Below are 110600 nucleotides of genomic sequence, written 5' to 3'. Positions count from 1 at the left end.
TTCCAAATGTATAGTAGAGATAGTGGTTGGAATGCATGTTTGACCACCTGAGACATTAATTTGGCTCTCATGGGGTTGTGTTACTCCTTGTTCTGCGTTTGGCTTGGGTCTAAGCCCAAGCTTCATGCTGCTCTAGTTGGTGGGGTACCCTCCTCCTCACGTTAGGCCACCGGTATGCCAAAATTGTGCCAGACACTGTTTGACACCATTTTGCATGCAGATGCTAGATACGGGGAGTTGGTGTTCGTGGGATTGTATCAGACCCTCGTTTCATAGTGCAACAGGCTTGGAGTTCGACTCCAAATTCAGATGCGCTATATTTGGTATCAAAGGAATTGTTTTAGCAATTCCTATCCAAATTTTGTTGGATTTTCTGACTCAAGTTGCATACGCAGAGACTTTTCTAGTAGATCCAAAGTGACTTGTGTAAGATTAGTTGGATTGCACCATTCAATAAAAACATTGTATGCATGTTCAGTTACTGATAGATGCATGCAGTTAACGGGATGGTGAAAAGGAACTATGCTGATGACGCTGAAACCTCTAGACGAATGAATTGAAAGGAGGAAAATTTTGCTAGAGATGCTGTAGAAGAGGCTGAGGCTGAGTCAAAAGAGGAAGAGCCAGATGTTGCAACACTACAGTGTATGGCTTAGGAAGTTGAGATTGAGAATTTGCGAAGGGAAATTCGCAAGTTGAAGAAAGAGAACAAGAAGAGGAAGAAAGAAGTTGAGGCAACTAAACCAACTAAACCTATGCAGCCAGACTCCTCTTCAAGTTCTAAGGACAATGAAGTTCTGAAATCACCTCTGGTTGCAAAAGTTTCAAAGTTCAAGCCTCTGAAACTACTCAATTTCAGGGGCATGCAAGACTATCATGTTTTGGAAGACTAGGTCTATGATATAAAAAATTATTTCATAAAAGCAAACATAAATGATTGTATGAAAGTTGCATGTGCACAATCCTTTCTCACCAATCATGCCAAAACTTGGTGGCACCAGGTGTGTGTTGAAAAAGGGCAGACTAGACATTGGACTAAGATGCAGTCTCATATCCATAAAGAATACTTGCCAGACGATCTTGGTCTGAGACTTCACGTAGAGCTACAGTGGTTAAAAGCAGCGAGGGGATCTTATGCATTACGTTAATGCATTTGCTCAGAAACATATTATGATTGCCAATATGAGTGATGAAGATGTTCAAAGTTATTTCCTGGAGGGTTTAAGTTCACTTTCTCACAATGAGATTTTGAAGTTTAAGCCAAAGACATACCTGGAATATAAGGAGGCAATGCAGCAAGTTGCCTTTAGTCACTCACTCATGGAACAATATTAGCAACCATATGCTAGTACCTTAGACAAGAATAAGTATTTTGGGAATAAACAAGATGATCGGAAATAGAAGGTGAATGCTGAGAAAATGTCACCCATTCACTTTTGGTTTGCAGAAGATGGGCAAGTAGCCAGAAAAATTGTGAATGATGTTCCAATAAAAATATCTAAGTGGAAAGAAAGAGTGGACTTGATAGTGTTGAAGATACCAGATTTTCAGATAGTGTTTGGAATGGATTTCTTCAACAAATATATTAAAAGGATTTATGGTGCTAGACAAAATCGCATCACATTGAAGTTAGAAGGACATTCTGATGTGTCCTTCCAATTGCAAAAGCGTTCTTAAAGGATTGGGATGTTAAGTTCTTGACTGTAAGAGCCGCTCAAAAAGCAATTAAGAAGGGATGTCAGACCTTTTGGGTTCAAGTGATGGAAGTTGAGAGTGTTGGTGATTGTGAGACACAAATCCCTAAGCCCCAAAGTGGAGCCGAAAGGGTGCCATGTGGTAGTGGCCGAAGCAAAAGCCAAACGAGCGTAACACATTTGGACTAAAAGGCTCCGACTTGAAAGGTTGAGAGCGGGAGTGGAACTCCCAACAGAGTGCTCAAGGAACGAGCATGAAGCGAGCAATAAGCGAGGCTCCAAAAAGGGACCCAAAAGGACCAACACATGACACGTGGAGGTGTCCGAGATGGAGTCCGAGATGGACCCGAGTTGGAGTCCGAGGTGGAGTCTGAGATGGAGTCCGAGATGGACCCGAGTTGGGGTCTGAGGTGGAGTCCGAGATGGAGTCTGAGATGGACCCGAGTTGGAGTCCGAGGTGGAGTCCAAGATGGAGTCCGAGATGGAGTCCGAGATGGAGTTCGAGATGGACCCGAGATGGAGTCCGAGATGGAGTCCGAGATGGAATTTGAGAAGGACCCGATGGAGTCCGAGGTCGAGACCGAGACCAGGACTAAGACCGGGACCGAAACCGAGACCGAGACCGAGACCGGGACCGAGACCGAGGCCGAGGCTGAGACCGAGCCTGAGCCCGAGTCCGAGCCCGAGTCCGAGTCCGAGTCCGAGTCCAAGTCCGAGTCCGAGTTCGAGTCTGAGAGGGTGAAAGCCCAAAGCGTTCGTCTCCCAGACCCTGGGGGGTTTGGTGAGCTCCAAAAGTATAGTAGGGGGAGGATTGCAGTGGAGCCAATTTGGCCAGGAAAGGCCAGTTTGGCCCAGGAAGGCCAGATCCAATGTTGGGTGATGAGCTGCCCACTGGGAAGTCCAAGACTAGAGTGAATACGGACCGACAAGCAGGGTAGCTTGGTGAAGTGTTCAAGAGCCAACTCTAGTTCCCCCAGGAGATCGACTGGCTGATGCTCCCAGTCCAAGTGTGGGTGGCACTACCTACTTGGATACCCGGTGTGGCTCAATGGAACCTCACTCTAAGCCCATGGCTAGAGCACCCAAAGGCAAAAGGCGAGGAGAGTACCTACGAGGCCCGCGTAGGGCCACGGTGTTCCGAAACGTTGCCCCAAAGTCCCAGACTGTGGAAAGGAAGAGGAGCAGTCCTTTGGGGTAGTGACCAAGGACACAGTCGTGTGGTGAGGAAGTCCCAGAGGACTGTGGGACGTAGTGGTCGGGCATGTGGGCCTTGATCCAGTGGCAGTGTTGGTGAACATGACCATGGACAGGAAGGGACTTGGTGGGGACCAGAAATGAGACATTGGGGAAGGCTATTCCCCATGTCTGCAAGCATCCTGAGGATGCTATGGAGTGGATCTGGGAAAGCCACTCATGGATGCATGGCCTAGTCTTTGAGAGACAGGATTGTAATGTAGGTGGTGTTGGACCACCAATGTGACTAAGGTGGATGGGCATGGCCTAGCGTAACGGGCTGGTATGTCAGTGGTACCTTGGGGTGTCGGTCATGGGATCGAACATGTGGAGCACTTGGACCAAGTGCACAGGTTGAGTGGCATGGATGCCATTCGCGGGGCTAGCAAGCCCCAAGTTCTGAATGGGACTTATGGAGGTTGCGAATGAGACTCCTCCAAGTGGTCGGAGGTGCGGTTAAGTGACTAAAGTAGAATGGAAAATTTAGTCACTTACAGTGACTCATTTCGAATTGGTGATGGGGTTGATCCTGTGCCAAAGAAGATATTAGAGTTGTTGGCAAGGAATCAGGATATCTTTCCGAAGGATTTGCTACCAAGGCTACCTCCTAGCCGTGAGGTTGATTATTGTATTGAGGTCATCCCGGATTCTAAACCATATAAAAGTTTCATATCATTTAAACATTAAGGAGATGGCTAAACTCAAAAAGCAACTCATGGAGCTTTTGACAAAAGTCATATCTGACCAAACAAGTCACCTTATGGAGTGCCAGTCCATTTTGTTATGAAAAAGGATGGAACCATGAGGATGTGTATCCACTATTGGGCACTCAACAAGATCATGGTCAAAAACAATTATCTTTTGCCTCACATTGATGATTTGTTTGACCAACTCTTAAAAGCTAAGTATTTTACACAACTTGATTTGTAGTCTAGGTATCATCAGATACGGGTGGCAGATCAGGATGTGAAGAAAACAGTCTTTGAGACTTGATATAGATCTTATGAGTTCCTTGTTATGTCATTTGGGTTGTGCAATGCTTCCACAACATTTAGCACTATGATGGATAGAATATTCAAAAATTATTTAGACACATTTGTTATTCTATATATCGATAATGTTCTAGTCTTTAGTGAAACATTAGAGGATTGTTTGAAACACTTGGAGTTTGTGTTTTAGAAATTGCATGAACACAAATTGTATGCTAAGGAAAGTAAATGTGCTTTTGGACAATTGCACGTGAACTTTCTTGGATATATAGTTGGTGGTGGCATAATTGAGGTGGATCCAAAAAAGGTGGAAGCAGTGAAGTTTTGGGAATCCTGACCACTATATCAGATGTTCATTCCTTTCTCGATTTGGTGGGATACTATCGCAAGTTTGTCCACAATTTTGCAAGAATGTCTCTTTTGTTGATTGAATTAATGAAGAGTAATATACTGTTTTATTGGACACTTGCTTGTCAGCGTGCTTTTTTACGGTTGAAAGAAATCTTGATTACAGTTCCTATTCTCAAGATCCCGGATCTTGATAAACCCTTCGAAGTGCATTGTGATGCATCTAGCTATGCTATTGGTGCCGTGTTGCAGCAAGATTATGACAAAGCAGTTGGTGTTATGTTAAAGTGATATGGTTGTCCAGTTACGTTCTATTCCAAGAAATTGGATGAAATTTAATGAAGATGGCCAACGCACAAGAAAAAGATGTTTGCTATAGTGTCGGCATTAAAACACTAGAGATATTATTTGGGTGGAAATACCAAGGTTTATATAGATAGTAACACACTGAGCTACTTTGCTACGCAGCCAAAGCTTATGCCGAAGCAAGCTCGTTAGCAAGAGAAGTTTGTTAAATATAATATTGAAATCATATATAAACCTAATAAAAACAATATTGTTCTAAATGCATTAAGTCATCAGGCTCAGTTTCGGGGAATATCGGCAATTAGTTCGGACTGGTTGAAGGACATTCAGGCTTCATATGGAAGTGATCCATTAGCAAAAGCAATCTTACACTGTGCAAAGTTGTTAAAATAAGACCCTAGTAGTGAAGCAGAAAAAGTTGCTAGCCACACCAATGCAAAGCTTCACTTCTCAGTTCAGGATGGGCTTATATTCTATAAGCAAAAAAGATTATATCTTCCCTCTAAAGATCTGCAGCAATTGTTTCTACGGGAACATCATGATGTTCTGGTAGTGGGACATGGTGGAAAGCAAAAGACTCTGGCTTCATTGAAAAAGGGATTTTTCTAGTCTGGTATGGAAGGTGATATGGTAGATTGTGTCTGTTCCTACCCAATATGCCAACAATATAAGTGCAAAACTGAGAAGCAAGCTAGAAAGTTGTAGTGCATTCTAGCACTGGCATGGCCATTTCAAAGTGTGACACTTGATTTTGTCACTTGCTTGCCGAAGTCTAAAGGTTATAATACTTTGATGGTGGTTGTGAATCAATTGTCGAAGATTGCACACTTCATTCCAACTGTGGGAACAGTAAATGTGAAACAAGCAGCAAAGCTCTTTTTCCATAAAGTGGTGCAGGTTCATGGTCTTCCCGAAGAAATGATCTTGGATAGAAATTTGATATTTACGGGGAAGTTTTCAGGCACACTATTTCAATTGTTCGATACCAAGTTGAAGTTTAGTATGACTTATCATCCTCAAACTGATGGGCAGACCGAACGTGTGAATGCTCAAGTTGAGGATTATCTACGGTATTATGTTGCGGTGGACCAACGCAACTAGGTTGAGTATTTGGATACAACAAAAATCTGCTATAACAACATATTTCACTACACTATTGGCTATTCTTCATGGGAGATGCTGCAAGGGAATGCTCATAGGGTTCCTCAACAGATTGTTGTACCAAAACCAATGTCCAAAGTGTTGGTCCCGGACATTGAAACTTATACGGAGCAACTACACCAAGGTTGGTCTAGAGCTACAGAGGCGATAGGCAAGGCTCAGGATAGATATTGACATGATAAGGATCAGCATCGTCATGATGTATCCTATCAAGTGGGAGATCATGTGTGGTTATCTTCCTGGAACTTGAACATGGGGGGCTATGGGGGGTTCCAAATGTATAGTAGGGATAGTGGTTAGAATGCATGTCCGACCACCTGAGACATTAATTTAGCTCCTGCTGGGTTGTATCACTCTTTGTTCTACTTCCAGCTTGGGTCTAAGCCCAAGCTTCACGCTGCTTTAGTCGGTGGGGTACCCTCCTCTTTGTATTAAGCCACCAGTATGCCAAAATTGTGTCAGACACCGTCTGACACCATTTTGCATATAGGTGCTGGATATGGAGCTGGTGCTCGTGGGATTGTACTCATTTCGTAATGTAACAGGTTTAGAGTTCGGTTCCAAATTCATATGTGCTACACCATCTCAAACTTGGTCTTGACACTTTCACATGCTATGGCACTTGTCACATGTCCATCCCTCTTGTGTCCCTTTCTAGAGACTCATTCACTGATCATTTTATAATTCATTCTTCATCCACTTTTTTAAAAGTTCCACTCCCACTCTTGACTTTCTAAGTTAGAGCTTTTGGTCCAAACATATTATGGTTGTTAAATTTCTACTTTGGCCATTGCCACATGGCTTACTTTTGGTTCCACTTTGGGGCTTAGAAATTTGTATTCTTATATATGGCATGGTTATACATGTTGTTACACTTGGAATGGCATCATTGAGCCACCTTTTGCTGAATCCCCAACTTGAGTTTAGTCCTATATGCAAAGATAGCTAGATTCTCCTCCATCATTTCCTTGGCTTAACAAATTTTCTAGTATTACTTGAATTGTGTTGTGTAATCAAGCATAGATTCATTTGCCGAAAGAAGAAAAGTTTGCAAAGTAGTTGTTATAGGCTCTTCTCGATCTCAAAAGCCTTACAAAAGGAAATGAGAATTATGGGAAAGTCCTCATACTCAGCTCTCACTCATACTTCTGCTTTCCCTATCAACAACCTTATAAACATCAAGCATTATGCCATATCAATCCAAAGGTATAATATTTGGGTGGAAGAAACCCTAAAATAAGATCAAATATAGGTAGATCCATAGCATGCTAGAGAAATGTATAAGATGCACTTCTAGAAATTTAGTTCATATCATAATTGAGAGAATTGCCTTGAGCTTAAAATAATGTAATAATCCATGTTGTATATTTTAAGAGCTACTCCTTGTTTGCATAAGCATGAACTGCAGATGCCCAACAGTGGCAAATGCCAATTTGTGCCATAAACCAAAGAAACTTTTAGTTACGACATATCTTTACTTCAACCAACATGTCTAGAATATATTTTAACTTTTCAATGCCCAGCTGTCGCGCATGTGACTTCGGGTATCGAAAGTTACCTGTCGACCTGTCCTTACGGACACTCTTACCTTACTGCCACGATGGCAGGAGGTCGGTACTGCTGGTTCCCTTTATTGGCCCCTCTTGTTCAAGTGTTAGTAAATTGGACTTAGCATCTGTACTTGGCCGGATGAGCATAAGGAAGGAATTCCTAAGTGTCTATTTAGCCAAGCATACTTGGCCCGGCTTGTTAGTTCTCTTTTGCTCTGTCTTGCACTGGCTTGGCAAGAACCCTCGCGTATTGAGATTGGTCCCTCAATATCGCCGGATGATAGCTTACCGTGTCTGCCAAACACCCTTGCTATCATGCCCTTTGTGTTAGTCTCATTTCGGTCCCAAATGCTATTTGTGGAAAGTGTCCAAATTTGCTCATTTGGCATATCTAAGGAATGTAGAGATCGTCCTGAACACAATGGTGTTCGTCCCGTGTCCAAATTCGCAATCTAGGGACATTCCATATTTAGTAAGTTTCGAGCTTGTCCCAGAGACTAACTCCTGATACTAAGGGAGGCTTAGGGTGAAAGCCCAAAGCGTGTGTTCCTCAAGGGGGGGGGGGGGCTGTGGGGGGTTCCAAATGTATAGTAGGGATAGTGGGTAGGTCGGGCATGGCCGACCAACCTGAGGCATAGTCTAGCTCCCGCTTGCGTGCCTGTCCTTGTTCTGCGTCCGGCTTGGGTCTAAGCCCAAGTTCCATTCCATGCTAGTTGGTGGAGTACCCATATCCTCACGTTAGGCCACCGGTATGCCGAAATAGCGCCAGACTCCGTTTAGCTCCGTTTTGTGTGCTGGTCCTGGCATTGGGATGCTGGTTGCTCCAGGACTGTTCCAAGTCGCTCCGGGCTCCTGTCCCTTCGCTCCTTGGGCTTTATGCTCGGGAGTTGCTCCGTGGTCCGGTTCCATCACTCCTTGGCTCCATGCTTGGGAGTTTGGCACCGTTCCTTCGTTCAGTGGCCCAAGGCCTTGAACTTCGGGTTCCTATGGACACGTGGCATGGACACGTGGCATGTGACATGTGGCATCTGTCACGTGGCACAAAGAGGGTTTAGGTTCCGCTTCGTGGTGTTATCCTATGGTAAATCACCATAGGATAAAGGGTCAAAACCACGTGCGCTACATTTGGTATCAGAGGATGAGTCTCAGTGAGTACTATTCAATGAGATTGGGCAACTAGTCTCGTTGCATACGCAGAGATGAAAACGATGATCCGAGTGGGTACACGTTTAGGTGCAAAGGGTTCACAATTGTTCCTTGGGTATGGTTTTGGTTACCTTTTGTACCTAATAATGTGAGTTTGCTCTTGGGCTCATAGGATGGATTTGAGATGCTCCGTTAACACGAGTTTACGCTTGGGCTCGTGAGTGAGGCACATTAGCAACTCGAGATTACACTTTGAGTTGGCAGGATTAATGTTAGCCTATCGGTGGTTCCATGAGTTGTTCCATGTACCGTGGGTGAAAGCAAACTTTCCCTGGGTTTGCTATGAGTGGCAAATAGGCTGGTCCATAGCTGTTTAGCACGGCACTAGTGGATCCTTCCTAGGCATGATTACAAGTGGATCAACTAAGACTGTAGGGATGAGTCTATTGATTCAAGTAATCATTGCCGTGCTCTCTCATAAACTTTTCTTGGATTGGACTGAAGGCAGTGCGAAAGCAAGTTTGAGGTTTAGTCAAAGATGAGACCGAAAAGAGGGTCATCGGGGACGAAGGATCAAACACGTAAATCATCTTCTCTCCTTGGAGAGATGATTTGCAACGAAGTGTTAACTTATTGCTCGTGTTCACATCATGCAATCAAGAGTCCCTACCTTGATGCATCTTGGAGATGATGGTCTTACAAATGGTGAGTTATGGGATGGATAGTGGTGAAACACTATACCATTTTTGTCTAGGCTTGCTATTGGAAGACTTGGGTTGCAATGCTCAATTCTTTTCCGGGGAACCTTGCTATTGCTCCTCGAGTAGCTTGGTGTTGGATTAATTTTGAGTTTGGTCGGAAAGAGAGTGGCATGAGCTTGTCTGTGTTGTGAACAAAAGTTAGTGGTGTTAGGTGTTGTAAATCTCTATCGGTGGAGTGTGGCATTTATGTAGCATTTTGTCGAATCGAGTTTGCACTTGATACTCACATAAACCTTTAAAGTAATGACATTGGCATTGCTCGTGGTGTTGCTTGATTGATGATCAAGACATTGTGATTTCCATATCATATCCATGTGATAATGAGCAATGTGTTTACGAAGTTGCTTGGATAAACGATGATCAACCCCAAAGTGGTTGATGGTGAAGCTAGTCTACTTGCACGAAATAGCATTGTAGTAGCTTTGACTAGATTCTCGATGGTGGTTCATTATGCTAAGCTTAAGTTGGTTCCTTGTTCCTTGTTTCCTTGAGGGTTTGCCTATAAGGTGTTGGAAAGGGTTGTAGCATTCATTTGCTATGGCTTGTTGGTTTATCCGTTAGCACTTGGAGTAGATTGTTGGATGGAAAAGGTGTTTAGTTAAGGCATTGATAGCGCTAGCACTTGTGTTAGTGGAAGTGGCATTGTTGATTCGAGTGATGAGGAATTTTCCTTAGAGCTTGATTTTCCATGTCGTTTTCCTTGTTAGTGTTTTGGCTTCACATTGGATCTTGAAGGTAATCGAAGAAGAGTGTTAGTGCAATGTGAATATCCGAAGATATGGTCTCCATGATCAAGCTTTAGATGTTCATTTTGCATTCTGCGGACGTCGGTGTTGGATGTTGAAAGAATGGGCAAAAAGATGTTCGAGGTTTAAGCATATTATAAGTCATGAGAATTTGCGTTGAAGTGAACCTATGCGAAGTTGTTAGTAGGAGGAAGTTGGTTGAGTCTTGAAAGTTTGTATTCCTGGACTGAGAGTCATTCTTTCTCTAGGATGGAAATTTTTCCACAAATTTTCTTATGCTCTTCCAATGGCTGATCTGTTATCACTTTGCTCGAAAACCATTCCGTTTTCGCAAGCCAATACAAACTAGTGAAGAGGTTGGAGTTGACTTCGGTTAGCTTAAACCTTAGTATGTAGTTTGTATGATGCGGCCCGAAAGGGATGCCGACTTTTGGGGCTAAGGCAATTGAGTTGGATAGAGTCTGGAGTTAATGTAGAAAAGTGGCCGTTGCACTTTTCTAGAAAGGTGACCCTTGTGCCTTTCTTTTGAAGCGTTATGCTTTCTTTTGAAGCGTTATGCTTGGTGGCAGGTTGCACTTTGCATTTCGTTAGACTCTATGAGAGTAGTGAGCTCTCACTAATCTTGAGTTGGTCTTGGTGGCCCTACGCCTTGGCTGAGGATGGTGATGTCCAACTTAGTTGTTTGAGTCTGAGATGTTAGTACCCATACTATAGCTTTGTCTAAGTGGAGGTTGTGTACCAATATGAGTCCATCTTATGGTCTTCACTTTAGTTTCGGCTGAGTGTTGATCGTGCATAGCTAGCCTCTTCAAGGCATGCTCAGAGCTATTGGCTAAATGTGTTAGTGAGCTTATCACAGTTGAGTTGGATTTGAGTGGTCACTTAGTTTGTGCTTGTCTATGAACCTTTATCTTATATTTGGGGTATTACGTTCATGTTGGACAAGTATGTAACTCAATGGCATGAGTTAGTGTTTGGGTCTTGTGAAAGGCAAGACAAGTGATTGTTGGTTGCTTTGCAATTAGTGATTGCTTGTAGACTTTGTCAAGGGCTTTTGACACTTGCTTCACTCGATGATGATTTAGCAGTGATGGGCTTGCTTTGCCGGTTGGTGTTGCGGAGGATCGTGTCATTTGACTTACATGGGTTTTCCATGTTGGCATGTCGACTCTACCTCTGTTGTTATCATTTGGTTGCATTTAGTTCATAGTGTTGGATTTCATTGAGTCTTGGATGTGGTGATTCACTCCTTGAGGAAGTGTTATCTGTAACTGAGTTTTGCTGAAGGATTAGTCTCGGATACTGACTAAAGTATCTTCGACTTTGGTTAGCTTGGTTGCTAGAGAGTTTGGGTGGTGATTCACTCTTGCTTTCTTTTAGCTTTGTTCTGATGTTGTTGGCATTGAGGTGATGCCTTGTCATTGATATTATTGATGTTGAGATTCAGGTGAGATGATATATCTATCCTTAGGATTGATATTGAGTTTTATTGCTCTTGATGAAGATAGTGTTGATGATTTGGCTATAGCTTTGTGTTATTAACATTCGTGCATTTGCTAATTAGCAACTGTTTTGACGTTCAAATGAACTGAGTGGCAAGTTTGAGTTAGTTGTGTTCTAGACGAGGTTATTTAGTAGGGGTTAAGCTTTGGCTTTTCCTTGAAAAGTGATTCAGTCGTGGACCATGCTAACTCTACAAGCGGAAGAGTTAGTGATTGATATTGGAATGTTTGAGTTCTTATTGGATTTGAGTTGGAATATATCAATCATTTGATGATTCTTCTTGTGCTTGTTATGAAGTGAGTTACGTCTTGCTATAGATGGATTCATGGAGGATCGTTTGGTGATCACTTGTCGAGCATAACTTCGTTATGCTTAGCTTTTGGATTGATGCAGACATGCTCTTCATTAGCTTTGCATTATGAAGTTTAGCTTATGGATGTGTTGAGGAAGATATTGTGGGTTGCACCATGATTTCTTCTTTGGCATTGAAGTTAGTGCATGCAAAGCTTGTGATCATTATTAAGCAAGACTTAGCTATAGACTTCTTCGAGCTTTTGGTTCTTTGAGTTTTATGCTCATTGTTCCATTTGTTAGACGTTGTTAGGGAAGGCATTTTGGCTCATTAGCTTCAATGTTGAAGTTGGCTTTTGCATCTAGCAATCATTGGTGATGATTGACTATCATCTGGGATAGTTGATTATCCTTGTCAAAAAGGTGTTGCTTGATTGTTGTTCATATAGAATGAATTGCCATTCTTCAGGATGGTGGATTTCTTCTTTGACAATGATTATGCATCACTGCATTGATGGGATGATTCATGATCTTTCATGATGGTTAGTTGTTCTCTTTGATGGCTTATAGCTTTTCGCAATACCACATGTTCTTTGTGGTTTGCTCTAGATTGGTCTCTTGGGTTTGACATATCAATAGGATGTTGCTGACACTTGCTTGAGCAACTCTGGTTCCTTGGTATTGTTGACCGGGATCTATTCGGATTGGCTCGTGTGATAGTTGGCATGAATGAGTGTTTGTTGGCCATGCAACATTCATTCTATTGTGTTGATTATTGCTTGAGTTCGCTTTGATAGATTCGGATGTTATTTCCTTCGGGTGATACATTCGCGAGCATCTTGCTTGCTAATCAATGATACTTTGTGTTCTTTGAGTTATCTTTAGTGAGTTGTTTGATATACTGTCTGCCATCTTCGATAGTTAAGTTTCATCATTGAGTTTCCTTGATGATATACTTGCTGTTGAACTTTGTTGGATGGTGAATCCTATGATCTTGGTGGCTCCTACACTATAATACTAGTTTATCAGATGATAACTTCCTTGGAATACTTTTGTGTTCTAATCTAAGATATATTCACTGATAATTAAGTCTCTAAGATATCATTGTTTATGACTTTGATATTGTCCATCTATTGATCTTTGAGTTTGGGCCAGTATAGGCAGACTGGCTTCGGCACTTCGTGTGCATGTTGAAATCTCTAGTCATGGGGTAGCTACTGTCGACTGGTCACATAACCCGCCTCTTTGTCGATGTTCCTTGTTCCGTTGAAAGGGCGTGACCGTGTAAACAACTCTAACTGCCTGTTTACAGTAGTCTATCTAAACCTTACCGACGGGTTTGGTTTCTTTGCTTAGGAGGGTTGGGGCCTCTGGCTTCTCTCTCTATGTTCCTGCGGGTAGGGGCATATCACACTTTTGTAGCTGGGTGACTCCCAGAGCAGCAAGGGTGGCTGACTCCGTTGGTCATTTCCTTGTCGGCGACGGCCGGAAGGTGTCTGAGCTGGTAGCGCATCCGCGTTAGACAAAGAGGTTGCCTCCTAACTCATTTAAGTTGGTGCATTTCTCATATAGTGTGAGTACCGTGAACTTTTTCTTGAGTTGTTTCCTTGGCGGTATTCTAGACTCGAGTATGCATCGACGAGGACGTCGATCTTCCCTAGGGGGGGAGAGTGTCGCGCATGTGACTTCGGGTATCGAAAGTTACCTGTCGACCTGTCCTTACGGACACTCTTACCTTACTGCCACGATGGCAGGAGGTCGGTACTGCTGGTTCCCTTTATTGGCCCCTCTTGTTCAAGTGTTAGTAAATTGGACTTAGCATCTGTACTTGGCCGGATGAGCATAAGGAAGGAATTCCTAAGTGTCTATTTAGCCAAGCATACTTGGCCCGGCTTGTTAGTTCTCTTTTGCTCTGTCTTGCACTGGCTTGGCAAGAACCCTCGCGTATTGAGATTGGTCCCTCAATATCGCCGGATGATAGCTTACCGTGTCTGCCAAACACCCTTGCTATCATGCCCTTTGTGTTAGTCTCATTTCGGTCCCAAATGCTATTTGTGGAAAGTGTCCAAATTTGCTCATTTGGCATATCTAAGGAATGTAGAGATCGTCCTGAACACAATGGTGTTCGTCCCGTGTCCAAATTCGCAATCTAGGGACATTCCATATTTAGTAAGTTTCGAGCTTGTCCCAGAGACTAACTCCTGATACTAAGGGAGGCTTACGGTGAAAGCCCAAAGCGTGTGTTCCTCAAGGGGGGGGGGGGGCTGTGGGGGGTTCCAAATGTATAGTAGGGATAGTGGGTAGGTCGGGCATGGCCGACTAACCTGAGGCATAGTCTAGCTCCCGCTTGCGTGCCTGTCCTTGTTCTGCGTCCGGCTTGGGTCTAAGCCCAAGTTCCATTCCATGCTAGTTGGTGGAGTACCCATATCCTCACGTTAGGCCACCGGTATGCCGAAATAGCGCCAGACTCCGTTTAGCTCCGTTTTGTGTGCTGGTCCTGGCATTGGGATGCTGGTTGCTCCAGGACTGTTCCAAGTCGCTTCGGGCTCCTGTCCCTTCGCTCCTTGGGCTTTATGCTCGGGAGTTGCTCCGTGGTCCGATTCCATCACTCCTTGGCTCCATGCTTGGGAGTTTGGCACCGTTCCTTCGTTCAGTGGCCCAAGGCCTTGAACTTCGGGTTCCTATGGACACGTGGCATGGACACGTGGCATGTGACATGTGGCATCTGTCACGTGGCACAAAGAGGGTTTAGGTTCCGCTTCGTGGTGTTATCCTATGGTAAATCACCATAGGATAAAGGGTCAAAACCACGTGCGCTACACCAGCTCCTAAAATAGACAAGAGTTATACACCAATAAAACTTCCCTACACTCTTGAAGCAAACAAGAGTGTGAAAATTGGGAAACTCAAGCTAGATACAATGAAAATGGGTAAGACATGACTCATTGGAAAGCTCCTAATGTACCCTAGCTCTTGGATAAAAAAAAATCTCTAAACATTCAAACAAAAGAAAGGTGACAAAGCTCCAAACTCCTTGTAGACAGTGCAAGAAGCAAATGACATTAGATTTCTTGACACACAACACCAAAATTTAACAGAACTCTTTAGAAAAATATTTATCTAATATAACTCTCAAATAAGACAAATCTCAAAAAAAAAACAGAAAAGAGGCCAAAAAGCTCCAAACTCCTCATAGATAACACAAGAAGAGAAATGATGTTCTTTATTAGCACATTCAACGTTGTTGTGAGTATGTCAACAGTTAAAGGCAATTGGTGACATATGCCAGTTGCGTGTTTAATAAATGAAATGAAATAGCTTATCTAGTGTGAATTTAAACTTAGGGCAAGAAGTAGATGAGAGTGAATGGGATAAGGCACAAATTTAAAAGAAATGCAAATCTTTTTCAAAGATTCTAAGCATATGGAAGTAAAGGAGACTTAAACTCCAAAAGGGGTGTTCTTACACAGGAAAAAATAACAAATCTAAGACTATTATGATCCTGAGCTCCTTGGGTCATAGGGATTTTCTAGACAACTGTGAAAAAAGGAAAGTTGTGCCAACATTAATCTGGAAAACCAGCAATGAAACCTAGACCAATGCATAGGCTGTGGTGAGTGCTCAAACAGCCTCCCATACTTTCCATTGTGTCTTGACCACCCCCACCACTGCAGAAGCACAAGTGAGATCGGTTTGCCAATCAAGAACATGAGTCAATCACACTCTCTTGGAACATGAATGCACAGAACAAGCAAGAAGAGAGGCTCTCAAGTTTCTAGGCAAGATAGAGGCTGAAGGAGGCACTCTGTAGCGAACAATGCAAGCTATGCTGTTGCTTTCAAGACTTGGTTAGTCTTGGCAGTTCAAGAAGAAGGCAAGGAGCGCGATGGGAAGTTTGCCAAAGTTTTGGCTCTTAATGCTTGAGCTGTGAGAGGTGGATGGAATTTCCAAGCTATGGCTTTGAGAACTTACCTTGAGTTTATTCTCTCTTGTGGACAGGGACTGTAGCCGAACTCTTTGATGGTTCTGGCCATTCTCTAACTCCACTGCTCAATGGCATTTGCAAATCCAAATAAACACATGTCAAATTCATATATTACCTTGCTGGAGCCAATGAACACCAAAGCTATGGTGCTCTCCCATTGGCCAAAACTAACATCACGGGATCCAACAGCCAGCAAGCCTCCCCTATTGTACATGATCACAACCGTTGGATTAGATTCATATTCAAACAAACGTTCTAATACGAATATACTATGAATGAAATCTGATTGAGTTATAAAAGACTCTGCAACTTCGCAAAATGGCACAAGCGTGAACCTCATGGCAATGCACGATCCAAGCAGTAAGGCTCGATCCTCAAGAAATTCAACTCCATTCAGTTTCTTGTGATTGATCATAGCTTGTGCGGATGATCCCTCAAATTCTTCCACAAGTTAAATGCATCTGGGTTGTGCTCGTCGGCGGCCCAATTCACCATCTCCAATGCCGAGTTTACAATGCTTCTGGTCGTGGGCGCTACCAGTCAGGTAGCTCATCCAGAAGCTCCAGCTGCGAGGATACAAAGTTAAGGTAAACCTCCTCTCAGCATTTGCCTGTAATGGGCAAATGTTTGAGGCATTCTATTTTTGTGAAGGCTTAAGTACGGAATGATGATTCCGAGACTTTGGACCACTCAATCCTTGACACTCAACTGCATAAGACGCCATCGTGTCTTGGAACCACATAGTTGAAGTTCCAAGTTCATCAAAAAAGAATGTCGCTAGCCCGATTTGAGATGTTGAAAGCAGCAGTCGAAGGTCACAACAAGAACAAGATTATCTGCTGGATCATATTTCCTGCTGGTTTACAACAAGGGCAAAATCTATCAACAGCATTCTAGGCAGCGGCTGATTCCAGTATATAGTCTTTGAGTATGGTTTGGTTTCTAAGATTGAATACAATGTTGTTGACGCTGGTAATCGCAGCAGAGAGTTCTGGGATCTAGTGTGGGACCGTCAGTTTCGCGAGTGGCTCTGGTGTTGAAGCAGCAGCTTCAGTAGGATGTAGTAGTTCGCCAGCTGGCAAAGCGACGCTGGTATTCATTGTAACTTCGCCAGGATCATCACCATCAACACCGACTTCTGGAGAATCCACACTAGCATCGTCGTTGTCTGGATCATCTACTCCAACACCATCATCCGCTTCGACTGGATCAAGCATGCCAGGCCAAACTTTGAGCTCGTCCCCTCATACTGGATCAAGCTCAGCTCTACCTGGCACTGGAACTTATGGCACGAGCTACTTGGGTGGAGACGTCGGCTCACCTATGAATGGTTAGGGACTCAGATTTCATTCGTTTGTCACTCAATGAGCACCTGTTGCATATTTGTATTAAGGGTCTTTTGTCTTAGAGGTTTTGATGTTTATTTAATCCAACGAATAGGACAGACTGTGATCAACGGTTGTGGTTAAGTACATAATTTCATCGCCCTTAACAGGATACCTAGATTATTTTCATCTCTCATAAAGAGAAAAATGAGAGGCGTGCTGGTTAAGGACATTCACCGTCTCAAAGACTTCATGGCCTTCTTGCGACAGCAGCATCTGCTCTGCCCACACAGCTGCGATCCCTCGGCACTCACCAAGTTTGACTATTTCGAAAACCACATGCTGATCCAAGCGCGCTACAAGTGCACAGTGTGCAAACAGCACTTCACCCTGGGTGGAACAACACGAGCGAAACGAGCCAAGAAGGAAGATGGCGGTCGTCCAAGAAAGAAACCCAAGAAGGAGCAGCAGCAGCAGAAGTCAAGGGGGCAGTGTCTTCCTTGCGCGATAGAGGTGGGTCAATGCCCTAGTCAGCGCCGGGATCAATCGTTGCCAGTCAACGCCTGTGACCTCGAGGGATACGTGCAAGGCGAGGAGATTTCCAGGAGGTTCAGAAATTGAAAATGGATTTGGAGGACAAGGGCCCTTCCGTGGAGGATGAGGAGAACTTTCTCAGGGATTTCAAAGTTGATGACGGTGATGATCTAGATTTACTACTGGGTCTTGAGGAGTTCATCGACCCACAGAGCCAAGGCACTCGATCTGATTTGGGTGAGGAGCAAAACGATTTTGTCATGGAGCTGGAGCAGCAAATGGAGGAAGAATTTCCAGTAGACGAGGAGAATAATTTCGTCATGGAGTTGGAGCGGGAAATTGAGGAAGTATCTGCGATGGTAAAGGAGTAAACAATGGTCGTTTAGAGGGATGATCCGGAGTCGAGACAATTTCATGTTCACCACAAATCACATTTTAGAAGTGCCCAAACTCGCGTATGCTGATCAATCAGCAAAAATGGACGATAAAAGAACATCCTTGTAAGAAGCAACTCCTAAAGAGAAAAAAGAAAAAAACATCATTCTCATGGACAGCATTGTTTTACAATATACTTTATTACTTTTGCATCACTTCCATAAAGGTTTGAATAAACCATAGATTAATTTCAGTTTAAGCCAGACAAAAAGGTCGATCACTTATCAAAAAGCTTGGGAGCGCTGATTATGTAGACTCGAATCCAATCCCTTTGCACACAATGGTCCCGTTGTTCTTGTTCAGGAGAGCACAGTTCGTGTACTTGATCGTGCAGCAATTATCGCAGCGACCGACAATCACCATGCCGCCACACTTGACAAGAGTGTCCGTTAAGGAAAACAGGGGGCACCGGCTGCCTCGACCCTTGCAAGCCACGCTTACGTTCCTGTAGTGCAGCGAGCAGTCGCTGTGCAGCAGTTCTGGCACTGATCATAGCTGACGAACGTCGGGCAATCGAGATAAATCCCGGCGAAACACTCCTTTGGTGCAAGCAACGGTTTGCACAACTGCAAATCCACAAGTCTAAGTGCGAGAGAGAAAGAACCAAGCAAACTTCCAAATGCCTGTCCTGTGATAAAAAAGGAAGTTTTAAATTAGCGGATGCTGTAAATACAAAAGATAATTTGTACCTGAGATTAGAAGCAAGAGGCCAAATCCTACTGGGGTCTTCATACTGTGTCGATGCGAGCAGCGCTTTCTTCCGCTGGAACGGCCTTTCCAGCTTGGATTCCTTGAGCAAATTTGCCAAAGCGTCTCCAAGAAATTATTTCCCATCTGTCATCTCAAATTTCAGATAATTTAAGAGGTTGGTGTTACCAAATTCGTACAGTTCTTGCTCAACTGAAACACCAAGGCAGCAAGGCATAATGCGGTGTAGTTTAAAAGAGATATAAAATGCGAAATGTTAGGTAAAGTCCTCTTCGTCATCACTCCCCTGAAGTGCCTGCACAACAATAATCATCGAACAACGATCAACGAAAATGCAGCATACCTGGCGAATTGCACTAGCTTTCTCCAGGATCGTCGCGATGTTGATGCTGGACGTTGCTGGGCAAGGAGTCTCAGTTTTCTCCTTCTCCTGCTGGGCAGCGTGCTTTAGATTGAAAGACTGGAACAAAACAAGCTCACTGTCACAATTCTTTCACTCATGCTATGAATTCCTACCCTCGAGCGTATTTGCTCCAGTAAGACCTCACGACTGCCAAACGATTTCGCCCGAGGATCACTGGTCACCTTTCTCAGCTGAAAAATAAGTTTGCAATTTTCAGAAGTTCAAAAGTAAAAAACACTTGCCATATCCTTTTGGTGGTATAACTCACTTTTAGAAAGAGATATAGGATATATTCTTGGTATGAGTTTACCTTTTTGTTAGTGTAATTTCCATTAATGAGAAGATTTATTATATGTGTAGTATAACAGAATTTGAGTATTGCTTTAAATTAATATTTTGCATGTTTCAATTGAACTGTTTATTGTTCTATTTTGAGTGGCTCTTTCTACTGCTTTTTGTTCATGGAAAAACACATTATGAAAACTATGTAAATAAACTACATGATAAATCATTAACTATTATATAAAACTTAAATATATGGCATAGGACTTCAGAAGTAGAAATATATCAAGTATTGATAAAGTTTGATTTTGTCCTAATTTAAATTACTTTGCTCTTTAGATGTAGTTGGGAATTCTAGTGTTGCATAATTATATTCTTTATATATATATATATATATATAGACATAGATATTTAATAATTTTTATGGAATATTAAATATTTATGATGATATGTGCTTTATTTCTTGCAAATGTATTTATTATAAAGAACAACCCATCTATTGTCAATGGTGTAACCATTTTTTATAAAAGTGCATCCATTGTTAGATTAGTAGTAATCAAGATAACCATCAATACAATAAATAGATAATCCTTATAGAGTATTTGTTATTTTCTATGCAAGGGCTTCTGGGATTTAAATTAGCATATGGGCCATATATCATATGATTTATAATTATATTATGCAATTATAGTTCTAGTAATGGATGTGGCAATTATGTGATGATAAATTTATCAATTGAGTCATGATTTTTACTTTGTCTTTTCTTGATAACATTACTAAAAAATAGCAATAAATCAAACCTCTTTTCTAGAATTCAGTAATATAAATATATACAATGCACTTCCCCCAAATTCCTTTGATACTTATGTCATATAAAAATTCCTTAAGTTTTAAGATTAACTCAATCCTTAAGTGATTCATTTAGTTATGAGTTTTGCATAATTTCATACCACTTTAGGTTGCATGTAAATGTAATAAATAAGTTAGGTTTTCCAAAATGTATGACAATAGTAATAATATGTTAATATGTTGCATTGCTTATAGGCTTTCAGGAAATGTAAAATGCAAAATGATATTTTTTTCTAGTTTCACCATTATTAAAAGAAGCTTTATTGCTAATATAGTCCATAAGACCTATATAGTAATCCAATTTTAGGTATTTTTTATGAGTGGGAAAGAAATAAAAGTTGTTAGATTGAACCTTTACATAAATATAAATATTAAATTGTTAAGTGAGCTTTCTAACATAGTATGTAGGATTTAATCACAAAGCAAAGAGTTACCAATGCTATCTTGTTGAGATAATTGATATGTATAGCATTGAAGGTAAAAGATATCACAATTTTCATTAAGAGTAGAAATTTTAATCAACTTTGAACTATATAAATGTATGCATATTTCTTTGTCAAGAAACAGCTAACCTTCATTAATAGCAAAAACAACAATAACATCATTACTCCGTAACAAGTTATAACAATGTAGGTTAGTACATTTACTTCTAACAACAATATAAATACTATATTTTGGAGTTTTATTGCTAATTGAGTGATGTTTTATTTGTGATTCGAGATCATACATCATTTGGAAAGCTTATGCATATGGATTTATCATTCTTAGCAAGTGATCTAATTGTAATAACAAATTAAAATGGATTTTACTTTCTAATATTTATAACTTCAGATGTGTCAAACATGTAAAATTGTCCATATAATAGTGGTATATTGGTAGTAGGATTTGACTATGTATTCTAAAGCAATATAAAACTTTACCACTTAAATTATCAACATTAACACCCATTGATGCAAAAGCTAAAGCACTATTGAAATTTCTTATATTCATTTTAAATTTGGAGTTGTGAAGTCCAAGTGTACAGCTACAATACCGTATACTAATGTTAGCGTAGTGGGATTTTGGTAGCTATCAAATTGGTTTCAATTTAGACCACTCGCTCCTATAAAGTTTTTGGGCTAATTAATATATTTTCTTTCCATATTCCATGCACTCACATTAGTGGAGGTGAAAGGTTATCCTTGAAGAGTGTTGAGATTTGGGATTTTTGGTTTAAATCTAGCTTTTGCATTGTTTAAATCTCCCTTTTTTTCTAACTTTTCTCAACTTCTTCTCTTTTGCTTATTTCTTTTCATTCATCTTCATAGCAAAGCAATAGCTTCTTCCTCCTTTGACTCTATAGTAGTAGTTGACGCAATTGCTTGATGCTATATGGCTATAGCTAAACAATCAGACTTAGTTGATGGCCGCATTCATAGTGCATGGTATAACTCCTCATGCTCTTGTTGCCAATCTTTGTGTTTGGCCAGAGTTTTTTCGCAGAAATCTTAAAGATGATGTGTACCATTGGTTTGATCATTTCACAGTGATTGCCTTATATTGTTCTTAGAATGATACTCAATGTTCGTGTGAGTTTCCCACGTGTCTCCAAGGGATTGTGCTGCAATGGTCAATGGTTTGAGCACAGCCACTCATGAGGATTAGAGTATTCTTTTGAATGTCTTTAAATGCATAGTTGGACATTTAATGATTGTGATAATGCCCTCCAACAATTGTATCATTTTCATCAAAGGTCATTTAAGTTGGTGATGCAATTTGAAATTTGTTTTTGAAGCCTCATGCTTCATGTAAAGCCAAATATATTAGAGCGGATCAAGTTGGGAATGTTGTGGCAAACACTTCGTCAAGATCTTACAGGACTTGTGCATGCACTTGCTTCAGCCACCCTTGATAATGCCCTTCGTTTAGCATAACATTATGAGACATCACTTTTTCCACTTTTCGATACACACCCTTTAACTCCACTTCCTATGGGAGATGGTCCTATTTTAATGGATGTTGATGCTACTATTGCTTGAGTTCAAGGACAAGGGCAAAGACACAGTCATGGCTGTGATGTCTATTGCTAGGCGTGTGATAAAGTTCATCACACTTATCAACATTATTGGCATTTTCCAGATTGGTGACTTCCATTTCTTTAGTAGAGACTTTGGCATCAACAAGGTCCTGTTAGTGTTGCTACAATGGATACCGAGATGCATTTGGGAAATAAGGAGTTATGCAAGAAGTGGAAGGACCTTACGTAAATAAATCAATAATCCCTCCATCTTTCTTTTAAAAGTATCATCAAGGGTTTCATTTAGCACTAGTTCATCTACTGTTTACTTTTCAAATTTGTTTTTATAATAAAAAGTCTTCTATTATTCTCTCTATGTTGGTTCAAGTTTATCTTCTATTGCTCAATTTGTTACAACACATTACTATTTACATTTGCGTCATATGGCAGAGTTAATTTTCATTCTTTATAGCAACAGCCGTACACACACATATGCATGGGATGAGTGGGTGATCTTGAGCTTGAGTTGTAGTCATTACGGGTGGTGTTGAGTCAAGCTTTTGACCTTATCCTTAGTATAAATTGATTGTGGTGCAATTATGCCAAATGTGACTTTAATGCTTCTCCCGTTTATCTCATACTTCTTTATATTTCTTTCATTCCTTTCACTTTTGTATATTTTTATCTCTCTACTTCTACCTTTGCTTTTACCTCTACTTCTATCACTTTTATCTCCCTATTAATTCCCTTTATGTTTCTATTTTATTCCTCTCTTCCCTTTTCCAATCCTTCTGATGTCTTTGTATTGCAATGGTTTATTGGCTTATGAAGGAGTATACCAATCCTTTTAAATTTGACCTATTGTTTAGGGCTAAAATTGCCACATGTCATCCTATTCCAACTGAGGATACTTGTCCAATCAAGGTTTTGGTTAGTTATCAGTCACACAAAGAGATTAAGATTTTACATGTAAATGTCAAGAAAATGTTGGAAAAGGGTGTTATTCGAAAGTTGTGGAGTCCTTAAGTGTGTGAAATTCATCTTTGTGAGACAAAAATCCCTAAGCCCCAAAGTGGCACGAAAAAGGTGCCACATAGTAGTGGCCAAAGTAGAAGCCCAATAAGCATAATACATTTGGACTAAAAAGCTCTGACTCAAAAAGTCGACAGTGGGAGTGGAACTCCCAACGAAGGACCTGAGATGGGGTTTGAAATGGAGTCCGAGATGGACCTAAGATAGAATTTTATATGGACCCAAGATGGAGAGTTTGAGATGGACCTGAGATGAAGACCGAGACCGAGATCGAGTCCGAGTTCCAGACCAAGTTCGAGTTCAAGACCACAGTCCAAGTCCAAATACTACTGTTAGGTGAAATGCCAAAGCAATTGTCCCTTTGGGGGGGTGTGTACCAAAAGTATAGTAGGGGAGATTGTGGGGCTTGGACTCCAATAGAACCAATTTGGCCAAGAAAGGCTAGTGTGGCCTAAGAAAGTATACCCATGTGTTAGGTGATGATATAACCACTAGAAAGTCCAAGGCTAGAGTGAATACAAACAAACAAGTGGGGTAGTTTGGTGAAGTGTTCAAAAGTTGACTTTAGTTCCCTCGGGAGATCAAATGGTCGATGCTCCCAGTCCAAGCATAGGTGGCACTACCTACTTGAATACCTAATGTGGCTCATCAAAACCTCGCTTTAGCCCTATGGCTAGGGCACTCAAAAATAGATGGTCATAAGGCTTGGCTGTAGTGTTTCAAAATGTTGTTCCAGAGTCCCAGACTATGGAAAGGAAGAGGAGCAATCCTTTTGTGTGGTGACCAAGGATGTAGTCATACAACAAGGAAGTCCCAGAGGTTAATGGGACATAATGGGTGAGCTTTTAGACCCTTTCTCAATTGCAATGTTGGCAAACATAGCCATGGTTGGAAAGAAACTTGGTGAGGATCAAAAAGGGGATATTGGGGAAGGTTGTTCCCCATGTTTGTGGGCATCCTAAGCATGCTAAGGAGGAGATATAAGTTGATCATTCATGGACGGATGGTCTAATCTTTGAAAGATAAAACTGTGATGTAGATGGTGTTAGACCACTAGCATAACAAAGACGAATGGGCATAACCTTAGTGTAATAGATTGATATTTTCAGTATCGGTCATGGGATCAAACACATGGAGCACTTGGACCAAGTGCAAAGGTTGAGTGGCATAGATGCCGTTCTCGGGAGTAGCAAGTCCTTAAGTCTAGAATAGGACATATAGAGGTTGTGAGGGAGACTCCTCCAAATGGTTGAAGATGTGGCTAAGTGACTAAAGTAGAATGGAAAATTTAGTCACTTACAATCTTGTGATAAAGTTTAATAGGAATATTCATTTCTGCATTAACTATCGTTTATTAAATGAAATGATGATCCCGGATTTGTACCCTCTTCCTCACAATGTTAATCTTTTGGATCGTCTAAAGAAAAGTTGTTGATTCACCAAATTAGATTTTGTTTCTAGGTACTAGCAAGTACCAATGGCTGAAAAAGATATTCCTAAGACTGTTTTTCATACACTGTTTTATTTGTATGATTTCTTGGTGATGCTATTTGGTATGAACAATGCTCCAGAAACTTTCCAACAGATAATAGATAAGGTTTTTTGTGATATGCCAAAGGTGACTATTAACTTCATCAATGATATTTTGATCCACTCATAAGGACATGAGAAAAACACATCAGTGATGTTAATAAAGTGTTGGATTAGTTAAGGGAAGTTAATTTAAAGTTAAAGCAGTCGAAGTGCATGTTTGGATCCAAGGACATGACTTATCTTGGGTATCTTATTTCTTATAAAGGTTTACAAGTTGATCATGATAAACTATGGTTATTGTAAAGTTCCCTACTCCAAAGTATGTGAATGATGTGTTTGGGTAAGATGCAGTATCTCAGTCATTTTGTTGAACATCTTTTCTAATCACATTGCACCATTGCAAGCATTGCTGAATTCATCAACATCATCTTCTATTTGGTCTGCAGACTATGAGCGAGCATTTATAGATCTCAAAGAGCTATTGACAACTCTTATAGTTTTAGCATATCCTGACTATACTCAGATGCTTTTGATATTAATTTTTGAGGTGTGTTGATGCAAGAGAGCTAAAGTGTGTCTAATCAATGCCATCCTATTACATATATCAACCGTAATTACAATCAATAGAAGTGAATTATTCCACAATAGAGAAGGAGTGTTTAGTAGTAGTTTGGGGTTTCGATAAACTTCATGTATATCTATATGGTTCTTAGATGTTACTAAAAGGTGATCATGCTGCAATTATTTCATTATTGAAGCAAAAGAACTTAGTTGGTTGTATTGCTTAGTGGGCTTTGAAGTTTCAGATATATGATTTTGAAGTTGTTCATCACCTGGGGAGTTCTAAAGTTGATGTTAATGCCCTTTTTTTAGCTCATTTTCCTTCTTCACTCTTTTTCCATATTTCTGATGAGCCTATTGTTCCAGCATTTATGGAATTTTTGGATGAGGATTTCATACCGTCAACAGTTGTTATATTTAACATTTAATATCTATAAGATGCAAAACAAAATTTACTTTCTTTTAATGAGGTTCATGAGGTTTAAAAGATTAAACCATGGATTCAAAGGCTTTGTGATAGGTTTGAGAATCTTATATCACTTGCTGATGACTTGCTATTTTGCCAAAGATATGACATGATGTTATCTGGTATGTGCATAACTACATTTGGTGGCAAGCTTGTAATAATCCCCCTTGTGTTGCAGAAGGACACTTGGAGTCAATTATAGTTTTCCATCCATTTGAGTTGGTAACATTTGAATTAATAGGACCTTTTCCATGATCAATTACTTGTAATGAGTATGTCATTATTGCATCTGACTACTTGATTTGTTGGGTGGAAGTCAGTGCTTTTACTAGCGCGTCTGCAACTACTATTGAATACTTCCTCCTCAATCAAGTACTGTTCCAACATTCCTGTCTGGAGTAGATTCTTTCGGATAATGGTCCTGCATTTATGGCTAAGGCATTTTATGTTTTAATGTCTCGGTTGGGGATATGCCACACTTTCACAAGTGTTTATCATCCACATTTAAATGATTTGGTGGAACAGCTTGTTCAGACTTTTAAAGGGATAATCGAGAAGTATATGAATTTTCAGCATTCAAATTGGTATGGTTATTTGCCGTTTCTTCAGTATACATATATCACAGAGGTGTAGAGTTCTATTGGTGCTCCACCATAGAAACTCCTATATGGTTATGATCCAATACTACCAACAGAGTTGGGTTTACCTTTGCAATTGCCATGGGTTACTAATGCTAGGTCGTGGGATTAATATTTGACAAGCATTCTTCCATTTGTCTAAACAAAGTCTGCTAAACACTTGGGCTGCATACAAGTGGGACAACAATAACCCATCATTGTCCACCTGTGGAGTATAAAGTGGATGATTTGGTGTTAGTCCATTTTCCTCTGGTATGTGGTTTATCTAAAGGGCTCTTTACTCAATAGAAAGGATTGTATAAAATGTTGCAACAAGTTAGACCGCAACTTTATGAGATTTAGCATGATATTTAGCAAGACAATCCTCTGAAAATTGTGCATGTGTAGTGGTTAAAATGCTTCATACAAAGTGTAGCGCACCTAAATTTGGAGCTGAACTCCAAGCCCGTTGCGCTACAAAACAAGGGTCTGGTACAATCCCACGAGCACCAACTCCCCGTATCCAGCACTTGCATGCAAAATGGTGTCAAATAGAGTTTAGCACAATTTTGGCATGCCGGTGGACTAACACGAAGAGGATAATACCCCACCGACTAAAGTAGCGTGGAGCTTGGGCTTAGACCCAAGCCAAACACAGAGCAAGAAGTGACACAGCCTAGCGGAAGCCAAACTAATGTCTTAGGTGGTCGGACATGCATTCCAACCACTATCTTTACTATACATTTGACTATAGTGATAGTATATCCAAATCTCATCCCATGATCACATGCGTTACACTCACCCCCCCTTTCAAAGATGTCAATGTCCTAATTGACTATTGACTAACAACCTCTACTGAACCAAGGGGAATCAACACCTCCATTTCCGCATTGAATTTACTAATCCTTCCATTGTGTAAACCAACTATTCTATGTAAGGCAACTAATCATCCACCCATACCGCATTCCCACAATGAATACCTTCATCTGTGGATACTCCACACAAAAGGAAAGACGTACACATGGATGCATAATATGTACGATTTCAAATGTAAGGGTAGGAATATAACTTGCTCAAAGGTATATTATATTTTTAAGTAACCACCAATCAATGGGAATCGAACCCGTGCCATTTCCTCTTATACTAAATGTAGCGCATCTGAATTTAGAGCCGAATTCCAACCCAGTTGCACTACGAAACGAGGGTCTAGTACAATCCCATGAGCACCAGCTCCCCGTATCCAGCACTTGCACGCAAAATGGTGTCAGACAAAGTCTGGCACAATTTTGGCATGCTGGTGGCCTAATGCGAGAAGGAAGGTACCCCACCAACTAGAGCAATGTGGAACTTGGGCTTAGACCCAAGCTGGACGCAGAACAAGGAGCGACACAACCCAGCAGAAGCCAAATTAATGTTTCAAATGGTTGGACATGCATTTCAACCACTTTCCCTACTATACATTTGGAACCCCCAAGGTTCCAAGGATCCACGGTGACAGTATATCTAAATCTCATCTAATGATCACATGTGCTACACAAAGGGCCCAGCCTATGCTAGAGAGAACCTTGACAGTCTTCCATCTTTTTGAGAGGAGGGGATGATGTAAGATCTAAGTGTATGGCTATAATGCCGTATACTAATATTAGTACAGTAGGATTTTAATGGTTGTTGAATTAGTTTCAATCTGAACCACTCACTTTTTCAGCTAATTAATATATGGATTTTCTATATTCTCTTTCAATATTTCATGCACTCACATAAGTTTTAATTTCATTAAAAAGTATATGTAATATAGTAAAGATGAAAGTTAGGGAAGGCAAACCTTTCCATTATAGCAGCATATTGAGTTTAACTCATTTTCAAATGTAATACACTGCAAAAACACATATGGATGACATACTTCTAATACTTATCATATGTATTATATGGTCATTGTAAATTTCTTTATATGCTATTTGTATAAATGTTTTATTACCATTTTCAAGGTCTATATTTGTATGAGCTTCATCAGCATGCTCTATGTTTGTATTAGCATTGTCCTTGAAAGCAATAGCATAGCTTGCATTGTTCGCTACACAGCTGCCTCCTTCAGCCTTTATCTTGTCCAGAAACTTGAGAGGCTTGGCAGCTCAAGAAGAAGGCAAGGAGCTCAATGGGAAGTTTGTCAAAGTTTTGGTTCTTAATGCTTGAGTTGTGAGAGGTGGATGGGGTTTGCAAGCTATGGCTTTGAGAACTCACCTTGAGTTTGTTCTCTCTTGTGGACAGGGACTGTAGTCGAACTCTTCGATGGTTCTGGCCACACTCTAGCTCCACTGCTCAATGGCATTCACAAATCCAAATAAACACATGTCAAATTCATATATCACCTTGCTAGAGCCAATGAGCACCAAAGCTATGGTGCTCTCCCACTGGCCAAAACTAACATCAGGAATTTTTTTCCCACTTCCATGCAACTGGGCCTAACATATTGTAGATGATCACAACCGTTGGATTAGATTCATATTCAAACAAATATTCTAATACGAATATACTATGAATAAAATCTGATTGAGTTATAAAAGACACTGCAACTTCGCGAAATGGCACAAGCGTGACCTCATGGCAATGCACGATCCAAGCAGTAAGGCTTGATCCTCGAAGAAATTCGACTCCATTCAGTTTCTTGTGATTGATCATAGCTTGTGCTCTGGGTTGTGCTCGTCGGCAGCCAAATTCACCATCTCCAATGCCGAGTTTACAATGCTTCTGGTTGTGGGCGCTACCAGTCAGGTAGCTCATCCAGAAGCTCCAGCTGCGAGGATACAAAGTTAAGGTAAACCTCCTCTCAGCATTTGCCTGTAATGGGCAAATGTTTGAGGCATTCTGTTTTTGTGAAGGCTTAAGTACGGAATGATGATTCCGAGACTTTAGACCACTCAATCCTTGACACTCAACTGCATAAGACGCCATCATGTCTTGGAACCACATAGTTGAAGTCCCAAGTTCATCAAAAAAGAATGTCGCTAGCCTGGTCGTTGTGGGCGATTTGAGATGTTGAAAGCAGCAGTCGAAGGTCACAACAAGAACAAGATTATCTGCTGGATCATATTTCCTGCTCGTTTACAACAAGGGCAAAATCTATCAACAGCATTCTAGGCAGCGGCTGATTCCAGTATATAGTCTTTGAGTATGGTTTGGTTTCTAAGATTGAATACAATGTTGTTGACGCTGGTAATCGCAGCAGAGAGTTCTGGATCTAGTGCGGGACCGTCAGTTTCGCGAGTGGCTCTGGTGTTGAAGTGGCAGCTTCAGTAGGATGTAGTAGTTCGCCAGCTGGCAAAGCGACGCTGGTATTCATTGTAACTTCGCCAGGATCATCACCATCAACACCGACTTCTGGAGAATCCACACTAGCATCGTCGTTGTCTGGATCATCTACTCCAACGCCATCATCCGCTTCGACTGGATCAAGCACGCCAGGCCAAACTTTGAGCTCGTCCCCTTAGACTGGATCAAGCTCAGCTCTACCTGGCACTGGAACTTATGGCACGAGCTACTTGGGTGGAGATGTTGGCTCGCCTGCGAATGGTTAGGGACTCAGATTTCATTCGTTTGTCACTCAATGAGCACCTGTAGCATATTCGTATTAAGGGTCTTTTGTCTCAGAGATTTTGATGTTTATCTAATCCAACGAATAGGATGGACTGTGATCAACAGTTGTGGTCAAGTACATAATTTCATCGCCCTTAACAGGATACCTAAATTATTTTCATCTCTCTGGTAGTAAATATGAAGAGAAAAATGAGAGGCATGCTGGTTAAGGACATCCACCGTCTCAAAGACTACCCAGTCTTTGATTCACGGGTATCACAGCAGGTTGTTACGTTTGGGAGCGTGGAGGAGCTCATGGCCTTCTTGCAACAGCAGCATCCGCTCTGCCCACTCGGCTGCGATCCCTCGGCACTCACCAAGTTTGACTATTTCAAAAACCACATGCTGATCCAAGTGTGCTACAAGTGCACGGTGTGCAAACGGCACTTCACCCTGGGTGGAACAACATGAGCGAAACGAGCCAAGAAGGAAGATGGCGGTCGTCCAAGAAAGAAACCCAAGAAGGAGCAGCAGCAGAAGAAGTCAAGGGGGCAGTGTCTTCCTTGCGCGATAGAGGTGGGTCAATGCCCTAGTCAGCGCCGGGATCAATCGTTGCCAGTCAACGCCTGTGACCTCGAGGGATACGTGCAAGGCGAGGAGATTTTCCAGGAGGTTTAGAAATTGAAAATGGATTTGGAGGACAAGGGCCCTTCCGTGGAGGATGAGGAGAACTTTCTCAGGGATTTCAAAGTTGATGACGGTGATGATCTAGATTTACTACTGGGTCTTGACCCACAGGGCCAAGGCACTCGATCCGATTTGGGTGAGGAGCAAGACGATTTTGTCATGGAGTTGGAGTAGCAAATGGAGGAATTTCCAGTAGATGAGGAGAGTTATTGTGCCATGGAGTTGGAGTGGGGAATTGAGAAAACATCTACAGTGGCAAAAAAGTAAGTAATGATCGTTTGGAGGGATGAGGTTTGCAAGATTCAGAATCAAAACAATCTTATATTCACCACAAATCACATTAGTTTTAAAAATGCCCAAACTCACATATGCTGATCGATCAGCAAAAATGGACAATAAAAGAACATCTTTGTAAGAATCAGCTCCTAAAGAGAAAAAAGAAAAAAACATCGTTCTCATGGACAGCATTGTTTTTACAATATGCTTTATTACTTTTGCATCACTTCCATAAAGGTTTGAATAAACCATAGATAAATTTCAGTTTAAGCCAGACAAAAAGGTCGATCACTTGTCAAACGGCTTGGGAGGCTGATTATGTAGACTCGAATCCAATCCCTTTGCACACAATGGTCCCGTTGTTCTTGTTCAGGAGAGCACAGTTCGTGTACTTGATCGTGCAGCAATTATCACAGCGATCGACAATCACCGCGCCGCCACACTTGACAAGAGTGTCCGTTACGCAAAACAGGGGGCACCGGCTGCCTCGACCCTTGCAAGCCACGCTTCCGTTCCTGTAGTGCAGCGAGCAGTCGCTGTGCAGCAGTTCTGGCACTGATCGTAGCTGACGAACGTCGGGCAATCGAGATAAATCCCAGCGAAACACTCCTTTGGTGCAAGCAACGCCTTGCGCAACTGCAAATCCACAAGTCTAAGCGCGAGAAAGAAAGAGAGAACTAAGAAAACTTCCAAATGCCTGTCCTGTGATAAAAAAAGGGAGTTTTAAATTAGCAGATGCTGTAAATACAAAAGATAATTTGTATCTGAGATTAGAAGCAAGAGGCCAAATCCTGCTGGGGTCTTCATACTGTGTCGATGCGAGCAGCGCTTTCTTCCGCTGGAGGGGTCTTTCCAGCTTGGATTCCTTGAGCAAATTTGCCAAAGCGTCTCCAAGAAATTATTTCCCATCTGTCATCGCAAATTTCAGATAATTTAAGAGGTTGGTGTTACCAAATTCGTACAGTTCTTGCTCAACTGAAACACCAAGGCAGCAAGGCATAATGCGGTGTAGTTTAAAAGAGATATAAAATGCGAAATGTTAGGTAAAGTCCTCTTCGTCATCACTCCCCTGAAGTGCCTGCACAACAATAATCATCGAACAACGATCAACGAAAATGCAGCATACCTGGCGAATTGCACTAGCTTTCTCCAGGATCGTCGCGACGTTGACGCTGGACGTTGCTGGGCAAGGAGTCTCAGTTTTCTCCTTCTCCTGCTGGGCAGCGTGCTTTAGATTGAAAGACTGGAACAAAACATGCTCATTGTCACAATTCTTTCACTCATGATATGAATTCTTACCCTCGAGCGTATTTGCTCCAGTAAGACCTCACGACTGCCAAACGATTTCGCCCGAGGATCACTGGTCACCTTTCTCAGCTGAAAAATAAGTTTGCAATTTTCAGAAGTTCAAAAGTAAAAAACACTTACCGTATCCTTGTCATGAGAAACAATGGAATCCATTAGTATGTCATGGTGCTGGTGGCCAACGGGAGCTCCTTGGCCCTGCAAATCTTCTGGCGCTGGTGACGACGAAACGTCCCCGGGAACAAGCGTCTTCGCAACTCTCCATTTGCTCGGAGGCAGCGGAGGAGGAGGTGGTGCCTCATCGGGAAAACTTGCTGCTTCCGAAGGTGAGCTCGGCCTGAAGGGCATGGTCCAAACCTCCCGTTCCTTCGTTGCGTTTCTTCCAATCCCCACTACAGGAGAGTCCAGCACACTGAATATTTGCTGCGACGAGTACGACTCTTCAGATAGATCCGACAGGGATGGCGACGCGGATGGCGATGAAATCTCGGAAGGTGACGTGCTGGAGTAGAAAGAAAGCTCGGTCGCTCCTTGAACATTGAAGGGACTACGTTGCGGCAGATCCTCTTGGATAAAGTCTTTTGGTGGCGTCGCTCTAGCCTCCTGTTTAACTGAAAAAGCAGCTTCCTGATTTGACCCACTGGATGTTCGGCTGGACGTACTGCACCTGGCCTTTTCATTTTCTATTTCTGCATCCGGCTCTATGCTCGTGAGAGCATCAACGAAGTGCTCTGCACCGTCGACAAAATCACTGTCGGTCGCTGACGTCGTATGCCTCGTCCTCTTCTGGAGTAGAGAGTTTTCTTCTATTTCCTTGGCGCTGATCCGAAGCGTTTCCACTTTCAACGCACGTAGTTCCGTGTCGGTATCATCAGCTTCCAGATAGGGGTCCGAGAATGCATCCACACTGTGGATGAACTTTGAGGCTTCTATGAAACTAATGCAAGCCAAACAGTTGATACTTTTTCGATAAACAAAACGTACCTGAGCTTAGCTTCCGGGGTGATACTTTGTCGGGTATCATGAACACCACTAGTTTCACGTTTCTGCAAAATTCCGTCAATTACGCTACAGCAACTCATTAGACGCGACTTACTTTCCCTCTTTCTCTGACGCGCCGCCCAGTCTGGAGCCTCTCCGCCTTTAACAGCTCCGAATTCGCCCATTTAATTCGGAAGAAGGAAGGGTCCGTATATCTCCTCAGCGTAGCTCCAGCTCCGGCAACGTCAAAACTACAGACAAAAATCAACTAATACAAACTGCAAAAGAATCCAGATTGCCTACTTGTCCAAGAGAAAGAAGCGCGGGGGTTCTCTACAGTCATCATACGACTGCTGGAGGAAGCGGGGAAGCTCCGGCTGAGAGAAGTGATTCTGCTTCACGAAAATGGTTGGATGCCACTGAAAACCTGCTTGAGAACCAAAAAAAACAAAAAAAAGAATTTATCACAAAGCAAAAGCAAAGGAAAGCAAAAGGAATACCTTCTGTAAAGGCATAGCTCAGCTGATCAGACTCGCAATAGACGGTCTCTTCCAATGTAGTTAGCTCGGCTTCGAGCCTTCCCACTCGCCGAGCGATTTGTTTCCCTCTCGAGGATAACGCCACGACCTCTTGATGCAAGTCGTTGAAAATCTCCGCGGCGAGCCTGACACACACGCATAGACAAGAGTAAAGACAAGAGAATGAGACCAAAAGAGAAGAAAAAAACATACAACACTCACTCTGCCACTTCTCCAAGCTGTCGCACGATCCCAGCCAGTGCCGCCATTGTGATGCTCTCGAACAGCGCCTCGGCATCGTTCTTGGGGACGGCCTTGTACAGCTCGGGATTCGCAAAACAGTACTCGCTCTGGAGCTCGTACCTTGCCAAAGGCATCCCAGGAGCGATATTGCGGCGGCGATCGACCAAATCACCCGCAGCGCTCACGAGCCGATCGCCAGAAATCCAATGCAGGCCGAGATCAGGCGGGCGGCGCACAAGTAGGAGGAAGAAGAAAGAAAATTTCCCGAGGATCGAGGAGTGAGAACCTGCATTAATCCCGCGCGCTCACACCGCGGCGCCTACATGCATTCCAGCCGCGGCATGACAAAGAGGAACCCTAGCCGCGCGCGAGGAACGCTCCCCTTCCCCTCTATCGAAAAGATAGCCGGCTGCTCACAATACACTCGCCATAGCTGAGACTCCCGGGATGCACGGCCCATCGTCCGCCACGTCACACGTCGATGGACGTGGCGCCATCGCGGGCGTCCAAGATCCTCGCTGACCGGTTTCTCACACCAATGGCGGGGCGCTCTAAAATCCACATTACATGGCACTAGTACGGCGGGAAGTGACAGACGCAATGATCCACGCCAGAGAAGCTTTTCTCTCTCCTCCAAAATACACTTGTACGGCGGGTCAACCTTTTCACTTCCCGCCACCGCCATGGCCCAAATGTTTTCTGTACGGTATGTCAAAACTAAAGTAGATATTTGTCCTGATGTTATAGTTGTCATACGCATTGTCTTTAGACCTTGACCTGAATGGAAAGAATCAATATCGAAAGAGCCTAACTTGTGTAGGAAACTTAGAGCATCACCTTCTAACTTGTTCTTTCTCACAGCTTGTTTTAGAACTTAAGATCGAATGGACATTATCTCTAACTTCGCTACAACCCCCTAGAGTTCGTCTCGAGCTATAATCAGATCATTAGAACCTTCAAAACCAAGAGTAAACCATGTAAGTGCAACTTGCTCATAACAGATTAGAGCTTTAGCACTAAAGTTGCACTAAGAATTTAGAGATTACCTCTAACCTTCTCGCTATAATCCGATCCCTCTCCCCCAAGATGTTGATTTCTTCTAGAGTTCTCTCCAGCTATAATCATAGCATTGGAACCTTCAAAACCAAGAGTAGAACATACTGGGATCAAGTTCCCAAAACACATGTCAACTCACAACAATCAACCATGAAAGTAATAAGAATGTCTGTAACTTCAGTCAGGCTACCTGAATACACTCGATTAAGAAACAACTGTGAACAAAGATTCGACAGCTTGTAACACAGATTAGAGCCGTAGAAGCTCATAGTTTTTCCCATAAGCAGCAGCAGGCAAAACCGATTTAGAACCGTTTGGAATCCAGACACATCTTACCTTCTTGATCCCATGATCAATCACGTCGCCAGCCAAATCACTATGTACACCTGAAAAGCTTCATCTGCATTCATGAACAAAGCATATAACAAAGTTCCAGGAGAAAAGAAAGGTTGCATCATATTGCATTAGCAGCCCGGGTTGGAGCAGCTCTTACAAAACTCAATCATTCCAAAACAGAAACAGGAGACAAGGAGATCACAAAACAAGAAAGTGGTAATGCCATGGAAGGTGAGAGAGATGGAGTCAGCCATGACTGAGTGAGTGGGTAAATGCAAGTAAGAAGTGAACTTAGTAAGCAAGCAAGCATGGTAAACTTCAGTGGCATGATCAGCAGTAGTTGTAATAGTAGCAGTAGTAGCAGTAGTAGCAGTAGCAATGGAGTTGGGTAAGGATGACTCAGCCAGCACGAGGATATGGAAGGATGGAGCTTCTAGCGATTGAAAGGATATGGTGGATGGATCAAACTCGATCAGTCGTAATGCCCGGCGGGGTGGAGCTGCTTGAGCAGGCCAACATAGGTGAGGTAGAGCACCCGATCCTTGGCTCCGGTGCGGTGGCGGCGCGTGTGCTTGCAGAAGTACTTGAGCTGGTCCAGCGTGCACAGGCCGAGCGTCTGCGTGAGCAGCAAGAACAGCCAGTTGATGTGCCGCTTCTTGGCGTGGATGACGGGCTTGACGCAGTCGGTCTGGAGGCAAAGCGAGCAGTCGAGGAGGCGCGGCGACGTCCAGCACTTGGGCGCGCGATCGTGCATGGTGTCGCGGTGGGTCACGAAGTAGTTGCTCACCGCCGCGAAGCCCGCCGCCACCCCGACCTCGACGCTGCCCGGGCCGTCGCACCGCTTGCACATCACGTCCCCGGCCACCTTGTCGATCCCCGCCGCCTGCAGGGTGTCAAGGGAGAGCACCACCGCGCGCCGCTCGCTCGCCCACGCGTACGCCGGCACGATGATATCTCCCTTCCCGCTGCTGCCACCGCCGTGGTGGTGACTGGATCGCTGCGGCGGGGGGGGCTCCTTGCTCGCCGCCACCGCCGCCGAGGCGGCTTGATCGCTGGAGGAGGACGACGCCGATCCCGAGCGGAGCTGGCGGCGGGCCTTCTTCGATTCCTCGCTGGGCGCCTCCGGGCGCTCGTGATGGAGATGAGCGGCGGGCGCGCGCGACGCCGCCGGTGCCGCCGCCACGCCGCCGCCTCCACCCGGTGGCGACAGCGTCAATCGCAGCTGGGCCTCTTCCTCGTCGATACCTGGCAGCATTGCACTTGTAAGGATTCTTTTTTTCTTTTACTTGCAAAGCCTCGCTATAAACTCAAGCACTACAGAATCTTCTTCTTCCTCCTGGCCTTCCTCGCACAGCTCTGGCTATGGAGCCATGGAGGAGCCACAGGCAAAAAAAAAAAAAATCGCAGCCAGGGAAAGACAACACAGAAAAAAGGAGGGAGGCGGTCGGTAGGTGAAAGAGCTTCCCCGATTTATGCCTTAATTTCCTCAAGTAACTGGGACGGTATATTCCACCGCCTGTGGTGGTATATTCGGTGAAGACAACCCCTTTTTTTTCTTGTAACCATTTTTTTCTGTGCTGTGGACCTTGTATTTTTTAAGGATTTTTTTTCGTTTTCTTGTAACAAATCGGCAACAACAACCCAACAACAAGCAAACGGGCCCTCCTCCCCATATTAAATACTTTTCTCTGTGGTTTTATATGTGTTTTTATGTTTTTTTTTGGGATGATTTGGTGTCGTCTTATGCGAATGGATTGCCTGACGAGGACGATGATGGTGTTGTTGTTGTTGGATGGTGCTGCTGGAACACTGGAGGAATTTGCCTGTTAGAGGTTTACACGAACACCACATCACTTTTGAGTGCCAGCTCCTGTAAAGAGAGAGCATCCTAAAAAAAAAATGAAGAGTAACGCTTACATGGTAACTTGAGTGGCCTCCCAATGATAATCTGTGATGTCAACCGGTTTAATCAAGGTTAATTTCTGTTTTTTTTGTCTCTCCAGGTTCTTACTTGGATGGTAAAAATTTGGAGGGACTTGTACATGTGTAGTTCCTAGAGGGGCATACTGCAAAAACATTTCAAGTTTAGAGTTTTTGCAAATAATTGTTCCCCTTTTACCTGACTTTGGGAGTGGTCAAAAGGATTGACACTGGTTGACACTCCAAAGTAGCCCAGACTTTGATTCTGGAGAGAAGAAACAAAAGAGAGGTCATGCAAGAAAGTCTGCGTATAAAAATACTACCGATGGAGGTCCGAAAGTGTTCACGTGATGAACAGCTCCCTGTAACAATAAAAGAGATCGTATGTGAGAGAAATGCGTAGTCTCTTAGATCACTCACTTGTACTCCAACGTTCATGGCTGCTGGATCAAACTGCTGGAAAGTCATCAAAGCAGAATTCGATAGAAAGCCACCCGAAGAAGAAATCGATGGCGACGGCGCCGCTGGTAGAAAGCCAACTGAAGGTGGCATGGTAAAATTCGGTGAAATTCCTGGAAAGCTCGACGGGTACTGCGGGGGAGCACCCGGTAAAACTCCCTGTGAAACTTCTGATGGAATGGACTGTGGAAGATTGGCTGGTCCAGGAGCGCTAAAACTCGTGAAATTCGTGCCTGTTTGAGCTTGAACTGGTCCACTACGTGCAAAAGGATCAGCAGCCAGATCAAGACCCGCGAAACTCGTTGTCACGAAAGGATCCACCTGCGTCGGCTGCGAGGAATCTCCCTCCGGAGAAGAGATGAGATCGATCAGGTCGCGGCTGCCATCGGTGTCGTGTCGAAACTTTGTACTGGCGACACTCTCGTGGTTGCTTGCGTCGCCGGAGATGAGATCGACCAGACACGGTGTGGAGCTTGACTTGGTTGTCACTGGCGAGCTTCTAGAGTGTGGTACCTTTTGCTGCTGGTCGGTATTAAGATCGATCAGACTTCTCGACTTTGTCGCGGATCGTGGTGGCGTCTTTGGATTGTCTGGCCGGTGGGAAGTTTTCTCGTCAGTCATGAGATCTTTGAGAGAGAGCGAGTTTGAGCGCTGGACTTGTGGAGGTCGAGCTGCGGGACTGGTTTGGTCCGGTACTATGCTCCCGCTAGAGTAGTTTCTTTGCAGCTGCTGGTCCTTGCGTTTCTCCACCTGGAACGAAAAAGAACCGAGGATCAAAAGGCAAAACCAAGAAGAAACTAGCGAATGTTTCTTACTGGAGGTTGTAGAAACTGGCGAATGACCGTTTCCCTCTTACTCCCACTGGCTGTTTTCTGGTTTGGAGGCGACTGGGGCGAAGATTTCACGTCGTCTTCACCGTTGTCTTCCACAGTCGCACCCCCGTTTTCTCTTCTTCCGGGGATTGTTCTCACAAAGTCTCGGTTACCGTACGCGAGTCCGCCGTAGCTCGTACGAGGAGAGGGGCGAGCCTCGCGATATTCAGGAGTTTCATGCATTGGACTACGACTGGGCTGCTGGAAAAGAAAAAAAAAAAAAAAACAGAAAGAGAATGGAAGGGAAGAAGAACTTTCGGTCATGTTTAACATTGGCTGTATAGTTATACCTTTTCTCCAGTGAAACGCCTCTGGACGTACACAAGCTTTATAAACTCGCGGATTTTATCGGGATTGCTGATGAGAAACGAAAAAAAATCATTTTGCTCTCCTAAAAACACGTCAAGGATCTAAGTACCTGCTGTCTGGGAATATGTTCCTGTCCGAGTTCCATGCCTTGAGGAAAACCTGTCGAGCTTGCTACACGAACAAGTGAAAAACGCTGTGAATCTAATTTGCTGCTACTGTAAATTTAGATACATACATCGTTTCCACCGGCCTGGAGCTCGCTGATTTCCCCGGCAGTAAACTTGGCCATGGAAATAGACTTGATGCGATGCAAGAATTCTCGACTGTAAGTACGAGTGAGAAACTGGAAACGAGAAAAGATCGAAGAGAGGGAACGAATAAACATACTGAATCCCGCTGCAAAGTGTGCAAATGAAAGTGGAGAAGCTAGTGCACACATATTGCGGTCCCTGCTTAAGAGAAAAAAAGATAAATTCTCAAGAAAGAGGGGATAAGACCCAAGAATCGTTGTCATACCAGGCTACCACAGTTGACGCATCTTCGATTTCCAGGCAATTTAAGCAGCCCGCGGATGATCTTCTCGTGTCTCTCGTCCTCTTTGCTGGGAGCCATCACACATCCTGCTGGATCTCTAGCTAGAGAATCTAGGCTGGAATTGCATCGCCAATCATGGACAGCATAATCTCTACCCACCTGGACGCAATGCGGGCTAAGGCTTGCTGGGAGCGCCCGACTCAGATCTGGACTGTAACAAAGAGAAAATGAGTATCCAACAGAATATACATGTGTTTAATAAAATTTAAATCAAACCAAACCCTTAAACACAGGAGTAAAGGAACAAAGGGGTAAAGCCAAACTCTCCTTTCTTCCTCCTCTCACCTAAGGACTTTCTGCTTGTTATTGCTTGTTATTGGCCGCTCCCAGCTCTCCTCTTGCAGCAATTGTTGCCCATCAAGCCACCTTGCGTCGCTGATGCTCTGTGCAGCAGCCCCGTTGATTTTTGGGAGACACAGTCCCGTTGATTCTATGGGTCTCCCAGCTCTCCAACTGCTTTAGAACTGGTCACCAGTACTCTGCCTGGCTCCTCCTTGCGCTAGGGCCTTTAGTGACAACTGTTGTACATGATCTGCCTAACTCGCCTACAAAGGTGGCAAGATTCTCCATGTGCCAATTCTTTGCCACTCTGATTTGCTCACACTCAGGAACATTGTGTCTTTACAACCAATTGTGAGACTCCCAAAGATTCCCTCCCTACAACTCCACAAAGCATGGCTGAGTTTTGAGCTCCTCACTGAGCACTCTAGATCTTCTCAACACAATTGGACCGCAACAATAAAGCTTGGGAACACCATTAAGGTTCTCAACCTTTCAAGTCGGAACTTTTAGTCCAAATGTGTTACGCTCGTTTGGCTTTCGCTGCAGCCACTACCACATGGCACCCTTTCGGCTCTACATTGAGGCCTAGGGATTTTGTGTCTCACAACATGCTAGCCCTATGAATGACATGTATGCCACTCAGCCTTTGCATTGAGTCCAAGTGCTCCACATGTTTAATCCCATGATAAACACCCCAAAGGTACCATTCATTACATTAAAGTTATATTTATTTACCCTTGTCTCATTGGTAATTCAATAGATCACACGTACCCTAGTTCTATCTCTCAAAGACTGAGCCATCTGTTTATGAGTGATCATTCCATGACCACACTTTAACATCTTTAAGATGCTTAAAGACATAAAAAACACTCTTCTTTAATACTTCTTCAATATGTCCTATTTTAGTCATAGTAATATTTAATAACATTGTTATTGAATTAAAGCCTGAAGGTTGACCATTAAGTCCCATTGATCTCTGGGACTTCTTCACCACATAATTATGCCTTTGGTCATTATGCAAAAGGATTATTTTTTTTCTTTTCTATAGTTCGGGACTTTGGAAGAACATTTCCAAACACTGTGGCTTTACACGAGCCTCATGAATACTCTTCCCACCTTCCATCAAAATAACTAGTTTATATAATTACCTCTTTTTTAGTTGGCAAATGAAGTTATTCCAAACAATTGCCCTTTTCCTAGTTTGACAATTGAAATAAGAGTGCAAGTGTTTATATTTAATCCAATGGTTATTAAAATCCCACTACATTAATATTAATATTGCATCATAGCCGTACACTTAGACTTCACAATCTCATAACTTGAAATGGATGTTTTAGTGATAAAGATAATATAAGCTATTAGCCTCATATAAATATAAAACACAAATAAAAAAAGGTCTAAATTACATGAGATACATGAATTTAAGTTTTTTCATATAAATCATTTAACTATATTAAACTAGTGCTATATAAATAACTATCATGAATAGACCATATGCAAGCTCACTATTAAATGTTTAATAATTAATATAAAATATTAATTTATAAAATTATATTTTTTAAATTAATAGAATGAATAATTTTCATAGCAAAGATAACATCACTACATATTACCTTTAAATGTGGGAAATATTATTGCCATTCTTGTAAATTATAATTAATAAAACCACTATCAACACTCAATATCAAATCTTACAATCTCTTAGAGGTGCAGACCCATGAAAATTTTCAGCAACAATTGAAAATAAAAAACTTAGAAATATTAATATTGCTTTCATTTTGTTAGCAAACAAGATTCTTGGGATTATACTCAAGGATCTAGGGTTTTCTGTGGTTCTTCCGAGGTATGCTCTCTTTCATCTGTCTGTGTCCACCAGACTAATCAGACCTTCCAGGGGACATGACATCTCCGGAGCCATTCCACGCGACCCTGAGACACGCGAGGAGCAAATGGGTGGAAATGGGTCGGCCCCAAAAATCGAGCCGGGGCAAGGCTCACTCCCGAGAATGGCAGGCAAGTGTTCTCAGAAAGAGAGAACAAACAGAAAAATGGAGAGAAAAAGAAAACCAAAGGCTGAAAACTTTGTAGGAATTCGAGAGCTTCGTCAACTCGGCGTTTGATGCCCGTGACACATTCACGGTGCACAGGCTGCTCGCCTCGGACGATCACGTCTTCGACAAATGGATGGAGGCTCTGGAGCTCAACGCGCAAGGAAAGCTCCCGCTGGGCGATGGCAGGCTCCCCACCGGAGGAGGCCTGCCGAGCAACTCCATCTCCATGGCCAGCCTCGTGAGCATCCGCGCGCTGGAGAACGAAGAGCTCCTCTACGTCGCCGAGCAGCTCGCGAGCAAGGCCTGCCTCTTCCGGAAGTTCCCGAGCTGCGAGATGGACGTGCCTTCTCTGGATCAGCTCGGGAAGAAGCTCAAGAACAGGAGGTTGATCGCCGAGAGGCTGCTCCAGGAGTGCATCGCCAGCAACATCTTGCCAAGCTACGTTACCAGCGTTTCCGGGCTCAAGAAGAGGCTCCGGATCAGCGACGAGGAGCTGGACGAGTGGGCGAGAGTGGAACCCGAGGCTTGCTCCAAGCTCGCCAAGAAGAAGAAGACGCTCAAGCTTGTGCCGCTTCCACTTGGTTGGTACTCTCGTCTCCAGGAGAAGCTCGGCGGCGATGAGATCTCGCCATACCTGGTGCGCGAGTGCAGCAAGACGAGCGTCGAATGGATCGTCAGGCTCTTGGCCGAGAAGCGGAGCGTCAAGCTCATAATCGCGGATCTTCGCCGGTGCCAGGACGGTGATCTTCAGAGCTTGTGTGACAAGTTGCTGCTAGCGCTCGAGTCCGGGGGCTGCTCCTGCCGCGTGATCTTACTCGTCGCCATCGCCCAGCTCCCCGGGATCATGCATGGAGTGGAGAAGATCGCTCGGATCATCAGAGGTGGCGTCAAGGTTGGCAGCGTGGTTGATTTCCCGGAGCAAACGCACCACCACACCATGATTGTGAGCTTCGGCACGGGATCACTGGAGAGGGGTGGAGGAATGAGCCTGTTCTTGCGAGAGGGAGATCACCGCCTTCCAAAAGAGTGGGAAGATCACAAGTTTGCCATGGAGAGGGAGGAGGGATCCATCAGCCTTGGGCTGGCGAGCCATGTTGTGAGACAGTTCGAGGAGGATGGCGGCGCTTACATCGTCGAGTATGGCTGCGGCGGGCAGATCTTCAAGGCTTGCATGATCCACGACCAGAGGGGGATTGTCCTGGTCGAAACTTCGCAAGAGCTGGACAAGATGAAGAGATTGGTCCAAGAGCTGCGAGCTACGAAGAAAAGCTAGCCTTCTAAAGAGGAATTTTTTTTCTACCGAGATGGTGGAAAGCTAGTGATCAAAACATGTAAGATTCTGGGTAGTCAATGGAAATCAATCACCCTTCTTTTATCCTTGTTCTTTTTTTTTTTTCAGGTAAAGAAATTAAAATTGAATATTAACAATTTTGTAGAATGCTCTTTGTTAATATCCAGTGGTTGGCACCTGATTAGTAACAATATTAACAATGTTGTAAGATGCTCCTTGTTGATTAGCCCTGTGATCTCAACTGCTATAGGTTTCAACTAGGAATATGTGACCTACATCAGAAGGCAGTTTAACACTTACAGTCTCAAAAGCCTTTAACACAAGAAAAGGCCAAAAAACACTTATATGTGATCCCAACTCAATGCAAAGTTGTAGTGCAAGTTTAGTAAAAAAAGCTGATTTTTCTTAAAAGAGTGTTCTATTGACAAATCTATCTATCCATATGCTCGCTGTGTCCACTGTAAACCACCGCCTAGTTGGTGTTTAATAATCATAAAAAGGATTAAGAAAAGCAATGGTTGTGTACGATTTTTACACACCCATTAAAAAGAATAATAATAAAATCTGGAAGCAGAACTTTTTTACATGTGCTGGAAAAAAAGTATAGAATATTCTCCTCCCAAACAGAGGACAGAAAATGGCGTCGTTGTCGGGGATTAATGGCGCAGATGTACGTGCACACGTGGCAAGAGCGAGGAAGGTGTTGAGGAAGCTACCTCCAGATCAATTCGCGGATCCTCGCAACATCCTATTTTTTTAAACACAAGAAACAAGTTTTCTAATGGTTTGCCCTAATCGCGATTCCAGCACGAGATTTGACCTTCCCCCTTTGGTATCCCAAAAGTCAACAATTCACTTAACTGTTCTTTTCCCAGGACCACCAAGATGGAACTTTAATAAAACTGTGCGTAGTTACCATAGCCATAGCTTGCCTAGTCTAAGAAAAGAGAGGTTTCGTGCTCTCATCTCCCCTATACATTCTTCTGGATGGATCATGGACGCCACATTTCCGCAAAATCCGGATTATAAGGATTTTAACGCGTACGCGGTGTTCGTACGGCAGACCCGTACAACCGCTGCCTCACCTGGACTGACTGACCTTGACCCTATAACCTTGGAATGAGATATACTGTTCGTTATATTCCACGCGGCAGTGCCCAGACCTCGTCTGCCCGTGGACGCCGTCAATCACGATTCCTCGCACGGACGGAATATACCCCTTCTCTTTCGCGGTATATAAATGAGAGAGGCTTTTCCCCAAATCATTTCCATTCGATCGCTTCGGAGGAAAGTGTGCGCGGGGTGTGGTGTACCGCTCCAATTCCATCCGAAAATCCGGCCGGATCTTCCAGCGCCGCCAGGAAAGTTCTCGCAGGTTTGGGTGTCCAGTGGCGAATTTTTTCTTCGATTCGATCGCTACAACACCGCGCCGCAGCAGCACAGCGCAGTGATGGATCAAGGAGGCAGCGGCGGTGGCGCCACTGGCGCCAGCGCGAGGAGGAGCAGGCCCTCGGCGCTCAAGATGAGCAAGGATTCCAGGGCGATCCGCAAGCCGCCGGTGCCGCTGCCCGTGGTGCAGTACCGGCAGCCCGTGATCATCCACACGTACTCCCCCAAAGTGATCGAGACCGACGCCACCAATTTCATGTGGCTCGTCCAGCGCCTCACCGGATCATCGGACACCCGGATGCGATGCAAGAGCTCCAAGCCGGCAGTGCTGCCCACCTTCATGCCCAGCAGCCCATCCCACTCGCCCAGATCCATGCCCACCACTGCCAGGAATTCCTCTCCTTGGAAGCGGGAGATCGTGGAGGAGGAGACAGTGATCAATCAGCGCCACCGCCACCAATTATCCGGCTCGCCCAGCAGCGAGGAAGCCGAAGATCCAGAGCTCCTCCGCTCCTCCTCCGCCGGGGACGACGATTCCTCCTCCATTTCCGACCTGCAGCAGCAATTCAAGGTGGAGCACCTCCTCCTCTCGCCGGCATCCAGCTCCGACTCGGGCAATCCCTTCCACCGCCTGGCGAATCCACTGCTCGCGTCGCCGAAAAGCCCCCTGGTCAGCTTCGATGCCGCGGGGCTCGCGTTTGGAGATCAGCACCGCCAGTTCCTCCCCAATCCCTTCTCCACCTCCTCCTCGCTCGCTTCCAATGGCGAGCCATCGGTCTACGTTCCACAGATGACGATCCAGCAGCAGCAGCCATGGTCGCCCATTTTCACTCCCAGTGGAATCTCCCACGCGGACTTCCTCCCCGAGTTCGATCTCTGGACGACGATGAGCTCCTCTTCTTCCGAGTTTCACGGCCTCTCTCCTCGCAGCAGGCTGTTTGGGCCGATGCAGTCGCCCGCCACCATGGCTTTCCGGGACATGGCCTTCGCCTTCGTCAAGGACTAGAAAGGAAGACGAAAGGTTCGGTCTTGGTTTCCTCCTTTCCAGTTTTTGGATAGCTCAATCGCTGTTCCTTCTCCGAGAGGACGATGAGGCTGGCGTACTTGTACATAAGAAATCTTCCACTTTCGACAGGTTGGAATCGATAATTTCTCAGTCTCGTCCTGCCGATAGAGTTCATCCTCGACCGGGGTTTTTGTGTCGATCAAGCTTTGTTTCGCTCTTTCAGTCCTCGATAAAGATAGTTTTTTGTGTTCTTGGGCACCTTACTTTTTCTTTTTTTCTCTGATATGGCAACAGCGAGGCTGGATGGTTCGCCGGTTCCTTTCAGAGTTTTATCGGGCAAGGAAGATTTTGCGCTTCCGTGCGCCTCTCGTCTCGTCCCTCTCTCTCTCTCTCTCGCACAATCGTATAGCAAGAACAGACCCGGAACAGATCACCATAAAGATGTTTGTTGCACTGCACGCTTCATCCAAATGCGTTAAAAAACATCGCAATTAAGACGCTGACGAGATGATGTTTGCTGCGCTGCTGTCGAGAGACGTAGCCAAGATCGCTTGCAGAACCTCTGGGGCCGAGAATCTCCGATGGAGAAAGAAGTGGAGATCAGAACCACTTTCGCCCCGCCAGGAGCTCGAGTTTTCACGCACGACATGCAGGCGTTTCAGTCATCCAGAGGAGATCTAAGCGGCGAATCTGGCTTTTGCTCCTCCCGGCGACTGACTTGGATCGGCGGCGCCCGCCAAGAAACGAAGAGACGAAGACGGCAGTAGCTCTTCTCCGCCTTGTGTATGTTCATGCGCTAGCGATGACTTTATAAACTTGTTGTGTGTCCGCTTCATTCTTTCAAAGCTCTGCGGCACGCGACGTCCATATCAGAGCCAAAACGTTTCCCGTCGCTGGATCACAGGCTCCTGTGCAAGCACGAGTCAACCAACGTGCATGCCCGACCTCTGGGAATTGTTTTTGCATTCTTTCGCTGGGTCGTGCGCTTTGCGTTCCAGATCCCTGTGTGCCAACTGAGCAGAAAGTCGTCGGTGTTTGGCGGAGAGATTCGCACCCCCATTCCTTGCAATCTCGCCCAAAAGCCAATTTTTCAAAGCTTTCCCGTTCTATCCACTTGCCACCTACTTTGGAAGGCTTTCGAAAGCTTTATATGAGAAGAAAGAGCTGAAGCACCTTTGCTTGCATGTAAGTACCACCTCATACTTCTTTGGCCGAAAAATTCCAACTTGTCGGCTCTAAAGATAAGTGTAGATCGCTGTTCCTGTTCCTTTTTGATACTGCGCTTTGTGATACTTGAATCGCAAATGGACAACGGAGATGGCCTGTTACCTGGAAGGCACACACACAATTAGCGATGCAACTGGAAGAAAACAAACACTTCAGGACAGCGCAAGACTTGAAGAGAGAAAAAAAAAGACTATACCGGGTAGCATTCTGATGCGTCGATCGATGGGACCCTTTTGGCAATGCAAGTTGTTCGAGAATACGTAAGCAGTTCCTGTGTAGTGTAACAATAAACAAACGCTTTTGACAAGGAAGGCCCAACAGCAGAAAGAAGAAACAAAGCACTTAGATGGCTATATCTTAGTGTTCCTGTGAAGCCAAGGTATGTAAGCAATGACGCAAACGGGCCTGAAATACCTTGTTCCTCAGGAGAAAGACTCACACATAACATTCGCTTCGGCTCTCTCTCTCGAGCGTCTTCAGACCTGGTCCTCGTTTCCTTTTCTACTTCTCTGTTTCCATCGTCGTTCAGAGATCTTTTGCCGCCTTTTCCCGAGCCTCTCTTCTCCTTCTGGCGACTTCCATGAAGAATTCTGGCGGTGGTAGAGGCTTGGAATTCTGTGGAGGGTAGACGACGTAGCTTCGCTGCAAATATCGAGAGCCAAATCGAATCTCGTTAGTAGACCGAGCTGGAAGATAGGGTGGAGAAAAAGAAGGAAAAAACAAAGAAAAGAAACAGCTTAAGAGCGAGCTAGCGAGAAAAAGAAAGAACAATCGCGCAAAGACACATTCTCATAGGAAACGCTGGCAAAGAAAACTTTGATTGCTGGACGAAGAAAGAGAAGGAAAATCGCAAAGAGATCCACACAAACTATCTATTTAGAAATTAGAAACACGGCTAGAAAGAAAAAAGAATGGAAGAACAATCGGGCAAGCCGAAAGACAAAGAAAGCATTAAGAAGGACGATGGAAGAATCGCAAAAGTGTGAGGATGTACCACACAAAGTTCCAGAAGGAATCATACAAGTGTGTGTCTAGCAAGAAAGCTGCGAGAGAGTATCACGCTTCTTCACGAGATATAAAAAAAAGGAAAAACGATTGGGAGGAGGTACCACACAAAGTTCCAGAAGGAAACATACCAAGTGTCTATCTAACAACAACGCAAAACAAGTCAGAGAGAAAAGAGAAACGTTGAAAGCTGCGAGAAAGTATCGCGCCGCTTAACGCGAAGATGGGAAGGAACAAAGAAGAAGCTGGACAGAAGCTGGACGGAGAAACCATTAAGAAGATGGAAGAATCGCCAAAGCAGCAGACAAAGTTCCAGAAGGAATCTTATCTAGCATGAGAAAGCTGCGAGGAAGTATCGCACTGTTCAATGGAAACGAAAAAGAAAAAGAACGAGAAGCTGGACAAAACCACAAAACCCTGAGAAGCAACGAAGATGGAATGCAATGCATCGATTCACTCACATTGCGGATGGCCCAGTTGAGCGCGTCGGAGCCAGCCGAGAAGCCGAAGATGAGAACCACCGGGATCGTCACGTAGACGCTGAATTTGAACATCTCGAGCCAGAACTTTGGCCGGCTGCGCGAGCCGCGCACATCGGGCAGAGAAATCGGGAACTTACGCTTGTGCTGCTGCTGCTCCGCCGCCGCGGCCGGGACCTTCTCCTGCTGCGTCGACGCCATTCCTCGCCAGATTAGGGCAAAACAAGCAAGAGCTTTGAGAGTATTCGAACCGGGACACAGCAACACTTTAGGGCTTTTTCGCGCGTAAGCAAGAACTTTGAGAGGATTCGAACCGTTACCCGACAGCACTTAGGGCTTTTCCAGGGTGCGCGCGACGCGAGCTTTCGTTTTCGTCCCTTCCGCCCTGGCGCGCGGCGGCGATCGATCGCTCGGTCCATCAGGTAGGCCTTTGGCGCTCCCGATCCATCTAGCTCTGCGCATTCCCGCCGATCTCCAGAGCTCGAGAGAATGGCCGCGGCGGCGGATTCCTCCCCTCCCTACGTGCCCTACGCGCTCAAGATGACGCTCACTGGCCACCAGAAGGCGGTGTCCAGCGTCAAGTTCTCCCCCGACGGCAAGCTCCTGGGCAGCTCCTCGGCGGACAAGACGATCAAGCTGTGGTCCGCCGACGATGGCAAGCTGCTCAAGACGCTCCAGGGCCACAGCGAGGGCATCTCCGACCTGGCCTGGTCCAGCGACTCGCGCTACGTTTGCAGCGCCTCGGACGACAAGACGCTCCGGGTGTGGGACTGCGAGACGAGCGAATGCCTCAAAATTCTCAAGGGCCACACCAACTTCGTGTTTTGCGTCAACTTCAACCCCCAGTCGAGCGTGATCGCGTCCGGATCATACGACGAGACGGTCCGCCTGTGGGACGTGAAGACGGGCAAGTGCTTGAAGGTGCTCCCGGCGCACTCGGACCCCGTCACCGCAGTGCACTACAACCGGGATGGATCGCTCATCGTCTCCAGCAGCTACGATGGGCTGATGAGGATCTGGGATAGTCAGACGGGGAACTGCCTCAAGACGCTCATCGACGACGAGAACCCGCCGGTTTCGTTCGTCAAGTTCTCGCCCAATGGGAAGTTCATCGTGGCTGGAACGCTGGACAACACCGTGGTACGTATGAGAAGCTCTCTCGCTTTGGTTTTGCTCCCTTCTCTAGCTCGGCTGGCAAAGTTTCTAGGACTTACTTTTTTCTGTTCTTTCTCTAGCTCGAGCATTGAGCTCTCTCGTTTGTTTTCTTTAGCTTGATTGGCCCCTTCGTTCACTTCCTTCCTCGAACATCCTCTCGTTTGTTTTCATTGTTTCTCGTTTCACAGACTCGCGTTCTTTGTCTGGACTCCAAGCTCTTGAATCTTTCTTTTCTTTTCTATCTCGACGTGAGATGACGCTTTCTTCTGTTAACACTCTCGTTTCTTTCTTTTATCTAGCTTGATTGACTGCCTCGTTCCTACTTCTGAACTTCCTCTCGTTAGATTGTTATTTCTCAGACTCTCGCGTGCTTCGTTCTTTTCTTCCTCGACGCGAGATAACGCGTTCCTTGCTGTTTGGTTTACGCAGAGGCTGTGGAACTACCAGACGGGGAAGTTTTTGAAGACTTACACCGGGCATGTCAACAACAAGTATTGCATCTTCTCGGCCTTCTCGGTGACAAACGGCAAGTACATTGTGAGCGGCTCCGAGGACAACTGCATCTACCTGTGGGACTTGCAATCCAAGAGCGTCGTCCAGAAGCTCGAGGGGCACACCGACGTCGTCCTCTCAGTGTGCTGCCACCCGAAGGAGAACAAGATAGCGTCGGGAGCTCTGGAGAAGGACAAGACCGTCAAGATCTGGGTACAAGGGTGATGAGCCCCAAGTTCTCGCTTTGTCTCTCTTTCTCTCACACACGGAGATCGATCGAAAGCCTGGTCGGAAGGCGATTTCTAGATGAAGATCGTGAAATCCCAACGAGTTGCTTAAGTGAGTTTGTGATTAAAGTTAAACTCTTACCATCTAAGTGACCCAAACTTTGCGCGCCATAATTTCAAATAAAATCCATGCCAACCTCGATATAGAAAATGAATTTACCCCGACACGGATTCCAATGTCGCGGGAAAAGATGAAAAATCAAAAGATTTTTACACCACGCTTTGCTTTCGCTACGCGCGCCAAAACGTTTTCACCCCACTCCTCGTTGTTCGTACACGATGGCGATGGCCACAACAAGATTTGGGCCACAAGTTCTAACTGTATTCAATTCTCGCACGCATGGGCCATGATTTGATCACGTCGATGCCCTAGTAGCTACTTGCGGGGAGGTATTTGAAAGTTGGCGGGGCGGGAAAACGGAATGGGATGTGAATGGATTGAAGTTGAGGGGGGCGAAAGCGCTGCTTCGATCGAGCGATCGATCCATTCTTGCGAGTGGTCGCGCTCGTTCTTTTTGTTTGTTATGCAGCTAGTGTGGCCGTAATAGCGATTGATAAGATAGTGGTGGAATTACAAACACAATCACCAGCATCAATTGTTTCCCTCTTTTAACATCAATCGCTATACCTAGCGGCCTGGCCCTGCTGCCCATTTCTTGAATTGCACTCATCCATCACAGTTTTTTATTCAACTGCCAAATTACATGGTGCTAATGTCTGGAGGAGTGAGGATTTAAAAGTTAAAAAGATAGAGCCAGGCATCTAGAGACAACAACAACAACAACAACAACAACAACAGTTGCAGAAAAGCAACCCCAAACAAGATTCAAATTAAAGATGGAGCCCTTTGTCCTTGCATGCACCCCCACATTGATTCTCACATGTGGATAGTTTGCAAAGTGATGCCATGATCTATTGAAATATTTCTATTAGTATGTTCTTTTTTTCACAGCCCTATCTGACAAGTGTTTTGTGATGACGTGGCGATAGCAGGTGCTAACACATCGGCTCGTCTAGGGCTGAGGTGGCTAGCCGGACAAAGGGGGGGAGGTTTAAAGTCCTCGCATATGAGCGAGAGCTCGCTCTGTGCGAGTGGAATGGTAGCCATGCGTTCACTGCTGCTCCCCGACAATAGGTCTAAGTAGAGGCGCGCGCTGTGGCTTGTGGGGCGTCTTTCTCTTTCTCTCTGGTGTTTCGTAATGACTGATCCCTCCCTTTTCGATGAGCTGTGCTGAGCGCAAGCCAAAGCCAACAACAGGATATCAGAGGAATAAAATGCGAGCTGGAAACAAACAGCGCTAGCTAGCAAGCCAAGCACAGTGGCAGCTCTCGCCTCTCTCACACAGAAAAAGAGAGGAAAAGAAAAGGAAAAAGGGAGCAAAGCAGAGTGAATCCACTCTAGTCGGAGGATGAGATGAGGAGCTGTAAATGCGTAACGACAGGAGAGGAGTTTGTAGCGAGCGACTTACTTCTCATCAGACTGTTCCAGAGTGTTGTGGGCACAAGCGAGCGCAGGAACACTGTAGCAGCAGGAGCAGCAGCGTAGCACACGAAGGTCGCTCTCCTCTTCTATTTTTTTTTTGCCTCCATCCCTTCTTCCTTCTTGGCACTCTGGCATTCCTCCTCTCCTGCGCTTGCCACTCTGCTTACGAATGAATGCATGATCATCATCGGCGGCGCCAAGTACAGGTGGTTGCTTTGTCGCTTGGCCCATCCACTGTAGCTGCTGAGCAAACAAAACAGAAGCCGATCAGAGGTTTCCAAACTTGGTGAAAGCCGTATTGAAATGCTGCTGTCTACTTACCTCATTCTCTCTGTAAGGGTGCACTGTTTGTGCTCCTCCTCCTATTTCTTCTCTGCTCGCTGAGCAGCGCTGATAACTTCACTGGGTTGTGCCTCCTCTGGATTGAGAGATTTCTTTTCCTCTATGCAATTGCCTCCTCTTTTCACTTCGTTGTCCTGCTCAGTGCTACTGCTTTGTAGTACGCTGCGAGCGGTCTCTCCTTTTGTTCTTTCTTTCTCTGATGTGGGCCGTCTCGTGACTCGCCAGCTCTCCTCCAGCACCGTGTACGTCCTTGAAGAGAATTGAAGTCCATGAAGAACCCGATGGTTGGTTGAAGGAAGTCCTGCCTTCCCCCTGTTCATCGCTTCGGCACGAGTGGCTGTTCCTCTTCTCCAACGAATCCGGAATGAAGCCCGATACTCCGCTGGATTCTGTGGTGTTTCAGCTCGACGAATCTCGCTCCAGGTTTCTCTTTTCTTTCTCTTTTCGTTTCGTGGGCCTTGAATCGTCCTTGCCTTAGATGCGAGCTATGGGTTGCCGCTGGAGAGTCCACCGAGAGATTGGCCTCTGGATCCTTGATGCCATTTCTAGCGCATCTCCGCACGGCGCAAGAGCAGCTCGCGAATGATTGTAGCTCCATCGAGCTGCATTGTCCACATCAAGGCGCTTCCTGGTTCACCAAAAGAACCATCGAAAGGTCAGTTTTGTTGTACCAACAATTGATAGCGATTTAAATTTCACTCACCCACTTGAGCGACAGGTTCGTGAGATTTGTGAGCACGCCCGATGTGTTGGAGCGTGTGAGCTTCTTGGAGACGGAGCGCATGAAACTCGCTGAAGCGAGCAGCATCTTGATAAGCGAATCACCTCGCGTAAGCGCTGGGAATTACTCGTTGCGATGACATCCCTCATCGTGCTTGCGAATTTGCTTTTTTCCACAGGTTGGAGCCTGCCTCCCACTCCCAGTTCTCGAATCTGGAAACGCAGGTTAGTTAAATCACTTAAAAATTAGAACCGAGAACGTAAAGACCGCTGACACGGGAGATGTTTCAGGCAAGGAAAAAGTTGAGCAAGCCAAAGCGCAGGTACGAGATGAAATGCAACTAGATATGAGTTTCGGCATGTTCTGAATCCGTCCTTCACAGGCTCATGCGGAGGCAGAGGAGCATTCAATGGACACCCTGGAGGTTGAAACTGAGTCTTCAAGGTAAAGGCCGACGAGCTCTCTCTCTTAGAATTCCACGCTCGGTTTCAATGCGCTCTCCCTTCCGGGTGGCAGGAGGCACTTGGTAAAGGCGATGGATGCACGGCGACTTATTCTGGAAAAGGAGCAAAGGAGTGCATTTGCTCGTGCAGCGGCAGCGGGCTTCACCATTGGTTGTCTGCCTGACTTGATCGCTTTCGCAGGCTGCTTTGGTGCCACCCGGCTGAGGTAACGCAGCACTTCATGGTCAAGTTTTGCTGACGAAACTATATGCAGTGAGGCCTGCTCGAAGTTTGCGGAATTGCATAGGAAACTACTTGATCCGGACGTTTCAGCGGAAAAACTGGAGGAAAACTCAGACACTCGGGCTTCTACAAAACTGGAGGAAAAATCAGAGACTCGGGCTTCTACAAAACTGGAGGAAAAATTAGAGGTGGAAGGACAGGCTGAGGTTGAGGTGGTGAAAAACGTTGGAAGGAGAAGGGTATGGGGACCACCTGTCGCTGAGATCCCACTACAGATGCCGTTGGAAAGAGTGAATGGTAGTGTACCTGAGTCCGAAGGAGATGGCGCATTTACTCCCGATGACTCCGACTCGCCACAAAAGTCCACTGCTTCCGGAGGCCGTGAATCTGATTGGGAAGACAAGGAAGGCAGCAGTGAGAACCCCGTTTACGCAAATGTGCTCGGTCAACTAAGCGGGAAAGACGCCGACAGTGGTGAGACTGGGGAGGCCAAGTCCGCATCCAACCAGGTGGATGCGTCTGCGGTTCGAAGAAAAGGGATCGTTGTCATCAAGAACCTCAAGTTTCCGCAGACCGGAGCAAGCAGCATCATTGCAAAGCAGTCAGACACAGAGAGCGACAGAGACAGTGAGAATGAAACAAAAGGTGGCAGTGGCGGACGGCTCAGCGTTCAGGCAGCCATTAGTCTGTTTGAAACCAAGCAGAAAACATCCAGGGAGGTTTCGAGACAACAGGTGGACACAAATAGGAAGATGTCGGATCCTCCAACACGTACAGGAAAGCAAGACCCAGCGGCAAGTGACGGACACAAGCACGCACTCAAGCACGAGCACAGACCGCGGGAGCTTCTAAGTGACGATGTCAGGCGCAAAAGCATGCTTACCGAAAGTATACAGTCGGGTTTGCCGAAGAGAGACCGTGATTTCATTCTGCAAAAGTCAAGTTTAGATAGCAAGGGACAAAGAGGACATACTAAAATGGACGCTGTGAATGATCTGGCTAGGACTCGGAAGGAACAGGTTGATAGAACACAAAAAGAGGGCGGGAGCCGTCAGAACACTACAGCAAAAACTGCAGACGAGATTAGAAAAGAGTTGCTTAGTAGGACTCAGCAAAGAACAGGTGCAAGCAACCAGAGCACAGTAAAATCTGCGGACGAAATCAGCAAGGAACTGCTTGATAGGAGCTATACGTGCTTGCTGAAAATAAACTCTGTTGTGCAAGACGCCTTGTTCTCTGCTTCGGCCTTGCGACAGACTAAAAAACCGGAACAGCCCAAGGCAAATGTCGAAACAGATAGCGACAGCAGGGAATGGAGATCACTCTCGAATGTTTCCAAGTTCGGCTTAGACGACATCTTCGTCGAGAATAACGTTTCAACCAAGGAAGCCTCTCGGAGACAGTCATTGTGCACTCCAGCAGAGTATGACGGTAAAGCCAATAGCGACGACGTAATGGCAACAAGAGCTCCTCACGAGCATGAGAAGGGAAGGTTTTACGACCAGTATCAAGAAATACGAGCCGCAAAATACAAGAAGGAATCGACACACTTGAAAGCAGAGCGAGAATCGAAGCTGAGAGCAATGCAGGATGTTTTGGAAAGGCGCAAGACAGAACTTATGGGAAAAAGCACGCGGCTCCCAGAAAAGAACAATACGATGACAGTTGAGCAGATACGGGCCATAAAGCTTCAAGCCACGAAAAACGTCGTGAAAAAGGTACATACCTCGAGTTTTTGTTTAACGGTTCGATGATCTTTCTTATACAGGATGTGCGCTTAGACTCCATCAAAGCTCTGCAAAATGAAAAGTCAGGGACCCGGACTAGAACTTCCAACGTTTTGCGCTGCAAGCAAGAGTCATCTCCAAGCTCTACAACCTCATCCACAAGAAAAATCTCACCTGGTCCTCCGAAGCCACTAGCAACTCCAAGGAACTTCGGACGCTTAAGTTCCTCTCCACGTTCGAAGCACTTATCGAGTGGACCTCCTGTAAGTCAAAGAAGAATGCCGAATTTTATGAGTCAGTCGGTTATCGCTGAAAGCTTGCATACTCAAGCAGACCTGAGAAAGGAAAATGCCAAGCCTTTTACGGGGAGAAACAGCTTGAACACGAGTCATGAGGCTGGGCAACCGTCGAGATATTCTCAGTCCCGGGCAGACAAGGTGAACCGAAACTTGGCACTTGAAACTTCTCCTTCCAACGGGGAGATTAAGAGACTGGGTGGGAAGGGAAGAACGGACGCCAGGGACAGCCAGATTCTAGCTCCACTCAAAGTTCCTCGAGACCTGGCACCAGAAAAAGGCAGGGTGAAACAGGATTTGCCAAAGGCTCAAGGCGTACCAAGGATTGTGATTCCTAGACCGTCCAACTCTCCAGTCTCTGCTGGTTCGAAGCCCGGAAGTGTTCCTGAGCCGAAGTGTGAAGCCGGAAAAACTGGTACTGTGGTAAGATCCACACCAGTCTCCTCGACGAAGTCCAGCGACGAGTGCATCAAGCAGATCGTAAGCTGTACTAGCAAGGATAGAAACGAGCAGGTACCTGAGGACAACCCTTCCAAGACTTTGGCTTCCCCTGGCCTCCCGGCTGAAGCTCCACAGGTCTCTCTGGTCATTACGAACGTCAAAAGTGAGAGCTTCAAAGAGCAACCAAAGTCGGAGGAGCCTTACACTTCGAGCGAGATCAAGTTCGAGGCGTTTGTTTCCAAGGATTTCGAGGACGACATACAGATCGACGAGGCTCTGGAGAAATGCATGTCCGGGAGATCTTTCCTGGACGGCATCTCCGCTTCTCCACTCACGACGTACGAGACCACCACCACCTTGGGAATCAAAGGCATTTGCTGCAGCAAACAAGATCTCATCAGTTCTTCGCTACGCACAGGACCCTCGTCGCAAAGTCTACCTCATTTGCAGCGATCGCTCTCCCCGTCATCGCTAGCATCCTTTCGAAACGACTTCGCTGCCAAGGAGATCAAGACCCTTTGCAAAGAGCATCACCAGCCCGTGGCACACAAGGACCAGCCCAAGGGATTGAAGCGCCTCCTAAAATTCGGACGTAGGAGCCGAGCGTCGGACAGCAATGCCGGGGAATGGAGCACGATCAACGAGGATTTCGTCGTGAACAGTACCCGATCGAGCAAGAAGAACGCGGCGGTGGAGGAACCCTTGCCCAGAACGGCCGGATCCAGCGCCGGGAGCAGCGTGAGGCGGAGCTTGGAGGCGCTGCCAAAGATTGCCGACGCTGCGAGCGAAATATGTAAGATTCGTACAAATCCCTCTCCCTCGTTCTCTCAGATCTAGCTTACAGACTCACCGATCGCGCCTTGCTTGCAGCAGCCAGGAATTTCTTCTCCACTTTCCGGAGCAAGAGCAGCACCAGTGAATCCCGATCTAGGGCTTGAGAGCTCCGCGCGAATGTGAACTGGGAATAGGTATAGAGATGGAAAGAAACGAGAAAGCTCGGATACTTTGTGGTGTGAACTCAAATGAAAGGATATTCGATTCCAAACGGTCCTACCGCGCGGCATACAGCCACATGGCGTACAGCGCTGCACGGTCTGGCAGTAACATCAAACATTGAACTCTTCTTTTCAAGCTTCTGCCATAGCCGCTGCTTGTATCTCCTTGACGAGATCATCATACGCTGCGAGAACAAAAAATCTAAGACTTTCAAGCTTTCCTAGAAAAAAAAGAGAGAAAAGATTACCATCGGGTAGAAGTTTCATTCTCAAGAGTTCTTCCGCTTTAGAAACTTTGATCGACGCAGCTTGAGATGCCTGCTGCGACCGAGTTCCACGCCGCCCGCTTGCTTTTCGGCCTGGATGAGCGAGAGACCACACCAAAACCGTGCACCGCGTCGGGTACTCGGACGCGAGATTGTCAAAGGCGAGCTCGACGTCGGCTTTACTGGCAGAACGAACCACGCATAGAAATCACTAAAAGAAAACACTTGCAACCATAAGGACTTCTTACCAGGTTGGTTCGTCGAGTGAAAACGTGATCAGATTGTAAGGCAAGCTGTGGTAAAGATCTCCAATACTGTCTCCGTGAAGCTGCTTTAGCCCCAGAATCTGGAAACTACTCTTGTGTCACAACAAACGATCTAAACTCGAAGAGTTTTACCTGTCCTCGTCTACAAACAAAAGCCTGTAGATGGCTGTCAACATGGTCGAGGAAATTCTAGAGAAAAAGATGAGTAAAGCTCAAATAGAGAAGAAGCAAGAGGATTACCGTGGCACTAAGCTGCAAGTGCGTTTTCTCTATCTCGCGGAGGTTCAAGTAAAATGGAATGTTGTCTTTGCTCACGAAAATTTTGTTGGACGGTGGCTTCGTTGTTAAAACACAGTAGTAGCGTTCTTGTTCTTGTTCTGCAACATACCACCATCACTAACTTGTTGGGCGAATGTTTATCCCATACCTGAGAAAGCTGGAGTGAATTCGATTCCGATGCGTCTGTTGCTCAAGATAAAAATGGCCTGGGAGCTCGAAAGAGAATTAAGCACGAAAGAGAAATTCTGGATTCTCGTACCTTTCGACCGATATGATACAGCAATCTTCCGGTGTCGTTCCTTTCACTCTCGGAACTATTTTCGCTGTAAGCCTGCAAAAGACGAATGCTTCTAGAACTACACAAAACTAAGAGAAACTACCTGCTCAAAGATGGTTTCTAGCAGTGCATCGTTCCAACTAGAGCTTTCCAAATACGTCCCCTCTGCGAAAAAACAAATCTAGCAAATCAAAGAAAAAGGAAAGAGAAAAACAAGTCCAACCTGAAGAGTTAGCTCTAGCTTCATCGAACTCTTGAGCCAATTTTGCGCCTTGAGCTTTCTCTGGCTTACTAGACAAAAATTTAGCTCGAGAGACATACAAAGAAGGGAAAAGAAGAACAAAGAATACCTGAGCGTTTCACGAAGTTGTAGATGCCTCTCTTGCAATCCCGAAACTACGATAGAGAAAAAAAGAGAGAGAGATCATAAATATGGAAGCGTGAGCCTTGGAACACTTACTTCGAGCTCGGATCGCTTCCAGGGACACTTCGTGCTCGTCTTCCTGCCAGATTGGGGGTAAAATCCAGACTAAAATTCGAAGAATGCTACCCGTGGAGTCGTGTCGGCGTGAATGCGCTTGGGGCGCTGGGCGTGAGGGCGTCGCTCACTGATCTTCCGCTTGTCCCGCTCCTCCATTGTTAGGGCTCACTATGTGACGTGGCCATATTTTAGGGTTTAGGCGAGGTTTTTGTGGGCAATGGCGGATCAAGACCCCCAGGCGATGCATTTCACGCTTCATCTGGATAAGCCGATCGCTTGCCAGGTAATGTTTCTAGGCGGTGGATTTCTCTCGGCAAAGCGCGCATTCTTTCTCTCAGGTGGAGATCGCGTCTTGGAATCCGGAGAAGGATTTGCTCGCAATGGTGAGCACGGATCATCAGCTCACGGTCCATCGATTCAACTGGCAGAAGCTGTGGACGATTTCTCCGGGTAAAAGACGTTCGATGCATTTGATGTGAGATTTTACTAATGATTGGAACAGAGAAGAGGATCACTGCTATATGCTGGCGTCCCGATGGAAAGGCTCTAGCAGTCGGGCACGAAAATGGCGAAATATCTCTTCACGATGTCGAGGTTCTTATCGTTGCATTGGTGTATATTGTTGTGAGCTTTTCCTTCCAGAATGGCGAGGTTTTGAGAACACTTGAAGCGCACAAGGCCTCGGTTCAGTGTGTCTACTGGGTGGAAGAAAGGTCTGCTCGATCACAGGTACTTAGAGCAGCATTCTTTCTCTTTTTTCATGCTAGAAGCGTTTCATTGTTTGATACAGGGTTCCACTTTACATGAAGATCGAACTTCGAGATTTTTTCCTCCACCGCCAAAGCCACCAGCAATGCCAGGAACAGGCCCTGCGTTTGATATGGCTGGCGCATTTGCTTCTGGGGATGATCAAGAAAACATTTCTCAGAATGCGGCATCGAAACACTCTGAGCAGTACCTCAACATCTTGTGCAGCAGCGACAGCAATGGGCTTGTTTGCCTCAACGCATTTGGCTTGTTTGCCATTGGAGAACTGGTATGCTTCACTTTAACTTGGTGGCGTCTAACGTGAATACCCTCTAGAACTTACACAACTTTCCCAATTGGAAGCAACTATCAGCTGTGAAGGTATTCTGTTTCTCTGATCGTGGTAGCGTTTCTAACCTCGAAGAATGATATCTACAGGTGATGCTCTCTGGCGACCTATGCAACATGATCCTGCTTTGCCATGACCAAGATAAAAACTCGGGACTAGTCTCCATCTCAGTCGATACTACTTTGCTTAACAGTCGGTGGGTATTTTTGGAAGATATGGTCGAAACTAAAGCTCTATTTGCAGGCGCAATGAAATTCGTCAAGTTGCACTACAGGCTTCCAGCATTGAAGAGCTGCTAGAAGTTCTGCAAACAACTTTGACGGTCATGAGAAGACACTGGGTTGATGCGATGAGCGCGTTTGCCGACAAATTTAGTGCATTTCAGTCACTCCTCCGTGAAAATGGTAAGCTTTTTATTTTGTATTCTTGTCAACATCGAACCTTTGTGGCAGGATCGCTGTCAACACCACGTGATGAGCTCCTGACCCTTCTGGCTTGTGGCTCAGCAAGTGTCTCCCTCCATCAGTTCCTTGCTGTTACATTAGGAGAAGGGGTATGGAGGTTCCTTGCTCTATTTGCGTTAACATGATCACTTCCAGGGACTGAAAAAACTTGGAAAAAGCATTGATACTGCCGGGAGGGAGATTCAGGTTCTTATAGCTGATCATCTTCAAGTAAGCATTTGTTTTGAAGTGCAATGGTTAACTGTAAGTCGGTGAAGCCTGCCGCAGAGATTTTAGCATTCAGGATTGGCGAGCTCCTTGGGCTGTCACGTTGGCGTAGTCAGCTGCAATCCATCGGTCTAGACGAAGTTCTGGTTAACTCTGTCATGGAGAACGCAGGAATGCTAATGGTGCAAGTGGAACGATTTCTTCATGTAGTGAGTGACACGGTTGGACAGGTAAACATTATTACGGCTTACAAACTTTCGATTTGTACTTACCCGTTAAAGTTTCTAGTATCGTCTCTTCTTCGTATGGCTTACAAAATCGCTGCGACTATTTAATGCCGAGACTTCACCCTTGCATACAGAGCCCATCAACAGGTACCACGTAGTGTCTATGTTTGTTTCGTCCTGCTAAAACCTCCTCTTCTTTCAAACCAGTACAGCCATCGCGACATTTTTGAGACAACAGTTCGACTCAGATCTCATTGGACCACATGTAATTTCGGAAGGTGTTCTACCGAACATTGGGTTGTATGTATAACCATGTTCAGCTTTTGACGACATTAATGTTATCTGTTGCAGTGAAGAGGACTTGTCGAAAGCTGAAGAACTTCTTTTGCTTGGCGGATTTCAAGACGTCAAGTTCCTCCAAAGGACACTCTTTCAGCAGCTCAATTGTCTGTGTGACAGGTAGGCGCACTTACTTTGCTAGGTAAAGGCTCACATTCTCTTCCTGCAGCTGGCGAGCTGCCATATCTAAGCCCGTCGCTGTAATCTCCCCTAGGTTGTGTTTTAAAAGTCATCTCTTCCTCTGTGAGTTCCCCAAGCTTCTTCCGTTATCGTGCACATACTATGAGGTAGGCTCTACTTTATTATTTTCAGATCCGCAGGTTTTGTCCATTCTACAGATGAAAACGGAAACCCCCAGTTTTGTTGATTATACATGCTTTGAGATTCATACAGACGGGCCGAATCATATCGGTGTACTTCGTGGCTTCAACTCCCAAAGCATGGGCTCCGATGGAAACGAAGTTGAAGCCGTGGTCCTGCAACTCAATGAACACCTTACCTGTTTGGATTTTTCCTTGTACAAGGTACGAACTGCCAACCGCGACGGTCATTTACTGAGTGGTCTATTCTTGGTCGCAGGAGAAACAACTGCTTTTGCTACTCAATGAAAGATTACCTCAGTGTGGTGGCAGTCAGGCGTGGATTATGGTATTGGAGCTGGAAGAGCTGCCTTTTATATCATTGAAGTCGCAGACTAACGAGGCGGGGGAAATTCTCCGGTTTTGCACGTCGAACGTGAGTTACAGTTGTGTCGTTGGACATGAGACTAACCTGGAACGTGCAGGATGCTCTTGCATTCGTCGGCTTGAGGAGCGGCAAATCTCGATCCATCCTTCAGCTTGACGTGATCCCTCCCATCGCCGTTAGTGGTATGAGCTAAGTTTTGCCTCGAGTCTTCTTTATCGTTTGATTCCAGCTTCAAGAGGGCTTGCGTGCGTTTTCGCTGCTCAAAAGCGAGCAATGCTTTACGATCTGGAAGAAGACGAGGAAGAAAAGGATGATTGACAGGTACTTCATTTTTTCGAAATCTCTACTTTGCTGTGACGCTGGTTATACGGCTTTGCCACGCGGCGCCAGCCTGTTCGTTGCTCCTTTCGAGTTTCTGTGGACCCAAGGAGGTAATGGAATGAATTTTTTCGCTGGCTATTCCTGAAGCTCTGCCAGGCGATAGCTGGTACTGAATCAAAGCTTCCGGTTATAAGGCGCTTGCTGGGATGGTGTACAAACGCCTTTGAAACGGCTCGGTTCTCCTGGATTTGTCGTAGAACACGCACCGTGAGCGACTGGGGTAAGTCTAGCCTGTTGCTTGCTGCTTGCGTGAGCTCCTCCTTTTTTGACTGGTTCTGTTGCTGGTAAGACACTTCTTCCGGCAAAATGGTAGTGGCTTAGACCTTTCGTTGAAGACATTTTCAACTTCCGCACTTCCACAGGGTTATCGCGGCTTTATGGTTCGCAGGAGCAGCAGGAATCCCACATGTGTTTCAAGCTCAATGATCTCCATAAGGTGCTGTGGACTTTTCAGTCGTCTATATGGATTTCTCAGGGGAAGGGGCTTGCAGATGGCTCCCAGGGTCTTCTCCTTCAACTCCTCTCGAGAGACGGGCAAGGGGGAATCGTTCCATGTCATGCACGGCTTCTCCAAGATCAAAGGCAAGGCAAGGCATCCCATGGAGGATGTGCTGGTGAGCTTGTACAAGGAGTTCAAGGGACACAAGCTCGGGCTTTTCGCGGTGTATGACGGACACCTAGGGAGAGATGTCGCCGATTATCTCGAGGAGAACTTGTTCGACACTATCCTTGACGAGGTAATACACAGACTCTCCATTTCCCTTTCGGTACTGACTGGCTTTTTCGCTTCTGCATCAGCCTGATCTCTTTTGCAATCCGAAAACGGCCCTGGAAAACGCGTACCACAGCACTGATGCTGTGATCTTGCAAATGTCGCATCCTGGCGGCTCCACTGCAGTCACTGCTATTGTCGTCGACAACAAAAGGCTGCTGGTTGCAAACGTTGGAGACTCTCGAGCGGTACTGTGCGAAGCCGGCGAAGCCAAGCAACTCTCTGTAGACCACGAACCCAGCGCTGAACGTCAGCTGGTGGAAAGCCGAGGGGGTCATGTCACTCATTTTCCAGGTAACTGCTAGTCAAAAGAAAAGTGTATCTCTTTTCTTTTCTTCTAAGCATCGCTTTCGTGATCTCGTCCATGTAGGAGATGTAGCACGCGTTGATGGCCAACTTGCGGTGGCACGCGCCTTTGGTGACAAGAGCTTGAAGCAACATCTAAGCGCCGAGCCCCACGTCTGCGAAGTTATCCTGAGCGAGAGGTCCGAGTTTATGATCCTCGGAAGCGATGGACTCTGGAAGGTATGCGCTCGATCTCGTGGTTTTGCTGTTTGACGTCTCAGATTGAAATGTAACGCTCAGGTGATCGAGAACCAAGTGGCAGTGGACTTGATCCGAGGCATCAAAGACCCGGAGGAGGCAGCGAAGTGTTTGACAAACACAGCCGTCCAGAAGAAGAGCAGGGATGATATCTCTTGCATCGTGGTGCGCTTCCACGCGTAAGTTTTTCAATGCATTATCTTCGCAATCGCAGTGGAAGCCATAGCCATCGCCCATCGCCATAAAAGAGTCCATTGTTTTTCCAGCTCAAAGCTGCTGGTGCTCCCATGCTACTCGTTTTGGAGGATCCAAAAGACCATAGAACTCGATCTCGAGCTCGTACATTTATTTTCCTAGCAGCCCTTAGCATTCGTTCGTTCGTGCTCGTTAACTACCTACGCGCTGGCTGGAGTTTTTCCAATCACCCCACCTAAGATCATACTAGAACTTGCCGAGGAGAGTTCCACGAGAGAGAGAGAGAGAGTTCTTTCTAGCCCACCTGGTTCAAAGGATTGTCTGGAGATTTCTTCCACAGCTTCCACAGCAAATCCTTGTACTGCGTGTGCGTCAATCCGGGCTTGTCCGCCTTGAGCTTGGCCAGCTCCACCTCCTCAAACGCCTTGTAGCTCGCCCTCGCGCGCTTCTCCGGGTGGCGATCCACCGGGAGCTCGTCCGGGATGGCCATCTGGGCGATGGCCGCCTCCACACTCCTGGCCTCGATCAGATCCTCCGCCCTGTTCACGTTCTCCACCGCCACCATCTTCTCATACTCCTGCTCATCCGTGGCTCGCATCTCCCGCCGCTTGGTCTCCGCCGCTAGCGCCGCCAGCCGCGCCGCCTCCGCCTCCCTCTGCCGCTCCAGCTCCACCGCCGTCACTTTGGGAACCGCCGGGGATCCAACGCCCACGCGCAGGGATTTCTTGTCCACCTTTTTGCCGTAGCCCTCCATCTCGCGCTCCTCCTTCTCGGCCAGCCGCCGCGCCTCGGCCTTCTTGGCCAGGATCTCGGCCTTCTTCTCGGCTTCCTCTTCGCGCTTCTTGCTCGACCTCGATTTGGGGCCTTCCAGCTCCTGCCAGTACCTGTCCTCCTTGTCCTTGGACTCGCGATCCTTGCGCTCTGATTCCGCCTCGGCCTTGCGCGATCGCGCCTCCTCCGCCTTGCTGTTGATCCCCATCTTCTTCGGCATTTTCTCTCCCCCTCTCTCAGGAACCCTAAAGAGATATCCCATTTATCTCTGACGAACCCTAAAAGATATGAGTGAGAATTAGGGTTCTTGGGAGTGGAGCAATGGCTGCGGCAGTGGCGGTACCGGCATCTGACAGGTATGGCGGCGATCTAAACCATGGCGCCAGAGAGGAGCGCAGGGAAGACTATGATGAGCGCCGCAGCAAACGCAAGGGCCGTGATGAAGATGGAGACAGAGGTCGGAGATCGAGCGATCAAGATAAGAGGCGCCGCGACGACGCCAGGGACGAAGATCGCTGGCGGGGGCGAGACGAAGATGCCAGCAGACGGGAAGATTCTAGCAGGCGAGGGCGAGACGAAGATTCTAGCAGAAGGGGGCGAGGCGAGGATTCTAGCAGAAGGGGGCGAGACGAAGATGCTAGCAAGCGGCGAGACGACGATGCCAAAGAGGAGAAGATTGTGCTTCCTGCGGGTAGGAGTGGAGGGACATATATTCCTCCTTTCAAGCTCGCCCAGATGATGAGGGATGTGAAAGACAAGACGAGCGTGGAGTACCAGAGGATGGCCTGGGATGCTCTGCGCAAGAGTATCAATGGTCTCGTGAACAAGGTGAACACTTCCAACATCCGGAACATCCTCAAGGAGCTCATTGCCGAGAACTTGATCCGGGGGAGAGGATTGTTTGCGAGATCGTGCATGAAGTCGCAGATGGCCTCGCCTGCTTTCACACACGTGTTTGCCGGCCTTGTTGCTGTGATCAACACCAAGTTTCCAGCTCTTGGAGGATTGCTGCTGACAAGAATCATCCTACAGTTTCGCAGGGCCTTCAAAAGAAATGACAAGGTAATGGTGTTTGTTTTTCTCTCTTTATTCTACTGAGCTTGGTTTTTCTTTCCTTTATTTCCAGCCCGTTTTACTCGCAGTGACAAAGTTCCTGGCGCATCTTGTTAATCAACGAGTTGCCCATGAAGTGATTGCACTTGAGTTGCTAATGCTCCTGCTGGAAAATCCTACAGATGATAGTATAGAGGTAAGAGTATGGAATTTTGGCGATCCTTGGTACCAATATGCATTGTCCATTTAGGTGGCTGTTGGATTTCTCAAGGAGTGTGGAGCGTATTTGCTGGAGATTTCTCCCAAGTGCTTTCAGAGTATGTTTTTCGTGTGGACATTCTTTTAAATCATCTGACGCTTTTCTGGCAGTGATTTTCGATCGGTTCCGAGCTGTTCTTCACGAGGGAGAGATCGACAAACGTGTTCAATTCATGATCGAGGGAGTTTTTGCTTTACGAAAATCGAACTTTCAGGTATGAACTTGTTCTGTCTTTCAATGTTTTAGACTCAAATTGTCATGGTCTGCGCAGGGACATCCAGCAATAATCTCAGAATTGGATCTTGTTGAAGAAGGTGACCAGGAAACACATCAGATTTCCCTTCTAGACAAGGACCTGGATCCAGAAAGTCGCCTTGGTAAGTCCAAAAAGCGTACCTGATCTTATCTCACGTTTCTCGTGCCTCCAGACATCTTTGCTCCGGATCCTGATTACTTGGAGAATGAGAAGAAATACGAGACCATTAAGAACAGCATTCTCGGTGACGAAAAAGAGGAAAAGGATGGGTCAGCCTCTGGTTCCGAAGAGGAGGACGATGAAGACGAGGGCGAAGAAGAAGAAGATGAAGATGATCCTTCGCAGAGCATCCAAGACCTCACAGAAACAAACTTGGTGAACCTCAGGCGTACCATATATCTAACGATCATGTCAAGTGTCGATTTTGAAGAGGCTGGCCATAAGCTTTTAAAGATAAAGCTGGAACCAGGCCAAGAGGTATGTTCCTTCTTTTCTTTCAATATTTGTGGCTAATGATCCTACACGTCTCTGCAGAAAGAACTGTGTATCATGCTTTTAGAATGCTGCAGCCAAGAACGGACGTACCTGAGATACTATGGGCTTTTGGGCCAGCGATTTTGCATGATCAACCAAGTGTTCCAGCAACATTTTGACGAGTGCTTCCTCGGCCAGTACACAACAATACACAGGCTAGAAACGAACAAGCTCAGGAACGTGGCCAAGTTCTTTGCGCATTTGCTAGGGACGGACGCTCTTCCATGGACAACTCTCGAGTACATCAACTTGACCGAGGAGGCGACGACATCATCGTCTCGTATCTTCATCAAGATCCTGTTCCAGGTATGAGCTTTTGCATTTTGGTTTCTCGTTTGCTCACTTTTCTCTCTATTCAGGAGCTTTCGGAGCATCTGGGACTGCAAAAGCTGAACGAACGCCTCACAGACCCAGACGAGCAGATGCAGAGAAACGTGGGCGGCATCTTCCCGCGGGACAACCCGAAGAACACACGCTTCGCCATCAACTTCTTCACTTCCATCGGTCTGGGTGGTCTCACGGACAGCTTGCGAGAGTACCTCAAAAACATGCCCCGGTTCATCATGGAGCAGCAGAAGCCGGTGGAGAGCAGCGACGACGAAAGCTCAGACAGCGAGAGCTCGTTGTCGGAACCATCATCTTCGTCTTCAAGCGAATCCGAGTCCGAGTCCGACTCCGACAGCAGCGGCGACGAGAGGAGTAAAAAGAGGAGGAAGAAGTAGCAAAACAATGGCAGGACAAGCTCGGCGCTCTCGAAGAACACTCCAACGTTTTGACACACTGTAAGTGGCGGAAGTGCTCATCGTTTGCTTTCTAATCGAGATTGTGTGCCAGGAACTCTAAAGCTTTGCTTGTAAAACAGGAACTCTAGAACTCGACTGTCTTGTAAACTCACTATTGAGGTATCCAAAAGAATTTTATCAAAATATCCAACGTGGATATTCTAGCATATCCTATGTAAACGTGGCGGTTTACGTGTCATCTGACGTGGCCCCTACACTGATTTGCTTTAGGTCGGAGGGAGAGAGGGCGGCCGAGCGCCTGCAAGGGCAGGGGCCAGGAGCTTGGATGCGATGGCCAGATTTCTTCTCCTTCATTTCCACAGCGCCGCGGAGGATTGGTGGTACACTCTCAACGAGTCCAAGGCATGGCAGAATCGATTCTACTACTCGCTCTCCGGCGCCTATCTCCTTGTAGCTCTCGTCGCCCTGGTATGGAATCCGACTAGTTTTCTGGTCTTTTCTATTGATTCTTGGGGAATCGTGGCGATTTCTCTCGCAGATACAACTCATCCGGATCGAGATTCGCGTCCCCGAGTATGGCTGGACCACGCAGAAGGTCTTCCATTTGCTGAATTTCCTTGTAAATGGAGGTGAGATTCTTCCATCTTAGAACTTTGGATTGATCTCTTCGTTTGCTAGTCCGAGCTGTGGTGTTCTTCTTCCGGCGCCAAGTCCAGTTCCTTGAGCCCCGGGTGAGGAATTGAAGTCTTTTGGAGTTTCTCTAAACGATCTCTTCCTTTTTCTCTACTGCTTTATGTAGATTTTACAATCACTTCTTCTGGATTTACCCGGACTCTTGTTCTTCACGACGTACACTTTGCTAGTACTCTTCTGGGCTGAGATTTATCACCAGGTAAATCTAGGCTAGAGATCTTGATTGCTTGGGTGATTGATAGTCTCTTTCCTTGCGGAATCTTGGATTTTGTCCAGGCTCGGAGCCTTCCGACGGATAACCTGAGACCAACCTTTGTGGTGATCAATACCATCATCTACACAATCCAGGTTCGCTTTTCTTTCCTTTTTTGCTCTCTGTTTTTTTCTCCTTCGATTCTTCCAGCCTGTAACTATTCAAGCTTTGATGTGTAGATCCTTGTGTGGCTGATTGTCTGGTGGAAGCCACTTGGCCTTCTCGAGAGCTTCTCCAAGATTTTCTTTGCCGGCGTGTCATTGGGTGCAGCGATCGGGTTTCTTCTCTACGGTGGAAGGTCGGTGTTGAGCTTTTGGTGACGGAGAGAAAGACTGTTTTGTTTCCAGGCTGTTCTTGATGCTACAAAGATTTCCCATCGAATCAAAGGGCCGCAGGAAAAAGCTGCGTGAGGTAATTACATCAGTCTCTTTCACGGCATCTTATCCTACTCAGCTGTTTTGTAGGTCGGCCTTGTGACTGCTATATGCTTCACTTGCTTTACAATCAGATCCGGAATTGTAAGAGAAACTCCTCTTTTTCCCTCTTTTTCTTAAGGATGAGTTTGCCAACTAATCTCTCACCAGATGGCGTGGGCTGCATTTGACAAGCGTGGAGATTTAGATGTGTTGGATCATCCAGTTTTGGACACCGTTGTCTACCTAGTAAGCTTCTAAAGAAGAAAACGATGGATGTTCTAACACTTTTGCGTGTCTTCCAGCTTGTGGAGATTCTTCCCTCGGCGTTGGTTCTCTATATATTGAGGAAGCTCCCCCCAAACAGACCAGGTCCTCCTGGTTACGAACCAATCCCATCAACAATTCGAACAGGGTAGGAGTATTCTTCTTTTTGCATCTTCTTTATCTTGTGTTGAGTGGACGGTTCTTGGTTGAAGAGTAATAACGTAGTATCTGGCATGTACAGTACTCCTGTAATTTTATGCTACCAGGTCTCACTAGTTGTTTATGCTACCAGGTCTCACTAAATACCTTGATCAAAATTATGTGTGATCTTAATGCCTAAGCAATAATGTATAGAGCCTTGACCATGTCAAAAGGTGTGCTTAAGTGGGACTTAACATTAGCAAAAAAAATCAAGCTATTCATCATGAGAATTGTATTATCAATATAAAGAACAATAATCACAAAGAAGGGTGGTGTCCCTTTCAAAAAAAGATTTGAATCTGCACTTAGCTTGAAACTCTTCTCTATATAAATAAAAATCGATATTATAAAATCAAGTATATACCACTTGTTTTAGTCTATAAAATGAACATTGAAGCTTACATACTAAATCTTGGTAGAGGTAACATATCCTTCTGGTTGTTTCATATATAGATCTCCTTTTGTAAATCACCATTGAAAAACATTATCTTCACATCTATCTGATGAATGTCATAATCAAATTCAATAGCTAGAGCAAGAAATATATGAATAATAGTACTTCAAGCCACTAAAGAGAATGTATCTTGGAAATCCATACCAGCAACTTGTGAATATCCTTTTACAACTAACTGAGCTTTAAACTTGTCAATAAAATTGTCAGAATGTGTTTTAACTTTAAAAACCCATTTCCATTTGATAGCTTCTCATTGTGAAGAAAATGAATTAGTTGCCAAGTACTTTTGATGAGTACAATATTATAAATGAACAGAACAAAAAAAAAAAAAAAGAGGAAAATACCTTTTGGCTATCAAAAAATAGTATTTGGAATCACAAACACTTATCAGAATGAGGTCTATATGTGATATAAAAAAAACTTGTAAGTGTAAATTTTACATCAGGTGCTAGAGAGGAATAAAAAGGTAATAGTTATCTACAAGATAGCTTGGTGGATGGCCTTTTAAATTTTAGTGTGGTCAAACTATAGTAGTGCTATTTGAAGGAGGTATGTTGTTGCACCTTGAACAAGAAAGATAATTCAAAAGATAATTCTCTAGTGCAATTGGAATCTCAGCTAAAGAATCATCATAATTCATTCAAGTAACATGGTATCAAAGCAAAGATTCAATTAGTCAACCTAGGGCTAGGAATTTATATAATTTTCAATCATTTTATTTATGTCCAAGTGACTATGTTTGTGAACACTTTGTGATGATGCAGATTTTTTTAGGGTGGATGTGATAGCCTTTGTTTAGTTGAAGTGACTACTAGTGCTCATACTTTGGGACATGTTCATGAATATTATCATTATTTTGTAAACTCTTGAATTTCAACTTCTCATGAGGTTATTTAGCCCATAGTACTATTATAAACCTTATGCCTCATATTACTTGCTACTTCTAGAAACCCTTGACACTGTATCATGTTTGCCTTCCTAATGCATATTTATGGATGGGGATACCCATCAATAGATAACCTTGCTAAAGCCAGCTTCAAAAGTTTTGGATCAGAAAAAATGCATTTCACAATTTGTGAACACTTGAGTCATGTAAGACCACATAGTATTGGATGATGACATATCAAAATAAACCTTCCAAATTGAATTTGCATAACTTTTTAAAAATCCTACAAAAGGATTTTTAGGAATACAATTGGATGTGTCCTAGAGCTAGGAGTTGCCAATCCATGGCAATGATAGAGAGACTGTTGCCACAATTCATACAAAAAGTTAAATATGAACTAGCCATCATTGCAACTTTCAATCCAATGCCCCACTGGGAGAATTAGAGAGAAAAACCTTTCTTCCTAAATCTTAGTTGGGCACAAAAGAAGGATAGAGTCAAGGCTAATTATAGTCTATAAATAAGCTTTTTGATGTTAGGGTTTTATTTTTGGGGAAGGGCTAGTGTTGAGTGTGGCTTTGTGTGTGCTCTCTTTGACTGCAACATGATTTTGTACATAGCTATGTTATGGTGTGTGCCTCTACTAAGTGGATTCCCTATTTAATTGGTAGTTCATCCACACTTTATCAAATGCAAAAAACCTAATTAATCTCTGCATCTATATGTACAATTCAAGCTGAGAAAGAAGAGTTATAGGAAACTCATTATTATTGTGGCTTTTATACCACTTATTTTTCCCTAACCTTGACCATGACAATAAGGAGATGATGTGGTTATAAACAACCAAAGAGAATGATTTAAGAGAATCTATAAATTTCAATTATAGAGAGAAAGGGGCCATAAACAATAAGTGCATCCTTTTTTCAAATCAATTAAGGGTTTTGGAATATTTGGGGTTAAATGTAGGTGACCTTTCGGAAAGTCCAAAATCAAAAGATTACAAATTTATCTAACACTTTTTTTATTGCACAATCTCATTGGTACTTGTTTATCTTTCTTATCATAATGAGTATGGAAATTTCAAATAATTTGAAATTGCTACACTAACATAATGAAATCATGGTTGAAGAGCTTCATATTCATAGATCTTTTGAGATTGCGAACTATTGGATGTGAACTAGTATAATATGGTCATGGCTAAAGAGCTGTGAGTGTAGAATAATTGTAATGTTGTGGTGAGACAAATTGTATATACACACTAGAAGACTTAAAATGAACATACTATGAAACCTATATATAAAAGGAAAAATGAAAGGGTATGGACAATGAAGTCAGAGTCTTCTCTAAAAAATCATAAACTTCAATATAGAGTATTAGCATTGTGGCAGATAGCATAAAGAATGCAATAAGCATTTAAAGAAATATTAAATCTAAACAAGATCATAATAATAGAAAGTTAGAGTTGAAAATAATCAAAATTAAATCTAAAGAAAAAGAAAGAATAGATAGCATAAACAAAAGGGAGAATACTACTGAAAATCATTCTAATTCTTGAAAAAAAAAATACTTCATTAAATTATAATAATAATAATTCTAAATATTATTAAAAATTATACTAAGAAAAAAAAATTGATGTTTTCCATTCCCATAAAATAGTATTTGGAAATTTCTCTGAATAAAGTTTTAGTTTAAAATTATTAAAAACACTAAACAATGTTAGTAATACACAACCATTACTAGTTTTACAATTAGTATTAGTTTCCCATAAAGAGTTTTTACCAGAGTATAAAACTAAATTACCATCTAATTGTAATAATAAAAAACAGTTAGAAAGCCTATATCTTGAAGTATTTGAATTCCAAATTAATATCTGTTGTGAGTAAAAAACTAGATTACACTTTAAATCTAAATATAAAATATTTTTACCATTTGAAGAAATTAAAAAATTTTCTGGATATAAAATTGATGTTGAGAATAAAGTACTACTTCGTAAAAAACATTTCTTATAAACATCATAATAGATATTATAGTTTTTGTTTGATATTTTTAAATTTAGAAGATCAGTATTATCTCTAACCAATTTATATTGTATAAAGTATCTATTACTTTCTCGTTCAAAAAAATCTGATAATTCTTTACTTAAAGCTGTAAGACTTTGCTGTAAAATATTATCAAAGCCACGTATTAAATTATCACCTAGCATATTATTTTCATTTGTGCATTCTTCTTTGATTTTCATAAAAACATTAACAGTTCCTTGTGAAGTCGAAATAGTTTTTCCTGTTGTAAAACCAGAGGGATAAGAATCTTTACGATTAATATTACTTATTAAATTTGTAAAAACACCTATAATTTTAGTTATATCATTTGCACTTAATATTCCTGTACTTCCAAACCTTGGATAATATTTTGGAGCATGAGCAGTGTAAAAACGAAAGACTATTAAGAAAAAAAATTGAATATATAATATTTCTTATAACAGACATTTTATAATTTAAGATATTTAATTTTTATTTAGGATTTATTATCTTTTATAATCTAAAAATTTGAATTAAAATCTGTTTTTTTCTAATAATACAAAACCATTCTAGTTAATTAATTAATAGTTTCTATATTTCTAGAAGATAAGACTAATGATAGAAATTATGAATACATATCCAAGTAATTAGTATTTAATATGAAATTAAATCACTAATAATTCCAATTGCATTGGCTGTGATATGATGTCCTTTAGAGGTAAACTAATTGAATACGAAATAAAATATTGTCCTTTATAGGTTCTAACAATCCAACAACACTTGGAATATTTTGTGAGTAATGGAGATTTGTTATAAAACAAATTATGCTATTAAACATTTTTGTTTTGCAATTTCATGATATTAACTAATATTTTATAGAGGAATTAAGTATTAATTATTATTATTCATCACTTGCATGGTCCATTAAACAAAATGGTGAGAATTAATAGTTTATATTGCCCTCTCACTATAACAATAACATAAATAATGTGACATATTATATTAAAATATGAACTCCTAAATTTTACATATATCACCCTATATTTAATAAAATTAATTTCATAACTTGAAAGTTTTCTAAGTACATTTTAGGGCTTAATAAAGTTCTTAAATAATATTAACTGTTGTTGAATTTAAATTATGATCTAAATAAAACTTAAATTTTAAAATTGAAATATATCTATGAAAGTGTTAATCCTTATTAAATTTTCTTAATAGTGAATCATGTTTCAACTTTGAAACATTTTGATTTTGGGAAGAAGAAAATGTTAGCTAATGGAACAATATTTTAAAGTATCTAATGTATTATTAAAATACACTTCTATCATAGGTTTTTTAAAATAATAATTATTTCTAAAACTGTATTTTATAAATATATTATATATTAACAAATTAAAATTTGTTATTAAAATAACATAGTTTTAGTTTATAGTTCCTTATCAGGATTTCTTGTGATAGGAGTAGGTGTTGAGTTCAAATCTTGTGAGTAGAGGTTTGAGGTTCATATTCTATCATGGCAATATATATACATACAATTATTATGTATGTATATATATTTATATACATACATAATAATGGTAAAATACATACATATATGTATGTATATAAATATATACATACATATATGTATGTATATAAATATATACATACATATATGTATGTATATGTATGTAAATGAGTTTTCTAAGTAAAACTTGGTGTCAGCTAGCAGTAACATATAACTGATATACAATAGAATAGTGTTAATTGTCATGTTGTTGCCACATGCAACAAGTGCATGCGTAAGTGCATGTAAGTGCATGCACTTACATGCACTTACGGCTGGAGTAAGTGCATGCACTTACTTGTGCATGCACTGGAGTAAGTGCATGCACAAGTCGTATAAAATCTTGATGAAGTGTTGGCCATAACATTTCTAACTTGATCCATTTTCACATATTTGGCTCTGCACGAAGCAAGAGGCTTCAAAATGAATCCCAAATTGTATCACAGCTAAATCTAAATCTAAAGGTGTATGTGTATATATACACTTTTGTGTATATATATATATATATGTATGTATATATATGTGTATATGTGTATTATATATATGTTTATGTATGTGTATGTATATGTATATATATATATACACATACACAAAAAGTGTATGGCTACAATGCTATATATTATTATTAATGTAGTGAAATTTTGATAGCTGTTGGATTGGTTTTAATCAAGACTACTTGCTCTTGTATATAAACTAAAGTTTTTGGGCTAATTAATATATATATATTTCTATATTCCATTTCTATATTCCATATTGGTGAAGATGAGAGGCAACTTTAATTATCTTTGCTTAGCATAATATTATGAAATGTCACCTCTTCCACTTCTCGCTCCATATCCTTTAGCTCCACTTCTTATGGGAGATGGTCCTGTTCTAATGGAGGTTGAGCCGCTACTGCCCGAGTTCAAGGATAAGAGCGAAGATGTGGTTATAGCCATGATGTCCACTGCTAGGTGTATGATAAACTTGGTTATACTTATTGGCGTTGTTGGCATTTTCTAGATTAATGACCTCTATTTCTTGGGTGAAGACTTTGGCATCAACAATGTCTTGTTAGTGTTGTTACAATGAAAGGTCTAGATTGTAGTGCACATGATTTTTATCTTTTATCCTATGGTGATTTACCATAGGATAACACCATAAAGTGGAACCTAAACCCTCCATATACCACGTGATACCAAAGGACAGTTATGTGGAATGCGAGTTTCAGAGCCTTGGGCCACTGAATGAAAGAACAGAGCCAAACTCCCAAGCATGGAGCTAAGGAGTGACAGAATTGGAGCATGGTGCCAATCTTTAGCATAGAACCCAAAAAGTGAAAGGACAAAAGCACAGAGTGATTTAAAACAATCCTAGAGCATTTAGCATCCCAATGCTAGGACTAGCATGCAAAATGGAGCCAAATGAAGTCTAGCACTATTTTAGCATACTGGTGGCCTAATGCAAGAATAAAGGTACTTCACCAACTAACATGGTATAGAATTTGGGCTTAGACCCAAGCCGGATGCAAAACAAAGACAAGCACACAAGAGGGAGCTAGACTATACCTCAAGTTGGTCAGCTATGCCCAACCTACCTTCTATCCCTACTATACATTTGGAACCCCCCCAGCACAGCCCCCCCCCCCGCCCCCCCCCCTCCCTTCTTTAGGAACACATGCTTTAAACTTTCACCTTTAGCCAGTGCAAGACAGAACAAAAGAGAACTAAAAGCTAGGCCGAGTATGTTCAACTAAAAACATATAGGAGTTCCTACCTTATGTTCATTTGGCTAAGTACAGGTGCTAAACCTAGTTTACTAACAATTGAACAAGAGGGGCTGATAAAAGGAACTATCAATACTGACTTCCTGCCATTGTGGCAGTAAGGAAAAACTATTTGAAAGGATTAGCCAACAAGTAACTTTCGATACCTACAGTCATATTTGCGATACTTTCCCCCCCTTAGGGAAGATTGACGTGTAAAAAACTAAATTTTCCATTCTACTTTAGTTACTTAACCACGCCTTCGACCACTTGAAGGAGTCTTACTCACAACCTCTATAATTTCTATTCTTGATTTAAGGTTTGCTAGCCTCGAGAATGGCATCTATGCCACTCAAAATTTGCACGTAGTCCAAGTGCTCCATGTGTCCAATCCCATGACTGACACCCAAAGGTACCACCGATATATCAACCTGTTACATTAAGGCCATGCCTATTCATCTTTGTCATACTAATGATCCAACACCACCTACATTATAATCATGTCTCTTAAAGATTGGGCCATCCATCCATGAGTGGTCATCCCTTGACCATGCTTTAGCACCCTTAAGATGCCTAGAGACATAGGGAACACCCTTCCCCAATGTCCCTTCTTCTATCCCCACTAAGTCCCTCTTCATCCACGACCATACTTGCCAACATTGCCACTGGGTCAAGGCCTAAAGGCCAGACCAATAAGTCCCACTGTCCTCTGGGACTTCCTTACCATGTGACTGTATCTTTGGTCACTACATTAAAGGACTACTCTTCTTCTTTTCTATAGTCTAGGACTTTGAAACGACATTTCAAAATACTGTGGCCCTACGCAAGCCTCATGGGTACTCTCCCCACCTTTTGCCTTTAGGTGCCCTAGCCATATGGCTAGAGCAAGGTTTCAATAAGCCACGCCAAGTATCCAAGTAGGTAGTGCTACCCACACTAAGATTGGGAGCATTGACCATTTGATCTCCCAAGGGAGTTAGAGCCAGCTTTTGAACACTTCACCAAGCTACTTTGCTTGTTTATTCATATTCACTCTATAGAGCCTTAGACTCCTCAGTGGTTTTATCATTACCCACCATGTGGGTATAGCCTTCCTTGGTCACACTAGCCTTTCCTAGCCAAATTGACTCTATTGGAGTCCTCCCCTCTACTATACTTTTAGAGTTCACCAAACCCCTCAAGGTCTGGGAGACGAATGCTTTGGGCTTTCACCCTTGAACTCGAACTCAGACTTGGACTCGGACTTGGACTTGGGCTCAGACTCGGACTTGGACTCGAAGTCGAACTCAATCTCAGTCTCGGTCTTGGTCTTGACCTTAGTCTCGGCCTTGGTCTCAGTCTCGGTCCCGTCTTAGTTTCAGTCTCAGTCCTGGTCTCGGTTTCAATCTTAGTCTTGGTCTTGGCCTTGACCTCGGACTTCATCTTGGGTCCTTTTCGGACTCCATCTCAGGTCCATCTCAGACTCCATCTCGGACTCCATCTCGAGTTCATCTCGGACTCCATCTTGGCTCCATCTCGAGTTCCTCTCAAACTCCATCTTGGACTCCATCTCGGGTCCATTTTGGGTCCCTCTTATACTCCATCTCAGGTCCATCTCAGACTCCATCTTGAACTCCATCACACGTCATGTGTTAGTCCTCTTGTGTCCCTTTTCTAGAGACTCTCTTATTGTTTGCTTCATGCTTGTTCTTTGAGCACTCCATTGGGAGTCTCACTCGCGCTCTCGACTCTTCAAGTTGGAGCTTTTAAACTTGTTAAGCTCGTTTGGCTTTTGTTTCAGCCACTACCACTTTCGGCTCCACTTTGGGGTTTAGGGATTTATGTCTCATAAATCCACCACCCATAAACGAAGTTCGATATCCTTATTGAATGGTAAACATTTTTATAAAGTAACCCTATCATAGATTACCACTTCTCATCCTTGGCACTTAGCAACCATCTCTCAATGGTTTGACACCGAAGGCTCACCTAGCCTTGTCCATCCTCTAAGGAGCATAATCTCTCCAACATAAAAACTTATTCGACCACTTGTGGTGGTTCTTTCCTTTTATTGGCTTAGTTCTCACTAAACCTATTAGAGGAACCTTCTCAATCTCCATCCCACTACTCATTCTTGAGTAGTCTTAACTTCTATTGATATAACTATTGCATTTTTAAACTTTTAACTTTGACTTCTCAAAATTAATTTTCTAGGTGTTTTCAACACCTTGCATTGCACATTTTGCACAAGTTCCACTCCTCCATCCTAGGAAGTTTTATATTTGAGGACACCATCATCCTCCCTTCTATTTTGTGCCACTCTAGGCACTAAATTTTATTTACCCATAATTTGTGTTAGGGCTAACCACGACTCTATCATTTGGCTACCTTGTCGTTCCCTCCCTTGGAGCTTTCTTCTTTGCCAAATTGGAGCATTTGGAAATTCATCCTTGGAAACATATTTCTTTTCCCACGATCCGTTAGTATCCAACACAAAAGTGTTCCTTGCTCAACTTTGTTTGGATCTTTTCCAATGAATCCTATGGCCCAAACTTGGCCTCCAATTGTTTGTTCCTATCCTTTGATTGTTGCAACAAGTAATACAGGATCACTACCTCCATCCTTGAGATATCCTTTTGGTTATATAACAAAGGCTTTACTTTGCCAAGTTTAAGGGGTGTTCACCTCTAATAGGTCTCCTCAATATTTTCTGCTCTAGACTTTCTCTATGGCCCAACCTTGCGACCCACCCACGGGTCCTTCCTTGGAGATTATTTTCTTGAACTCATAATACCATTGTACTGTCGTAGTTCATTTCCCTTAGGTGTCCTTCTCAATTGGTCACCTTGACCAAGCCACACCATTATCAATAGTTCAAATCAACACTTTGAATGAGGAACCTTACTCCTCAACCTCACAAAGACTTCATCCTTGTTTATCTTATTAACAGGTTTGCCAATAGGTATTAGTGTAAGCTCTTGAATTTCGACTTCCCGCGAGAGGTCACCCAGCCCAATACTATTCAAACCTAAGGACACTTAACCCCAAATATCCCAAGACCCTTAACCGATTGAAAAAAAAGGTGCACTTTTATTCATGGGCCCTTTCCCTCTATATTTAGACCCTTATAAACCATCTCCCGAGTCATTCTCTTTGGTTGCTTACAATTCACTACACTTCTCAGCAAGTTCACGCCCTCGTGAACAGAAGTTAAGAGTTAAGAGCCTCTGCTCTCCCAAGAGCCCTGCTCTCTTGACACTTTACCCCTCGGGTCGAGCTCAGTGAGAGTAAATTAGACCTGCCAGATGTCAATCAACATATGGTATGATTCCCCTAGCCAACCAACAAAGTTGAACCCAAGACCCCTATGATACCAAATATAAGCTCCTAAATTTGAACTTCCCGGGAATTCACCCAGTCCAATATTATTTAAACCTAATAACGCTTAACCCAAATATCCCAAGACCTTTAACCGATTGGAAAAAGGAGTGCACTCTTGTTCATGGGCAATTTCAGACTCGGACTCGGGCTTGGACTTGGACTCGGACTCGGACTCAAACTCGGACTCGGACTCGAACTCGGACTCAAACTTGGTCTCAGTCTCGGTCTAGGTTTCGGTCCCAGTTTTGGTCTTGGTCTTGGTCTTGGTCTCGGCCTTGACCTTAGACTCCATCTCGGGTCCTTCTTGGACTCCATCTCAGATTCCATCTAGGGTCCATCTGGGGTCCATCTCGGGTCCCTCTTAGACTCCATCTTGGACTCCATCTCGGGTCCATCTCGAGTCCCTCTCGAACTCCATTTTGGACTCTATCTCGGGTTGATCTCGACTCCCTCTCGGACTCCATCTCAGGTTAATTTTGGGTCCGTCTTAGACTCCATCTCCGGTCAATCTTAGGTCCCTCTCAGACTCCATCTCGGGTCCATCTCGAACTCCATATCGGGTCTATCTTAAGTCCCTCTCGGATTCCATCTCAGGTCCATCTCAAATCCTCTTGTGTCCTTTTTCTAGAGACTCTCTTATTGCTCGCTTCATGCTCGTTCCTTGAGCACTCCATTAGGAGTCTCACTCCCACTATCAACTCTTCAAGTCAGAGTTTTTAGTCTAAACGTGTTAGGCTCATTTGGCTTCTGCTTCAGCCACTACCACGTGGCACCCTTTTAGCTCATCAAGGAGTGATTCATCACATCCAAGACTTCATGAAATCTAATATTACAGACTAAACACAACCAAATGATATCGATAGAGGTATATTTAATATGCCAATATGGAAAAACCATGCAAGTTTAACGATATGATCCTTCACAACACCATTGGTAAAGCAAGCCCATCACTGTTAAATCATCATCGAGTGAAGCAAGTATCAATAGTTCTTGATGAAGTCTATAAGTAATCACTAGTCGCAAAGCATCTAATAAACACTCTTCAACTTGCCTTCACAAAACCCAAACACTAAATTCATTGAGTCATATACTTGTCCAATATGAACGTAATACCCTAGGTACTAGATATAAGTTCATGGACAACCATAAACTAAATGACCACTCGAATCCAACTCAACCGCAATAAGCTCACTACATGTTTAGCCAACAGCTTTGAGCATGCTTTAAAGAGGTTAGCTATGCATGACCAACACTCAATTGTAACTAAATTGAAGACCATGAGATGAATTCATATTGGTACATAACCTCCATTGAGACAAAGCTATAGTATGGGTACCAACATCTATATTCAGCCAAGGCATAGGCCCACCAAGACTAAGTCAGGATCAGTGAGAGCTCACTACTCTCATAGAAGGTGCAATTTGCCACCAAGCATAACGCTACATAAGAAAGGCACACCTTTCTAGAAAAGTGGTACAGCCATTCTTCTACACCAACTTTGGACTTTATTCAACTCAATTGCCTTAGCCTTAAAAGTCAACATCCCTTTTGGGTTGCATCATACATACTACCTATTAAGGTTTAAGCTAACCAAAGTCAACTGCAACCCCTTCACTAGTTTGTATTAGCTTACAAAAATGGAATGGTTTTCAAGCAAAGTGATTAACAGATCAGTCATTGGAAAAGCCTAAGAAAATTTCTAGAAAATGTTCCATCCTAGAGAAAGAATGACTCTTAGTCTAGAAATGCAAACTTTCAAGACTCAACCAACTTCCTCCTACCAACAATTTCACATAGGTTCACCTCAACACTAATTCTTATGACCCAATAATATGTCTAAGTATTAAACATCTTTGCCCATATTTTCGACATCCAACACCATGTAAGCCATAAATTTTTTTTTTCCAATTTGCCAGCTTACCTCGTATATCCGACCAATACTACTTTAGCTTTAGTTAAGTTCCCTTGCCAAGGTTCCCACTTATTGTACCAGCTCCTACTTGGTCTTACTTGGTTTTAACTACTCACTGCAAGAGCAACAAAGCATTAGCCATCCATCCACGGATTCCCAAATCTCTCCCAATCCCCCTCCCCGGGTTAGACTAGATTTAAGGTTCGGCTACACTCCCTGCAAGCACAAGCAGCCAAGCACACCAAGCCACTAAGTTCCTAACATCCCTTGGTACAAGAGAACCTGATCATGGGACCCTTTAAATCCCAAGCCTTGGATGCAACACTTGCTTTGGGATATCAAAGGGAAACACCGTGGCTTAACGGCCTGGTGTGGGTACCCCTACTCCCCCACTTCCATCCCAAAGGGAAGGCCCAAACCCCTAGGAAGGGTGAGGACTAATGAGTCGTAAGGTACTCAAGTGGGGCACCATTCCACATGAGCTGGGAGCACTGTAGTCGGTTTCCCTTTTGGAAGTGGGAGTTGCTCTTGAGTAGTTCTTTGGGTGGCCCTTCCAGCACTACCCAAGTCCATGCTCACTCCCACCCAAGGCCCCTTAGCCTCAGTCTCAACCTCAAGTGAGTTTGGAAGCACCATTAGAGAGTTCTTTCAAGACTAGTTCCTATACCTCACTATCTCTACTATACTTTTGGAACCCCTTGTAGCCGCCCCTCCGGGAGACACATACTTTGGGCTTTCACCCCATGACCTGTATTAATATTCGGACTCGATTTCAGACTTGATCTCGCACTTGATCTTGGACTCGGTTTCGGACTCAGTCTCAAACTTGATCTCAGACTCGATCTCAGACTCGATCTCGAACCCGACCTTGAACTCTGTCTCAGACTCGATCTTGGACTCGATCCTGGATCCATTCTCAGATGTTGAACTTGGTCTCGAACTCAGTCTTGGACTCGGTTTCGAACTTGATCTCGGAGTCTGTTTCAGACTCGATCTCAGAGTCTGTCTCGAACTCGGTCTTAGAGTCGGTTTCAGACTTGATCTCAGACTCAATCTCATCCGATGAAGTCTATATCATTTTGGTCATGCTTTCGAGGATCCTTTAACATTCAACACCTCAGAGAGTTGGTTCCTTACAACTCTACCACCCATAGAAGAAATTCAATGCCCACATTGAATGCCTTTTTTTAATCCTACGACTTGTTGACCATGTCTCTGAGGGCATCCCCCCACTTGTGGTGTGCCTAAGTTAGCCTCCCTAGCCAAAAGCCCATGACAATAGAATATAAGTGTCCCTACACCCCTCCCCTCACCACACCCTGGTTGGGACTTGAACCCAGCCTTGCTTTACTAAAGGGTTGGGACTTGAACCCAACCTTCGTAGAATATGTCTATGGATTTGACATTCCTGCGGGGAGTCAGGTGTAGTTTCCTATGCTTGGTCGACCTAGCTAACCCGTGCTAATCAGCTTACCTTCCGCGCACCTTCGGGTCCCAACATATGCCATTGCTCAACTTCACAAATTGATACTTTAATTGAACTTTGCATAAGTACATAGAGTTCTACCTTGCAGAAATTCCTCCATTAGATCTCGCGCGTTTGCTAGGTTCTCCTCTAGTTCCTATGTTGCTTCACAATGCGGAAATCCTTTTTACTTCACATAGAACTCTCTCACCTCGCATCCTTGCTCTTGCACGCATTGAGGATGGCTTCGACTTCGTATTCCTCTTCCCCTTGGATAACCTCAGGTAAAGGTCTTACTTGGTCCTTGCGAAGTAGATGCTAAAAGTATGGCTTGAGTAAGTTCACATGGAACACTAGGTGCATCTTTCTCATCTCTTGAGGAAGTTGGAGGTGGTAAGCCACCTTACCAATTCGTGCCTCAATCTCGTAAGGCCCCGTAAACCTGCTTAAGGAACTCAAGATCAGTTCATTTCTAGGAATATATGCATTTTTACCTTTGGGTTAGCTTTCGGCTTATCCCACTTAGTAGCCTTACGTTCTTGGTGTTCAGCCACACCTTCTCCCCATGTTAGAATTCTACATCCCGATGTTTTTGGTTCACATACTTGGTTTGTCTTTGTTGAGCCTGTTCCAAGGAATCCTTCAATAGACTCCAAATGTTGAGTCTTTCCGCTGTGAATGCCTCCACTGTGGGTAACTCTCCATGATACTCGGCTACGCCGAATTTCACATGACCTTCAATAACTCACTCATTGATGACTTCCCATGGATTCACCTCGATACTCGAGTGTGGTGAGTTGTTATAGCACATTTCTACAAGTCCCAAATGACTTACCCAATTAATCTGGTCTTTGGAGACATAGCATCGTAAATAATCCTTCAACTGCGTATTCACCTTTTCTATTTGTCCATCTGTCAAGAAGTGTTAATGCCATCCAACTTGACTTAATACCCAGTACCTGTCTGTGGGAGATAGGCTATGTTGAATTTCAACTTGGTGCGATACTGTTCTAGGAGAGTTTTCTAGAACCTACTAGTGAAGATCTTATCTCGATCTGAGATAATCTCTTCTATCCTTCCCCGCACTCGAACCACTTGTTCGAAGAACAGATTTGCCACACCTTCCACATCCACTTCTGTTGTGGTGGGTATGAAATGTCCCATCTTCGGAAATCAGTCCACCACCATGAATATCATATCAAACCCCTTATTTGGGGGGAGTCTTGTGATGAAGTCCATCGTAAGACATTTCCACGGATGATTTGGAATTGGAATGCTTTATAACAAGCCCCTATTAGCTTTAGTCACAGCTTTGACCTGCTGACATGTTGGACATGTCTTTACATAGTCTCGGACGTCCTTAGCCATATTTGGCTAATGATACTTCCTTTTGAGTAAGCCTATTGTCTTGGGCATTCTGCCATGTCCCACAAAAGGTCTGTCATGACACTCTTCTAAAGTTACCTTTTTTAATTCCCCTTTTAGAACATACACCCTCGTTTGTTTATAATAGATGAGTCCATTGCGTTCCGCATAGCTTGTTTTCTCTTCCATTGGCAGTTCACCTCTCTAGTGAGCTTCCTGCACTTCTTGGTTCTTTAGCAACACTTCTTGTGCTAGACCATTGTTCTTATACGTTATCCGCACATCATCTCAAAAGGTTGTTATCACGCTAGATATCGTCAACTTCAAGCTCACTTTTCTATTTAGAGCATTCGCCACAATGTTTCTCTTCCCAGGTTATACAGACTCTCGCAATCAAACTCGGCCAAAGCATTGGCCCACCTCTTAGGTCGGGCTGTGACAAGAGGTGTTTTGTTGCCACATTATTTATGTAAACTTTGAAGTGTCTCCCAAGGTAGTGTCGCCACTCCTTGAGCACCTGTAAGGAACCAACTCCCCGAGGTGTCGTAGGCTAAAGGATCCCCGAAAGCATGACCGAAATAATAAAGAGTTCATTGTATGGGACCGAGTCCGAGATCGAGTCCAAGACCGACTCTGAGACTGAGTTCAAGACAGAGTCCAGGATTGAGCCCGAGGCCGACTCCGAGACCGAGTTTGAAGCCGAGTTCGAGACCGAGTCTGAGATCCGAGAACGAGTCCGAGACCGAGTCCGAGTTCGAGTCCGAGGTCGAGTCCGAGATCAGGTCCGAGGTTGAGTCCGAGATCGAGTTTGAGACCAAGTCCGAGGTTGGGTCCAAGATCAAGTCCGTGTGTGAGACACAAAATACATAGGCCCTAAAGTGGAGCCAGAAGGGCGCCACATGGTAGTGGCCAAAGCGAAAGCCAAACAAGTGTAACACGTTTGGACTAAAAGCTCCACCTTGAAAGGTTGAGAGCAGGAGTGGAACTCCCAACAAAGTGCTCGAGGAATGAGCACGAAGCGAGCAATAAGCGAGGCTCTAAAAAGGGACCCAAAAGGACCAACACATGACACGTGGAAGAGTCCGAGATGGAGTCCAAGATGGACCGAGACGGAGTCCGAGATGGAGTCCGAGGTCGAGACCGAGACTGAGACTGAGGCTGAGACCGAGACCGCGACCGAGACCGAGAGCGAGATCGGGACCGAGACCGAGACTGAGATCGGGACCGAGACCGAGACCGAGGCTGAGGCCGAGACCAAGCCCGAGTCCGAGTCCGAGGCCGAGTCCAAGACCAAGCCCGAGTCCGAGTCCGAGTCTGAGTTCGAGTCTGACAGGGTGAAAGCCCAAAGCGTTCGTCTCCCAGACCCTAGGGGGTTTGGTGAGCTCCAAAAGTATAGTAAGGGGGAGGACTGCAGTGGAGCCAGTTTGGCCAGGAAAGGCCAGTTTGGGTAGGAAAGGCTAGTTTGGCCCAGGAAGGCTGTACCCAGTGTTGGGTGATGAGTTGCCCACTGGGAAGTCCAAGACTAAAGTGAACACAGACCGACAAGCAGGGTAGCTTGGTGAAGTGTTCAAGAACCGGCTCTAGTTCCCCCGGGAGATCGACTAGCCGATGCTCCCAGTCCAAGTGTGGGTAGCACTACCTACTTGGATACCAGGCGTGGCTTAATGGAACCTCGCTTTAAGCCCATGGCTAGAGCACCCAAAGGTGGAAGGCGGGGAGAGTACCCACGAGGCTTGCGTAAGGCCACGGTGTTCCGAAATGTTGTCCCAAAGTCCCAGACTGTGGAAAGGAAGAGGAGTAGTCCTCTGGTGTAGTGACCAAGGATACAATCATGTGGTGAGGAAGTCCCAGAGGACCGTGGGACTTAGTGGTCAGGCCTGTGGGCCTTGATCCAATGGCAGTGTTGGCGAACATGGCCAAGGACAAAAAGGGACTTAGTGGGGACTAGAAAGGAGATATTGGGGAAGGCTATTCCCCATGTTTGCGGGCATCCTAAGGATGCTAAGGGGTGGATCTGGGATGACCACTCATGGACGGATGGCCAAGTCTTGGAGAGACGGGATTGCAATGCAGGTTGTATTGGACCACCGATGTGACGAAGGTGATTGGGCATGGCCTAGCGTAACAGGCTGGTATGTTGGTGGTGCCTTGGGGTGTCGGTCATAGGACCGGACACGTGGAGCACTTGGACCAAGTGCAAAGGTTGAGTGGCATGGATACCATTCTCGGGGCTAGCAAGCCCCAAGTCTTGAGTGGGACTTATGGAGGTTGTGAATGAGACTCCAAGTGGTCGGAGGTGTGGTTAAATGACTAAAGTAGAATGGAAAAAATTCGACTGGAGGCTTTAGCTTTGGAGGAGATTCCGTCTCCGCCTTGGTTCGCTTCCGCCCTGCCTTTGCCATCTCCCAGCAATCCGCCTCTATCCTTTGCTAGAACTGAGGAAAAGGCTCCGATACCAAATTGTAAGCCACAAATTTTTCCTTTCCAATTTGCCAGCTTACCTCGTCTATCCGTCCAATACTGCCTTAGCTTTTGCGAAGTTCCCTTGCCAAGGTTCTCGCCTATGGTACCAGCTCCTACTTAGTTTCAGCTACTCACTGCACAAGCAACGGAGTGTTAGCCATCCATCCACGGATTCCGCAAATCACTCCCAATCCCCCTCCTTGGGTTAGAATGGACTTAAGGTTCGGCTACACTCCCCGCAAGCACAAGCAGCCAAGCACACCAAGCTTCCAGGTTCCTAACATCCTTTGGTACCACAAGACTTGATCATGGGACCCTCTAAATCCCAAGTCTTGAGTGCAACACTTGCTTCGGGACGCCAGGGCGAAACACCGTGGCCTAGCGGCCCGGTATGGGTACCTCTACCCCCCCACTTCCATCCCGAAGGAAGGCCCAAGCCCCTAGGAAGGGCGAGGACCAATGAGCCGCATGGTACTCAAGTGGGGCACCACTCCACATGAGCCGGGAGCACCGCAATTGGTTTCCCTTTCGGGAGTGGGAGCTGCTCTTGAGCACTTCCTTGGATGGCCCCTCCGGCACCAACCAAGTCCATGCTCACTCCCACTCAAGGCCCCTCGGTCCCAGTCTCAACCTCAAGTCGGTTTGGAAGCCCCACTGAAGAGTCCCTTCAAAATTGGTTCCTAGACCTCACTATCCCTACTTTTGGAACCCCCTACAGCCCCCCCCCACCTGGGAGACGCACGCTTTGGGCTTTCACCCCTTGACCCGTATTAGTATTTGGACTTAGTCTCTGGCTCGATCTCGGACTCGATTTCAGATCCGACTTCGGATTCGGTCTCGGACTCGATCTCGGACTCGATTTCAGATCCGACTTCGGATTCGGTCTCGGACTCGATCTCGGACTCGATCTCGGGCCCGATCTCGGACCCGACCTCGGACTCGACCTCGGACTCGGTCTCAGACCAGATTTCGGATCTTGGACTCTATCTCGAACTCGGTCTCGAACTCGGTCCCCGAATCGGCCTCGGACTCGATTCCGGACTCTATCTTGAACTCAGTCTCAGAGTCGGTCTTGGACTCGATCTTCGACTTGGTCCCATTCGATGAACTCTTTGTCATTTTGGTCATGCTTTTGGGGTTCCTTTAGCCTACGACACCTCGGCAAGCTGGTTCCTTACAACTCCACCACCCATAGAAGAAGTTCGATGCCCACATCAAACGTCTCTCTTTTGATCCTACGACTTGTTGACCATGTCTCCGGGGGCATCCCCCCACTTAGCGGTGTGCCTAACTCAGCCTCCCTGGCCAAGAGCCCATGACAACGGAATATAGGTGTCCCTATACTCCTCACCAAACCACGCCCTAGTATGGGGTCGGGACTTGAACCCAACCTTGCTTTACTAGGGGGTTGGGACTCGAACCCAACCTCTGTAGAATACGTCTACGGATTCGACATTGTAGCACACCTTATCTCTCTCCCCTTAAGCCAACTGGAAAAGGGGCAATTGCTTGATGAGAAAGCCCTTAGTGGTTATTTTATCCCCATTTATCCCCCAAGGTTCACTGTAGCACACCTTATCTCTCTCCCTTTAAGCCAACTGGAAAAGGGGCAATTGCTTGATGAGAGAGCCCTTAGTGGCTATTTTATCCCCATTTATCCCCCAAGGTTCCAAGGATCCACGGTGACAGTATATCCAAATTTCATCTTATGATCACATGCGCTACACTCACCCCCCCTTCAGAGATGTCAATGTCCTCATTGACTATTGACTAGCAACCCCTACTGAGCCAAGGGGAACCAGCACCTCCATTTCCGCACTCAATCTACCAATCCTTCCATTGTGCAGACCAGCTATTCCATGTGAGGCAACTAGTCATCCACCCGTACCGTAGTCCCACGGTAGATACCTTCGTCCGTGGATACACCACACAAGAGGAAGGACGTACGTATGGATGCCCAATATGTACGATTTCAAATTTAGGGGTAGGAATATACCTTGCTCAAGGGTATATTATACTTTTAAGTAGCCACTAATCAATGGGAATCGAACCCGTGCCATTTGCTCCGATACCAACTGTAGCACACCTTATCTCTCTCCCCTTAAGCCAACTGGAAAAGGGGTAATTGCTTGATGAGAGAGCCTTTAGTGGCTATTTTATCCCCATTTATCCCCCAAGGTTCCAAAGATCCACGGTGACAGTATATCCAAATCTCATCCCATGATCACATGCGCTACAGACATCCCCGTAGGGAGTTGGGCGTAGCTCCCTATGCCTGGTCGACGTAGCTAACCCATGCTAATTAGTTTACCTTTGGCGTGCCTTCGGGTCCCAACATATGCCATTGCTCAACTTCACCAATTGATACTTTTAATTGAACTTTGCATAAGTACATAGAGTTCTGCCTTGCAGAAATTCCTTCACTAGATCTCGCGCATTCACTAGGTTCTCCTCCGGTTCTCATGTTGCTTCGCAGTGTGGAAATCCTTTCCACTTCACATGGAACTCTCTCACTTCGCGTCCTTGTCGCTTGCTCTTGCGCGCATTGAGGATGGCCTCGACTTCGTATTCCTCTTCCCCTTGGATAACCTCAGGTAAAGGCCTTACTTGGTCTTTGCGAAGCGGATCCTCAAAGTACGGCTTGAGTAAGTTCATGTGGAACACGGGGTGCATCTTCCCCATCTCTCGAGGAAGTCGGAGACGGTAAGCCACTTTACTGATTCGAGCCTCAATCTCATAAGGCCCCGCGAACCTGCTTAAGGAACTCAAGATCAATTTATTTACAGGAATACATGCATTTTTACCTTTGGGTTAACTTCCGTTTGATCCCACTTGGTAGCCTGAGGTTCTTGGTGTTCAGCCACACCTTCTCCCTAGCTTGGAACTCTACGTCCCGGCGCTTCTGGTTTGCGTACTTGGTTTGCCTTTGTTGAGCCTGTTCCAAGGAATCCCTCACTAAATTCCAAATGCTGAGTCTTTCCGCTGTGAATGCCTCCACTACGGGTAACTCTCCATGATACTCGGCCACGCTGAGTTCCATAGGACCTTCAATAGCTCGCCCATTGATGACTTCCTATGGACTCACCCCGATGCTCGAATGTGGTGAGTTGTTATAACATATTTCCGCAAGTCCCAAATGACTTACCCAATCGGTTTGGTCTCTTGAGACATAGCATTGCAAAGCTGCCTATTCACCCTTTCCGTTTGTCCGTCTGTCAAGAAGTGTTAGTGCCATCAACTTGACTTAATACCCCATACTTGTGGGTATGAAATGTGCCATCTTCGAAAATTGATCCACCACCACGAATATCGCATCGAACCCTTCGCTTGGGGGTAGTCCCGTGATGAAGTCCATCGTAAGACATTTCCACGGATGATCTGGAATTGGGATGCTTTCCCCACTAGCCTTAGTCACGGCTTTGACCTGCTGACATGTTGGACATGTCTTTACATAGTCTTGGACATCCTTAGCCATATCTGGCCAGTGATACTTCCTCTTGAGTAAGCCCATCGTCTTGGGCACTCCACCGTGTCCTACAAGAGGTCCATCATGACACTCCTCTAAGGCTACCTTCCTTAGTTCCCCTTCTGGAACATACACCCTCGTTTGCTTGTAGTATATGAGTCCGTTGTGTTTCGCATAAAGCTCTATTTCGTTAAAGTGGGAATTGTCATTATCCCATTTGTAAAATAAGGTTTCCAAACCTTTATATAGTATATAAATATAACAAAATTCAACTACATTGAGGCACATGCCATTTTATTTTAAACAAGGAAATGTCTACTCAATCACTTCTCCTCCCCCTGCCACTGCTTCACCTCTCTCTTCTCCTTGTCATCGTCGTCTAATTTCTTTCCATCCTTTTAATATTGGCTCAGTTGCTCCGAGTCTAGGTGGAGCCCAAGTCCCCATTCAATCTTTACTTTCCCCTTTTTAATAAAACAACTTCGTAGACTTCCAATAACATGCTGTAACACTTCTAGTATAATGCAAATCCTCTCAAAGAATTGTCTTTTAATATTAATACAATGGCATGGAACCCCATGCCATAATAAGTTACATTTTTAAATAAATACATGCCATCTCAGACTGTTATTTTTTGCCTCCAACGCCTATACAATAATCTTGGAATTTCATCACTCTCCACACTATCAGGATTTAAACCCAATAGTAATGCCATCTCTTCTCTAATACGTCCACGCTCATGTTCAGTGGTCAAAGAACCCATCCGGTTGAGCAGATTATGGAGATGCGGATAGTGCTTGGCTAGACAATATACATGCCATAAATGATGACTGGTGTCTGTCCGATCAAATGGCTTCTGATATACCATTCTATCTGCCATTTGGTTGATTTCTACAGCCACCTCCTGGACTGGCCGGTTCTCTATCACCATCGCTCCAAGCCGTTTTGCAAGGTCCCCCAGAACATACGGTTTCTTCTCCCTAGTTTCCATACTGCAAGAGATGGGGTGCACTGCATATGTGTGCGTGTTCGCTACAGTTTTAATTGGTGAGTCATCGATGATGAGGATTTCACTTGACCTAGCAGTCCGGTTCATCACTACAGCCTCTGGCTTGACGAAGATGGGTTTGCTACCCCTCACATGGACCATAGTCAAGCAATCCTCCTGCGTTAGGAGAAAGTCAAATGGTAATATTACTCGCGTCTGATCGTGCATCATCTGTAGCAACGTTAATGCATTGTGGCGCATCATGGATGTCCAAACTCCCAATTGCAAATTGAACCCGGCCCTCTGTTTTAAGTGTCACATGGTCATTATTAGATCCCGCAGTTTCTCCCGTGTGATTAATGTGAATCTGTCTCTTTTGACCAACTTGCGACCGCAGGCTTTGGAGGGTGCAGTGACATTCGAGGACGAGCCACGCTCATGGGAGAAAAGGACACCGTTCAGATCAAAAACGATACAGTACCTTCGTCGTGACTCTGAAATGAAATGCGTCAGCATAAAAAATGGTACAAGTCAATTTTACCATTTACAATATTAGCGAATGGTGCTCCCGATGGTCGTTGAGAGGGTTTTGTCGAGGAAACGTGAAGGGCGGAAATACTCTCCTCTGCAATGTGGGGTCAATCGCATCCGATGGCGTGTGGGCACATGCCATTTCAGCTGTAGACTCTGGTACAACTGGCTCAACAGTGGCATGGGGTGGTTCCGATGGCGTGTGATCACACGCCATTTCAGCTGGTGCCTCCGTTGGCAAAGTGGACATGACCAAACAGGCAGCAGGGGCGGTGTAGGGAGGTTCCAACGGCGCGTAGTCAGACGATTGAGCACACGTTGAGTCCGTTGGAAATGAGGATACGACCGGCTCGGCGGCTGGGGCGGCCTTATGCGGGTTTAATGGCGCCTGGTCACCGTCAGTTGGATACGTGGACAAGATTGACTCAGTGGTATGGGCAGCATCAAGTGGAGCGTGGTCAGCTTGCTTGGCGTTGATATGGATAGTAGCCTCCACCAGCTCTGATGACTCTTGCAGGCAAGTAGAGTCCATTGGCGAATCCATATGCATGTCCAAATATCTCCCTTCGATTGAGATGGTATCCTCCCGTGCTACTAAAAACAAACTCATTAGCACATTGAATCGACTATACTGTATTTACCATCAACTGCTATTGAGGAACTAGGACCGATATCACTTGGGCGCACTGCTGATTCTGAAGGATTGGACATACGTTTCGACCCTTGCTTGGCACTATCCTTCCTCGACACTAAAGGCTAGAGTTTGTATCTTAATTCAACTGAATAATCTCTACTTACCATTTGCTTTGCAACCTACATGGACAATGTTAGAAATGGTAAAAGGTTAGGAATGGATGTACTATTATTTACTTGATGGTTTGTCTTGTATGACCTTCCTCCGCTGCTCTTTGGCCACCTCAGGCTGGCCATCGTCGTCATCATCGTCGTCGTCGTTATTGTGATTGTCACCATTGTGAGGACCATCCAAGTCCTCTTCGTCCTCCTCTTCTTCGTCCTCCTCTTCTTTGTCCTCCTCTTCGTCCTTCTGCTCTTCCTGCTCATTATCTTTCTCTGGCTCCTCATCCCCCTCCTGCATTTCTTCCATAGGCTGCTCAGGCTGGATGGCTTGTTCTTCCAGGACCATCTTGGGAAAATCATCTGGCCGAGTCTCCATCTCAAAATACAAGACATCCATAGCCTGTTTTAGTGCATGACCTAGGACCGTATCCTCACCCGACTGTCTTAACATGGTTTCTGCACGTTCTTGCACCCTTCGAAGACGACGAGATGAGAAAAACGTGGCCCTGACTTGAAAAGCATCCCTCATCCATTGTACCTCTCCATTGAGATTGGGGAAGGGGAGTCCGCCATAGGAATCTAAGTTAGGAGGTGGTGACTGGCTGCTTTCAGTCAGCCCTTGATCTGCAATGAATGGCATGAGCACACACGCCATAACCGCGAGGCATTACCTATCATCTTTCCGTTGCCCTTCTTCCTTTTCGAATCAAACGCCTCTGATCCCAACGACTGTCCAACGTGCTTTCGCTTTTTATGACCACTGTCAGTTTGAGCTTGGCTGGTGCTTGCCTGTTTTGCCTTTGAAGAAGTGTCTCCTGCAAGGAATGGCATGAGACCACACGCCATTGCAAATATAATTTGTACCTCCTTTTTTCCTATTGCTTGTCTGTTTGTCCTTCTTCGACGCGCCACCAGTGTGTTTTTCAATCCTCGTGTCTGAATATTCACAACGATCTATAATCAAAATGGCGTGAGGCCTCACGTGACCTTACCTTGTGCAGGTTGTGAGCTTGGCCTAACATGGGTATCTTCAACAGTAGCTGTTAACGCCGTTTCAGCATCTGGGGGTGGCCACGCTCCTGCATACAGAGCTTGTGAGATAACATTTAAACTTAAAGTGCGTACTCACCAAGTTCGCAGAGAAGATACTGTTTTTCTTTGGCAACTGTAATTATATGCTCCATTGAAGTCACCTCTTCAATGGAGTTTGTCACCACAACACACGGGACACCCTTGAGTAGTGCGGCTCGAAAGAATTGTCTGCCACAGTTGTACTCGACAACGCATTTGCCCTTGGAGTCGGAAGCAACTATTGCGTTGAAGACCCAGCTAAGCATTTCCCATGCTGCACCTGGAGCTTTCTCTGGATTCAAAAGCTCCATAGCCGTCTTCAGTTCCTCAGGCACGGGTAAATTGACCTCCCTCAGATCAATTCGATCGGCCTTGTCGAACGAAGCTGGGAAGTCACTCCAGTCCCACTCTGCTACAGGACCAATAACAAGGGTGAGTGTGAAAATGCGGACATTCGTCGGTATCTTCTTCTTAGCCATTATCCCATGGATCTCCTGCATCTCCTTGCCTTTCAACCGAGCCTTCACCTCGTTCAAGGCTTTCCAGAACTTGTGATAGGATTCGGAGTCGTAGATCATATAGTGGATTGAAGATTCCACCTCCGCAAGTCCCACCATTAAGTCAATGATGGAGTTGACTTCGTCTGCATGAGTGATCTCCTCGTTTGTGAAGTCCATCACACAAAAGATGTTCTTGACCTGCTCATCTCCGCGGGAAACGATGCTCCTCCACCTTTTATCCTTATCCGAATTCATGTATACCCGGTAAGGTTCTCGATAGGCCTCTGCTGCGGGGTCGAGCTGTTTCTGAAGCCGGCGGTCGACATCCCTCTTAATGAAATTTGGATACTGATCCAACTTCTCAGCTTTACTTTTCGTGGCATCCCGCAGCAGATCGATGAACTTGGGGGCCCCCTTCACATACTCGTCGATGTCTTCATTTGACAATTCCAGCTCTTCCATCATCTCTTGCGTGGTGTCAATGCTCACCCTCTCCACGGCCACTTGCTCGAAGATCCAATCCTTCAATAGCGCACGAGCTCTCAGAGTCGTGCACAAGTCCTCGTATGTCACAATATGGCCGGGAGTCATTTTGGTCTTGTTGAAGACTACCTCACCACGTAGAAGAGCATTAGCCACTGTCAGAAGGTCGTTGTCATCTAGAGACCACGAGAAACGCAAGGCGTTGAGCTTTAAATCATTGGGCTTCCGGCTGTCCTCCACACCCATTGAGTTTAGCAACTCCCCGTCATGGTACCTCCTCAGCACATCTACCCATTTGTCAAAAACAACTTTTGTCGCGAGTAGAATGTTATGGATGCTGAGTGTGTCATTGACCCCCAGTGTTTTCAAGAGAAGACTCGAGAATTCCTGCAATGGAAATGGCGTGAGGCCACATGCTATGCCACATGCAACGAGGCTTACCTGCCAGGCGCTAGTTGCTAGTGCACGTCCTTGTCCTGGTTTTTGTGGCTTCTTCAGTTGAACCCAGAGCTTCCGTGTTCGTGCCAATGTCTCATGCAGACTCGATTTGTAGCACGTTTCTTGCTTGACATTCTGCGTGTGGGAGATGGATATGATAGATCGGAGGGGCAAGTTGCCTTTTATCAGGCGGACAACTCTTGTTTTGAAGACTTTCTTCACCTCCTCGCCCACCATAATATCCACAACTATCTCTTGCATCGCCAAGCTAGAATGCTGCCCGGAGACGGCATAGAACCGGATGTTCTGATCGTCCAACACCTTCCTATTGATCAAGTCTGGAAACCTCGTCTCGCCCTTCATTGTTCGGTAGTAGGGGATCACGTCTGCGATGTTGGGTGTTACTAGACTTGCCAGCATCTTCTGCTTCAGTTTCTCCACCCACTCATCAGATACTAGCCTGTGGTTGTATTTGCTTTGGATGTCGATACGGCTCACGTCGATTGTATATACTTTGTTGGAATAGTAACAAGTACTATTATCTGCGACGATTTTTGCTGCCTCTTCTTGCTCTTTCTGCTCTTTGCGGCTCTTCTTTTTTGTGGGTGTAGTGTTCGAACCCGAGGCAATGGCATCACCGAGTAGCTTCTTTTTTGGAGCAAGAGAGTCGGACGTCGACTTGAGCTTGACCACCCTTTTCTGCTTCGGGGTAGTTTCCAGATCAACCCCCTTCCCCTTCGCTTCGCGAACTGGAGGCACTCTCAACGGCTCAATGTTGGAATATAGTTTTTGAACATCGCCGTAGGTGAGGTCCATGGATTCCATGTGATCTGCATAGACCCGCAGCGTCTTTGAAATTGTGGGCCTCCTGGACAACCTCTCCCTAGCTCCCTCTAGGAATTCCTCATAGCCGCTGCCCCCCTCCGGGAAGCCGCTAGGATGTGCAAGGTGGATCTTGAAGGCGGACGCTGTCTCTACCACAAGTGCCAGTCCATATTCTTGCATGGAACTGCATGGAGTGTCTGTCACTTGGATGAGGATCCCCATGCATTCTTTTCTCCCACCATCTGTGTTGTACAGCCTCAGATCCTCGCCTTCCATCCCGAAAGTCCAACTGGTGAGCTCCTCCCCCTTCTCTGCATCCACATTGACAGTGGCTGGAAGAAGAACGCAATTCCTCGCCTGTTCAGAAATGCACAACAATTAGAGCTGACAGATGAAAAGCTAGCAGCTGGAAATAACGTGAGGCCACACGCCATTCACCACTGCATCAGATGTCTTGAGGCTGCATCCTAAGATGGCGTGAGGCTACACGCCATCTGTAACCGGACTGCACTTGAGAGCCCAATCGGTGCATGCCAATGTTGCTACTGAATGGCATGTGGCCTCATGCCATTTTCTACTTGGCCTAAAAGACTTACCATTTGAAGCCGAATGGAGGCCGTGACAATCGAGGCTGGACTCGCTGGCGAATGTGCACTGTGTGTGCAGCGGATCGTAGCAGCAAGGCTACTCTGCCACTTACAGTTGGAGAGTGGCGCTGAAATCTCCCGGGACGCCAAGTGGGCTGCGTGTGGGTGGCAGAGTGGGCGGCGGAGTTGGCGGCGAAGCTACAAACTGGGTGTGTCTTGAAGTGGACGCCGATGCACACGAGCGCGATGCGAGCGCGAGTGTGATGCAAGCGCGAGTGGACGCCAATGCACACGAGAAACCTGTAGAGAAGGTAGATGAGCGCAAATGTGAGCGTGATCGTGAGTGGGAGTGCGATGCGAGCGCGAGTACGAAGCAAAATGCAAAACTTAACCTCACACGCGCGAAATGTCACGACGGTTGGTAATCCCGCCACGTCATCATTCCTTGGACTTGGGCGCCACCATTAATTTCTGGATCGCCGCGCGCATGCATGCACGTGAAATCCAAAAGAAATCCGCAACGTCATCATTCCTCAGACTGCATGCACGCGAAATCCAAAAGAAAGATCATGATTGGGATATCATTTAATACCCTCGCTATATTTATACCATGCATGATTGGATATTCCAAAGCATCTTGTATTTCCAAAAATGCCATATGTTCAGCTACTCAGTTTGAAATTTGTCAGAGGAATTATAAAATCTGGTTTGTCAGAGGATTTGATGTGACGTTCAAGCTTGTGGGCTCATGCAATTTTGATCCCAAAAAATGCACCAAAACATGCTCAGCGTCATTTGGCGTTATCTCTTGAATGGCGTGGGGCTGCATGCCATTTTCAGGGGCACATAGGAGTATATTCCTAGAATATTCTGACACGCACGAGAATGTTTTGAGTTTTCTGGAGATCCAACCGTTGGATCGCAACTAGATTTTACAGAATGGTATACAATGTCTTTCTTGATGACCCTGCAAAGAAGCATCTCAATCGGACACCACATGAGACCACACGAGCCTTACAATGTTTCAGGGGCATTTGCCATAGATCCGACCGTTATTTTGCTTCAAGATTTTACAGTTTGGTGTGCATTGACCTTTCCATCGACACTACAAAGGGACATCACAATCAGATGCGAGATCACAAGAAATTAACTTCACTAACTCTGGTTTCACCAAGATCTACATAAGGATCTCTCTATTGAAATGTGTTTATGGTCCTAGGGGCATTGTGACATATCAAAGGATTTTGCATCAAGTTCTGTATTTGCATGTTTATCAAGCTACTGAATTGCTAAACCCTAAACCCTAAACATGTGGCAAATGCTGCGTGAAGAAAGATGCCCTTTCTGGGCAAATGCTGTAAGAGGCAGATGCCGAGCAGATGTATCTCAGGCTAGCGAAGGGGACAAACGAAAGCTAGCTATAAACATGACATGATGCAAATAGATTACTAGGCTGGTCCTGTGAAAATCAAAAACCATAATTGAAAACATTGAAAATGCAAAAAGAAAGGTTTATAATATTTTTGAATTTTAAGCAACCAAAGGAATGTAAGTAGGGCATGTGTTTGTAAGTTTAAAAATGCCTCAACCACTTAAATTCCCAAGTAAATAAAGCTGTTTCTATTTTTGGTACAGGTAAACTTTATAGCGTGTGGGCTCATGCAATTTTGAACCCAAAAATGCACCAAAAAATGCTCGACTAGCATTATTCTTTGAATGGCGTATGGCCTTATATTGCCATAAATGGACGTACACACACAGCATAATTATTCCTTTACACGGCGAATAATCTTGGTGCGGATCGCTGACATGGCATGGCAAAGTTCGAATCACTGACATGGCACAGCTGGATCGAGGCAAGGACATGATGTGACAAAGTTCAACGTCCGACAGCAAAGTCTAGAAGCTACTCAGTTTGAAATTTGTCAGAGGAATCATAAGATCTGGTTTGTCAGAGGATTTGATGTGACGTTCAAGCGTGTGTTATTTTTGAATTCTCGAACTCATTCCTAGGTCGATCATTTTTGTGCGCCGTGTTCTTGGTTCTGCTGAGCGCAGTGAGCGCTGCTTGTGTAAGCGGCGTTGTGAGCTGTGGTTTATGCGTCTACGAGCGGTTGCGGCATTGCGAGCGCCATTGCGAGCAGCAGTTTATGCGAGTGGCAGTTTGTGCGAGCGGCGCTACGAGCAGTTGTGGTGTTGCGAGCGGCGCTACGAGTAGTTGCAGTGTTGCGAGCAGCACTGTCTTTGGTGTGGCTACTGCTTCCTCTTGATATTCGGCACTTGTGCTTCCTGGTATGTTCACCATGGAATGGCTTAGGACCACATTTAGAAATGGCATGAGGCCACATGCCATCTTGGGCCCTTGCAATTTCATGGCTAGCGTATTGTCATGTATGTGTTTACTTGCCTGCAGCTGTGTGTATATCAAGATGGCATGAGGCCTCATGCCATCTTTGGCCCCTGCTAGCCTATTGCCATATTCCTTTTGCTTTGCTACAACTGTATATATTTTTGTATGGGTGACTAGTCACGCACACAAAAATATATACAGTTGCAGCAAGGCAAAAGGAATATAGCAACAGGCTAGCAGGGGCCAAAGATAGCGTGAGGCCTCATGCCATTAGTGGTACCACTAATGGCATGAGGGTTCATGCCAATTTTGTGAATGCGAAATTTCACGTGGGTGTCAATAGCATGTTTGAATAATGGCATGTGGCCTCATGCTATTGAGGTTGTTTGGTATGTTATGATTTAGGCCATTCTTCAATCATTTTTTGTATGGTCTTAACTTCTTTTCTGCACTTTCAGAATGGCCTTTAGGGTTGGGGAAAAGGTTTACATTTTGAATGGTGGGAAGAGAGTTGCAAAAGGGACCCTTGTGTGTATGGATCGGAACTTTGTTATACACTGTCAAAGGCTTGGGGAAGGCAATGCTGCTGTATCAGTAGAGACTGTCTTCGATGGGAATGTGGTCGCTATTGAACGAGGAGAGATGGTCGTCGGGGTAAATGTTGTTGTTGCCTTGAAAAATCTTCAGAAGAAAGCAGATGTTGGGGACAGCGCAAGTGCAACACATGTTCCCTCCGTGGATCTTAAGAACCGTGCTACATGGATTCAGGCAAAGGTGTTTCTAAACAACCCCGAGGGGGAGGTGGTAGCTGAGGGCTTAGCCACAGTTGTCGATCCAAGAGATGCGGTTGCTAATCAAGAATTGGGCTGGGATGATATTGGAGTTGCGATTTTAGAGGTTGTTGACACAGAAGAAAACAGTCTAACTATTGGAAGCATTGTGCGGTGGAAATTGAGGCACTTAGTGTTTGAGAATGTGAAGGATTCACAATCAAACACCACTACAACTGATGACAGAACATCTCTTCATGGGAAAAGAAAGTACACCTTCCTAAAGCGCAGCCAAAGGGATCTGAGCAATGAACCGAAAAGGCAGAAAATGGCGATGGAGGTTCGAATAGTCTCGACAGTTGCTTGTTGCAAGAGGAGGTGTTGTCAACATGCTGATTGGGATGCTATTGAAGAGGAGAGAGCAAGATACAAGACATTGTCCTGGAAGGCAGCTCGCAATTTTGTGTATGAGGCATTACGGTCATCTGTTGATGCTTCAGAACATCAGGTGGGGGGCATGGTCTTCCAGAGGGGTTTGGTCTGCATGAAGGCATAGAGAATCATTTATGGAGTCCCTCGAACCACATTCTACAGAATCAAAATTGAGTTCGAGGAACAAAGGGTTCAACAGGCAGTCCATGGGAACGACGGTACGCACAAAACCAGGGGTCATGTTGTATATGGAGAGGCAATCTTTAAGAGGTTTGGCGAGACATGTAGCGAGCAGCAACCACATAAAACCCGCCTCTTGGAAGATGGAACACGAGACACCCAACGAGTTCTCCCTTCCATGTATACCAAGGGGGCCATATTGGAAGATGTGAATTGGGAACTCCAGAGTAATGGCTACAGGAAGCTGAGCCAATCTAGATTTAGTAGATTGTGGAGCAACAGGTTCAGGGATGTGAGTATAGGAAAGAACTCCAGCTTTTCAAAGTGTGACGAGTGCACTACTATTAGAATGGCTTTGTCGAAGAATTCTTGCAGCGCTCAAGAGCGAGAGACGTTGGTTAGAAGGCGGCTCGACCACAACATCGAGCAGAGAAGCTGTAGGACTGCATATTATCATAACAGAATTCTCTCCATGGAGAGACCTGACTCTTACCTCTGCATCATCCACGACAAAATGGACCAGAAAAAGACGTGCTTACCTCGACTCAATCCTGCCCCCAAGGCAATCTCTTCATCCATGCAGCTGCCTGTGTCTCTGTTTGGCATAATCGCTCATGGGCATGGTGCCCAGAACTATGGGAACTTCTTTGTACCTTTATGGGGTGGCGGGGGTGCAAACATGATGATTGCGTCCCTAGCAAAACACTTAAGGTCTCTACAAAGTGCACAGGCTGAGCTGAACGGCCAACCCTTGCATAAGGCCCTTGTCGATCGAACCCCATACAGGGTTCAGCTGGAGGAGGAGCAAAGGCTTGCAGTATCGCGTGAGGCCCCATGCCATCCCAGTGAATATGTTGGCCGTCAGATTGTAGGGTTGTCACGTGAGGCCTCATGCCATTCCGACGAGGCTGGTCGCCTGGTGAATGCACAGCCTCATCCAAATGAAGCAGAATCTCAAGGAAGTTCTTGCGACCGATGTGGCCTTCCACCCCATCTTCTGCTCCAAACAGACAATGCTGGCAGTGAGAACAAAAACATGTACGTCTTCGCGTACTTGGCAATGCTTGTTGCCAAAGGCATATTTGAAACGGTTACACTTGGCTTTCTCATGGTTGGGCACACTCATGAAGACGTCGATGCCATGTTCAGTCACCTGGCAGAGTCCCTTCGGCGATCCAATGTCCTCACCCTCCCACAACTCTACGATGAATTCCAAAATTGCATCAAAGGCACTGTTGAAGCTACACTTGTGACAGAGGTTCTAGACTTTAAGGGGTTTGTAAGAGGCTACATCAGGGACGGATCCAAAACGCTGATTGGCCACTCCAAGCCTCTTCAGTTTCATTTCAGCATGCGTGACGGTGCTCCAGTGATGAGGTACAAGATGAGAGAATGGGACACAGTGTGGCTACCAGTGGACGGCATTGAACTCTTCAAGAGAGATCCCATAACTGGGGAACCTATGATTCCTCAAGGTTCCCCACGGCCGATGCACCCGGATGGACTCAAAGACCAGGAAAGTATAGTGGCCGGGGTTAGACAGCATATTGCCTTCTGGAAGAGGGGGTTGGTGTTTGGTGGAGAATCCTATTTTCAGAGGTGCAAGCCTTTGATCGAATACTGGGAGAAGATTATATCTGCTATCCAAAATGGGCCGGTTGTATATGAAGAATTGGAAGAGTCCTTTTGGCCAGAACCCAGAGCACCAGATAGTAGCGGAACAATGTCCTCTGGAAATGCAGTGACAGATAACGATGTTGAGGATCACTATTGTGGGCCAAGGAACAAGAAGCCGGATTCAGCATTCAATCCAGTACAGGTCTGCAAAGGAATGGTTGTGCTTGTCAGACCCAGTAATAAAAAACAAATGATATGGGTGGGGCGCTGCATCACTGATGCAGAGGAGGACGCGGAAACTAACTCCTTCAATGTAACTGTGGAGTGGTTCAAGCCAAGTTCCGGATATACGAAGGATTGCCTAGAAAAGAGATGGGTGCTGAATCCAAAGGATCCCAGCATGAGCATATCGGTGGATAATGTTGTGCATGGTTGGATGCGGAAGCAGAGTGCCACCATCACCTTGCCAGACCATGCAAGAGATGCAGCAAGAGCATTCATAACCCGGGTTCAAGGTGAGATTCATTAATATTCCTTTACTAAGTTTCTAATGTATTTTATTTCAAGGTGAACAATCCGAATCTGAATCAGAGGAGGCGTGATGGCATGTGGCTTGAGATGATGTGACATATGCATTTACCAATCACACGTGCATAAATCTAATAATATGGCGTGTGGCCCATATTAATGGCACATAAACCCATATTGTGGGCTTACGTGCTTTATGTACCATCATTCCCTTGCAGCATGTGTGTTGGTTTCCTTTTATAACACAACGAACTCCATATTTTAGGGTGAAGAGCGTTCTCATGGCAAGCACAAAATCTGTAAGTGAGGCAGAAAAGGAGACAGAGAAGGAGATAGGTGAAGATGTAGAATATATAAGTCTTCCAAACTCCCCGTACTATACTCCAGGTGATCATTTTTCTGAACAAACGGCAACATTAACAACTATCGAGAACGCCCCAGTAACGTCAGAGACAACAATCCAAAGCAAAACAACTGACCCGGAGAAGGATGATAGTACCGCTGAGAGTACCAAAAAGGAGGTGTCCACTAGCGCTTAGGCTTATAATGGCGTGTGCCCTCATGCCATTTACTTGATCACCAAATACCTTTTTCCCTTTGCACTAGTATATCTTAATACCGGTTTGAGAAATAGAATGGCATGTGCCCTCAGGCCTTTTACTAAATCACCTTTGAAAGAAATGCAAGCCTCTATGTCGTAAAAAAAAGGTACTAGAGAAATTCCTTAATAATATGAATGTTATTTAGTTTCATGAAAATACACTAAGGGTCAAATGAGTTAAATGACTTCTCCAGACTAGCAATGCCTCTTGCTACACCTTCACAATTAGATTCGTTAGAAAAAGATAACATTGAATAATATCTAAATGTTCTGACCATTAAGTTATATGTCTGGCTAATAGGAATGACGTTCATCTTGGAAAGCTCACCACACGCTCAATGAACAAACAAATAGTGTGTGCGCGCATGCCATCGCTCTTCTTTAACTTCAGATTCGGCTTGTTCACCTTGACAATGAGATTTATTATACAACCAGATGGACTCAGTCTGGACACAAAGTCACCGCGCTAGTCACCATGCCCCAGATATGTCTAGCCCCTGGACAAAAAACATATAATTTCACGTCATTTTCAAATACTTGAAAATTTGTACCTAGTCCCATTTTATTGAATAAATCCCACTTTAACAAAATAGAGCTTACTAACACAAAGGGCATGATAGCGAGGGTGTTTGGCAGACACAGTAAGCTATCATGTAGTGATATTGAGGGACTAATCTCAATACGCGAAGGTTCTTGTCACTAGCCAGTGCAAGACAAAACGAGATGGGAACTTCTTACCGGGCTAAGTATGCTTAGTTAATAATACGTAGGAATTCCGTCCTTATGCTCGTCTGGTCTAAGTACACTCGAAATGCCCAGTTAATTCCACTAGCACAAGAGGGACTGATAAAGGGTCCAACAATATCGACCTCCTGCCATTGTGGCAGTAAGGTAAGAGTGTCCATAAGGACTGGTCGACAGGTAACTTTTAATACCTGAAGTCACATTCGCGATACTCTCCCCCCCTAGGGAAGATCGACGTCCTCGTCGATGCATACTCGAGTCTAGAATACCGCCAAGGAAACAACTCTAGAAAAAGTTCACGGTATTCACACTATGTGAGAAATGCACCAACTTAAATGAGTTAGGAGGCAACCTCTTTATCTAACGCGGATGCGCTACCAGCTTAGACACCTTCCGGCCATCGCCGACAAGGAAATGACCAATGGAGTCAGCCACCCTTGCTGCTCTGGGAGTCACCTAGCTTACAAAAGTGTGATATGCTCCTGCCCGCAGGAACATAGAGAGAGAATCTAACCCGTTAGTAAGGTTTAGATAGACTACTGTAAACAGGCAGTTAGAATTGTTTACACAGTCACGCCCTTTTAATAGAATAAGGAACATCGATAAAGAGGCGGGTTATGTGACCAATCGACAGTAGTTACCCCATGACTAAAGATTTCAACATCTAGAGACATGAAGTGCCAAAGCTAGTCTGCCTATACTGGCCTAAACTCAAAGAGCAATAGATGGACAGTATCAAAGTCATAGACAATAATATCTTAGAGATTTAATTATCAGTGAATAAATCTTATACTAGAACACAAGAGTATTCCAAGTAAGGTATCATCTGATAAACAAGTATTATAGTACAGAAACCACCAAAATCATCATAATTAGTAAATATAGGAATCACCATCCAACAAAATTCAATAGCAAATATAACATCAAGGAAACTCAATGATGAAACTTAACTACCGAAGATGGCAGACAGTATGCCAAACAATTTACCAAAGATAACTCAAAGAACACAAAGTATTATCAATTGGCAAGAAAAATGCTTGTGAATGTATCACCCAAAAGAAATAACATTCAAATCTATCAGAACTAACTCAAGCAATGATCAACAGAACAGAATGAATGTAGGAAGACCAACAAACACCCATTCATGCCAACTATCACAAAAGCCAATCTGAATAGATCTCAGTCAACAATACGAAAAAACCAGAGTTGCTTAAGCAAGTGTCAGCAACATCCTATGAATGTCTCAAACCCAAGAGACCAATCCAAAGCAAACCACAAAGAACATGTGGTATTGCGAAAAAGCAAAAGCTATCAAAAAGAACAATTAACCAGCATAAAAGATCATCAATCACCCCATCAAAAAGAGATATGCATTATCATCATCAAAGAAGGAATCCACCATCCGAAAGAATAACGAATCATTCTATATCAACAATAATCAAGCAAAACTTTTTGACAAAGATAATCAACTATCTAGATGATAGTCAATCATCACCAATGATTGCCACATGCAAATACTAACTTTAATGTGAAAGCTAGAAGCCAAAATGCCTTCCCCAACAACTTCTAACAAATGGAATAATGAGCATAAAACTCAAAGAACCAAAAGCTCAAAGAAGCCTATAGCCAAATCTTGCTTAACAATGATCACAAGTTTTGCATGAACTAACTTCAATGCTAAAGAAGAAATCATGGCTTAATCCACAATATTCTCCTCAACACATCCATAAGCTAAACTTCATAATGCAAAGCTAATGAAGAGCAGATTTGCATCAATTCAAAAACCAAGCATAATGAAACTATGCTCAACAAGTGATTACTAAACGATCTTCCATAAATCCATTTATAGCAAGACATAACTCACTTCATAACAAGCACAAGAAAATTCATCCATGATCAATATATTGCAACTAAAATCCAATAAGGATTCAAACATTCCAATATCAATCACTAACTCTTCCATTTGTAAAGTTAGCATAGGCCATGATTGAATCACTTTTCAAGAAAAAGCCAAAGCTCAACCCCTACTAAATAATTTCATCTAGAACACAACTAACTCAAACTTGCCATTCAGTTCATTTGAACATCAACATAGTTGCTAACTAGCAAATGCGCGAATACTAATAATACAAAGCTACAACCAAATCATCAACACTATCTCTATCGAAACTAATGAAACTCAATATCAATCCTAAGAATAGACATCTCATCTCACTTGAATCTCAACATCAATAACATCAATGACAAAGCATCACTTCAATGCCATCAACATTATAACAAAGCTAAAAGAAAGCAAGATTGAATCACCACTCAAAGCTCTCCAGCAACCAAGCTAACCAAGGTCGAAGATACTTTACTTAGTATCCAAGACCAATTCTTCAGCAAAACTCAGTTATAGATAACACTTCCTCAAGGAGTGAATCACCACATCCAAGACTCAATCAAATCCAACACTATGGACTAAATGCTATCAAATGATATCGACAAAGGTAGAATCGACATGCCAACATGGAAAACCCATGTAAGTCTAACGACATGATCCTCCGCAACACCATTCAGTAAAGCAAGTTTATCATTGCTAAATCATCATCGAGTGAAGCACGTATTAACAGTCTTCAACAAAGTCTACAAGCAATCACTAGTTGCAAAGCAACCAACAATCACCCTTCAACTCGCCTTCACAAGACCCAAACATTAAACTCTTGCTATCAAGTCATATATTTGACCAACATGAACGTGATACCTAGGTCGAGATAAAGGTTCATGGATAAACATGAACTAAATGACCACTTAACTTCAACTCAACCGCAATAAGCTCACCAACATGTTTAGCCAACAGCTCTGAGCATGCTTTGAAGAGACTAGCTATGCATGATCAACACTCAGTCGAAACTAAAGTGAAGACTATGAGATGGACCCATATCGGTACACAACCTCCATTTAGACAAAGTTATAGTACGGGTACCAACATCTCAACCTTAACAACTAAGTTGGACATCACCTTCCTCAGCCAAGACGCAGGACCACCAAGACCAAGTCAAGATCAGTGAGAGCTCACTACTCTTATAGAGTCTAAACGAAATGCAAGGTTCAACCTACCACCAACCATAACACTACATAAGAAAGGCACAAGGGTCACCTTTCTTAGAAAAGCGCAACAGCCACTTTTCTACACCAACTCCAGACTCTATCCAACTCAATTGTTTTAGCCCCAAAAGTCAACATCCTTTTCGGGTTGCATCATACAAACTATCTACTAAGGTCTAAGCTAACCGAAGTCAACTCCAACCCATTCACTAGTTTGTATTGGCTTACGAAAACGGAATGGTTTTCGAACAAAGTGATAACAGATCAACTATTGGAAAAGTCTAAGAAAATTTGTGGAAAATTTTCCATCCTAGTGAAAGAATGACTCTCAGTCCAGGAATGCAAACTTTCAAAAACTCAACCAACATCCTCCTACAAACAACTTCACATAGATTCACCTCAACACAAATTCTCATGTCCCAAAGTATGCTTAAGCCTCGAACATCTTTTTTTGCCCATACTTCTGACATCCAACACCGACATCCGTAAAATGCAAAGTGAACATCCAAGGCTTGATTATGAAGACCACATCTTCGGATATCCATATTGCACTTAACACTTTTCTTCAACCACTTTCAAGATCCAATGTAAAGCCAAAACACTAACAAGAAAAATGACATGGAAAATCAAGCTCTAAGGAAAATTCCTCATCAATCAGAATAATAATGCCATTTTCACTAACACAAGTGTTAGCGATGTCAATGTTTTAACTACACACCTTCTCCATCCAACAATCTACTCTAAGTGTTAACGGATCAACTGACAAGCTATAGCAAGTGAATGCTATAACCCTTTCCAACATCTCAGTGGGCAAACTCAAGGAAACAAGGAACCAACTTAAGCTTAGCATAATGGACCACCATCGAGAATCCAGTCAAAGCTACTACAATGCTACTTCATGCAAGTCATAGTTACGAACACGAACACGGAACACGAACACGAGCCTCAGATTTCAGGAACCCGAACACGGAACACGATCACGGCCCACGATGGCTCACGAATATTCTACTGAATATTCTAAGAATATGTTATTTAAAAATTATATTCTATTTCTTATTATATTATTATAGGAATGATTTCGCGAAGAAGGATGCTTTCGCAGTATGCTGGATTGCTGCACCATGCTTGTTTGCCTTGGATTGCTGCTGCTGTGCCCTGAAATGGTGCGCCTTGGCTGGATTGTTGTGTGATGCCGTGCGCCCTAAAACCAGAATATTCCGCGCAAGAATATTCTGAACAGTGGTCCGTGTTAGTAACACGAACCACTATTCACGAACACGGCCGTGGGAACACGACCCATGGCCGTGTTCGTGAAACACGGTGAACACGGCCGGGATCCCGGCCGTGTTCGTAACACTGATGCAAGTAGACTAACATCACCATCAACCACTTTGGGGTTGATCATCGTTTAACCAAGCAACTTCGTAAACACATTGCTCACTATCACATGGATATGATATAAGTATCACAATGATTTGATCATCAATTAAGCAACACCATGAGCAATGCCAATATCATTACTTCAAAGGTTTATGTGAGCATCAAGTGCCAACTCAATTCGACAAATGCAACATAAATGCCACACTCCACTGATAGAGATTTACAACACTGAACACCACTAACTTTTGTTCATAACATGGACAAGCTCATGCCACACTTTATCCGACCAAACTCAACACTAATCCAACACCAAGTTACTCAATGAGCAATAGCAAAGTTCTTGAAAGAATTGAGCATTGTAACTGCAGTCTTCTAATAGCAAGCCTAGACAACATGGTATAGTGCTTCACTGCTATCCATCCCATAACTCACTATTTGTAAAACCATCATTTCCAACATGCATCAAGGTAGGGACTCTTAATTGCATGATATGAACACGAGCAATGAGTCAACACCTCGTTGCAAATCATCTCTCCAAGAGAAAATGATTTACGTGTTTGATCTTTCGTCCCCGACGACTCTCTTTTCGGTCTCATCTTTGACTAAACCTCAAGCTTGCTTTCACACTGACTTCAGTCCAATCTAAGAAAAGTTTATGAGAGAGCACGGCAATAACTAATTGAACCAATAGACTAATCCCTATAGTCTTAATTGATCAATTTATAATCATGCCTAAGAAGGATCCACTATTGCTGTGTTAAACAGCTATGGACCAGCCTATTTGCCACTCATAGCAAACCTAGGGAGGTTTGCTTTCACCCACGGTACAAGGAACAACTTATGGAATCACCGATAGGCTAACATTAATCCTGCCAACTCAAAGTGTAACCTTGAGTTGCTAATGAGCCTCATTCACGAGCCCAAGCACAAACTCGTGTGAACGGAACACCTCAAATCCATCCTATGAGCCCAAGAGCAAGCTCACATCATAAGGTACAACAAGGTAACAATATCCATACCCAAGGAACCAATTGCGAAGCCTTTGCACTCAAACGTGTACCCACTCAGATCATCGTTTTCATCTCTGCGTATGCAATGAGACTAGTTGCCCAATCTCATTGGATAGTACTCACCGAGACTCATCCTCTGATACCAAATGTAGCACACGTGGATTTTACCCTTTATCCTATGGTGATTTACCATAGGATAACACCACGAAGCGGAACCTAAACCCTCTTTATGCCACGTGACACATGCCACATGTCATATACCACATGTCCAAAGGATAGTGGTGCAGAACCCGAGGTTCAAGGCCTTGAGCCACTGAACAAAGGAACGGCGCTAAACTCCCAAGCATGGATCCAAGGAGCATTAGCATTGGAGCATGGAACGACTCCCGAGTATATAGCACAAGGAGCAAAGGGACAAGAGCCTGAAGTGACTTGGAACAGTCCTAAAGCAAACAGCATCCCATTGCCAGGACCAGCATGCAAAACGGAGCCAAACAGAATCTGGCACTATTTCGGCATACCGTGGCCTAACACGAGGACATGGGTACTCCACCAGCTAGCATGGAATGGAACTTGGGCTTATACCCAAGTTGGACGCAGAACAAAGACAGGCATACAAGTGGGAGCTAGACTATGCCTTAGGTTGGTCGGCCATGCCTGACCTACCCACTATCTCTACTATACATTTGGAACCCCCATAACCCCCCCCCCCCCCTTGAGGAACACACGCTTTGGGCTTTCACCCCAAGCCTCCCTTAGTACTAGGAGTTAGTCTCTGGGACAAGCTTGAAACTTATTAAATATGGAATGTCTCTAGATTGCGAATTTGGACATGGGACGAACACTATTGTGTTCAGGATGATCTCTACATTCTGTAGATATGCCAAATGAACAAATCTGGACACTTTCCATAAATAGTATTTGGGACAGAAATGAGACTAACATAAAGGGCATGATAGTGTAAGCGACTAAATTTTCCATTCTACTTTAGTCACTTAACCACACATCCGACCACTTGGAGGAGTCTCACTCACAACCTCCATAAGTCCTATTTTGGACTTATGGACTAGCTAGCCCCAAGAATGGCATCCATGCCACTCAACCATTGCACTTGGTCCAAATGCTCTATGTGTCCGATCCCATGATCAACACCCCAAGGTACTACCAACATACCAGCCTGTTACACTAGGCCATGCCCATTCACCTTAGTCACATCGGTGGTTCAACACTACCTGCATTGCAATCCCGTCTCTCCAATATTGGGCCTTCCGTCCATAAGTGGTCATCCCAGATCCACTCCTTAGCATCCTTAGGATGCCCACAGACATGGGGATTAGCCTTCCCCAATATCCCTTTTCCAATCCCCACCAAGTCTCTTTCTGTTCATGGCCGTGTTCGCCAACACTGCCACTGGATCAAGGCCCACAAGCCCGACCACTAAGTCCCACGGTCCTCTGGAACTTCCTCCATACATGACCGTATCCTTGGTCTCTACACTAGAGGATGGCTCCTCTTCCTTTTCACAGTCTGGGACTTTGGGGCAACATTTCGGAACACCATGGCCCTATATGGGACTCATGGGTACTCTCCTCGCCTTCCACCTTTGGGTGCTCTAGCCATGGGCTTAGAGCGAGGTTCCGTTAAGCCATGCCAGGTATCCAAGTAGGTAGTGCCACCCACACTTGGACTGGGAGCATCGGCCAGTCAATCTCCCGAGGGAACTAGAGCCGGCTTTTGAATACTTCACCAAGCTACCCCACTTGTCAGTCTATATTCACTCTAGTCTTGGACTTCTCAATGGTTAACTCATCACCCAACACCTGGGTATAGCTTTCCTGGGCCAAATTGGCCTTTCCTGGCCAAACTGGCTCCACTACAATCCTCCCCCTTACTATACTTTTGAAGCTCACTAAACCCCCTAGGGTCTGGGAGACGAACACTTTGGGCTTTCACCCTCTCAGACTCGGACTCGGACTCGGACTCATACTCGGGCTTGGACTCGGGCTCGGCCTTGGCCTCGGTCTCGGTCTCGGTCCCGGTCTCGGTCTCGGTCTCGGTCCCAGTCCCGGTCTCGGTCTCGCTCCCGGTCCCGGTCTCAGTCTCGGTCCCGATCTCGGTTTCGACCTCGGACTCCATCTCGAGT

General features: G+C 44.6%; 12 protein-coding genes, 1 long non-coding RNA gene and 1 pseudogene across 28 annotated transcripts; 8 read left to right on the top strand and 6 right to left on the bottom strand.

Annotated features, from left to right (window-relative positions):
- Positions 1-18850: 18850 nt before the first annotated feature.
- On the bottom strand, positions 18851-19096 carry LOC112348470. The gene is made up of 2 exons (XR_002993050.1): positions 19059-19096; positions 18851-19010 (listed from the first exon to the last, which is right to left on the bottom strand). It is a non-coding gene; the product is annotated as an uncharacterized LOC112348470 (long non-coding RNA).
- A 12599-nt stretch (positions 19097-31695) lies between these two features.
- Positions 31696-34571, bottom strand: LOC9645804 (SCAR-like protein 1). 3 transcript variants are annotated; one of them, XR_002993059.1, is made up of 10 exons: positions 34014-34570; positions 33774-33937; positions 33577-33700; positions 33389-33524; positions 33277-33338; positions 32416-33229; positions 32287-32364; positions 32114-32230; positions 31950-32065; positions 31696-31896 (listed from the first exon to the last, which is right to left on the bottom strand). XR_002993059.1 is itself a non-coding variant. In XM_024681111.1 (9 exons), the coding sequence occupies exons 1-9, from the start codon at positions 34166-34168 to the stop codon at positions 32027-32029; spliced, it is 1659 nt and encodes a 552-aa protein (XP_024536879.1). In that variant the 5' UTR covers positions 34169-34571; the 3' UTR covers positions 31898-32026. The 3 variants fall into 3 exon arrangements, 2 of the variants coding, with proteins under 2 accessions (XP_024536879.1, XP_024536878.1); XM_024681111.1 differs by lacking the exon at positions 31696-31896 and having other exon boundaries at positions 31898-32065; positions 32416-33199; positions 34014-34571; XM_024681110.1 differs by lacking the exon at positions 31696-31896 and having other exon boundaries at positions 31898-32065.
- A 2446-nt stretch (positions 34572-37017) lies between these two features.
- On the bottom strand, positions 37018-39778 carry LOC112348484 (probable ADP-ribosylation factor GTPase-activating protein AGD14). Of its 6 annotated transcripts, none has more exons than XM_024681104.1 (13): positions 39680-39776; positions 39503-39635; positions 39374-39435; positions 39222-39309; positions 39096-39157; positions 38968-39034; positions 38621-38878; positions 37767-38555; positions 37670-37708; positions 37546-37611; positions 37438-37492; positions 37344-37374; positions 37018-37235 (listed from the first exon to the last, which is right to left on the bottom strand). In XM_024681104.1, the coding sequence occupies exons 2-13, from the start codon at positions 39596-39598 to the stop codon at positions 37022-37024; spliced, it is 1827 nt and encodes a 608-aa protein (XP_024536872.1). In that variant the 5' UTR covers positions 39599-39635; positions 39680-39776; the 3' UTR covers positions 37018-37021. The 6 variants fall into 6 exon arrangements, with proteins under 6 accessions (XP_024536872.1, XP_024536871.1, XP_024536873.1 ...); XM_024681103.1 differs by having other exon boundaries at positions 39503-39630; XM_024681105.1 differs by having other exon boundaries at positions 39503-39621.
- Positions 39779-41691: 1913 nt separating this feature from the next.
- Positions 41692-43288, top strand: LOC9646204. The gene is made up of 2 exons (XM_024680990.1): positions 41692-41705; positions 41757-43288. The coding sequence occupies exon 2, from the start codon at positions 42047-42049 to the stop codon at positions 43184-43186; it is 1140 nt and encodes a 379-aa protein (XP_024536758.1). The 5' UTR covers positions 41692-41705; positions 41757-42046; the 3' UTR covers positions 43187-43288.
- A 1156-nt stretch (positions 43289-44444) lies between these two features.
- Positions 44445-45857, top strand: LOC9646203. Its single transcript, XM_002976060.2, has one exon. It carries the CDS (start codon positions 44445-44447, stop codon positions 45597-45599), a length of 1155 nt encoding a protein of 384 aa, XP_002976106.2. The 3' UTR covers positions 45600-45857.
- Positions 45858-48632: 2775 nt separating this feature from the next.
- On the top strand, positions 48633-50333 carry LOC9646202 (WD repeat-containing protein 5). The gene is made up of 2 exons (XM_002976059.2): positions 48633-49450; positions 49895-50333. The coding sequence occupies exons 1-2, from the start codon at positions 48800-48802 to the stop codon at positions 50180-50182; spliced, it is 939 nt and encodes a 312-aa protein (XP_002976105.1). The 5' UTR covers positions 48633-48799; the 3' UTR covers positions 50183-50333.
- An 824-nt stretch (positions 50334-51157) lies between these two features.
- Positions 51158-52162, bottom strand: LOC112348452. 3 transcript variants are annotated; one of them, XM_024680949.1, is made up of 3 exons: positions 52049-52162; positions 51714-51970; positions 51158-51470 (listed from the first exon to the last, which is right to left on the bottom strand). In XM_024680949.1, exons 2-3 carry the CDS (start codon positions 51956-51958, stop codon positions 51191-51193), a joined length of 525 nt encoding a protein of 174 aa, XP_024536717.1. In that variant the 5' UTR covers positions 51959-51970; positions 52049-52162; the 3' UTR covers positions 51158-51190. The 3 variants fall into 3 exon arrangements, with proteins under 3 accessions (XP_024536717.1, XP_024536718.1, XP_024536719.1); XM_024680950.1 differs by having other exon boundaries at positions 51714-51967; positions 52049-52160; XM_024680951.1 differs by lacking the exon at positions 52049-52162 and having other exon boundaries at positions 51158-51475; positions 51714-51967.
- A 222-nt stretch (positions 52163-52384) lies between these two features.
- LOC9645803 lies at positions 52385-57051 on the top strand. 2 transcript variants are annotated; one of them, XM_024680947.1, is made up of 10 exons: positions 52385-52492; positions 52548-52724; positions 52788-52899; positions 52969-53014; positions 53081-53112; positions 53173-53234; positions 53307-53459; positions 53508-55194; positions 55245-56733; positions 56814-57051. In XM_024680947.1, exons 1-10 carry the CDS (start codon positions 52434-52436, stop codon positions 56876-56878), a joined length of 3882 nt encoding a protein of 1293 aa, XP_024536715.1. In that variant the 5' UTR covers positions 52385-52433; the 3' UTR covers positions 56879-57051. The 2 variants fall into 2 exon arrangements, with proteins under 2 accessions (XP_024536715.1, XP_024536714.1); XM_024680946.1 differs by having other exon boundaries at positions 56811-57051.
- LOC9646201 lies at positions 56954-58675 on the bottom strand. 2 transcript variants are annotated; one of them, XM_002975869.2, is made up of 12 exons: positions 58574-58675; positions 58484-58526; positions 58374-58419; positions 58247-58314; positions 58127-58188; positions 58006-58077; positions 57895-57952; positions 57708-57844; positions 57600-57656; positions 57450-57547; positions 57184-57383; positions 56954-57120 (listed from the first exon to the last, which is right to left on the bottom strand). In XM_002975869.2, exons 1-12 carry the CDS (start codon positions 58658-58660, stop codon positions 57068-57070), a joined length of 981 nt encoding a protein of 326 aa, XP_002975915.1. In that variant the 5' UTR covers positions 58661-58675; the 3' UTR covers positions 56954-57067. The 2 variants fall into 2 exon arrangements, with proteins under 2 accessions (XP_002975915.1, XP_024536716.1); XM_024680948.1 differs by lacking the exon at positions 56954-57120 and having other exon boundaries at positions 57273-57383; positions 57450-57554.
- A 36-nt stretch (positions 58676-58711) lies between these two features.
- On the top strand, positions 58712-61983 carry LOC112348430 (anaphase-promoting complex subunit 4-like). Of its 2 annotated transcripts, XM_024680885.1 has the most exons (20): positions 58712-58787; positions 58843-58954; positions 59007-59098; positions 59147-59233; positions 59295-59540; positions 59588-59632; positions 59690-59796; positions 59844-60004; positions 60053-60153; positions 60200-60274; positions 60322-60501; positions 60560-60645; positions 60706-60798; positions 60850-60957; positions 61007-61124; positions 61176-61361; positions 61417-61572; positions 61622-61706; positions 61754-61845; positions 61915-61983. In XM_024680885.1, the coding sequence occupies exons 1-19, from the start codon at positions 58722-58724 to the stop codon at positions 61840-61842; spliced, it is 2193 nt and encodes a 730-aa protein (XP_024536653.1). In that variant the 5' UTR covers positions 58712-58721; the 3' UTR covers positions 61843-61845; positions 61915-61983. The 2 variants fall into 2 exon arrangements, with proteins under 2 accessions (XP_024536653.1, XP_024536652.1); XM_024680884.1 differs by having other exon boundaries at positions 61754-61983.
- LOC9645802 (probable protein phosphatase 2C 58) lies at positions 61839-63443 on the top strand. Of its 4 annotated transcripts, XM_024680888.1 has the most exons (7): positions 61839-61955; positions 62002-62125; positions 62268-62341; positions 62397-62642; positions 62704-62971; positions 63048-63202; positions 63263-63443. In XM_024680888.1, the coding sequence occupies exons 3-7, from the start codon at positions 62312-62314 to the stop codon at positions 63401-63403; spliced, it is 840 nt and encodes a 279-aa protein (XP_024536656.1). In that variant the 5' UTR covers positions 61839-61955; positions 62002-62125; positions 62268-62311; the 3' UTR covers positions 63404-63443. The 4 variants fall into 4 exon arrangements, with proteins under 4 accessions (XP_024536656.1, XP_024536654.1, XP_024536655.1 ...); XM_024680887.1 differs by lacking the exon at positions 61839-61955 and having other exon boundaries at positions 62294-62341; XM_024680886.1 differs by lacking the exon at positions 61839-61955 and having other exon boundaries at positions 61996-62125; positions 62268-62642.
- A 91-nt stretch (positions 63444-63534) lies between these two features.
- Positions 63535-64459, bottom strand: LOC9646200 (annotated as a pseudogene).
- Positions 64460-64492: 33 nt separating this feature from the next.
- On the top strand, positions 64493-67237 carry LOC9646199 (pre-mRNA-splicing factor CWC22 homolog). Its single transcript, XM_002976056.2, has 8 exons — positions 64493-65248; positions 65313-65435; positions 65490-65556; positions 65609-65712; positions 65770-65875; positions 65927-66231; positions 66289-66594; positions 66648-67237. The coding sequence occupies exons 1-8, from the start codon at positions 64508-64510 to the stop codon at positions 67008-67010; spliced, it is 2115 nt and encodes a 704-aa protein (XP_002976102.2). The 5' UTR covers positions 64493-64507; the 3' UTR covers positions 67011-67237.
- Positions 67238-67276: 39 nt separating this feature from the next.
- LOC9645665 (tobamovirus multiplication protein 3) lies at positions 67277-68984 on the top strand. The gene is made up of 11 exons (XM_002976055.2): positions 67277-67499; positions 67570-67660; positions 67710-67762; positions 67831-67923; positions 68001-68072; positions 68157-68275; positions 68325-68388; positions 68442-68495; positions 68562-68639; positions 68696-68805; positions 68950-68984. The coding sequence occupies exons 1-11, from the start codon at positions 67362-67364 to the stop codon at positions 68957-68959; spliced, it is 882 nt and encodes a 293-aa protein (XP_002976101.2). The 5' UTR covers positions 67277-67361; the 3' UTR covers positions 68960-68984.
- Positions 68985-110600: the final 41616 nt, after the last annotated feature.

The sequence above is a fragment of the Selaginella moellendorffii genome, unplaced genomic scaffold (assembly GCF_000143415.4).
Source record: "Selaginella moellendorffii unplaced genomic scaffold, v1.0 SELMOscaffold_29, whole genome shotgun sequence".
NCBI lineage: Eukaryota > Viridiplantae > Streptophyta > Lycopodiopsida > Selaginellales > Selaginellaceae > Selaginella > Selaginella moellendorffii.
The sequence above is the reverse complement of the archived record's forward strand: the minus strand, read 5'-3'. Positions and strand labels throughout refer to the sequence as shown.

Excerpts from the sequence above, each read along its gene's own strand:
- LOC112348430 (XM_024680885.1), top strand. The coding sequence starts at position 58,722 with ATGGCGGATCAAGACCCCCAGGCGATGCATTTCACGCTTCATCTGGAT. Across the intron at positions 58,955-59,006 it reads GCTGTGGACGATTTCTCCGG|AGAAGAGGATCACTGCTATA; the intron begins GTAAAAGACGTT and ends TGATTGGAACAG. Across the intron at positions 61,125-61,175 it reads TATCGTGCACATACTATGAG|ATGAAAACGGAAACCCCCAG; the intron begins GTAGGCTCTACT and ends TCCATTCTACAG.
- LOC112348484 (XM_024681104.1), bottom strand. The coding sequence starts at position 39,598 with ATGGCTCCCAGCAAAGAGGACGAGAGACACGAGAAGATCATCCGCGGG. Across the intron at positions 39,436-39,502 it reads GCGTCAACTGTGGTAGCCTG|GGACCGCAATATGTGTGCAC; the intron begins GTATGACAACGA and ends TCTCTTAAGCAG. Across the intron at positions 39,035-39,095 it reads AACATATTCCCAGACAGCAG|CAATCCCGATAAAATCCGCG; the intron begins GTACTTAGATCC and ends GTTTCTCATCAG.
- LOC9646202 (XM_002976059.2), top strand. The coding sequence starts at position 48,800 with ATGGCCGCGGCGGCGGATTCCTCCCCTCCCTACGTGCCCTACGCGCTC. Across the intron at positions 49,451-49,894 it reads GAACGCTGGACAACACCGTG|AGGCTGTGGAACTACCAGAC; the intron begins GTACGTATGAGA and ends TGGTTTACGCAG.
- LOC9645802 (XM_024680886.1), top strand. The coding sequence starts at position 62,283 with ATGGTTCGCAGGAGCAGCAGGAATCCCACATGTGTTTCAAGCTCAATG. Across the intron at positions 62,643-62,703 it reads TCGACACTATCCTTGACGAG|CCTGATCTCTTTTGCAATCC; the intron begins GTAATACACAGA and ends CTTCTGCATCAG. Across the intron at positions 63,203-63,262 it reads GAAGCGATGGACTCTGGAAG|GTGATCGAGAACCAAGTGGC; the intron begins GTATGCGCTCGA and ends TGTAACGCTCAG.
- LOC9645665 (XM_002976055.2), top strand. The coding sequence starts at position 67,362 with ATGGCCAGATTTCTTCTCCTTCATTTCCACAGCGCCGCGGAGGATTGG. Across the intron at positions 68,073-68,156 it reads CCATCATCTACACAATCCAG|ATCCTTGTGTGGCTGATTGT; the intron begins GTTCGCTTTTCT and ends TTTGATGTGTAG. Across the intron at positions 68,496-68,561 it reads TTACAATCAGATCCGGAATT|ATGGCGTGGGCTGCATTTGA; the intron begins GTAAGAGAAACT and ends ATCTCTCACCAG.
- LOC9646201 (XM_002975869.2), bottom strand. The coding sequence starts at position 58,660 with ATGGAGGAGCGGGACAAGCGGAAGATCAGTGAGCGACGCCCTCACGCC. Across the intron at positions 57,548-57,599 it reads TTGTTTGTAGACGAGGACAG|ATTCTGGGGCTAAAGCAGCT; the intron begins GTAAAACTCTTC and ends AGTAGTTTCCAG. Across the intron at positions 57,121-57,183 it reads AATGAAACTTCTACCCGATG|CGTATGATGATCTCGTCAAG; the intron begins GTAATCTTTTCT and ends TTGTTCTCGCAG.
- LOC9645804 (XM_024681110.1), bottom strand. The coding sequence starts at position 34,168 with ATGCCTTTGGCAAGGTACGAGCTCCAGAGCGAGTACTGTTTTGCGAAT. Across the intron at positions 33,938-34,013 it reads CAGCTTGGAGAAGTGGCAGA|GCTCGCCGCGGAGATTTTCA; the intron begins GTGAGTGTTGTA and ends CGTGTGTGTCAG. Across the intron at positions 32,066-32,113 it reads AAGCTAGTGCAATTCGCCAG|GCACTTCAGGGGAGTGATGA; the intron begins GTATGCTGCATT and ends ATTGTTGTGCAG.
- LOC9646199 (XM_002976056.2), top strand. The coding sequence starts at position 64,508 with ATGGCTGCGGCAGTGGCGGTACCGGCATCTGACAGGTATGGCGGCGAT. Across the intron at positions 65,713-65,769 it reads TACGAAAATCGAACTTTCAG|GGACATCCAGCAATAATCTC; the intron begins GTATGAACTTGT and ends TGGTCTGCGCAG. Across the intron at positions 66,595-66,647 it reads TCATCAAGATCCTGTTCCAG|GAGCTTTCGGAGCATCTGGG; the intron begins GTATGAGCTTTT and ends CTCTCTATTCAG.
- LOC9646204 (XM_024680990.1), top strand. The coding sequence starts at position 42,047 with ATGGAGGCTCTGGAGCTCAACGCGCAAGGAAAGCTCCCGCTGGGCGAT.
- LOC9646203 (XM_002976060.2), top strand. The coding sequence starts at position 44,445 with ATGAGAGAGGCTTTTCCCCAAATCATTTCCATTCGATCGCTTCGGAGG.
- LOC9645803 (XM_024680946.1), top strand. The coding sequence starts at position 52,434 with ATGAAGCCCGATACTCCGCTGGATTCTGTGGTGTTTCAGCTCGACGAA. Across the intron at positions 55,195-55,244 it reads CGAAAAACGTCGTGAAAAAG|GATGTGCGCTTAGACTCCAT; the intron begins GTACATACCTCG and ends TTTCTTATACAG. Across the intron at positions 56,734-56,810 it reads CGACGCTGCGAGCGAAATAT|CAGCCAGGAATTTCTTCTCC; the intron begins GTAAGATTCGTA and ends CCTTGCTTGCAG.
- LOC112348452 (XM_024680949.1), bottom strand. The coding sequence starts at position 51,958 with ATGGGCCAAGCGACAAAGCAACCACCTGTACTTGGCGCCGCCGATGAT. Across the intron at positions 51,471-51,713 it reads CTGGAACAGTCTGATGAGAA|CTCATCGAAAAGGGAGGGAT; the intron begins GTAAGTCGCTCG and ends CGCTCAGCACAG.